We start from the raw sequence: 144,179 nt of genomic DNA, 5'->3' as shown, positions 1-144,179 counted from the left end.
AGGCAGTGACACCTAGCATCATAGATAACTATGACACTAGGACCCCAGTTCCCTGCAGTGTGTTCGGTCTGGGAAATGCGGCCGACATACGGACCGTATATCATGGACTGAACACGCTCAAGCATTCTTTTTAGTTTTTTCCTCCCCGCCTTCCAAGAGTCATAACTTTTTTATTTTTATGTCAATATAGCCTTAATGGGCTATACAGGGCTTGTTTTTGCGGGACGAGTTGTATTTTTCAATTGCACAATTTTTGGGTGTATATATTATATTGCTTATCTTTTATTAATTATTTTAGGAAAGGAATTAAAAAAAAAAAACAGCTATTCCAGCATTGTTTTTCGCGTTTTAAATTTATGCCGTTTACTATGCGGTGTGAATAACATGTTTACTTTATTCTATGGGTCAGTACAATTACAACGATACCAAATATGCATCTTTTTTTTATGTTTTACCACTTTTGCACAATTAAACAAAAATTATTTGTTTTTGCATCGCCGCTTTTCAAGAGCCGTAACTTTTTACTTTGTATATCGATGTCGCCATATGAGGACATGTTTTTTGCAAGACGAGATGTTGTTTTCATTGTTATCATTTTGGGGTACATGGGACTTATTGATTAACTTTTATTTCATTTTTTGGTGGCGGGAATGGAAAAACAAAAGAATTTCTCTGCTGTTTTTGTATGTTTTTTTTGTACCACATTCACCCGGCAGTTAACTTTATTACACGGGTCGTTACTATTGCGGCCATACCATATATGTGCGTGTTATTTGCACTTCTAGTACATGAAACCACTTTTTATGGAAAAAAAGTGGTTTTATTTTAATAAACTTTAGTTAACTGTTTTCATTTTTTTTTTATTAGTCCCACTAGTGGACTTTACCATGCGATCTTCTGATCGCTTATATAACGCTTTGGTATACAAAAGCATTATTGCCTGTCATCGTACAAATGACAGGCAATCTATTAGGCCATGCCTCTGGAACGGCCTAATAGGCATACAGCCAGCGCAGGTCTGGGGGCCTTTGTTAGGCCCCCAGCTGCCATGGCAACCCGATCGGTGACAGAGGGAGCTCCCTCCCTCTGTAAACAACTTAAATGTCGCAGTCGCTATTGACAGCTGCATTTAAGATGTTAAACTGCCAGGATTGGCTAGGTTTCTCCAACCCTAGCCTAAAAATGACATGGTGTTAAAATGTGGAGATTCACAATGGTGTCAGTCTGACATTTTGTGATAGCCTCAGATGTGGCTCTTGCCTGCATCAAAGACCCTAGATCACATTCAACCTGTTTCAAGGGATAGGCACACACACAAACACACAAATACACAGACACACACATAAATGAATTTTATAAACAGTTGCATTTGTGGCCATCGTTTTCTTTATATATATTTTATTTAGTCCAAAAAAACTTTCTAAGGTACAATTTTCTTTGCGTATGTTTCCGTATGTTTGGCGTATACACTAGGAAAAGCTCCTGGCATATACCTAAAACGTAGGCTGTTACAGTTGCCCTAACATTGGCATCCATCACCATAGACTATAATAATAACAACCGTAAAGGGGTCATGAGAGTTCATGATGTATCAGTTAAATGGATACAATTATAGTCTTTGGGTGACGGATGCCAATATCACGCATCCGTCACAGGCATCCGTCACCCATAGACTAATTTAAAATATGTCATGAATAGCTATTGCGTGATCAAGCGGGATGGAATAGCTATTTCATACCTCAAAAGGTATACTGATGTACCAGCCTGACAGAGGCCAAATAGAGCCTTATGAACAAGTTTTAAACATAGGGCCAAAACATAATGCAAACTAGACCGAAAACCAACCTTCGGAGGTATGTTTTTGCTTTTGACAAAACACAAATTAAATAAGCCAAAGCCACAAATACAGGAATATTAAAAAAAAACTCATACAATAATGGGAATGACGTATCACAATGCTTCCATAACAGACGAGAAAACACCAGAGCTGTTCTGTTCTTCATGGTTAGTCTGAGCAGAGAACTCAGCATACATGATCAGGGGACTGTAGAGTGCGTACACTCCTACCGGGGGGGGGGGGGGGGGGGAGTGTCTTCCCTACTCACCTTCCCCATTAATGGCGATACCTTTTCCCAAACCCCCTGTCCCTCTAATAAGACTCAGGCACTTGGGTTGGATAAATTTGGCCACAGCAGCCATTTTATTTACAAACAAACATCAAGAACAACAATTTACAAATAATAATAACAATGGAAGGGGAGTCCTTGGTGCTACAAAAGTCTGTCACGAAACAGCCCACCTGCATAGTATTTTTCTCCCAGCCGTCACCCTACTGGCTCAGGGGCACCGTTATACCTGCAGTTGGCTGACCTCAACCGCAACCACTCCCCGGGACACCACCCAGCGGGAGCCCAAATTGACCACTCCTCGGGACACCACCCAGCAGGAGCCCAAATTGAGCAGACTACCAACCATAATAAATTGGGGAGGGACCATACCCCCTATGAATCCCCCCCCCCCACAGTAATTTACCACCAACTCCAAGGACCCCCAATCCGCCACACGAACATACTTAGACACCTTTAAGTATGCGAGCCCCCACCCAACGAGAGGGCCCTTTCGATACCTTCCTGCAGGCGCAGAGTCCACAGGTCGATCCCCACGGCCGTCAGGTGCACACCATCACCTAGCCAATAATTACCCTGGCCATCCTCGAAGTCATAATGACGCACGAAGACCCCCCCGTTTCTCACCACGAAACCCGAAACTGCCCGATTAACCTTAACCCTGGCTTTATTCAACCGCTGCACCGATCTAGCATGCCGCCAAACCTTCCGCGGGACAATCTCTGACCACACCACCTTAATAGCCGGGAAAACTGACCATAACCTGAGTAGATCGTATTTTATATCCCTGATCAATTCCCGAAAAGGACGACTACCCAAATCGTTACCCCCGACATGTAACACCAAGACATCCGGGGCCCTGTCCATCAGCGCAAACCGATGCACGTCCGGCAACACCCGACTCCACAGCATCCCCCTACTCCCCAGCCACCGCACGACTACATCCTCCCGCCGAAAACCCAACTGCCGCCCGTCTGGACGAACATCCGCCCGCTCCGCCCCCCAATGAACGTAGGAATGCCCGACGATCCACACCAATCGGCCCGCGGGTCCTGAAAAATAAAACCACTGATTAACAAAACGAGTAAGGATGCAAGCGAAACATGGAGGAGGAGAGAAAAACGATGAGGGGAGCCGGAGGGAGTGTAGAGAAGGAGGGATTACGACTGGACTATCATATAAACTGAGGGCGCACATACAGCTGGAAGCGGCGGGAATCCCATCGACCTATCTGCTTTACCACTTCCTCACCCAACCCCCATGCCACCGCCTCCGTCGCTGCCCCAATCCGAAAAGAATGGGGGGAAAACAACGCCTCCTCCAGTCCCAACTTCCGCAGACACCTACGAAAAACCCACGTAAACTGATACCGGGACATAAAGGACCCATCCTCATGACACAACAATTGTCCCCTACGCACCGTTGAGACCTCTCTGAACCCCGCAAAGCAGGCGACCGGGCACATCCTGACCCCCTTGGCCACCCCCAACACCACTCTCTTACCCCGACCCCCTTGATCCGTCTTAGACCGCCGGATCCAGAATTCCACACTCCGATCCGTTACCAACACATCTTCCATTCTCAACCCCCCAGGTCTCCTTGTGCTGGGAGCCACCAGCTCCCCGACCCTCAGGGCCCCAAAAAATGCCCACGAGAATGCCAAACTATACAGGGTCACCTCGTAGCTGGAAAAACAAATGTCACACAACACCCCCCACAACTGTTCCAACAACATAAACGACACAGGGCGCCGCCGATCCGGCAACATCCTCCCTCTCCTGTACCCCCTCAGGGCCTGGCCAACCAAAAAACTTTTTGTAACATCCGTGTACCCCCGGACCTTAAAACCAAAAGCCAGGGCTGCCACAAAACGATTCACCTTGGACACTGACCAGCCCGCGATAGAGACTTGCCCCAGAAAAACTAACAACGCCACCACCCGATCCTCATCCGTCACTACACCCTCCAGAACTGCCAACCAACTCTCCCACTCCCGCCACGCCGAATCATAAGCAGCCCAAGTACCCTGCGCAAGCGAAGCCTGAATCAAACCTCCTGCGGCTCGTAACCCAGCCCCCACAACCATTCCGGGCAAGCGATCCCGTCCTCCTCCGCGTCCGGAGCCACCATCCTGAACCGCTCCCACTGCAAGCGAGAAAGAGAATCTGCGATGTCATTTTTGATCCCTGACACATGAACCGCCACAACCCAAGCGTTCAAAGACAAGCAACGTAAAACAAGGTGCCTCAAAAGCCGGACGACCGGGGGGGATGACGCTGACACGTTGTTAATAGCCCCCACCACGCCCAAGTTGTCACAATGGAACCGTACCTTGCTGTCCCGAAACCTCTCACTCCAAATTTCCACCGCCACTACTATGGGAAACAGCTCTAGGAATGCCAGGTTCTTCACCAAACCCAACTCCGCCCATTCCTCAGGCCACCGCGCCGCTCACCACTGACCCTTGCAGTAAGCCCCAAATCCCACGCCCCCCGCAGCATCTGTAAACAGCTCCCAATCCACGCTGTCAACCACCGGGGCCATGATCAAGGACCTCCCATTATAACGATGCAAAAACTCAAACCAAACTGCCAAATCTGCCCTCAGCGTCTGTGTCAGACGAATGAAATGATGAGGGGCTGTCACCCCAGCCGTCGCTCCCGACAGCCGCCTGCTGAAAATCCGGCCCATGGGCATAATCCTGCAAGCAAAGTTAAGCTTACCCAATAATGACTGTAATGCACGTAACGTGATCTTACGCAAATGTCTAGCCCGGTCCACCTCCGCCCGTAACGCTACCAATTTATCTTCCGGGAGCCGACACTCCATCCTCAAAGAATCAATGGTGATTCCTAAAAAGACCAGACAGGAGCTAGGTCCTTCCGTTTTGTCCTGGGCCAAAGGCACACCGAACCTCTTTGCCACCCACTCTATCGTGTTCAACAACGTAGCACAAACCGAAGACCCGCCTGGACCAACACACAGGAAATCATCCAAGTAATGTATGACCGATGAGACCCCCGCAACCTCACAAACCACCCACTCCAGGAAAGAACTAAAAGCCTCAAAATAGGCACAGGAAATAGAACACCCCATAGGGAGGCAGCGATCCACAAAATAAGCCCCGTCCCAATAACATCCTAACAGCCGTATGCTGTCAGGATGCACAGGGAGGAGGCGAAAGGCCGACTCAATATCCGTTTTTGCCATTAATGCACCCACACCATAGCGGCGCACCCACGCAACTGCCGCATCAAACGACGTGTAAGCCACCGAGCAAAGTTCCGGAGAAATCCCATCATTAACCGATCGCCCCCTCGGGTAAGATAAATGATGTATGAGCCTAAACTTATTCGGCTCCTTCTTAGGCACCACCCCCAGTGGTGACACCACCAGCTCTGGTAAAGGGCAACTCTCAAACGGACCTGCTATGCGCCCCAACTCCACCTCCTTCCGCAACTTATCCCCTACTACCCCTGGATACTGCAACGCTGAACGCAAACTACGCAAGGTAAACGGCACCTTGTGAGCAGGGGCAGGGATCCGGAAACCAACCCGAAAACCATCAAACAACAAACTTGCCCTGGACCTATCAGGGTACCTATTTAGAAAGGGCTCCATGTCTTCCCACCTCACCGGTGTCCGGCCCTTGACTAGCGCCCCCGGCCCCTCGTCCTTTTCCCTTCCGAAAACATTTAACCGCTCCGTGAGAGATCCCCCCGCAGGAGGAGCAGCTATGTTTGAACTTACAACCCGATCCGAACTTACACTGGCCCTCATTAAACTGCCAGCAGAACCCGGATTTTCCTACTGCCCCCCCTGCTCCCCCCCCCCGAAGGCAATGAGGGGCCGGCCACCCCGGCCCCACCCCCTTGAAAGGACTGGCCAAAACGCACTGGAACCATGACCCGCAACCATAACCCTATGTCTTTGTTATCCCACCTAATGTCAGGTCTCACTGCCTTCCGCTGCCGGAAATTGCTCATCATAGCGCAGCCACGTCTGCCCGCCGTAAACTCGATGAGCCTCTCCGATAGCATCCATATAACAGAAGAGGCCGGAACAATGTTCCGGCGTCTTCTGTCCAATGACGCTTGCCAAAATAGCAAAAGCCTGCAACCAATTAACAAAAGTTTGGGGAATCAATCGATACCGACGTTTTTCCTCCTTCTCCTTCTTGCTTTCCAACCACTTCCCTTTATCTAAATTGAACTTCTCCAACGGCAACAATGAAAAAATTTCCACATATTCATCCCTCCATATCTTTTCCCTTACTTCCGGTTTCAGATGCGCCCCCAATGGGCCCTCAAAACAAACATAGACCTCGCCCTTCGCCTTATCATCCAACCGCACCTCATCCACTGCCACATCCATTTCTGTCTGCACCGACACTGCCACGCCCGATTCCCTAGACACTACCCCAGCTCCCCATAGCGTGTTATCCACCACTGCAGGCCCCGACGGCCCCACCCAGGCTGCAACCGGGGATGGAGAACCTATCGCCCCCCCTCCGCATCGCGCCAAAAGGTCACGCACACAACACAACAATTCCTGAATCTCACCCCCACCACCCGTACTTCCTGTAATCCCCCCGCTACACCCCGGCAATCCCGTAGGCAAAAGTGAACCCCCACCCCCTACCCCTGGGGACCGAAATACAGCAGGCAATGAAAAAGTAGGAGACAGCGACTCACCGGGCTGCGCAGGTGCTGTGTCCCCACCAGCCGGGGCGAAGGATCCATCCAGACGTCCCTCTTGGTCACCGAACTCACGGTCGTCCACTTCATCCTGCCCAGACGGGCCAGGACAAGCGCCGCACGCATGACATCCCCGACCTTCTGATGGAGCGCTCCGTAACTGCGCCGATGAACTGGGCCTCTCCGCCCGTCTGTTGGGGGGCTCGACCACCCCGCGGCCCGCAGGTAGCCGCCCTCCTGCCCGCCGTGTCACCACCGACCGTGGCACATGCCTGGAATTGGTTGCATCATCCTGGGTACAGGTGGGCCGCCCGACTGGAGCATCGCCAGCACGGCCCACCGCAAGTCCTGGGTCCCGTCGTCTGGAGGCAGAGGGAGGTCCCGGATGCATGGGCGCCTGCCCTACCACCTCCGCTGAGCCAGGCCGGCTTCCAGGATTCCTCTCAGACCAGGCCGTCCTGCTCACGGCAGCCGAGCGAGGGGCCCGGCCTGGAGGGTCCCTCGTGGGGCTCCTTACCCTGCGCCTGGCTCGTGGCATCACTTCCGGGCTCAACCTCTCCGGAGGCCTAGTGCGACGTGACCGCCGCCGGGGAGGAGAGGACGGCACCGCCTGCGCCCCAGATCCAAACACGGCCGCGTCCTCTGTACTCGCCCCTGAACCAGGGGGCTCCCCATCTTCCTCTCCTCGTCCGCTCACCGCCGAGCTCGGAGCCCCAGACAGCGGGCCGGAAAGCCCCAGCCCCTCCGCTAGCCAGGCCATGCCTCGTTCTGCTACTGCTGCCCGGAGCTGGGTAAGTAGTGCATCCATTGTCAAGTCCTGGACAAGCTTCCCTGTGCTGTTACTAAAGATGGCGATGCCTTTCCCTCTCCTACCCTTAAGTAAACTGACCTCGCCCCCCTCACATCCGCCCCCTCCTAACCACACCCCTAACTCCTTAACTCCTTCCCTTCCTAACATCCCTGATCATGGTGGCCTCCCCCTATGGCATTCTGCCGGGTCCAGCCTGTACTGGAGTGCTTAAGTTTGATCAGACATCTGCACCATACAGAGGTGCATCTAGCCTTTCTGCTCCCGGAGGTGAACAGTGTAACAGAACCCCCTCACACCATGTAGATAGTACCACACAGTGCCTCCTGTAGATGGTGCCACTCACACTGCTCCTGTAAATAGTGCCACACAGTGCCCCTTGTAGATAATGCCCCACATACAGCCCCCTGTAGACAGTGCCACACCCCCATTGTAAATAGTGCCACACCGTCATGTAGATAGTGCCATACACCCCCTGTAGATAGTGACATACATCCACTGCAGATGCCACACAGCCCCTTGTAAAAAGTGCCACACAGCCCCCTGTAAAAAGTGCCACACTGCCCCTGTAGATAGTGAAAGTCACACTGTCCCGGAAGATAGTGCCCCCAGACGATAGGGTCCGACAAAGAGCCCCCTGTAGATAGTGCCACACCCCCTATAGTGCCACACATTGCCCCTGTAAAAAGTACCACACACCCCTGCAAATAGTGCAACACACTGCCCCTGTAGAGTGCCACACCCTGTAAATAGTGCCACACCCCTTTTAAATAGTGCCACACCACCCATTTTAAATAGTGCCACACACCCCCTTTTAAATAGTGCCACACACCCCCTTTTAAATAGTGCCACACACACCTGTAGAAAGTGGCCCTATAAAGTAATAGTGCACGCCAGCCCCCGAGTGGCCAACACTCCAAGAGGAGAGGAGGTAACACAAGAGAGCTCCGCCTGCAGTACCTGCTATCCTGACTCATCCTCTCCCCTGGTGCAGACAAAGGCGACTCAAGTAGACCCGCTCTATTCCCACTGGCTGGGGGAACATTTTGAGGCCCTTATCATTCGGTTCAGCATATCTGGACGCTCGAGGCCTAGTCTGAGGACTGGATCCCCAGACTAAATTTTTATCCAGGACTGACCTCCGGGGGGCAGTACTCTCTCTAACGACCGCATCTTACATCTGCTCCGGTCCCCGCTCAGAACCCAGGCATACTCGAGCAGCCTCAGGGCAGCTAAAACATCCCGGCTGCCTCTACAACCACCTGGGTTATTGAGATGAGAACCACTGCGCCATTACCTCCCCAGGGTCTGAGTACTAAGTTGCTCAGCAAGCCTTGGCAATGCTCAGTGCCGGCCATCTTGGAACGCCATCATGGTCCTCCAAACGCTGCAGATCCCCACCAAACGCCTACAACGATCTGCTAAACAACTGCTCTAGACGCCACAGCGTTGAGACTACACTGTCTCTATCCAGGTACCACAAAGAAATATTGAAGTCACACTAGGACCCCTTCACATTTCTTCTAGTCAGAGACTATCAGGATCAATTGTACTCACTACGTTACCATCTCAACAAATCTGCTTGTAGAACAAATGAAAGAGAAAATTCCCTTCACACAACTGAACGCTATTTTGCAGAGTGGCAAACTCTCTATTACTTTCATCTTGTATGCCTAAAAACGACGTAAACTTGAAACATTTGATACTTTAACCGAAGTTGGTTCTTCGCAGTCTGTGAACATACAAACATACAGACTCCTTCAAATTTAAACCTGGTGACACAACCATGTAACTATAATGGAACAGTACCTCAAGTGTTATGTTTACGCCCAATACGAGATCTTCCAATACTCCTGCTACCCCTCGATCAACACCAAAGGTTGTCATGCAGAAACAAAGCAAAGGTAACCCTAAAACAATAAATTCGTCTTTGTGCACAATACACCCCCAAACTGGTGCGTCCACAAAGACTCCAGGCTCTTCACCTTCATACTCCCCTCCTCCAAGTCCATCAGAACATTCTACTTCTGAACAGTAACAAGCTCCTAGAAACCCTACATACTTCTATAAATAATGCTCTGTCTCAATTCACCTCCAATACCAATGACTGGCCTAAGTAGAGTCATGCCATGTTTTACCTAATGAACCTGTTCACCCCTTTTTCCTGCCCATCTCCCAATAACGACACGTGACAACCGAGGTTGGATATGAAATGGCCACAGCAGCCGTTTATTTATTTACATTATTTAAATGTAATTAAATCCGAAACATTCGGATAACTCCACCTCTAATTCACATGACCCAACATGGGTCAGAATCAGAATTAACCATAAACATATTTTAATACTTTAACAGAGCAGGGGAAGTCCTTGAAGCCATTTTAAAACCGGATTTTTCTTTAAATTAGCCATCTGCAAACCACCACCAACTCTTTACCTCCAGCCGTAAATAACACCCTATGAAGTCTTCAAATGATATACCATTTTGGGGGACGCATACCCCCGATGCGACCCCCCACCATTTTGTACTGACCAACCTCAAGGACTCCCCCCGCCAGCTGCCATGACATCCGAACCTGCTCCAAAGAAAATGAGAAACACAAGTTACGAAATTATACAACATAAGTAAAATAACAAATTCATAGCCACCCCGATCCCCAGGCCAACCCCTAACTTTAGGGCGAGAGGGTGGGAGCTCAGTTTGCTATATGTTGTTCCACCCTCTGCTTCCGGCTCAATGACGAAAACACCGGGAGGAACAGATAACTCCCCCCGTCCCCTCCCCTATACGTTCCCTCCCCTTCCCCAACTACCTCTTCCCCTATTGGCTCTCTTCCCTCCTACGGCAGTCATGGAGGCTTCCCATTAAGCCCTCCGCGCTGCCGTCCAGCCTCTTCTATAACTTGGTGAAGCAGAACTCCAGATTAGCGCACGTGAAGATAATCTCACCTCCCTGCAACAAGCTACTGCCCAACAGGACTCACACGCCTGGAAGATCTTGAAAACAGGAATAGGAGGTGCAACTTGCGCTTCATTGGAATCCCTGAGTCTGTCAAAGGAGAAGATTTATTCCGCTTCTTGCCGCACAACCTCATGCAAGTACTTGATCTGTCTACTGACCACCCTATGTCCCCAATAGAAAGGGCTCATCAATTAGCAGGTAATCTGAGAACAAACTAAACAACCCTCGTCCGACCATAGCCAAATTCTTCCGCTCCTTGACCAAAGAACGTATTCTTCAAAGCTGCCGGAAGAGGAGAAACCTCAAAGTTAATGGCCACAAGATCCTTATTTTTCAGGACTTCTCAGCATCTGAAGGCCTTATCTGAGACCTGCAAACATCTAGTGGAGAAAAATGTTAGATTCCAGCTATAATACCCAGCGAAACTAAGAGTGACTGTGGAAAGCCGCTATCTGTTGTTTGAAGACCCGTCACAAGCTAAACAGCACTTCCTCCCATGGGACTAATAACCTACTAATTGAGCATTCTCTAATCTGATGCTCGCTGCATCTTGCTACACTGTGTGTGCACTTTTGCCATGTAGCGAATATGAACATTCCACTGTACTGACTACTTTATGTTATATGTTATTACCTTATTTCCCCAATAGTTTTCCCTCTTTTAGGTGGATGTGCGAGTCACCACTACAATTTTTGTGACCGGAGGAGTTAGCTGTCTAGGACAAACATCTCAGGTCGTACACATTTTCTTTACCACCCTTATACCCGCGAACAGGTATTGGTTAATTGCTCTTCCACAATATATTACACACAAAACCACAATCCAAACATATTTAAAGGTGATTTCTTGGAAAGTAGCAGGGTTAAATACTCCAATTAAACGAAAAAGAATCGCATCCCATCGACATAAATTTAAGCCCCCTGTCGTCTTCCTTCAAGAGACGCACTGGGAAACGGGTGTCCAATGTATATTAAAAGCTCCTTGGATAGAACACTGTGTATCGGCCTCATATCACTCTAATGCCAGGGGAGTGGAAATCTTAATTAACAAAAGTGTCGACTGTACAATACATGATACATATTGTGATCCTGAGGCTTGGTACATTTACATAGATGTCACGCTAAACTCTCAAAGATATTCACTTTTTATCTATATCTATACTCCAAATTTACCCAATGCAGACTTCTTTTCACATATATATCAGTTCCTTCTCACGAAACTGCTAAATACGGTAATATGAGGGGGAGATTATAATACAACGATGGACACTTCTCTTGACAGATCACGACCCTCCACTATTGATACGTCCACTTCTAGAATCCTGGCAACCATGTTAACCCACCTGCAACTTTGCGACCCTTGGAAACTTCATAACCCAGACACTCGTGATTACACATTTTACTCCATGGTCCATAATTCCCACTCCAGAACAGACAATTTTCTCATCTCCTCCACAGCTCTTTCCTGACATTATAGACCCCACCATACACAACATAGTCATCTCAGATCATGCACCCATCTCACTAACTATAGACTTACGATCCACGTGAAGAAATTACCAGCAGAAATTGCAGTTTCCCAGCATATTTGCTGGACTTAGAAGACTTTAAACAATTTTTGACCCACGAATGGGAAAACTATACAGACGATAACTTACGACACACTGAACATGCCAGTCTCTTCTGGACTTCCAAAGCCGTCCTACACAGACGCAAATTATAGCATATGTATCGCATAAAAAGGGTTCACAGGCAGTAAAATATGATGCTCAGTACAAATCCCTAACTGAAGCACATGCCCAACATATTGCTACACCAGAGACTAAACAACACTATATAGATTTTCGTTACTTGCTTGAATCATTTCTCTTAGGCCAAGCAAGATGGTCCAAGCCTTCCTTGGAACTATGTCCGAGCAAACAATCATCAAGGACGGATGAGACGCCCACAAACACAGCAAATCATGCTTTATATCCCGCACTAGCTCACGAAAGGGGCGTACCCCTAGATCGTTCCCCCCAACATGTAACACCAAAATCTCCGGGACTCTATCCAGGCGAGCATATGTTTGAAACTCGGCCAATACCCGGCTCCATAACATACCTCGAAATCCCAACCAATGTAACACCGCATCCCGACGCGGAATGCGAAGCTGGCGGCCATCCGGGCGCACATCCGCCCGCAGCGCCCCCCAGTGAACAAAAGAATGTCCTAACAGCCAGACTAAACATGTGCGATGATCTGAAAGAAAGGACAAGAAACTCACAGAACATCATCAGAAACAACGTACAACTCATAACAAATGAGGGCGCACGTAAGACCTAAACCTATTGGACTCCCAGCGGCCAATGCGACGCACACCCTCGTCATCCAATCCCCAACGCCCAGCTTCCATAGCCGCGCCATTTCTGAACGGGTGAGACGAGTAGCACTCGTCCCCCACACCAACCACAGCCAAGCATTTTTTGAATATTGCATCAAATTGATACTTAGACAAAAACGCGCCATTCTCATGACGGAGCAATGGCGCCTCCGGCACCTCTCCCCGTGGCCTGAACGCACCCATGCAAGCGACCGGACACATCGTCGATCCCGGGAGAGCAAACAACACTATCCGCTTACCTCGGCCCAACTGATCAGTCTTAGACCGCCGCACCACCAACTCGAGTCTAGACAAACATCCGCCTGTCGCAACCCCCCAGCCTTAGCCTTACTAGGGGAGACCAACTCCCCGATTCAGAGCGCCCCAAAAAACGTGAGGGAAAAAGCCAACCTAAACAAATCTACCTCATAAGGTGACTTACAAACCGCCCCCAGCGATGCGCCCAGTGAACCAAGGAGGGCAAAAGACACAGGTCGCCTCTGATCCGCTTCGGCCCTGCCTCTACGCAATCCTTTCAAAGCTTGCTTCACTAGAAAATGCTTGGATACATCCTCGAAACCCCGTAATTTGAGACCGAACGCCAAACCAGCCACGAAACGATTCACCTTAGCCAGCGAAAACCCCGCCTCCCACGCATCACCCAACCAATACAACAATGCCACCAACCTGTCTTGCTCCGTACAGACGTTGCCCAATACTCTTACCCAATCCTCCCATTGCTGCCAACAAGCCGAATAAGCGTTCCAAGTCGCCCTAGCCAGCGACCGCTCAATCAACCCTTCCACGGGACCGAAACCAGCTCCCAGAGATGTTCCGGGCAAGCCAAGCCGGACGCATCCGCTCCCGGTGCCAATTGACGAAAACGATCCCACTGTGAGCGAGAAAGAGCATCAGCAATACAGTTGGACACCCCTGGCACATGCACCGCCACCACCCACGCGTTTAGCGACAAGCACAACAACACTAGGTGACGCAGCAACTGAACCACCGGCGGAGATGATGCCGATAAGTTGTTAATTGCTAACACCACTATCATGTTATCACAGTGAAAACTAACCTTTTTATCCCTGAGCCTGTCCCCCCAAATGGTCACTGCAACCACGATGGGAAACAGCTCGAGCAGGGCCAGATTTCGCGTCAGCCCACTGATCACCCAGCTGTCCGGCCAGCTCCCCGCACACCATTAACCCCCCGCATATGCTCCAAAACCCCCGGACCCCACCGCGTCAGTAAACAACTCCACGTCACTCATTTCTTGCACCGGGGACATCCACAACGATTTACCATTATACTGCCCGAGGAACTCGTCCCATACCTGCAGATCTGCCTTGTGTTCCACACCAAGCCTCACAAAATGATGGGAAGCCCCGATACCCGCCGTCGCTGCCGCCAAGCGCCTACTAAAAATTCTACCCATTGGCATGATCCTACAGGCAAAGTTCAACTTCCCCAGCAGCGACTGGAGTTCGCACAAAGTCATCTTTTTTAGTCGGCAGGCCCGCCTCACCTCCTGCCTCAATGGTCGTAATTTATCCTCAGGCAGCCTGCACTCCATAGCGACCGAATCAATTGCGATCCCTAAAAAACAGATGGTGGAAACTGGGCCCTCAGTTTTTCCCGGTGCCAACGGAATTCCGAAATCCGATGCAACCTTCTGCAAGCAATACAATAGGTTACCACAAACCGGAGAACCGCTAGGGCCGACACACAAAAAGTCATCCAGATAATGTATCAACGAGTCCACCCCCGCTACACCCTTCGTCACCCATTCCACGAAGCTACTAAACGCCTCAAAGTATGCGCACGAAAGAGAACACCCCATTGGAATACACCTATCGACGTAGAACCCCCCGTTCCAGAAGCAACCCAACAGCCGTTGGCTTTCTGGATGTACAGGCAGCAAACGAAAAGCCGCCTCAATGTCTGTTTTTGCCAACAATGCCCCTTATCCCGCCCCTCGCACCAACGCCACCGCTTTATCAAATGACGTGTAAACCACCGAGCATAAATCGTGATCTATCCCCTCATTAACCGACGCTCCCCTGGGAAAAGACAGATGGTGAATCAAACGGAACTTATGGGGCTCCCGCTTCGTTACGATTCCCAAGGGGGATACAACCAAATTCACAACCGGAGGCTCGACAAAAGGACCGGCCATGCGCCCCAGCAACACTTCCTTTAACAGTTTTTCTGAAACAACCGTCGAGTGCAAATAAGATGACTTAAGATTACGCTGCGTAACCGGAACCTCATACGGAGGAGGGGGAATAACAAAACCAAACGAAAACCCCTCAAAAATTAACTTGGCTACAACCTTATCCGAATATTCAGTTAGATACGATACCATTCTTTCCACCCTCACCGGAGACCGACCCTTGGCCAGCGGAGGAGGACTGAGGACCTGACCGTTTCCCTTTCCGCATACATTTTGCAGCCCCATGAGAGGACCCGTTACACTCCGAACAGACATGTATAAATTTGCATGAGGCCCCGAACTTACACTGGCCATCATTGAACTGCCAGCAGAACCCAAGCTTTGAACCGGAACCCTGTCCGGACTGACCCGACTGACCTCCTTGGCCAACGCTCCCGGGAAAGGACTGCTTAACTGGGGCCGTAACCCTTAACCACAGCGCAATATCTTTTTGATCCCACCGGATCGCCGGCCGCACCGCTTTCTGCTGGCGAAATTGCTCATCATACCTCAACCACGCCTGCCCACCGTACGCCCTATACGCCTCCCCGATGGCATCTAAATAACAGAACAACGCCGAGCAGTTTTCCGGCGCCTTTTCTCCGATCACGCTCGCCAAAATAGCGAAAGCTTGCGACCAGTTCACGAACGTCTGCGGAATAAGTCTATACCGCCGGCGTTCCTCTTCCTCTTTTTTACTCTCATCCCGCTTGCTTTTATCCAAATTGAACTTAGCAAGCGGCAGAAGAGAAAATATCTCCACATATTCATCTTTCCAAATACGGTCCCTCACCTCCTGCTTCAAGTGAGCACCCAACGGACCTTCAAAACAGACATACACCTCCCCCCGTTCGCGATCATCAAGCCTAATTCTATCCCCATTCTTCTGCGCCACAGTTTGAACCGACACTGCTACCGCTTCTCTTGACACCCCCGCAACATTACTACCCACGGACCGCGGCAATACATCACGATGACCTTCCCATACCACCGCCGGGGACACCGCAGGAACTACAGGGGCCGCTGCCCTATCTAAACGCCCCACTAACTCGCGCAAACACCCCACCAAATCAGATAAGCCATCGCGCCCGGCCACGCCACTATCGACAGCCGCAACTTCCGCGCTTGCTAACCCACCCTCACAACCCGACATGAAAATTGCTGGATACGGTAACGTTGGAGTTACACACTCACCGGGCTGCCCAGGCGCTGTATTCCCGCCAGCCGGAAAATCCTGACCGCGCCGCGTCTCATCCAGCTCTCCATCTTCCAAATCTTCTCTTGTTGCCGACTGGTGCTCACACCGACATCTATGACATGGGGACCCCGACCTGCTGACCGAGGGGCCGGCCACCTGCCGCCCGACCGTAGGGATCCAAACCTCCGACCGGACTTGTTGCCTCGACGTCGGCATTGATCTTGTCGTCCTCCCCGACGATGTCGAGGAAGCCTGCCCCCTGGCCGGTACATCACCATGCGGGGCGGCCGTGGATTGTACACTGCATACTGCGGCTGACGGCGGGGGTGTGATCGGGAGCCCGGCCTGCGACTCCCTGTTAGCCGCCAAGCCCCGTCGCGGCTGGGGATTCCTGCCAGGACGCAGGCCCTGGGAGGAGGCGCCCGTCCCAGCAACCTGGCCTGCAGCGTCCTTAGAAGGGCTCCCCCTGCGACGCCGGGCCCGCGGGGCCATGTCTGGACTCAGACGCTCTGGTGGACGGGACCGCCGGGAGCGGCGTGGTGACCTGGCCTGAGCCACCGCTCCCGACGACTCCCCCTGCTTTATTGTAGCGGGGGCCGCAGGGATCATCTCTCCCCCTGCTGCAGTAACACTAACGCCCGTGAAGAGGGTGGGGGAAGGGGGCACCTCTATGCCGGCTGCCGACAAAGAGCGCGACGGGCCTGACTGCGGGATCCGGGCCAGCACTGCCACTGTTTCCTCCAGCCAGCCCGGATCGTGAAACGTCGCTGCAGCCTGCAGCTGCTCGAACATTGCGGCCAGGGAAGCCCTCCTAACACTGCCACGGGAGGGAGATAAATGCCGACTAACGGTGGGAGCTCAGTTTGCTACCTGTTGTTCCTCCCGCTGCTTCCGGCTCAATGCTGAAAACAGCGGGAGGAACAGATAACTCCCCCCGTCCCCTCCCCTATACGTTCCCTCCCCTTCCCCAACTACCTCTTCCCCTATTGGCTCTCTTCCCTCCTATGGCAGTCATGGAGGCTTCCCATTAAGCCCTCCGCGCTGCCGTCCAGCCTCTTCTATAACTTGGTGAAGCAGAACTCCAGATTAGCGCATGTGAAGATAATCTCACCTCCCTGCAACAAGCTACTGCCCAACAGGACTCACACGCCTGGAAGATCTTGAAAACAGGAATAGGAGGTGCAACTTGCGCTTCATTGGAATCCCTGAGTCTGTCAAAGGAGAAGATTTATTCCGCTTCTTGCCGCACAACCTCATGCACACTGGCGTAGCTATAGGGGTCGCAGCGGTCGCAATTGCGACCGGGCCCAGAAGCCAGGGGGGCCCACGGCCCCCCGCACCACATCAATAAAAAGTTACTATAGTAACTCGGGCCGCGGGCCCCTGTTACTATAGTAACATACTTTACTTACCTTCCTGGTTCCGGATCGCAGCGGAGGTCCTGACGTCAAGCGCTGTGCGCAGCGCATGACGTCACAGCGCTATGCCGCCGCGCACAGCATCGAGACTACAGAACTCCCGCCGCGGCCGAAGAGGAAGGTAAGGTTAGCCCTGACTGGCGGGGTCCGACTCCCGGGACCCGCCAATCAGCTGTTTTGAAGGGGCCGCAGCACTCGTACGAGAGCTGCTCCCCTTCATTCCTGTCACTTCATTCCGGTCACACTGAATCGGTGTCGGCGATTCACAGTGTGAGCGAGTAGTGAAATGAAGGGGAAGCAGCTCTCGTACGAGTGCTGCGGCCCCTTCAAAACAGCTGATTTGCAGGTCCCGGGAGACACATCAGCTATTGATGGCCTATCCTGTGGATAGGCCATCAATGTTTAGGGACTGCACAACCCCTAAGCCTACGATGTAGCAGGCTTAGGGGGCCCATGAGACAGGATCACAGATTGTGTGATCCTGTCTGCTGGGCCCTGTATCTAAGCCAATCACATGGTAGGCTTAGATACATGGCCCATGCGTGATCCTGTCTGCTGGGCCCTGTATCTAAGCCTACCACACTGTAGGTTTAGATACAGGGCCCCAGCACACAGTAATCTTATACTGTATAAGATTACTGTCTGCTGGACCCTGTATCTAAGCCTACCTTGTGGTAGGCTTAGATACAGGTTCCCACAGACAGTATCACACATGGGCCCTGTATCTAAGCCTTAGGGTATGTGCACAGACACTAATTACGTCCGTAATTGACGGACGTATTTCGGCCGCAAGTACCGGACCGAACACAGTGCAGGGAGCCGGGCTCCTAGCATCATACTTATGTACGATGCTAGGAGTCCCTGGCTCGCTGCAGGACAACTGTCCCATACTGTAAACATGTTTTCAGTACGGGACAGTTGTCCGGCAGCGAGGCAGGGACTCCTAGCGTCGTACATAAGTACGACGCTAGGAGCCCGCCCCCTGCAGTGTGTTCGGTCCGGGACTTGCGGCCGAAATACGTCCGTCAATTACGGACGTAATTAGTGTGTGTGCACATACCCTAACACACGTGTTACTAATCATTTTTTGTGTGTTTTCTTACAAGTTCGGTCATTGGACTACGTTGGATTCCAGGACTACTTCGATGACAGCTTTTTTTTTATTAATAAAATGGTTAATGAGGGTTGTGTGGGGTTTTTTTTTTATTTCAATAAAATATTTTTTCTATGTCTTTGTGGTTTTTTTTTAAACTATATTAGTACCGCCTTAGTAATGGCCGCCGGGTGATTGACAGCATCCATTGCTAAGGCGGGGCTTAGTGTTAGCGGATGCAGAGGCTAACACTAACCCCCTTTATTACCCCGGTACCCACCGCCACCAGGGGTGCTGGGAAGAGCCGGGTACGATCCAGTACCTGACCATCTGTAGTGATGGTCGGCCACTGGGGTGGCCGCAGGCTGGTATTATCAGGAGGGGAAAGGCCAAAAACAGTGGCTCTTCTCATCCTGGTAATGCGGCCTGCTGCTGCTTTATTGTATCTGGCTGGTTATGAAAATGGGGGGGACCCCACGTCATTTAAAAAAAATAAAAAATTTAAATAATTGGAAAGAACGATTTCGGGCCCCCCCCAATTTTCATAACCAGCCAGATACAACACAGCAGCAGCAGGCAGCATTACAAGCGTGGGAAGGGCCACTGTTTTTGGCCTTCCCCAGCCTAATACTACCAGCCTGCGGCCACCCCGATGCCTGCCCGTCACTACAGATGGTCGGGTACTGGTTCATACCCGGCTCTTCCCAGTACTCCTGGTGGCGGTGGGTACCGGGGTAATAATGGGGGTTAGTGTAGCCTCTGCACCGGCTAACATTAAGCCTCGCCTTAGTAATGGAGGTTGTCAATCAGCCAGCGGCCATTACTAGGGCGGTGATAATAAAGTTTAAAAAGATACAAGCACATAGAAAAATATTTTATTGAAATAAAAAAACAACCCTCATTAACCATTTTATTGAGAATAAAAAAAACGCCGTCATTGAAGTTCTCGTATCCGAAGTCCAACAACCGAACCTGTAAAAAAAACACAAACACAAAAATAATCAGTAACACATAAAGAAGCAAAATTATTATTCTTACCTATCCTGGGTCCAGCGCTGGAGACGCAATGTCAGCGAGCTGAGCCCTGTATCTAATCCTATCATGTGTGATACAGTCTGCTGAGCTGTGTATCTAATCCAATCATGTATGATACTGTCTGCTGGGCCCTATATCTAATCCGATCATGTGTGATACTGTCTGCTGAGCCACTGTATCTAATCCTATCATGTGTGATACTGTCTGCTGAGCCACTGTATCTAATCCTATCATGTGTGATACTGTCTGCTGAGCCACTGTATCTAATCCTATCATGTGTGGTACTGTCTGCTGAGCCACTGTATCTAATCCTATCATGTGTGGTACTGTCTGCTGAGCCACTGTATCTAATCCTATCATGTGTGATACTGTCTGCTGGGCCACTGTATCTAATCCTATCATGTGTGATACTGTCTGCTGAGCTGTGTATCTAATCCTATCATGTGTGATACTGCCTTCTCGAGCCACTGTATCTAATCCTATCATGTGTGATACTGTCTGCTCAGCCACTGTATCTAATCCTATCCATAGTTTATAGGGTCGTAGTGATATAGATATGCTATGCTGTCTCATATACACACTTTTTTTTGGGGCGGACACATATGTATTGGGGCTATTTCCCGGACATTTTAAGCCCTGAGGGTATGTTCACACGGCAGCATCTGTTACGGCTGAAATTACTGTGCTCTTTTCAGGAGAAAACAGCACCGTAATTTCAGCCGTAATGGCATGTGCAGGCGTCTTTTGCTGCGTCCATTACGGAAGTAATTGAAGCTGGTTTTCCATGGAGTCCATGGAAAACGGCTCCATTTACGTCTGAAGAAGTGACAGGCACTTTTTTACGCGCCGCCTTTTGACAGCGACGCGGAAAAAAAAATGACCGTCGGCACAGAACATCGTAAGACTCATTCAACTGAATGGGCAGATGTTTGCCGACGCTTTTGAGCCGCATTTTCGGACGTAATTCAATGCTAAACCGCCCGAATTACGTCCGTAAATAGTGTGTGTGAACCCAGCCTTAGTGACGCCCCCGGCTGCTAGTGCTGCATTGTTGGGTCACTTAGGAGACCCAGCGATGCAGCTGAAAGCGGACCGTCGGCCATGAGAAGTTTTCCGGGGGGGGGGGGCCCAGTAAGAATTTTTGCATCGGGGCCCATGAGCCTCTAGCTACGCCCCTGCTCATGCAAGTACTTGATCTGTCTACTGACCACCCTATGTCCCCAATAGAAAGGGCTCATCAATTAGGCAGGTAATCTGAGAACAAACTAAACAACCCTCGTCCGACCATAGCCAAATTCTTCCACTCCTTGACCAAAGAACGTATTCTTCAAAGCTGCCGGAAGAGGAGAAACCTCAAAGTTAATGGCCACAAGATCCTTATTTTTCAGGACTTCTCAGCATCTGAAGGCCTTATCTGAGACCTGCAAACATCTAGTGGAGAAAAATGTTAGATTCCAGCTATAATACCCAGCGAAACTAAGAGTGACTGTGGAAAGCCGCTATCTGTTGTTTGAAGACCCGTCACAAGCTAAACAGCACTTCCTCCCATGGGACTAATAACCTACTAATTGAGCATTCTCTAATCTGATGCTCGCTGCATCTTGCTACACTGTGTGTGCACTTTTGCCATGTAGCGAATATGAACATTCCACTGTACTGACTACTTTATGTTATATGTTATTACCTTATTTCCCCAATAGTTTTCCCTCTTTTAGGTGGATGTGCGAGTCACCACTACAATTTTTGTGACCGGAGGAGTTAGCTGTCTAGGACAAACATCTCAGGTCGTACACATTTTCTTTACCACCCTTATACCCGCGAACAGGTATTGGTTAATTGCTCTTCCACAATATATTACACACAAAACCACAATCCAAACATATTTAAAGGTGATTTCTTGGAAAGTAGCAGGGTTAAATACTCCAATTAAACGAAAAAGAATCGCATCCCATCGACATAAATTTAAACCCCCTGTCGTCTTCCTTCAAGAGACGCACTGGGAAACGGGTGTCCAATGTATATTAAAAGCTCCTTGGATAGAACACTGTGTATCGGCCTCATATCACTCTAATGCCAGGGGAGTGGAAATCTTAATTAACAAAAGTGTCGACTGTACAATACATGATACATATTGTGATCCTGAGGCTTGGTACATTTACATAGATGTCACGCTAAACTCTCAAAGATATTCACTTTTTATCTATATCTATACTCCAAATTTACCCAATGCAGACTTCTTTTCACATATATATCAGTTCCTTCTCACGAAACTGCTAAATACGGTAATATGAGGGGGAGATTATAATACAACGATGGACACTTCTCTTGACAGATCACGACCCTCCACTATTGATACGTCCACTTCTAGAATCCTGGCAACCATGTTAACCCACCTGCAACTTTGCGACCCTTGGAAACTTCATAACCCAGACACTCGTGATTACACATTTTACTCCATGGTCCATAATTCCCACTCCAGAACAGACAATTTTCTCATCTCCTCCACAGCTCTTTCCTGACATTATAGACCCCACCATACACAACATAGTCATCTCAGATCATGCACCCATCTCACTAACTATAGACTTCCGATCCACGTGAAGAAATTACCAGCAGAAATTGCAGTTTCCCAGCATATTTGCTGGACTTAGAAGACTTTAAACAATTTTTGACCCACGAATGGGAAAACTATACAGACGATAACTTACGACACACTGAACATGCCAGTCTCTTCTGGACTTCCAAAGCCGTCCTACACAGACGCAAATTATAGCATATGTATCGCATAAAAAGGGTTCACAGGCAGTAAAATATGATGCTCAGTACAAATCCCTAACTGAAGCACATGCCCAACATATTGCTACACCAGAGACTAAACAACACTATATAGATTTTCGTTACTTGCTTGAATCATTTCTCTTAGGCCAAGCAAGATGGTCCAAGCCTTCCTTGGAACTATGTCCGAGCAAACAATCATCAAGGACGGATGAGACGCCCACAAACACAGCAAATCATGCTTTATATCCCGCACTAGCTCACGAAAGGGGCGTACCCCTAGATCGTTCCCCCCAACATGTAACACCAAAATCTCCGGGACTCTATCCAGGCGAGCATATGTTTGAAACTCGGCCAATACCCGGCTCCATAACATACCTCGAAATCCCAACCAATGTAACACCGCATCCCGACGCGGAATGCGAAGCTGGCGGCCATCCGGGCGCACATCCGCCCGCAGCGCCCCCCAGTGAACAAAAGAATGTCCTAACAGCCAGACTAAACATGGGCGATGATCTGAAAGAAAGGACAAGAAACTCACAGAACATCATCAGAAACAACGTACAACTCATAACAAATGAGGGCGCACGTAAGACCTAAACCTATTGGACTCCCAGCGGCCAATGCGACGCACACCCTCGTCATCCAATCCCCAACGCCCAGCTTCCATAGCCGCGCCATTTCTGAACGGGTGAGACGAGTAGCACCCGTCCCCCACACCAACCACAGCCAAGCATTTTTTGAATATTGCATCAAATTGATACTTAGACAAAAACGCGCCATTCTCATGACGGAGCAATGGCACCTCCGGCACCTCTCCCCGTGGCCTGAACGCACCCATGCAAGCGACCGGACACATCGTCGATCCCGGGAGAGCAAACAACACTATCCGCTTACCTCGGCCCAACTGATCAGTCTTAGACCGCCGCACCACCAACTCGAGTCTAGACAAACATCCGCCTGTCGCAACCCCCCAGCCTTAGCCTTACTAGGGGAGACCAACTCCCCGATTCAGAGCGCCCCAAAAAACGTGAGGGAAAAAGCCAACCTAAACAAATCTACCTCATAAGGTGACTTACAAACCGCCCCCAGCGATGCGCCCAGTGAACCAAGGAGGGCAAAAGACACAGGTCGCCTCTGATCCGCTTCGGCCCTGCCTCTACGCAATCCTTTCAAAGCTTGCTTCACTAGAAAATGCTTGGATACATCCTCGAAACCCCGTAATTTGAGACCGAACGCCAAACCAGCCACGAAACGATTCACCTTAGCCAGCGAAAACCCTGCCTCCCACGCATCACCCAACCAATACAACAATGCCACCAACCTGTCTTGCTCCGTACAGACGTTGCCCAATACTCTTACCCAATCCTCCCATTGCTGCCAACAAGCCGAATAAGCGTTCCAAGTCGCCCTAGCCAGCGACCGCTCAATCAACCCTTCCACGGGACCGAAACCAGCTCCCAGAGATGTTCCGGGCAAGCCAAGCCGGACGCATCCGCTCCCGGTGCCAATTGACGAAAACGATCCCACTGTGAGCGAGAAAGAGCATCAGCAATACAGTTGGACACCCCTGGCACATGCACCGCCACCACCCACGCGTTTAGCGACAAGCACAACAACACTAGGTGACGCAGCAACTGAACCACCGGCGGAGATGATGCCGATAAGTTGTTAATTGCTAACACCACTATCATGTTATCACAGTGAAAACTAACCTTTTTATCCCTGAGCCTGTCCCCCCAAATGGTCACTGCAACCACGATGGGAAACAGCTCGAGCAGGGCCAGATTTCGCGTCAGCCCACTGATCACCCAGCTGTCCGGCCAGCTCCCCGCACACCATTAACCCCCCGCATATGCTCCAAAACCCCCGGACCCCACCGCGTCAGTAAACAACTCCACGTCACTCATTTCTTGCACCGGGGACATCCACAACGATTTACCATTATACTGCCCGAGGAACTCGTCCCATACCTGCAGATCTGCCTTGTGTTCCACACCAAGCCTCACAAAATGATGGGAAGCCCCGATACCCGCCGTCGCTGCCGCCAAGCGCCTACTAAAAATTCTACCCATTGGCATGATCCTACAGGCAAAGTTCAACTTCCCCAGCAGCGACTGGAGTTCACACAAAGTCATCTTTTTTAGTCGGCAGGCCCGCCTCACCTCCTGCCTCAATGGTCGTAATTTATCCTCAGGCAGCCTGCACTCCATAGCGACCGAATCAATTGCGATCCCTAAAAAACAGATGGTGGAAACTGGGCCCTCAGTTTTTCCCGGTGCCAACGGAATTCCGAAATCCGATGCAACCTTCTGCAAGCAATACAATAGGTTACCACAAACCGGAGAACCGCTAGGGCCGACACACAAAAAGTCATCCAGATAATGTATCAACGAGTCCACCCCCGCTACACCCTTCGTCACCCATTCCACGAAGCTACTAAACGCCTCAAAGTATGCGCACGAAAGAGAACACCCCATTGGAATACACCTATCGACGTAGAACCCCCCGTTCCAGAAGCAACCCAACAGCCGTTGGCTTTCTGGATGTACAGGCAGCAAACGAAAAGCCGCCTCAATGTCTGTTTTTGCCAACAATGCCCCTTATCCCGCCCCTCGCACCAACGCCACCGCTTTATCAAATGACGTGTAAACCACCGAGCATAAATCGTGATCTATCCCCTCATTAACCGACGCTCCCCTGGGAAAAGACAGATGGTGAATCAAACGGAACTTATGGGGCTCCCGCTTCGTTACGATTCCCAAGGGGGATACAACCAAATTCACAACCGGAGGCTCGACAAAAGGACCGGCCATGCGCCCCAGCAACACTTCCTTTAACAGTTTTTCTGAAACAACCGTCGAGTGCAAATAAGATGACTTAAGATTACGCTGCGTAACCGGAACCTCATACGGAGGAGGGGGAATAACAAAACCAAACGAAAACCCCTCAAAAATTAACTTGGCTACAACCTTATCCGAATATTCAGTTAGATACGATACCATTCTTTCCACCCTCACCGGAGACCGACCCTTGGCCAGCGGAGGAGGACTGAGGACCTGACCGTTTCCCTTTCCGCATACATTTTGCAGCCCCATGAGAGGACCCGTTACACTCCGAACAGACATGTATAAATTTGCATGAGGCCCCGAACTTACACTGGCCATCATTGAACTGCCAGCAGAACCCAAGCTTTGAACCGGAACCCTGTCCGGACTGACCCGACTGACCTCCTTGGCCAACGCTCCCGGGAAAGGACTGCTTAACTGGGGCCGTAACCCTTAACCACAGCGCAATATCTTTTTGATCCCACCGGATCGCCGGCCGCACCGCTTTCCGCTGGCGAAATTGCTCATCATACCTCAACCACGCCTGCCCACCGTACGCCCTATACGCCTCCCCGATGGCATCGAAATAACAGAACAACGCCGAGCAGTTTTCCGGCGCCTTTTCTCCGATCACGCTCGCCAAAATAGCGAAAGCTTGCGACCAGTTCACGAACGTCTGCGGAATAAGTCTATACCGCCGGCGTTCCTCTTTTTTACTCTCATCCCGCTTGCTTTTATCCAAATTGAACTTAGCAAGCGGCAGAAGAGAAAATATCTCCACATATTCATCTTTCCAAATACGGTCCCTCACCTCCTGCTTCAAGTGAGCACCCAACGGACCTTCAAAACAGACATACACCTCCCCCCGTTCGCGATCATCAAGCCTAATTCTATCCCCATTCTTCTGCGCCACAGTTTGAACCGACACTGCTACCGCTTCTCTTGACACCCCCGCAACATTACTACCCACGGACCGCGGCAATACATCACGATGACCTTCCCATACCACCGCCGGGGACACCGCAGGAACTACAGGGGCCGCTGCCCTATCTAAACGCCCCACTAACTCGCGCAAACACCCCACCAAATCAGATAAGCCATCGCGCCCGGCCACGCCACTATCGACAGCCGCAACTTCCGCGCTTGCTAACCCACCCTCACAACCCGACATGAAAATTGCTGGATACGGTAACGTTGGAGTTACACACTCACCGGGCTGCCCAGGCGCTGTATTCCCGCCAGCCGGAAAATCCTGACCGCGCCGCGTCTCATCCAGCTCTCCATCTTCCAAATCTTCTCTTGTTGCCGACTGGTGCTCACACCGACATCTATGACATGGGGACCCCGACCTGCTGACCGAGGGGCCGGCCACCTGCCGCCCGACCGTAGGGATCCAAACCTCCGACCGGACTTGTTGCCTCGACGTCGGCATTTATCTTGTCGTCCTCCCCGACGATGTCGAGGAAGCCTGCCCCCTGGCCGGTACATCACCATGCGGGGCGGCCGTGGATTGTACACTGCATACTGCGGCTGACGGCGGGGGTGTGATCGGGAGCCCGGCCTGCGACTCCCTGTTAGCCGCCAAGCCCCGTCGCGGCTGGGGATTCCTGCCAGGACGCAGGCCCTGGGAGGAGGCGCCCGTCCCAGCAACCTGGCCTGCAGCGTCCTTAGAAGGGCTCCCCCTGCGACGCCGGGCCCGCGGGGCCATGTCTGGGCTCAGACGCTCTGGTGGATGGGACCGCCGGGAGCGGCGTGGTGACCTGGCCTGAGCCACCGCTCCCGACGACTCCCCCTGCTTTATTGTAGCGGGGGCCGCAGGGATCATCTCTCCCCCTGCTGCAGTAACACTAACGCCCGTGAAGAGGGTGGGGGAAGGGGGCACCTCTATGCCGGCTGCCGACAAAGAGCGCGACGGGCCTGACTGCGGGATCCGGGCCAGCACTGCCACTGTTTCCTCCAGCCAGCCCGGATCGTGAAACGTCGCTGCAGCCTGCAGCTGCTCGAACATTGCGGCCAGGGAAGCCCTTCTAACACTGCCACGGGAGGGAGATAAATGCCGACTAACGGTGGGAGCTCAGTTTGCTACCTGTTGTTCCTCCCGCTGCTTCCGGCTCAATGCTGAAAACAGCGGGAGGAACAGTTAACTCCCCCCGTCCCCTCCCCTATACGTTCCCTCCCCTTCCCCAACTACCTCTTCCCCTATTGGCTCTCTTCCCTCCTATGGCAGTCATGGAGGCTTCCCATTAAGCCCTCCGCGCTGCCGTCCAGCCTCTTCTATAACTTGGTGAAGCAGAACTCCAGATTAGCGCATGTGAAGATAATCTCACCTCCCTGCAACAAGCTACTGCCCAACAGGACTCACACGCCTGGAAGATCTTGAAAACAGGAATAGGAGGTGCAACTTGCGCTTCATTGGAATCCCTGAGTCTGTCAAAGGAGAAGATTTATTCCGCTTCTTGCCGCACAACCTCATGCAAGTACTTGATCTGTCTACTGACCACCCTATGTCCCCAATAGAAAGGGCTCATCAATTAGGCAGGTAATCTGAGAACAAACTAAACAACCCTCGTCCGACCATAGCCAAATTCTTCCACTCCTTGACCAAAGAACGTATTCTTCAAAGCTGCCGGAAGAGGAGAAACCTCAAAGTTAATGGCCACAAGATCCTTATTTTTCAGGACTTCTCAGCATCTGAAGGCCTTATCTGAGACCTGCAAACATCTAGTGGAGAAAAATGTTAGATTCCAGCTATAATACCCAGCGAAACTAAGAGTGACTGTGGAAAGCCGCTATCTGTTGTTTGAAGACCCGTCACAAGCTAAACAGCACTTCCTCCCATGGGACTAATAACCTACTAATTGAGCATTCTCTAATCTGATGCTCGCTGCATCTTGCTACACTGTGTGTGCACTTTTGCCATGTAGCGAATATGAACATTCCACTGTACTGACTACTTTATGTTATATGTTATTACCTTATTTCCCCAATAGTTTTCCCTCTTTTAGGTGGATGTGCGAGTCACCACTACAATTTTTGTGACCGGAGGAGTTAGCTGTCTAGGACAAACATCTCAGGTCGTACACATTTTCTTTACCACCCTTATACCCGCGAACAGGTATTGGTTAATTGCTCTTCCACAATATATTACACACAAAACCACAATCCAAACATATTTAAAGGTGATTTCTTGGAAAGTAGCAGGGTTAAATACTCCAATTAAACGAAAAAGAATCGCATCCCATCGACATAAATTTAAACCCCCTATCGTCTTCCTTCAAGAGACGCACTGGGAAACTGGTGTCCAATGTATATTAAAAGCTCCTTGGATAGAACACTGTGTATCGGCCTCATATCACTCTAATGCCAGGGGAGTGGAAATCTTAATTAACAAAAGTGTCGACTGTACAATACATGATACATATTGTGATCCTGAGGCTTGGTACATTTACATAGATGTCACGCTAAACTCTCAAAGATATTCACTTTTTATCTATATCTATACTCCAAATTTACCCAATGCAGACTTCTTTTCACATATATATCAGTTCCTTCTCACGAAACTGCTAAATACGGTAATATGAGGGGGAGATTATAATACAACGATGGACACTTCTCTTGACAGATCACGACCCTCCACTATTGATACGTCCACTTCTAGAATCCTGGCAACCATGTTAACCCACCTGCAACTTTGCGACCCTTGGAAACTTCATAACCCAGACACTCGTGATTACACATTTTACTCCATGGTCCATAATTCCCACTCCAGAACAGACAATTTTCTCATCTCCTCCACAGCTCTTTCCTGACATTATAGACCCCACCATACACAACATAGTCATCTCAGATCATGCACCCATCTCACTAACTATAGACTTACGATCCACGTGAAGAAATTACCAGCAGAAATTGCAGTTTCCCAGCATATTTGCTGGACTTAGAAGACTTTAAACAATTTTTGACCCACGAATGGGCAAACTATACAGACGATAACTTACGACACACTGAACATGCCAGTCTCTTCTGGACTTCCAAAGCCGTCCTACACAGACGCAAATTATAGCATATGTATCGCATAAAAAGGGTTCACAGGCAGTAAAATATGATGCTCAGTACAAATCCCTAACTGAAGCACATGCCCAACATATTGCTACACCAGAGACTAAACAATACTATATAGATTTTCGTTACTTGCTTGAATCATTTCTCTTAGGCCAAGCAAGATGGTCCAATGATTCTGTTAAAAACAGGTACTTTAGATGGGGCAATAAAATGGGATGTTTACTTTGCAACCTCATCAAAACCCCCAAATCTAACTACGTCTTAAAAATTAGACACTCTCCCTCGACCCCACAGGTCACCGACCCGTCTACTATACAAAACTATTATAAATCGCTCTATGCACCCTCGGGGGTGCAAATCCCAACTTACGTGGGATTTGCTGAATACTGCATCCCTTCCCAAATTAAGTTTGGAACAACAAACACTTCTCTCCCAACCAATTACTGAAGATAAAATCCAATTGGTGATCTCTCACCTGCCAAACAACAAAACGCCAGGACCAGACGGTTTATCAGGGGAATATTATAAAATGCTCAACTCTCACATCATACCTATGTAACTCCCACTCTCTCTCTCTCTCTCTCTCTCTATGTGTATATATATATATATATATATATATATATATATATGTATATATACATGTATATATATATATATATATATATATATATATACACTGAAGGAAATAAGTATTTGATCCCTTGCTGATTTTGTAAGTTTGCCCACTGTCAAAGACATGAACAGTCTAGAACTTTTAGGCTAGGTTAATTTTACCAGTGAGAGATAGATTATATTAAGAAAAAAACAGAAAATCACATTGTCAAAATTCTATATATTTATTTGCATTGTGCACAGAGAAATAAGTATTTGATCCCTTTGGCAAACAAGACTTAATACTTGGTGGCAAAACCCTTGTTGGCAAGCACAGCAGTAAGACGTTTTTTGTAGTTGATGATGAGGTTTGCACACATGTTAGATGGAATTTTGGCCCACTCTTCTTTGCAGATCATCTGTAAATCATTAAGATTTCGAGGCTGTCGCTTGGCAACTCGGATCTTCAGCTCCCTCCATAAGTTTTCGATGAGATTAAGCTCTGGAGACTGGCTAGGCCACTCCATGACCTTAATGTGCTTCTTTTTGAGCCACTCCTTTGTTGCCTTGGCTGTATGTTTTGGGTCATTGTCGTGCTGGAAGACCCAGCCACGAGCCATTTTTAATGTCCTGGTGGAGGGAAGGAGGTTGTCACTCAGGATTTGACGGTACATGGCTCCATCCATTCTCCCATTGATGCGGTGAAGTAGTCCTGTGCCCATAGCAGATAAACACCCCCAAAGCATAATGTTTCCACCTCCATGCTTGACAGTGGGGACGGTGTTCTTTGGGTCATAGGCAGCATTTCTCTTCCTCCAAACACGGCGAGTTGAGTTAATGCCAAAGAGCTAAATTTTAGTCTCATCTGACCACAGCACCTTCTCCCAATCACTCTCAGAATCATCCAGATATTCATTTGCAAACTTCAGACGGGCCTGTACATGTGCCTTCTTGAGCAGGGGGACCTTGCGGGCTTTGCAGGATTTTAATCCATTACGGCGTAATGTGTTACCAATGGTTTTCTTGGTGACTGTGGTCCCAGCTGCCTTGAGATCATTAACAAGTCCCCCCCGTGTAGTTTTCGGCTGAGCTCTCACCTTCCTCAGGATCAAGGATACCACATGAGGTGAGATTTTGCATGGAGCCCCAGATCGATGTCGATTGACAGTCATTTTGTATGTCTTCCATTTTCTTACCATTGCACCAACAGTTATCTCCTTCTCACCCAGCGTCTTACTTATGGTTTTGTAGCCCATTCCAGCCTTGTGCAGGTCTATGATCTTGTCCCTGACATCCTTAGAAAGCTCTTTGGTCTTGCCCATGTTGTAGAGGTTAGAGTCAGACTGATTAATTGAGTCTGTGGACAGGAGTCTTTTATACAGGTGACCATTTAAAGAGGCTCTGTCACCAGATTTTGCAACCCCTATCTGCTATTGCAGCAGATCGGCGCTGCAATGTAGATTACAGTAACGTTTTTATTTTTAAAAAACGAGCATTTTTGGCCATTTTTGTATTTATGCAAATGAGGCTTGCAAAAGTACAACTGGGCGTGTTGAAAAGTAAAAGTACAACTGGGCATGTATTATGTGCGTACATCGGGGCGTGTTTACTACTTTTACTAGCTGAGCTTTCTGACGAGAAGTATCATCCACTTCTCTTCAGAACGCCCAGCTTCTGGCAGTGCAGACACAGCCGTGTTCTCGAGAGATCACGCTGTGACGTCACTTCCCCAGGTCCTGCATCGTGTCAGACGAGCGAGGACACATCAGCACCAGAGGCTACAGATGATTCTGCAGCAGCATCGGCGTTTGCAGGTAAATCGATGTAGCTACTTACCTGCAAACGCTGATGCTGCTGCAGAATCAACTGTAGCCTCTGGTGCCGATGTGGCCGACACGATGCAGGACCTGTGAGTGACGTCACAGATCTGCACTGCCAGAAGCTGGGCGTTCTGAAGAGAAGTGGATGATACTTCTCATCAGAACGCCCAGCTAGTAAAAGTAGTAAAAACGCCCAGATGTACGCACATAATACACGCCCAGTTGTACTTTTACTTTTCAACACGCCCAGTTGTACTTTTGCAAGCCTCATTTGCATAAATACAAAAATGGCCATAACTTGGCCAAAAATGCTCGTTTTTTTAAAAATAAAAATGTTACTGTAATCTACATTGCAGCGCCTATCTGCTGCAATAGCAGATAGGGGTTGCAAAATCTGGTGACAGAGCATCTTTAAGACAGCTGTCTTTAATGCAGGCACCAAGTTGATTTGGAGCGTGTAACTGGTCTGGAGGAGGCTGAACTCTCAATGGTTGGTAGGGGATCAAATACTTATTTCTCTGTGCACAATGCAAATAAATAGATATAATTTTGACAATGTTATTTTCTTTTTTTTTTTTTATATAATCTATCTCTCACTGGTAAAATTAACCTAGCCTAAAAATTCTAGACTGTTCATGTCTTTGACAGTGGGCAAACTTACAAAATCAGCAAGGGATCAAATACTTCTTTCCTTCACTGTATATATATATATATATATATATATATATATATATATATATACTACCGTTCAAAAGTTTAGGGTCACTTAGAAATTTCCTTATTTTTTTAAAGAAAAGCACCGTTTTTTTCAATGAAGATAACATTAAATTAATCAGAAATACACTCTATACATTGTTAATGTGCTAAATGACTATTCTAGCTGCAAACGTCTGGTTTTTAATGCAATATCTACATAGGTGTATAGAGGCCCATTTCCAGCAACCATCACTCCAGTGTTCTAATGGTACATTGTGTTTGCTAACTGTGTTAGAAGGCTAATGGATGATTAGAAAACACTTGAAAACCCTTGTGTAATTATGTTAGCACCGCTGTAAACAGTTTTGCTGTTTAGAGGAGCTATAAAACTGACCTTCCTTTGAGCTAGTTGAGAATCTGGAGCATTACATTTGTGGGTTCGATTAAACTCTCAAAATGGCTAGAAAAAGAGAGCTTTCATGTGAAACTCGACAGTCTTTTCTTGTTCTTAGAAATAAAGGCTATTCCATGTGAGAAATTAGACACCTCACAGGTCCTCAACTGGCAGCTTCATTAAATAGTACAACCAAGGGCAAAGAAAAAGCCATATCTGAGACTGGCTAATAAAAGGAAAAGATTAATATGGGTAAAAGCACACAGACATTGGACAGAGGAAGATTGGAAAAAAGTGTTATGGACAGACAAATCGAAGTTTGAGGTGTTTGGATCACGCAGAAGGACATTTGTGAGACGCAGAACAACTGAAAAGATGCTGGAAGAGTGCCTGACGCCATCTGTCAAGCATGGTGGAGGTAATGTGATGGTTTGGGGTTTGCGTTAGTGCTGGTAAAGTGGGAGATTTGTACAAGGTAAAAGGGATTTTGAATAAAGAAGGCTATCACTCCATTTTGCAACGCCATGCCATACCCTGTGGACAGCGCTTGATTGGAGCCAATTTCATCCTACAACAGGACAATGACCCAAAGCACACCTCCAAATTATGCAAGAACTATTTAGGGAAGAAGCAGGCAGCTGGTATTCTCTCTGTAATGGAGTGGCCAGCGCAGCCAATCCAACTTGTGGGAGGGCCTTCTGGAAGCATGGGGTGAAATTTCTCCCGATTACCTCAGCAAATTAACAGCTAGAATGTCAAAGGTCTGCAATGCTGTAATTGCTGCAAATGGAGCATTCTTTGACGAAAGCAAAGTTTGAAGGAGAAAATTATTATTTCAAATAATAAGTGACCCCAAACTTTTGAACGGTAGTGTAGATAAAATATTTTATTGAAATAAAAATTCCACACAACCCTCGTTATCCATTTTATTGAGAATAAAAAAAAAACGCAGTTATCGAAGTAGACTTCGAATCTGAAGTAGTCGAACAACCGAACTTGTAAAAAAACACAAACACACAAAAATAATTAGTAACACATCAAAAAGGAAAATAATTCTTATACTTACCTTTCCTGGGTCCAGTGCTGGAGCTGCAATGTCAGTGAGCTGGGCCCTATATCTAACCCTATAATGTGTGATACTGTCTGCTGGGCCCTATATCTAATCCTATCATGTGTGATACTGTCTGTTGAGCGACTTTATCTAATCCTATAACGTGTGCTACTGTCTTCTAAGCCACTGTATCTAATCCTATCCATAGCTATAGGGTCGTAGTGCTATAGATATGCTGTCTCTTATATATATATATATATATATATATATATATATATTCATACACATGCACACATTTTTTTTTGTTGGGGGGGTACATATGTTTTGGGGCTATTCCCCCTGATGTTTTAAGTCCTTAGTAGCGCCCCTGGCTGCTAGTGCTACATTGTTGGATCACTTAGGAGATCCAGCGATGCAGCTGAAAGCTGCGGGCCATCGGCCATGAGAAGTTTGGGGGAGGGGGGCCCAAGAAGAACCTTTGCATCAGGGCCCATGAGCCTTTTGCTATGCCCCTGGCCACATTCATTTGTATCTGGGTCCTCAGGACTTAGATACAAATGAATACTATAGGCTGCAGGTCACGTTTGGCTTGCAGCCTATAAGGCACATGATGAGGTACTGCATCACGCCGGTCTGCGCATGCATCTAGTCCGGAGGAGTCACACGCGTCCAGCTGGAGCGGCCGCCACGGGGTAAGTGAAGTAAACTGTATATATTTTTTTAGGTCGGGACTATCGCTGTGTATATATTCAAGGAGGGAAGTTTTTCTCCGTTACACTATATACAAGGGGGAGTTCTGGGTGGCCCTATATACAAGGGGGAGGGTAGCGCTGTGTGGGCCTGTATACAAAGGGGGGGAGTGCTTTGTGACACTATATACAAGGGGTGGAGTGCTGTGTGGCACTATATACAAAGGGGTGGAGCGCTGTGTGCACTATATACAAGGGGCAGCGCTATGTGTCCCTATATGCAAGGGGGAGCGCTGTGTAGCCCTATAAACAAAGGGGGAGCGCTGTGTGACACTATATACAAAGGGGGAGTGCTGTGTGACACTATATACAAGGGGGGAGTGCTGTGTGACACTATGTACAAAGGGGGAGGGCTGTGTGACACTATATACAAAGGGGGAGTGCTGTGTGACACTATATACAAGGGGGGAGTGCTGTGTAGCCCTATAAACAAAGGGGGAGCCCTGTGTGACACTATATACAAAGGGGGAGTGCTGTGTGACACTATATACAAGGGGGGAGTGCTGTGTGACACTATGTACAAAGGGGGAGGGCTGTGTAGCACTATATACAAGGGGGGCTGTGTAGCGCTATCCACAGCAGTATGTTTGTGGCGTTCTTTATAGGGGGGGCTTTTTGGTGCTATTTACAAGAGGGGGAGGGCTGTGTGGCGCTCTCTACAGGGGGGCTGTATGGCACTATCTATTGGTGGGCTGTGTGTAATGCTCTCTACGGTGGGATGTGTGATATCTACAGGGGGCTGTGTGTGGCACTATCTATGGGGGTGTGTAATATCTACAGGGGGCTGTGTGTGGCACTCTGTACAGGGGTCTGTGTGTGGCACTATGTGCAGGGGGCTGTGTGTATGTGGTGTTTTACAGTGTGTGGTATTATTATATTCAGGCGCGCAGTGTTTGGTGCTATTATATTTAGGGGCACAGTATGTGACACCAATGATTACTTTATTTTCGCTTATAGGTGTGGAAATGTTGGAAAAGTGAGGAGCCGAAGACATCTGAGTGGCAAATTCTGCAGAAATGAGTCATGGCCGGGAGAAGTCGTCATGAGATCTGGACCGGATAGAGAAGAGGAAAAATACTACTAGAATCTGAGACGTCGTCACCTGTGAGTCACTAATTTATAGAGAATCTGTCACCTCTCCTGACATGTTTATTATAGGAAATCCTTGTATTTCACAAAAAGTCTTTCTGCAGTCCAGGACTGATAGACAATTCCCCTTGTCAGGAGGATGTGTCCCAGCACAGTGTGATACTGTCAGTATGTAGGGGACACAGCCCTGTGACAAGGGGAATCGTAACAACCATTTGTTAATGCTTGGCCAAAAAGGTAGTGTTAAAAATAGTTATGGGGCGGCGGTGCGGAAGGGGGGCCCAACCAAGTTTGGGTAACAGCCCAGAGCCTATGGTCTACTTAATCCGCCACTGGGCTCACACACACACTGCTCTGCCCTAAAATCTGTCCGAACAAGGGTTAAAAATAAACCGGCTTATATTTTTCTATTATATAGAACCATTATTGCCAGCAATGACAATGGGTCATCATTTTACCTCATAGATACATCAGGGAGATATAATTATGACTTATTGCCATGGATAGAAAAAAAAAATACTGTAGATAATAGACAATTAAAAGCTGGTTTATGGTTTAAGGCTGGGTTCACACAACCTATTTTCAGGCGTAAACGAGGCGTATTATGCCTCGATTTACGCCTGAAAATACGGCTAAAATACGGCTACAATTCCATTTTGGAAACTACACCCCTCAAGAAATTTTTCAAGAGGTATAGTCAGCATTTATAGCCCACAGGTTTTTTGCTAAATTTATTGGAACTGGTCTGTGAAAATGAAAATCTACTTTTTTTCTGAAAAAACATACAATGTTTTCGTTTTTACAAGGAATAAAGGAGAAAAAGCACCCCAACATTTGTAAAGCAATGTCTCCCAATTACGGCAATACCCCATATGTGGTAATAAACTGCTGTTTGGACCCACTGCAGGGCTCAGAAGGGAACGAGGGCTATTTGGATTTTGGAGCACAGATTTTGCTGGAATGGTTTTCGGTGCCATGTCGTGTTTACAAAGCCCTGGAGGGACCATAATAGTAGAAACTCCCCAAAAGTGACCCCATTTTGGAAACTACACCCCTCAAGGAATTTTTCTAGGAGTATAGTTAGCATTTTGACCCTACACGGTTTTTGCTGAATTTTTGGGAATTATGCCGTAAAATTGAAAATCTAAATTTTTTCTAATAAAATGTAGTTTTAGCTCAGATTTTTTCATTTTTACAACAGATAAAGGAGAAAAAAAAAAACAATATTTGTAAAACAAACTCTTCTCAGCACAGCAATACCCCATATGTGGTAATAAACTGCTGTTTGGACACATGGCGGAAGTTAGAAAGGACGGAGCGCCATTTGACTTTTGGAGCTCAAGTTTTGCTGGAATGGTTTGCGGCCCCATGTCACATTTGCAAAGCCACTGAGGGGCCAAAATAGTGCAAACCCGTCAAAAGTGACCCCATATGGGAAACTATACACCTCGTGGAATGTATCTAGCGGTATAGTGAGCATTTGGACCCCACAGTTTTTTTGCTGAATTATTGGGATTATGCAGTGAAAATGAAAATCTACATTCTTTCCACTAAAATGTTGAATTGTTTTCATTTTCACAAGGAATGAAGGAGAAAAAGCGCCCCAACAATTGTAAAGCAATTTCTCCCGAGTCCGGCAATACCCCATATGTGGTCATAAACTGCTGCTTGGATACACCGCAGGGCTCAGAATGGCAGGACTGCTACTTGGCATGTAGATTTTGGTTGATTGTTTTTTGGGCGCCATGTCGCATTTGCAGAGCCCCTGAGGTACCCGTACGGTAGAAACCCCTGAGAAGTGACTCCATGTTGGAAACTTTACCCCTCAGGGTAATCATCTAGGGGTGTACTGAGCATTTTGATCCCACAGGAGTTTCATAGATTGTATTAGAATGAGGCAGTGAAGATGAAAAAAATTTTTTTTCCCCAAAAAGATGTCGTTTTGCACCCATTTTTTTTTCCCACAAGGGGTAATAGGAGAAAAAACAACACATAATTTGTTACCCAATTTATCCCGAGTACGGCAATACCCCATTTGTGGCCCTAAACTGCTGTTTGGGCACATGACAGAGCTCAAAATGGAAGGAGTGCCATGTGGCTTTTAGAGCACAGATTTTGCTGGACTAGTGTAGGGGCGCCATGTCGCATTTGCAGAGCTCCCTTAGGTACCAGAGTAGAGTGTAAAACCATGAGAAGTGACCCCATTTTGTAAACTACACCCCTCAAGGCATTTATCATTTGCCTGGACATATGACAGGGCTTAGGAGTGAAAGGCGCATGTGAGGCCTATTTTGGTGATTTTTGCAGCATTAGCCCACAATGGCAGAGCTCTGGGGTCAAATAGTAAAACAAACCCCCAAGTAGTGACCCCCATTTTGGAAACTGCACCCCTGAAGGCATTTTGACCACACAGGTTTTTTTTTCTATTAGAAATGAATGCTCAGTGGATGGTGCAAAGTGAAAATTGCAAATTTCCACAGGTATGTGCCATTTTAGTGCACAATATTTTGTGCCCAGTTCGTGCCACTAAAGACAAATACCTCAAACTGTTAAGCGGGTTCTCCCGGGTATGGCGATGCCATATATGTGGACGTACACTGCTGCTTGGGCACGCTGCAGGGCTCAGAAGGGGGGGAGCGCCATTTGGCTTTTGGAGCGTGGATTTTGCTCGCTAGTTGTTCTGTTTGGGGTATTACTGGTATTTCAGTTTATGATGTGGGGGTACATGTAATCTGTGCGGAGAACATCAGGGTATAATAAGAGGGTATAATAATTATCCACAGATGTGTGGCCGGTGTCACACCGATAAATGGTGCCCAATCTTATCTGCTTTTTTGGACACTCTGCACATTTTGCATCGCCATATTCTGAGAGCCAGAACGTCTTTATTTTTTCTCCAACAGAGCTGTGTGAGGGCTTATTTGTTGCAGGACAATCTGTAGATTTCATTGGTACCATTTTGGGGTACATGCGATTTTTTGATCACTTTGTATTTCATTTTTTTGGCAAGCAAGGTGACCAAAAACCTGCAATTCTGATGTTTTTTATAATTATTTTTTTATGGCGTTCACCATGCGCTATTAATGACAATTTCAATTTATTCTGCGGGTCGGTACGATTACGGCGATACCATATGTATATAGTTTTTCTTATGTTTTGCAGCGTCTGCACGATAAAATCACTTTTGTTTCAAATAATTTATTTTTGGTGTTACCATATTCTGAGAGCCATAACTTTTTTATTTTTCTAATTTTGGGGTACATGCAACTTTTAGATCCTTTTTTTTATTCTGTTTTTCGAGGGGTAGTGACTAACAAACAGCGATTCTGGAATAATTTTTTATTTAATTTTTTTACGGTGATTCTTCTTGTGTGGTTTCCTGGCCCTGCTGCAGCTTCTGAACTATTTGACCCTGCTTCATACTGACCCTGGCTTACTGAATACTCTCCTGCTCAGCGTTTGGTACCTTGTACACTCCTGGTTTGACTCGGCTCGTTCACTACTCTTGTTGCTCACGGTGTTGCTGTGGGCAACTGCCCCATTTCCCTCAGCTTTGTGTACCCTTGTCTGTTTGTCTGTCGTGCACTTACTGAGCGTAGGGACCGTCGCCCAGTTGTACCCTGTCGCCTAGGGCGGGTCGTTGCAAGTAGGCAGGGACTGAGTGGCGGGTAGATTAGGGCTCACTTGTCTGTTTCCCTACCCCCACCATTACAATAGTGCAGTGTTTTAGAGCTGTCAGCTATTCACTGACAGCAAGCCTATTAGGCTTCGCCTCCCGACGGGGCCTAATAGGCTTCCGTACTAGGAAGCGATTGTTAGGCTACGGTTGTCATAGCAACCATCGGAACACCCGCAGGTGCCGATGGTTATCATTAGCAACCATAGGGTACGATCTAATCACTTAAATGCAGCCAAAGCTGCATCTAAGGGGTTAATCGGCCAGATCGGAGCTTAGCTCCGTGCCTGGCCGTTAAAGCACGATGTCAGCTGTGACAAACAGCTGACACCCGCCCCCGTGGCAACCATCATGGTTGCCAACAGGCTACAAGACACTTCGATGCATCGATCGCGTTGATCGATGCATCGAAGGGGTTAATCGGCCGGATCGGAGCCTAGCTGAGGTCCTGGCCGTTACAGCGGGGTGTTGCACAGCCGATACCCGGCGGTGATAGCGCTGGCTCAAGCTGAGCCAGCGCAATAACATACACTACGTCATGGAGTTGTTATTGGTCAGTCTGCTTTGACTGACCAATCACAGCGATCGCCGGCAGGAGACCGCTGTGAATGGTCCCCTGCCGTCTTACTGTGCCGATCAACTGTCATAAACAGTTGACGGCACAGTTCTGTCACCTTGTCCTTTGACAGGGTGACAGTTTTTAGCCAGGACGCACCGGTACGCCCTGGTGCCTTAAAGCACTTCAATGCAGGACGTACCGGTGCGTCCTGGTGTGGTAAGGGGTTAACAGGTTATTCAGAGTGAAACATGAACGGGACAAAAAATTAACAAAAAAGACAATGTTGAAAATCACTTTTTTCCTATATTCACGCCGCAAAAATAAATGACATAACGTACACAGCAAATATTTAGTACACCCAAACTGTGCAGGAAAAAAATACAATTTAGCTGCTGAACGGGCAGAGGCAAACACGGCCTGGTCATTAACCCCTTACCGCACCAGGACGCACCGGTACATGCTGTATTGCAGTGCTTTAAGGCACCGGGACGTACCGGTGCGTCCTGGCTAAAAACTGTCACCCTGTTAAAGGACAACTGTGCTGTCAACTGTTTATGACAGTTGATAGGCACAGTAAGACGGCAGGTGAGCAATCATAGCGGTCTCCTGCCGGCGATCGCTGTGATTGGTCAGTCACAGCAGACTGACCAATCACAGCTCCATGAGGTGATGTATGTGATGGCGCTGGCTCACCACCACCGCTGTCCGACACCCCGCTGTAACGGCCAGGACCGGAAATAGGCTCCCATCCGGCCGATAAACTCCTTAGATGCAGCGAGCAAAGCGATCGCTGCATCAAAGCGTCTTCAAGCCTGTCGGCAACCATGATGGTTGCCACGGGCACGGGTGTCAGCTGTTTATCACAGCTGACATCATGCTCTAACGGCCAGGACCGGAGCTAGGCTCCGATCCGGCCGATTAACCCCTTAGATTGCACGCTATGTTTGCTAATGGCAACCATCGGCACCCGCGGGCGTTCCGATGGTTGCTATGGCAACCATAGACTAACAATCGCTTCCTAGTATGGAAGCCTATTAGGCCCCGCCGGGAGGCGAAGCCTTAGGCTGGGTTCACACGACCTATTTTCAGACGTAAACGAGGCGTATTATGCCTCGTTTTACGTCTGAAAATAGGGCTACAATACGTCGGCAAACATCTGCCCATTCATTTGAATGGGTTTGCCGACGTACTGTGCAGACATCCTGTAATTTACGCATCGTCGTTTGACAGCTGTCAAACGACGACGCGTAAAAATACAGCCTCGTCAAAAGAAGTGCAGGACACTTCTTTCAGACGTAGTTTGAGCCGTTCTTCATTGAAGTCAATGAAGCACAGCTCAAAATTTACGGCTGTCAGAGAAGCCTCGCAAAATGCGAGGAGGAGCAATTACGGCTGAAACGAGGCAGCTGTTTTCTCCTGAAAACAGTCTGTCTTTTCAGACGTAAATGCCTGCTATCGTGTGCACATATCCTAATAGGCTTGCTGTCAGTGAATATCTGACAGCTCTAATCACTGGCGTAGCTATAGGGGTCGCAGCGGTCGCAATTGCGACCGGGTCCCGAAGCCAGGGGGGCCCACGGCCCCCCGCACTACATCAATAAAAAGTTACTATAGTAACTCGGGCCGCGGGCCCCTGTTACTATAGTAACATACTTTACTTACCTTCCTGGTTCCGGATGGCAGCGGAGGTCCTGACGTAAAGCGCTGTGCGCAGCGCATGACGTCACCACGCTATGCGCCGCGCACAGCATCGAGACGACAGAACTCCCGCCGCGGCCGAAGAGGAAGGTAAGGTTAGCCCTGACTGGCGGGGTCCGACTCCTGGGACCCGCCAATCAGCTGTTTTGAAGGGGCCGCAGCACTCGTACGAGAGCTGCTCCCCTTCATTCCTGTCACTTCATTCCGGTCACACTGTGAATCCGTGTTGGCGATTCACAGTGTGGGCGAGTAGTGAAATGAAGGGGAAGCAGCTCTCGTACGAGTGCTGCGGCCCCTTCAAAACAGCTGATTGGCGGGTCCCGGGAGACACATCAGCTATTGATGGCCTATCCTGAGGATAGGCCATCAATGTTTAGGGACTGTACAACCCCTAAGCCTACGATGTAGCAGGCTTAGGGGGCCCATGAGACAGGATCACAGATTGTGTGATCCTGTCTGCTGGGCCCTGTATCTAAGCCAATCACATGGTAGGCTTAGATACATGGCCCATGCGTGATCCTGTCTGCTGGGCCCTGTATCTAAGCCAATCACATGGTAGGCTTAGATACATGGCCCATGCGTGATCCTGTCTGATGGGCCCTGTATATAAGCCTACCACACTGTAGGTTTAGATACAGGGCCCCAGCACACAGTAATCTTATACTGTATAAGATTACTGTCTGCTGGACCCTGAATCTAAGCCTACGTTGTGGTAGGCTTAGATACAGGGTCCCACAGACAGTATCACACATGGGCCCTGTATCTAAGCCTAACACACGTGTTACTAATCATTTTGTGTGTTTTCTTACAGGTTCGGTCGTTGGACTTCGTCGGATTCCAGGACTACTTCGATGACGGCTTTTTTTTTTATTAATAAAATGGTTAATGAGGGCTGTGTGGGGTTTTTTATTTCAATAAAATATTTTTTCTATGTCTTTGTGTTTTTTTTTAAACTATATTACTACCGCCTTAGTAATGGCCTCCGGCTGATTGACAGTATCCATTGCTAAGGCGGGGCTTAGTGTTAGCCGATGCAGAGGCTAACACTAACCCCCTTTATTACCCCGGTACCCACCGCCACCAGGGGTGCTGGGAAGAGCCGGGTACGATCCAGTACCTGACCATCTGTAGTCATGGTCGGCCACTGGGGTGGCCGCAGGCTGGTATTATCAGGAGGGGAAAGGCCAAAAACAGTGGCCCTTCCCACCCTGGTGATGCTAGGCTGCTGCTGCTTTATTGTATCTGGCTGGTTATTAAAAATGGGGGGGACCCCACGTTATTTAAAAAATAAAAAAAAATTGGAAAGAACGATGTGGGGTCCCCCCCAATTTTCATAACCAGCCAGATACAACACAGCAGCAGCAGGCAGCATTACAAGGGTGGGAAGGGCCACTGTTTTTGGCCTTCCCCAGCCTAATACTACCAGCCTGCGGTCACCCCGGTGCCTGCCCGTCACTACAGATGGTCGGGTACTGGTTCGTACCCGGTTCTTCCCAGTACTCCTGGTGGCGGTGGGTACCGGGGTAATAATGGGGGTTAGTGTAGCCTCTGCACCGGCTAATATTAAGCCTCGCCTTAGTAATGGAGGTTGTCAATCAGCCAGCGGCCATTACTAAGGTGGTGATAATAAAGTTTAAAAAGATACAAGCACATAGAAAAAATATTTTATTGAAATAAAAACACAACCCTCATTAACCATTTTATTGAGAATAAAAAAAACGCCGTCATTGAAGTCCTCGAATCCGAAGTCCAACAACCGAACCTGTAAAAAAACACAAACACACAAAAATAATCAGTAACACATAAAGAAGCAAAATTATTATTCTTACCTGTCCTGGGTCCAGCGCTGGAGACGCAATGTCAGCGAGCTGAGCCCTGTATCTAATCCAATCATGTGTGATACTGTCTGCTGAGCTGTGTATCTAATCCAATTATGTGTGATACTGTCTGCTGAGCTGTGTATCTAATCCAATCATGTATGATACTGTCTGCTGGGCCCTATATCTAATTGTATCTTGTGTGATACTGTCTGCTGGGCCACTGTATCTAATCCTATCATGTGTGATACTGCCTTCTGAGCCACTGTATCTAATCCTATCATGTGTGGTACTGTCTGCTGAGCCACTGTATCTAATCCTATCATGTGTGGTACTGTCTGCTGAGCCACTGTATCTAATCCTATCATGTGTGATACTGTCTGCTGAGCCACTGTATCTAATCCTCTCATGTGTGATACTGTCTGCTGAGCCACTGTATCTAATCCTATCATGTGTGATACTGTCTGCTGGGCCACTGTATCTAATACTATTATGTGTGATACTGCCTTCTGAGCCACTGTATCTAATCCTATCATGTGTGATACTGTCTGCTGAGCCACTGTATCTAATCCTATCCATAGTTTATAGGGTCGTAGTGCTATAGATATGCTATGCTGTCTCATATACACACTTTTTTTTGGGCGGACACATATGTATTGGGGCTATTTCCCTGACATTTTAAGCCCTGAGGGTATGTTCACACGGCAGCGTCTGTTACGGCTGAAATTACGGTGCTGTTTTCAGGAGAAAACAGCACCGTAATTTCAGCCGTAATGGCATGTGCAGGCGTCTTTCGCTGCGTCCATTACGGACGTAATTGGAGCTGTTTTTCTATGGAGTCCATGGAAAACGGCTCCATTTACGTCTGAAGAAGTGACAGGCACTTCTTTGACGCGGGCGTCTTTTTTACGCCGCGCCTTTTGACAGCGGCGCGTAAAAAAAAATGACCGTCGGCACAGAACATCGTAAGACCCATTCAAATGAATGGGCAGATGTTTGCCTATGCTATTGAGCCGCATTTTCGGACGTAATTCAATGCTAAAACGCCCGAATTACGTCCGTAAATAGGGTGTGTGAACCCAGCCTTAGTGACGCCCCGGCTGCTAGTGCTGCATTGTTGGGTCACTTAGGAGACCCAGCGATGCAGCTGAAAGCTGCGGACCGTCGGCCATTAGAAGTTTGCGGGGGGGGGGGCCCAATAAGAATTTTTGCATCGGGGCCCATGAGCCTTTAGCTACGCCCCTGGCTCTAATACACTGCACTATGTAGGTAGTGCAGTGTATTAGAATAGCGATCAGGGCTTCATGCCTTCAAGTTCCCTAGTGGGAAAAAAAAAAGTTAAAACAAGTTAATAAAAATGTTGTAAAAAAGTAAAAAAAAATAAGTTTCATGTTAAAAATACTATAACAGCCTTTTTTCCTATAATAAGTCTTTTATTCTAGGAAAAAACAAAAAACGTTACAAAAAAAGTACACATATGTGGTATTCCCGCATCCGTAACGAACCGAACTATAAAAATATCATGCTATTTTACCCGCACGGTCAACACTGTAAAAAAATTTAATAAAAAACTATTCCAGAATCGGTGTTTGTTAGTCACTACCCCTCGCAAAATAGAACAAAAAAAGGGATCTAATAGTTGCATGTACCCCAAAATGATACCATTAAAAACTGCAGCCCGTCCACATGTATAGCATCGCCCAACCTCGGGAGAACCCGCTTAACAGTTTGAGGTATTTGTCTTCAGTGGCACGAACCGGGCACAACATATTGTGCACTAAAATGGCACATACCTGTGGAAATTTGCAATTTTCACTGAACCATCCACTGAGCATTCATTTCTAATAGAAAAAAAAAAACCTGTGTGGTCAAAATGCTCACTATCCATACGCCAAAGTCGGGTAGGGGAAGAATGGAGCGGGCTCACGGAGTGAACCCGATTCATACGATGCTGGTGTCGGCTGTTTGTTACAGCCGACACCTCAGAGTAACTAGCGGCATCGCGCTCGAGCGCGATCCTGCTAGTTTAACTCGTTAAATGCCGCGGTCAACAGAGACCACAGCATTTAAATCGTTAGAAAGAGGGGGCCGACCCACTCTAACAGCTCATCGCGTCCCCCGTAACGCAATCGCGGGGGGGGGGGGGGGGCGATGGTTGCTACGACTGCCTGGGGGCCTAATGAAGACCCCCAGGTCTGCTATCTTTGTACACCTATTAAGCCCTGCCGTTGCCTGTCAGAATCACGATATAATGCAATACAATAGTATTGCAGTATATCGTGCAAGCGATCTAACGATCGCTGGTTGAAGTCCTCTAGGGGGACTAATAAAAAAAAAAGTAAAAATGAGTTAAAGTTTTTTTTTTGTGTAAAAAAATATAAAAAGTTCAAAAAACTCCCCTTTTCCCATTTTCCCCCTAGAGCTTAGTAAAAAAAAAATTAAATAAACATAATTGGTATCACCGCGTCCGTAAAAGTCTGAACTATTACAATATATCATTATTTAACCCGCACGGTGAACTCTGTAAAGCAAAAATTGTAAACGCCAGAATCTCTATTTTTTGGTCACCTAATCTCTCACAAAAAATGAAATAAAAAGTGATCAAACCGTCGCATTTACACCAAAATGATATTATTAAAAACTACAGCTTATCCCGCAAAAAATAAGCCCACATACCACTTAATCAATGGAAAAATAAAAAAGTTATGGCTCTCGGAGGTTTTTACTTGTAAAAGTAGTAAAATATAGAAAAAACTATATATATTTGCTATCGCCGTAGTCATATTGACCCAGAGAATAAAGTCAACATGTTGTTTTAATTGCACAGTGAATTCCGTAAAAACTGCGCGCAAAAAAACATGGAGGAATCGCTGTTTCTTTCATTTTATACCCCACAAATAATTTTTTTCCCGTTTCCTAGTACATTATATGGCAAAATAAATGGTGCTACGAAAAACTACAATTCGTCCCACAAAAATCAAGCCCTCATAGTACTATATCGACAGAAAAATAAAGACGTAATGGCTTTTGGAAGGTGGGGAGGAAAAAACGAAAATAAAAATCTGAAAAAGGGCTGCGGCGGGAAGGGGTTAATAAAATGCCTTCAGTTGTGCAGTTTCCAAAATTGGGGTCACTTCCTGGGGGTTTGTTTTACTATTTGACCCCAGAGCCCTGCCATTGTGGGTTAATGCTGCGAAAACCACCAAAATAGGCCTCACATGCGCCTTTCACTCCTAAGCCCTGTCATATGTCCAGGCAAATGATAAATGCCTTGAGGGGTGTAGTTTACAAAATGGGTTCACTTCTCAGGGTTTTACACTCTACTCTGGTACCTAAGGGAGGTCTGCAAATGTGACATGGCACCCGTATACCAGTCCAGCAAAATCTATGCTCTAAAAATCAAATGGCGCTCCTTCCATTTTGAGCTCTGCTATGTGACCAAACAGCAGTTCAGGGCCACACATGGGGTATTGCTGTACTCGGGGGAAATTGGGTAACAAATTGTGTGCTGTTTTTTCTTCTATTACGCCTTGTCGGAAAAAACTAATTGGGTGCAAAACTACATATTTTTTGTGAAAAAAATAAATTTTTCATTTTCACTGCCTCATTCTAATACAATCTATGAAACACCTGTGGGATTAAAATGCTCACTACACCCCTAGATGATTACTCTGAAGGGTATAGTCAGTGGCGGATTAAGAAGACCATGGGCCCTGGGCTGTTACCCAAACTTGGGCCCCCCTTCTCCACCGCCACCCTGCCACGCCGCAACTATTGCTAACACTACCTTTTTGCACAAGCATTAACAAATGGGTGTTACGATTCCCCTTTTCAGGGCTGTGTCCCTACATACTGACAGTATCACACTGTGCAGGGACACAGCGCCAACCCCCCATGTAGACAGCGCCACACACACACCCCCCTGTAGATAGAGCCACACACACACCCCCCTGTAGATAGAGCCACACACACACACCCCCCTGTAGATAGCGCCACACACACACACACACACACACACACACACACACACACCTGTAGAGAGCGTCACACAGCCCCCTATAGATAGCATCACACAGACCCCTATAGATAGCATCACACAGCACTCCCCCTTATATATAGTGCCACACAGCACTCCCCCCCTTGTATATAGTGCCACACAGCGCCCCCCCCCCCTTGTATATAGTGCTACACAGCGTCCCTACACTGCAGCCCTGGGATGACATTTTATCCCATATGACTGCTGCAGCCTGTGATTTTGCCTGTGTTTGGCTGCAGCGGTCACATGGGGTGAAACGTCATCCCAGGAGGCCGGCCCGGACAAAGAAACAGAATTCTGGGCAAGTATAAGATTTTTATTTTTTCTAAATTGCGTTTTTACATAACATCTGCTATCTGTTGCAGGTTTTACCTCCCCATTGAATTAAATGGGGAAAACCCGAAACGAATGAGCAACGTTTAAGCAAATACAATTGACATGCTGCGGAATAAAAAACCGCACCGCAGGTAAATTTCGGAGCTTTTTTTCCCCCACTTATCATTTACGCAGCGTGTGATGAGAATTGTTCACATCTAATCTACTCTGATGCTACTGTATTAGGGCTTGTCCACACTTAACAGAATTGCTGCGTATTTTCCGGCCGGAAAATACGCAGAATAGGGTAGCAGCAAAGTGAGTGAGATTTACCAAATCTCATCCAGACGCTGCGTAAAATTTCCGACCAGACATTTTGTCCTGCGGTGTGTATTTCTCATGCTGCAGCATGTAAATTCCTGCTGCGGAAAGTGGACTGAATTGCTGCGTTTTTTCAGAGGAGACGTCACCATCTTTCAACATTGAGAAAAACGCAGCAAAATATGCACCATTTTCTGCAGCAAAAATGCAGGAAATGGTGCTTTTTTCCTGCTGCAAAATTTCTGCTAGTTTCTGCGGAATTGCTGCAGAAATATATATATATATATATATATATATACATACACGCACACACGAGTATGCACATTATACACATCACAGACACACACGAGTATGCACATTATACACATATAAAGTACACACACGAGTATGAACATTATACACATATAAAGTACACACACGAGTATGCACATTATACACATCACAGACACACACAAGTATGCACATTATACACATATAAAGTACACACACGAGTATGAACATTATACACATAAATTACACACACGAGTATGCACATTATACACATCACAGACACACACGAGTATGCACATTATACACATATAAAGTACACACACGAGTATGAACATTATACACATATAAAGTACACACACGAGTATGCACATTATACACATCACAGACACACACAAGTATGCACATTATACACATATAAAGTACACACACGAGTATGAACATTATACACATAAATTACACACACGAGTATGCACATTATACACATCACAGACACACACGAGTATGCACATTATACACATATAAAGTACACACACGAGTATGAACATTATACACATCTAAAGTACACACACGAGTATGCACATTATACACATCACAGACACACACAAGTATGCACATTATACACATATAAAGTACACACACGAGTATGCACATTATACACATATAAAGTACACACACGAGTAAGTACATTATACACATATAAAGTACACTCACGAGTATGCACATTATACACATATAAAGTACACACGAGTATGCACATTATACACATCACAGACACACACAAGTATGCACATTATACACATATAAAGTACACACACGAGTATGCACATAATACACATATAAAGTACACACACGAGTATGCACATTATACACATATAAAGTACACACACGAGTATGCACATTATACACATGTAAAGTACACACACGAGTATGCACATTATACACATATAAAGTACACATTGTAAACACACATGCACTTACCTTTTATGTAGGATATTTGTGAGTCTTCACTGCAGCTCTTCTCCTGCTCACAGCCCGACACAGAGCCCGCACAGTCTCCCCTCCCCCATGTCCCGACAGCTAGCAGCAGGAGGAGAGATGTTTAGAGCAGGGAAGGGGGGCTGGAGGGGGAGCTTCTAAAGCAGCAGAGACCACGGCTGCTAAGTAGGAGCGAAGCTACCCTCGTCTCATGACAGGTGTGGTCCTGGCACCGGGGCTCCCTCTGGTGCTAGCGACGAGGGGGTTTGGGTGGCTATGGGCCCCCTGGGAGCCTCGGGCCCCGGGCGGCCGCCCCAACCGCCCTAATGATAATCCGCCACTGGGTATAGTTTCCAAAATGGAGTCACTTCTCAGGGGTTTCTATTGTAATGGTACCTCAGGGGCTCTGCAAATGCGACATGGCGCCCAAAAAACAATCAACCAAAATCTACATTCCAAGTAGCAGTCCTGCCTTTCTGAGCCCTGCGGTGTATCCAAGCAGCAGTTTATGACCACATATGGGGTATTGCCGTACTCAGGAGAAATTGCTTTACAATTGTTGGGGCACTTTTTCTCCTTTATTCCTTGTGAAAATGAAAAAAATGCAACATTTTAGTGGAAGGAATGTAGATTTTCATTTTCACTGCATAGTTCCAATAATTCAGCAAGCAAAACAGTGGAGTCAAAATGCTCACTATACCGCTAGATAAATTCCACGAGGGTTGCAGTTTCCCAAATGCGGTCAATTTTGCGGGGTTTGCACTATTTTGGCCCCTCAGTGGCTTTGCAAATGTGACATGGCGCCGCAAATCATTCCAGCAAAACTTGAGCTCCAAAAGTCAAATGGCGCTCCGTCCTTTCTAACTTCCGCCATGTGTCCAAACAGCAGTTTATTACCACATATGGGGTATTGCTGTGCTCAGAAGAGTTTGCTTTACAAATGTTGGGGTGGTTTTTCTCCTTTGTATATTGTAAAAATGAAAAAATCTGGGCTAAAACTACATTTTATTCGAAAAAATTTAGATTTTCAATTTCACAGCATAATTCCCATATATTCTGCAAAAACCGTGTAGGGTCAAAATGCTAACTATACCCCTAGAAAAATTCCTTGAGGGGTGTAGTTTCCAAAATGGGGTCATATTTGGGGGTTTCCACTGTTTTGGTACCACAAGACCTCTTCAAACCGGACATGGAGCCTAAAATATATTCTAATAAAATAGAGGCCCCAAAATCCTCTAGGTGCTCCTTTGCTTCTGAGGCCGGTGTTTCAGTCCATTACCGCACTAGAGCCACATGTGGGATATTTCTCAAAACTGCAGAATCTGGGCAATAAATATTAAGTTGCGTTTCTCTGGTAAAACCTTCTGGGTTAAGGTTATGTGCACACGAGAACTGTCTTTTACGTCTGAAAAGACAGACTGTTTTCAGGAGAAAACAGCTGCGTCGTTTCAGCCGTAAATGCTCCTCCTCGTATTATGCGAGGCGTCTTTGACGCTCGTAAACTTGAGCTGCTCTTCATTGAATGCAATGAAGAACGGCTCAAATTACGTTGCAAAGAAGTGTCCTGCATATAATGTATATAAGTGCCCTGCACTTCTTTGCCGAGGCAGTCAATTTACGCGTCGTCGTTTGACAGCTGTCAACCGACGACACGTAAATGACAGGTTGTCTGCACAGTACGTCGGCAAACCCATTCAAATGAATGGGCAGATGTTTGCGGACGTATTGTAGCCCTATTTTCAGACGTAAAACGAGGCATAATACGCCTCGTTTACGTCTGAAAATAGGTTGTGTGAACCCAGCCTAACAGAAAAAACTGTATTACAAATTAATTTAGTAAAAAAAAATGAAATTTGTCAATTTCACCTTATTTTGCTTTATTTCCTGTGAAACGCCTAAAGGGTTAAAACGCTTTCTGAACGCTGTTTTGAATACTTTGAGGGGTGCAGTTTTTAAAATGTGAATTATGGGGACTTTCTATTATAGAAGAACCTCAAAACCACTTCAGAACTGAACTGGTCGTTGTAAAAATCGCCTTTTGAAATTTTCTTGGAAATGTGAGAAATCGCTGCTAAAGTTCTAAGCCTTGTAACGTCCTAGAAAAATAAAAGTATGTTCAAAAAACGATGCAAACATAAAGTAGACATATGGGAAATATGAACTAGTAACTATTTTGTGTGGTATTACTATTTGTAAAGCAAATACATTAAAATTTTGAAAAATGCAGATTTTTTAAAATTTTCTCTACATTTTAGTGTTTTTTTACAAATATATATTCAATTTAACGACCAAATTGTTTCAGTATCATAAAGTACAACATGCCATGAGAAAACAATCTCAGAATCGCTTGGATAGGTAAAAGAATTCCCACGTTATTACCACATAAAGTGACACTTGTCAGATTTGCAAAAATCGCCTGTCCACAAGGCCAAAACAGGCTTAGATACTAAGGGGTTAATGGTAATTGTTGAGTCTATGGCCAGTTTTAATGACATTGTAAGAAGACGCTAAAGCTCTTATAAGATGTGTATTCTACATAACATGACTGTCTCTATTCGCTATCCATGACAGGTCACCGCAGAATTTACAGCAATAGAATAGTAATAGTTTATTTTGTATAAATTGATAAACTGGGTCAGCGCACAGCTCTCGTACAAAGCAGGTTCGGCCTTCACAACCGTTGCCATGACAACTGCTACACCCAGCGGCTACAAGCAGAACCACACAGATATCCTAGGAACAAACGGTCCGAACTGTCTCCCTATTGGTGGGATTCCTTCCGTCAATCACAAACTTGGACACATTCCTCCCTGTGCGTTTGCAGAAGGTAAATAAAGCTCAGTGATTGGACGCTCCTATCCGCAGCCGATAATCATCCTTCTCAGCCATTGGCCACGATTCCTGTCACTGAAATTAGCTCCGTGAGCTTGGCGCATGCGCGTAGTGAGTGATTAAAGTACTGGTCCAAGGATTTGGCAGTTCCCGGCGTAGGTGTCTGTGGGAGCCGGTGTCACGTCTGCTACTCGGGGATTGTTCCAGAATCGTCGCAAATATGCCGGTAATGAGGGGATAGGTGATGTGACTGGTAGATCCTGTATTGTATACCTGAGGTGACAAATCGTCCGTTCAAATGCAAGGCCTCCCCCTCCCAGTACATCCCTGTATGTAGCTGGGAAGTGATAATGACACATCCCATACAGATAGGAGGATGCGCTGCCCATACCACAGGACTATATGGACTAGGGAGGTCACGATACCAGAATTTAGACTTCGATACCGATACTTCGTGTAGTATTGAGATTTCCATACCAAAACGATGCTTTGCCAACAGTAAAATAAGTTCTTCCATTTTCTGATGTGAGTCACGAGATGTGATCTATTTTGAATGTGCCTCACATTAATAGTAATTAACCCCATTATGTTTCTCAGTCATAATGGGTTAATGTGTAAGGTACATGATGGGGTTAATTACTATTAATGTGAGGTACATGGAGGTTAAATTCATCGTACCTCGTGCCTTACACTAATAAGTGAAAAGTTTTTATTTTTTTTACATCGAACACATCATAAATGACGCAAAAAAATTGTTGTGCAGGTTATTACGGCCGCGCCAGTACCGAATATGTGTATTTTATGTATTGAGACTTATTTTAATATTTATTGTAACAAAAGTTGTATGTATTTTTTTTACTTAATATTACTTTGTTTTTACTTCATTTTTAATCTTTAATGTACTGGCATATATCTATATTACAGTACATTAGCCTGTGTACGGATAGTACACAGGCAGTTGTTAGGACATACCTAAGTGTGCCCTAACAGGAAATATGGTAAGACAGCCCTGGGGTCCTTCAATGGACCCTGGGCTGTCTGCCCATATATGGTATGTCCCTCGATCCGTGACGCGATCCAAGGGCATCCCCCCCCTCTCATTTTCTCCTGAATTCTGCAGTCATCTTTGATCGCAGCATTCAGGGAAATAGCGGCGGAGATGAGCGGTTTCTCTGATCTCCGCCGTTATAGTGCGGGGCTGCGGCTGTGTAACACAGTCATTGCCCCGCGCCTGACATAAGTGCGCGTGCGGTTAGCATGAGGCGATGCGTCCGGCGCTGCACTAATGAGCGGCGGCGCAGGCACTGAAGACAGAACATGGGGGTGTTTTGCACAGCGCCCGCCATGTTCTGTCTTCAGTGCTGCCGCTCATTAGTGCAGCGCCGGCCGCATCGCATCATCCTGACCGCGCGCGCACTTATGTCAGGACTCAGGAGCGGGGCAAAGACTGTATTACACAGCCGCAGCCCCGCTCTCATACATTCATGTGTTACAATACTGAGCTGTGCGGCCGCACAGCTTAGTATCGAAATACATGAAATAACGGTATCGAACCGTTTGGGGATGCAGAGTATCGAAGTTTCGATGCATCGTGCATCCCTAATATGGACTTGGTCACAGTCAAGGCTGCCTGATAATAAATATATCATTGTATACTGTAAGAGTTATTTTAATTGGTGCGAAGTGACAGCAAGATGGGGCACCACACTGCGGCTTTGACAGTTACATCTCCTCATGTTATTGGGTGTATATTGTTTTGTTGCACCTGATTTTTTTTTTTTTTTTGCAATTCTGTTAAATACTTTATAACTATAAAAAGTTTATTCTGCCGCTGCCGTAAAGCTGCGAGTTTCTGCATTTCCTTCTTTACCTGCATTAAAATGAATGAATCTTGTTTTTTTTTCCCCCACTGCTTTTGCATGGCAGTAGGGCCACAAGATCCTGTCACCCCGCCATCGCTACATGTGACAGTATCCTCTGAGCTCTATCAGTATATGACAGCTTTATGAGTTTTCTGCCACTTTTCTCCTAAAGTTCCTTAAAGGTAAATATGTTTTATCCGCAGATCAACAAAACCGAGAAACCAGAGTCTTGTGACAACGTGAAGGTTGTGGTGCGATGTCGCCCTCTAAACGAGCGAGAAAAGGCGATGGGTAACAGGATGGCCGTCAATGTGGATGAAATTCGAGGGACTATCGCTGTCCACAAAGTGGACTCCATGAATGAGCCTCCAAAGACATTTACATTTGACACGGTTTTTGGAACTGACAGTAAACAGTTGGATGTTTATAACTTAACAGCCAGGCCTATCGTAGATTCTGTACTAGAAGGCTACAATGGTGCGTATCCGCTGTAAGACCGCGGAGGGTTTAGTCTCTTTATCTTTAGGCTTGTGCTACATCTTGACATCTCGCACAAATTCACTTTCTGCAAATGCAACTTTCATGCATCTTGGTTATCCGACGAGCGTATTTCACGTCCGTGTGCCGTACGTTTTTTTCACGGACACTTACCTATGAAATTCACTAGGGCCGTTCACACATGCAGTGTTTTTCACACAGCGTGTGTCCGTTGTATGAAACTCACTGCATGTCCTATTCTGGTTAGTTTTTGCTGATCACGCACCCATTGATGTCAATGGGTACGTGAAAATCACGGACAACACACGGACGTAATAAGCACCAACACTGACATCAAAAATTGATGGCACACAGAACTGTAAATCAGGAAAAACGGTGGGGTTAATCACTACTAATGTGAGGCACATGGAGGTTCAAAACTCCTAATATCTCGTGCCTCAAGTTAATAAGTGAAAGAAAGCCGTTTTTATTTAATTTTATAACCGCGCAAATATGAATCTCCCTAGAAATGTGTTATTACGGTCACGACGATACCGAATATGTGTATATTTTATGTATCGAGACTTATTTTAATGTTTATTGTATGTGGTTTTTTTTTATATATTTTTTTATTTTTAAACTCTAATGTGCTGGCATATATCTATATGCCGGTACATTAGCCTGTGCACTGATTGTACACAGGCAGTTGTTAGGACATACTTCAGTTTGCCCTAACAACAGGAAATCTGGTAAGACAGCCCTGGGGTCATTCAATTGACCCTGGGCTGTCTGCCCATATATGGTGTACCCCTCGATCGAATTCCCTGTGACGCGATCCAAAGGGCATCCCCCCTTCTCATTTTTCCCTGATATAGCGGCGGAGATGAGAGGTTTCTTTGATCTCCGCCGTTACAGCGGGACTGTGGCAGTGTAATACAGCCATTACACATTAGACAACAAATGCGCGCGCGGTCACCATGAGGTGATGTGGCCTGCGCTGCACTAATGAGCGGCGGGGTAGGCACCGAAGACAGAACGTGGGGGGTGTTTTGCAGTGCGCCCGCCATGTTCTGTCTTCAGTGCTGCCACTCATTAGTCCAGCGCTGGTCACATCACCACGTGCGCACTTCACAGGAGCGGGGCAATGGCTGTATTACACAGCCACAGCCCCGCTCTTATACATTCATTTGTTACTATACTAAGCTATGCGGCCGCACAGCTTAGTATCGAAATAACGGTATTGAACCGTTTGAGGATGCATCGTGCATCCCTACTGTACAATATCCCACAGTTTTAAGTCAGAGGCACGTTATAAGCTGTTCTAAAACAGGTTATTACATTGGCTGCTTTGCTGTATTAGTGCCCTAGTATATTATCATGGGTTCATCAATGGCAAATCTATTCTTTATAGGGGCATTTAAAGTGCACATACCATTTATTTAACCCAAATAGCTTGAATATTCTGTGCTGACTAATTTCAGGGCTCTGTCTTTGTGAAATAATGCTCCAAATCCTCTGCTTTCTTTACACAGACATGGCATTAAATGATCACTAACCAAAAGCTTTTCATAATTCAATAGTACAAGCGAATAGAAGACATTTTGTAATATGTCTTATTAGAAAAAAAACTCGCTCTCCACATTTCTGGCTACTTTATCCCCTCTCCACCCCTCCTAACTGTTCACTTACTCTGAATTTACTGCTATATTCGTCTCCTCAAGACGAAACAGACGATCATGTCACTGAGGGAACGGGCTACAGCTGTTCATAGAGGTCTATGGAGCTGGGGGGGGAGCTGAGTGAGAGTGGCAGAGAGATACAACAGACAGACACGCAGCTTCAGCTTCCAGTAAGTGTTAGGGTATGTTCACACGCACTAATTACGGACGTAATTCGGGCGTTTTTGCCCCGAATTACGTCCGAAAATAGCGCCTCAATAGCGTTGACAAACATCTGCCCATTGAAAGCAATGGGCAGACGTTTGTCTGTTCACACGAGGCGTATATTTACGCGCCGCTGTCAAATGACGGCGCGTAAATAGACGCCCGCGTCAAAGAAGTGACCTGTCACTTCTTTGGCAGTAATTGGAGCCGTTATTCATTGGCGCTGCTATTCATTGGAGTCAATTACGTCCGTAATGGACACGGCGTTCAAGCGCCTGCACATGCCGGTACGGCTGAAATTACGGGGATGTTTTCAGGCGGAAACATCCCCGTAATTTCAGCCGTTACGGACGCTGTCGTGTGAACTTACCCTTATATCTCACCCTGGTGCTGGATTCACTGCTGTATAATCTCCTCCATGTTGTTGCTGCTTCGGAGGAGGTGATAAAGAGATTGGGGATCAGGATGTTCTCTTCTCTCTGTGTGTTGTGTATGGAAGACATGATAGCAGATAGGCTCAACCCACTAGGGATAGAGAAAACTGAAAATGAGAGTAAGAGCATGCAGAAGGCTCTAGCTCTATATAAATCTACTGAGAAACTCCATATACAAGTCATATAATGGCCAGCAATAGTGTTATTCCTCATGTACACGCGTATGACAGCCTATTCTGAAAAGTCAGGTATGCTCACGATAATGACATCCTGGCTTCCTGTAGCTACTACTAGCGGAGCTCTGGGGCTTACAGAAAAAGGATTTATTATAAATGACAAATCACACATCTATATGCAGTAAACTTTATCTGATGTCAGCTGTCTTATTTAGCTCTGACTTTTTTTTTTTAAGGGAAGCAGTGGATTTGAATACCTGTATCAGAAAAACGCTTTTCTTACCCCTATAAATATATTTAATAAAATCAATCCGCACAGAATTTTTGACTTAATTAGATAAAAAAAACAAAAAACTTTAGACCACATCTAAGAGTGCTATGAAGTCTGTTACTTGCTGTTATTAACCGTTCAGGCTGGGATGAGTACTATTAAGATAAGATCGACTTTATTGAACCCTGAAGGGAAATTAATAATCCTATTTATTAAAGGGTTTTTTCTGGACTTTAATATTGATGTCCTATCCGTAGGACAAGCCATCAATATCCCATTGGTTGCAGTCCTAGTCCTGGCACCCCCACCCATCAGCTGAATGAAGCGGCTGCAGCTCAGCCTCGCTCAAGTGAATGACACGGCGCTCGTCAGATGTGATCTGATATTGACGGCCTATACTACGAAGTGGTCATCAACATCAAAGTCTCGTGCCTATAGGTTCTGTGGTATTCCTATTAACTTGAGCAATAGTTTAATCCTCTGAGTGTGAATGTGCTGTGCTTGTGACCATCTTCCTTACTGTATTATAACTGGTAACTCTTATTTCTTGTTTAGGTACTATATTTGCCTATGGGCAGACTGGTACAGGCAAAACATTTACAATGGAGGGAGTGCGAGTTGTTCCTGAACTCCGAGGCATCATCCCTAATTCATTTGCTCACATATTTGGACATATTGCAAAAGCAGAAGGAGATACACGGTAAGATTCACTTTGGAAAGTTCCTGTTTGTACCTGATGTGTACTCTTCTCATTCATTGTAAAATGTGAGCGTAGTATAGACCAGCCAAAATCCGTCTCCTGTGGGTTGCAACCCCCGCGCTTCATATTTATTACCCTGCCACTTCACTGCCCACACAAGTTTAGGCAGCGAGCAGAACAGTTTATATAAGACGCCAGTTACCATGTGCTGATAATTACTTATGATGGTTTGATGGAAGCAATGGCAGCATATGAGACACTTTGAGCTGTGCAGCCTAAAGACCAGAAGACCCTTTTTACTGAAATATTTAAAAAACCTACAATTTAACACCATAATGGTAATTAGTCTACTTTGCAAGAAAACTTTTTTTTTTTTTTTTTTTTTACTAAAAGCCCAAGATCATGCAACTTCACTTAAGTGCCACAAAAAAGTGTAGCATGCCACACAAAAAAGTGGTTATTTAAATGTAGTCTATTACAAACCTCCAAATGGAAATGTGTTGGTTCACCGTCCCGCTGATAGACAACATTTGGCAGATCTTCCTCTATCTGTGGCATAAGCCATTCTTTTAATATGTAGTTCCATACTAGTCAGCCTGGTCGACTTTCTAGGACTACGCTCATACACGGCTCGAATCCTGTTCACTGTCTCTTCTGAAGTCTTTGGGCGGCCCGGACTTTTACCATGACATGAACATCGAGTGGTTACGAATTGCTCCACCCAACGCAAAATGCAGTTTCTATGCGGAGCACGTTTACCAAATTTATTCTGGAAGTTTCGCTGTACTGTCACAATAGACTCCGTTCCTACAAATTCCAACGCGCAACAAAAATTTTTTGCTTCAAAGTCGTTGCCTTATGTCACAGTGTGTAAGCGCATTTCATATTTGGCTCATGAAAATGAAAGCTGTGCTGTGATTGGTAACTGAGACAGTTTTGCTTTGATTTTGCCACTGGCCATTTACCACTGATGTTACTCTAACTACAGGCCTTTACTTATGCACCATCCTTTTTGAATCACTATAATATATATATATATATATATATATATATACATATAATATGCTGGTCTGTTTAGGAGCACACTCTTAGATTATTAAAGGGGTATTCCCAACTCCTAGCAGAGCGATCAGTTTCCAAGGGCAACCGCCAAATGTTTTTAAAAGCAGCCATTTATATAAATAGGAAAAAAACATTCATAATCCATATAAAAACTGTCGAATAATATATTTACAAGGGTAATGAACTTTTTTACGTGCAGATTTGAACCGAGTATTTGTTCTGTAGGTTTCTCGTCAGAGTGTCTTATTTGGAAATTTACAATGAGGAAGTACGGGATTTACTTGGAAAAGACCAAACACAGAGACTGGAGGTGAGCACAGTATAGTACAATATCCATTAAATGTTCCGTTGGTAACAACTGGTGTTTATATTTGTTTCAATAATTTTTATTGAATAAAACCAGTCACAATGGACATATAAACATTTTTACATAATACTGTTCGTTTAAATCTTACATGTACAGTTATTCAGCAAAAGATCAAATAAAGCGTAGTGGAAACACGCGAGGCACGAGACTGCTAAAACTGCACATATAACAATTTTTTTTTTTTTATGAAGGTGTTTATATTTCATATCGAGCATCTGCTCAAAAAATGGGACCGTCTAGTCTCCGCAAAGCATGCTGTAGACAGTACAATTCTGAATAATGGAATATTGACATGACAGATTTTTATTTTTTCACGGGTTTTGGCAAGTTATTTTGCCACTATTTTCCTAATTGAGGCAGAACCAAAGTGGTTTAACAAAAAAAAAAAAAATAATTGCCTATCCTTACCGAGGAGACTGTTGCATCATTACAGTGTTCCACAAGAGCTGCGTCCAGAGCTTCATGAAATGGATTTCCATGGTCGAGGAGCTGCACAGAAGTGTCTTTCTTTTAGTTATATGAACAGAGAAACACCGCAGAATGTCACACATAGACATTTTTGGGGTACATGACCCAACTGCTACAAACATTGAAGCGTCAGACAGGCATCAACCAATCTTCCTCAGGTTATTCAAGTCTTTAGCTCAAGGCAGAATTGTCTCCGAGCTAATGGCAGAGTGCTGTATTTATGTTAAAAGGGTTTCTCCATCAGTGAAGCTGCCAGTGTGTCCACATTTAAAGGGCTTTTACCACAATTTACATTTATCACCTATCCACAGGATAGGTAATAAATGTACAATCGCTATGGGCCCACCACTGGGACTCCCGCCGATCTCTAGAACCTGCATCCGCGCTGCCGCTCTTTTCAATCTCTACGGGGCGGACGGAAACAGTTGAGTATAGCTCTCCGCTATTGCCGTCATTTTTACAGACTTTGAATGGAGTGGCTGACTCTCCGTTTAAAATCCTCTTCACTCCGATCGTGCACTGAGGAGGAACATGGGACTGGAGGCCCATTCTAGAGATAGGTGGTAGGAACCCCAGTGATCTAAATATATCACTTATTCTGTGGATGGGTGATAAATGTTAATTGTGGGAAAACCCCTTTAATGTAGTATTACACAGTGACCATGTAATTCAGCACTTGATATATGTACGTATTGTTGTGTTGGATTTTTTTGGGGTCCTTAAACGCGCAGCATACTGTAGCTTGAGGAGACTAGACCATTTGATGTATGCGCAGTAGATTGCCATGCTAGGTTTGAGCTCCCCTTTATAAGAAGCACAGCAGTTGAATATGTTTCATGATAAAGAATGCATGTATTCTATATAGGTTAATAAGAACCACTTTGCTTTAGGTTAAAGAGCGACCTGATGTTGGCGTTTACATCAAGGACCTATCTGGGTATGTTGTAAACAATGCTGATGATATGGATCGAATCATGACTCTGGGACACAAAAATCGTAAGTCCTGCCTGTGACTATTTAAATATAATTGTAGGGAGAAAAGGTCTGTATAGGAGATCAATAATAAAAAATCTCTGATGCCCATGATTTGTCGGTGTGTTTTTTTTTTCGCATTTAGCTTTCATTATTTCATTCATTATGTTTGGAAGCGTAAACTGCAGTAATGATAAGATTAAGGGGGTCCTTGGTTCAAAGCGATTCTTTTTGGGGACCCCTCATGGTACAGATGTAGGTTTCCAATGTAATGCTTGGCATGCCACACTACTCTGAATCTATTAGCCACACTCTTAAAACAATCGGTTTCGATATATTATAGCACCGTACAATAGTGGTGGCCAAATAGTATGTCGCCATCTACCAGTAGACCTCAGAGTGGAGACCAGTAGATTTTGATTTTTGGCGGTGAATGAGAGTTAATAGAAACAGCGTAGCACAGCTCCCCGCCACCTCTCCCCTGAGACTCACCAGGCATTGGGTTCTCGAGACCTTAAAGCTGGACCTGCATCTATTAGGCATTTATGACATCTCCTGTTAATGGAAGAAAAGGCCGTAAAGCTGTGACGACTATATTATGAAATTAATTTAGGACGTGTATTAGATCTAATAAGACCGGTATTCTTCAGATTGAGGGCACCGACCTCATAGCAGTTGCCCTCAATCTATTTTGTCATCCACTGGATCAACACTGCAGGATAAAATTACGAACTTAGTGGATTTTTCACTTTTTTTCATTATCACTAGTTGTTACTATAAATTGTAACGCGTATATTGTTCTTCACTGTCCACAGGTTCAGTTGGAGCCACAAACATGAATGAGCACAGCTCCCGCTCACACGCCATTTTCACCATCACTATAGAGTGTAGTGAGAAAGGCGGTGATGGCAATATCCATGTGCGAATGGGGAAGTTGCATCTTGTAGATCTTGCGGTATGTATATGTTTACATTTGGGTAGTTCTTCAGCTTACTGTATGTACTAAAATGTTCTTAGAACATTTTCGTATGGATAAAAAAAAAATATTCCGGCTCCAAATTTTTAAAATAAGTAAAATTGACCTATTAAGGTTATTTCACAAGAAATGCACCAGACCTAACACTGTGTATCTGTTTTTCTTGGATTGCTCTTTAAATTCTTTCACTCTGGTCCACCAAATGTAAGTTTCCAATGTTCTCTAGACTATAGTTCCTTAACACCACGGACCGTAACAATTTACTGCTGCATGTTACTGGGCTGTACAAGAGAAGTTGCAAAAATGATGCCCCCCCCCCCTCCCACTCCCATTCTTTGCCATCTCTCAGTGATGGAAGCTGCACTTCGTAGACTTCCTAATAGGCCTGCCCCCTACCTTTTTTTTTTTTTTATTTATTTTTTTTTTTTAAGTACATGTTTACTAGAAAGTAGGAGTTCTTACAATGTATTGACATTATTAGTATGCAATCCTTTTAATTGAAAGTTCTTCCCCCCCTTCAAGGAAGATGTATATCTCCTTAATCTATCCATATGATGACAATGGTTTGTTTTAAAAAAAATAAAAAAATCCTATGTATTTTTTTGTGATTCCTTAGGGTTCGGAAAGGCAAGGCAAGACTGGAGCAACCGGACAAAGACTGAAAGAAGCCACAAAAATTAACCTGTCACTTTCCACACTGGGCAATGTCATCTCTGCTTTGGTTGATGGAAAAAGCACTCACGTGCCATACAGGAATTCCAAGCTTACCAGATTGCTGCAGGATTCCTTGGGTGGAAATTCCAAGACCATGATGGTAGGAGTCTTTCTCCTGTTGACATACTTTACCCAATGTAGACCAGTCCCTAAATCCAAGTGATGAGTAATGGTGCCTAATTATAAAATGTATTCATCCCAGTGAATACCCGTCCTTTAGAGCTTCTTTAAAACAGTGGCCCACGTTTACAAAGACTTCTTTTATGCGAGCCTAAAGGCCCTATTACACCGGCCGATGCAGCGAGCGCCGATCGACGAAACATCGTTGATCGGCACTCGTTTGCTCCTGTCACAAGGAGCTATGGATGGGAACGAGCAGTCGTTACTCAGATCGCTCGTCACCAAACATTATCATGTCTGCAGCGCGTCTCCCTGTTTACACAGGAAGATGTGCTGCCAACAACGATAATATTTTACTTTTTTAAAACTATATGATCAGCAGATAACGAGCGTTTGCACGTTGATCTGCTGATCGCTGTCAGCGCAATTATCGTCAATGAGCGTTCTATGAACGCTTGTCTGCCCGATAATCGCCCAGTGTAAAGCCCTCTCAGGTTAGGTAAAGGAGGTAGTTAGAGTTATTTGTGCCAAATGTATTTCAAAGACACACTCCTCTTAATAAATTGGACACAATTTGAACTCCTAACAGTCAGAAAATAAAATTTCCGCCTGCTATGAGTAAGCGTACATTAGCGCCAAAATTTACGCCCTTTTTACTTAGTTTAAACGGACGCGTAAAAAATGCCCCATGGGAACGGAACGCCGTTTTTCCCATTGAAATCAATGGTCAGATCTTTGGAGGCATTTAGCCCCCGCATCTTTAGCTGTTTTTCGGGGCGTTTACGGCCCAAAAAAACGGCTGAAAATAGCCCGTGTGAACATACCCTTACTGTCTGGTAGTCTCTAGCCAATGTAGAAAGTGATAGCGTGTGTATGATATGCAGATTCCCACTATTATGAGCCTTTATACCCATATCACATTTATGCCTGTATTAAATAAATATCCAGATATACTATAGCACCACTTATGGTCCCTTTAACTTACATCGTGGGTGTCAAACTGCACTGCATGATCTGAACAATCCTATGCTATAGAATTTTTAGGTTCGGAATGATGCAGTAGAATAAATGTCTTTTGGTCATAGCCTATTGATTGTATATGACATAGTGCTGTCAGGAATATTATAACACAAAGGGGGGCTTTGACTATAAATGTGCATTTGTACATAAAAACAGCACCCACATATTGCTATTGTCCTCCAAGATCTCACCGTGGGAACCAGATTGGAATGTACCGTGGCATTTTTATTTGAGCATATGTTAAAAGTACAGTGATCCTTTAAAGTGTAGCTAAACGTTCGACAAACTTCTGACATGTCATAGTGACATGTCAGAAGTTTGTATTGGTGGGGGGGGTCCGAGCACTGAGACCCCACCAATCGCTAGAACGAAGCAGCTGAAGCGTTCGTGTGAGCGCTCAGCTGCTTTGTTTCTGTTCGGCTTTTTCCGGAAATAAATGTATCAGTGTACGGACTCAATAGAAAGTCTATGAGTCCGTACTCCGATACATCGGCTTTCCGGAAAAAGCCGAACAGAAACGAAGCAGCTGAGCACTCACACGAACACTTCAGCTGCTTCGTTCTTACGATTGGTGGGGGTCCCCGTGCTCGGACCCCCACCAATACAAACTTCTGACATGTCACTATGACATGTCAGAAGTTTGTCGAACATTCTGCTACACTTTAACTATGTAATATAGAAACAGGGAGGAAACCTCCAGCTCACCGGTCTGCGTCTCCAACAGTGTCGCTCGGATCCCCGAGACGGCCCGCGGTGTAAAATGGCAAGATAGAGGAAAGAATGATCCAGCGCTGAAGTGATTAAAAGGGAAAAGCAGGTCCCATGTTTATTGGAGAAGACATTAAAATCGAATGGGAGACGCAGTCCCAAGGCAAGAGTAGTCAGGGTATATACCCGAGCCTACGTGTTTCGAACGCAATCTGCGTTCTATCTTGACACTTTAACTGTGTTAGTAAGTAAAAAATCTTTTCTGTGGTATTCTAGAAAAGGATCATATCGTAGAATTTCTGAGAAGATAGATGTAACTACACAGCTGACCACTAGATGCCGCTAGTTGCTAGGTTAATCCTTTATTTAACCCCTTAATGACCAGCCTATTTTAGACCTTAATGACCAAGCTATTTTTTACGTTTTTCCATCGTCTCATTACAAGAGCTATAACCTTTTTATTTTTGCGTCGACATAGCTGTAGAAGGTCTTGTTTTTTGCGGGACAAGTTGTATTTTTTAATAGCACCATTTTGGGGGACATATTATTTATTGATTAACTTTTATTAACTTTTTTTGGGGGGAATAGAAAAAAATCTCAAATTTCGCCACTATTTTTTTGTGTCCTAAATCTACGCCGTTTACCGTGTGATATAAATAACACAATAACTTTATTCAGCGGGTTGTTACGATTGCAACGATACCAAATTTGTATAGATTTTGTCTGTTTTACTACTTTTACACAGTAAAAACGCTTTTTTTTTCAAAATTATTTGTTTTTGTGTCTCCATATTTGAAGAACTGTAACGTTTTTATTTTTTCGCCGATGCGGTTGTATGAGAGCTTTTTTTTTTGCGGGACGACTTGTAGTTTTTATTGGTACCATTTTGGAGTAGATGCGACTTTTTGATCACTTTTTAATCAAATTTTTTTAAAGTCAGTAATCACAGAAAACAGCATTTTTTCCATAGTTTTTTATTTAATTTTTTACGGCGTTCACCGTGCGGGTCAAATAATGTAATAGATTTATAGTGGGGGTCGTTATGGACGCGGCGATACCAAATATGTGTAACTTTTTTACTTTATTTAGTTTTTTTTAATACTAAAGCAGTTTGTAAGGGGAAAAAGTGGGTTTTTCCATTTTTTATTTTTTTTCATGAACTTTATTAAACTTTTTTTTAAACTTTTTTACTAGTCCCACTAGGGGACTTTAATATGCGATCATCCGATCGCTATTATAATACACTGCAATACTTTTGTATTGCAGAGTATTACTGCCTGTCCGTTTAAAACTAGCAGGCATTCGCTACAGGCAGACCTGGGGGCCTTTATTAGGCCCCCCGGCTGCCGTTGGAGACACAGAAACTCGGCGATCTTATCGCCTGGTGTCGGTGGGGGAGAGAGGGAGCTCCCTCCCTCTCTCCAAAAACCACTCAGATGTGGTGCACGCTATTGCACACTGCATCTAAAGGGTTAAACGGGTGAGATCGATACTAATATCGATCTCACCCGGCAGAGCAGGGACGCTCCCAGCCCTCAGCTGCCACTAGCAGCTGAAAGCAGGGAGATTTGACGCTCCCTGTTCTGTTTACTTTATCCTGATGCAGTGCCGTAAAAAGGCATATGCATCAGAATAAAGCCTGTTAGTGGCCGCCGTGAAGAGGCGTATTGGCGGTCACTAACGGGTTAAATGACAAATGAAGACTATGGAATACTACTAATTTTTGTTTTTAAAGTGACAACATATACGATAGTTATAAATTAAAATAAATAACCAATCAAATCAAATATGCTGATGCCCGTTCTGCCTTACAGTGTGCAAACATTGGCCCAGCAGATTACAATTATGATGAAACAATCAGCACTCTCCGTTACGCAAATAGAGCGAAAAATATCAAGAATAAAGCCAGAATTAATGAAGATCCCAAGGATGCACTTTTGCGTCAGTTTCAGAAAGAAATTGAAGAACTTAAAAAGAAACTTGAAGAAGGTAAAAAAATTTAATTTAAAATGCTAGAGTGAATCCGTATCTGCGGTATTCCAAATGGTGGAGTACGGAGTATTGATTCTCTACAATATTATTCAATCTGCTTGTTTAGGGGAGGAAATCTCTGGCTCTGATGACAGTGGCACAGATGAAGATGATGATGAGGATGGAGAGATTGGGGAAGATGGCGAAAAGAAGAAAAAACGGAGAGGTAAGATCCCAAAAGTTGGTGTTGAGTCAGAGTAAATGTTAAAAGGAAAAATGTCTATTAAATATATGACCTGGTGATATGTTTCTTACAATAGTGTTGGCTGCCTGTGATGTGGTTTTAACCCTAGTACCAAGAACTAGTAGTGATGTGACCTCCCTGGTGCCTATAGTGGTAACAGCTGGGAATCCCCATGGAAGGTCTTGAGAGCAATACGTGGGTGGGGAACACAGATTTACATGATAGGAAAACTCCAGCCAAATCTCCTTCACCCGCTGGAAGCATCACCCACTGTCAGAGGTGTATTTTCCATCCCAAGGCCTTATTCACACGGACGTGTCCGTTTTGCGCGCGCAAAAGGCCCGTGTGTAATCAGCATATGGTGCGCGGCTTCGCGATTTTCGCGCAGCCGGCATCATTATGGCACTCTGGTTTTATGTTTACAAACAGAAAAGCACGTGGTGCTTTTCTGTTTTCATTTATTTTACTGCTGTTGCGTGAATCACGCGCGGCACCCGGAAGTGCTTCCGTGTGCCGAGCGCGATTTGCACGCACCCATTGATTTCAATGGGTGCGTGCTCCGCGAAACACGGGCAAATTTAGGACATGTCATGAGTTTCACACAGCGGACATACGCTGCGTGAAATTCACTGACAGTCTGCACGGCCCCATTCATTAACCCCTTCCCGCGATTGGGCGTAACTGTACGTCCAAATTCCAAGTGATTTCCCGCACTTGGCGTACTGTTATGCCCGGCAGATAAAGCGAGCACAGGAGCTGTGCGCGCTTTATCTGCAGCGGCTGTCAGCTGTTATACACAGCTGACATGCCGCTGCAATGGCTGCGATGGCTGTTACCGCCGATCGCAGCCATTTAACCCCTTCAATGCGGCTGTCAATGACGTCCGCCGCATTGAAGTGGTTTACAGAGGGAGGGAGCTCCCTCTGTACCCCCCGGGCCTCCCCGCGATGGATCGCGGGTGGCGATTGTTGCTATGGCAACCAGGAAGCCGTTACTAGGCTTCCTGGTTGCCAAGGTACGGTAGCCTATTAGGTCCTGCCCGAGGCAGGACCTAATCGGCTAACTGTCAAATGAAAAATGACAGTTACGATGCACTGCACTACATAAGTAGTGCAGTGCATCGTAGCGTGGATCAGAAGACCAGATCTTCAAGTCCCCAGGTCAGTGTAAAAGAAAAAGTGAAAAATGTAAAAAAAAATGTGAAAGAAAAATAAATTAATTAATAAATAATAAAAACAACACTTGCCCTGTTTCCCTGATCAACTCCTTTTATTATTAGAAAAAACATGAAAATATGAAAAAAAAACTATACATAATAGGTATCGCCGCGTTCAGAACGGCCTGATCTATAAAAATATCACATTATTTTTACCGCACGGTGAACACCGAAATTTTTTTTCATAAAAAACAATGACAGTATTTTATTTTTTGGTCATCTTGTCTCAAAAATTTTTTAATAAAAAGTGATCAAAAAGTTGCAAGTAACGCAAAATGGTACCAATGTAAACTACAGTTCGTCACGCATAAAACAAGCCGTCCCGCAGCGATATCAACTAAAAAATAAAAAAGTTATGGCTGTCAGAAAATGGCCACACTAAAACATGATTTTTTTAGAAAAGAGTGAAACATAAAAAAACAATATAAATTTGGTGTCGCTGTAATCGTATCGCCCCGCAGAATAAAGTTAACATGTTGTTTATACTGCACGGTGAACACTGTAAAAAAACAAACAAAAAAGAAACGTGCTGGAATGGCTGTTTTTTGGTTTCCTCATCTCCCAAAAAATGAAATAAATAGTGAGAAAAAAATCTCATGTCCACCAAAATGAAACCAATAAAAATTACAGCTCGTTCCACAAAAAACGCGCCCTCACACACGCCCTAACGGAAAAATAACACGTTATGACTCTCAAAACGCAATGATGCAAAATGATTCTAAATGACGACCCAGACTAATTTTTAGGTCCAGTAGAATTTCACTAAACACCTCACATCATCATTTGCTGGACCCCCCCAGGTGGACCCCATGGACACAGCGGTGATGAGGAAACTTTAGGGCCTTGTGCGGCTTATAGGGCTGGTGAAGAAGTCAAAGATTAGGCAATACTGGAGTGCAGATAGTTTGTATAATACCCAATAAACCCGGCCTGTGTATAAAGGATTGGTTCAAAGCAACCACACCAATCCATGGATTATTCATTCTCCCCATTATTACATCATCCTATTATGACCTGATGCACTCCGCCCAGCTTACATATATCCTGATGTACTCCGCCCAACTTACATATACCCTGATGTACTCCGCCCAGCTTACATATACCCTGATGTACTCCACCCAGCTAACATATACCCTGATGTACTCTGCCCAGCTTATATATACCCTGATGTACTCCGTCCAGCTTACATATACCCTGATGCACTCCGCCCAGCTTACATATACCCTGATGTACTCCGTCCAGCTTATATATATACCCTGATGTACTCTGCCCAGCTTATATATACCCTGATGTACTCTGCCCAGCTTACATATACCCTGATGCACTCCGCCCAGCTTATATATACCCTGATGTACTCCGCCGAGTTTACATATACCCTGATGTACTCTGCCCAGCTTACATATATCCTGATGTACTCAACACAGATTACATATACCCTGATGTACTCCGCACAGCTTACATATACCCTGAGGTACTCCTCACAGCTTACATATACCCTGAGGTACTCCTCACAGTTTACATATACCCTGATGTACTCCACCCAGCTAACATATACCCTGATGTACTCTGCCCAGCTTATATATACCCTGATGTACTCCGTCCAGCTTACATATACCCTGATGCACTCCGCCCAGCTTACATATACCCTGATGTACTCCGTCCAGCTTATATATATACCCTGATGTACTCTGCCCAGCTTATATATACCCTGATGTACTCTGCCCAGCTTACATATACCCTGATGCACTCCGCCCAGCTTATATATACCCTGATGTACTCCGCCGAGTTTACATATACCCTGATGTACTCTGCCCAGCTTACATATATCCTGATGTACTCAACACAGATTACATATACCCTGAGGTACTCCTCACAGCTTACATATACCCTGAGGTACTCCTCACAGTTTACATATACCCTGATGTACTCCGCCCAGCTTACATATACCCTGATGTACTCCTCACAGATTACATATACCCTGATTTACTCAGCCCAGTTTACATATACCCTGATGTACTCAGCACAGCTTACATATACCCTGATGTACTCAGCACAGCTTACATATACCCTGATGTACTCCTCACATATTACATATACCCTGATGTACTCCTCACAGCTTACATATACCCTGATGTACTCTGCCCAGCTTACATATACCCTGATGTACTCCGCCCAGCTTACATATACCCTGATGTACTCCGCACAGCTTACATATACCCTGATGTACTCCGCCCAGCTTACGTATACCCTGATGTACTCTGCCCAGCTTACATATGCCCCCACATTATAAGATAAAATACCACTAAAACACCAGGCAAAATCTGCGCTTCAAAAGCCAAATGGTGGTCCAACTAAGCCTGGCAGTGTGCCCAAACGGCAATTTATGACCACATATGGGGTATTACTGTATTCTGGAGAACCCGCTTAACAATTTATGGGATGTGTGTCTACGGTGGTACAAGCTGGGCACAACACATTGGGCACTGAAATGGCATATCTGTGGAAAACAGCAATTTTCAATCTGCAACATCTATTGTTTACTCATTTTTGCAAAACACTTGTGCGGTCAAAATGCTCACTACACCCCTAGATTAATTCCTCAATGGGTGTAGTTTGCCAAATGGAGTCACTTTTTTTCCACTGTACTGGTACCTTAGGAGCTTTACAAATGTGACATGGTGCCGAGAAATCAAACCAGCAAAATCTGTACTCCAAAAGCTAAATAGCGTGCCTTCCCTTCCGAGTCCTGCCGCTTGCCCAAACAGCAGTTTATGACCACATGTTGGGTATTTCCGTACTCTGGAGAAGTTGCTTTACAAATGTTATGGTGCTTTTCATCATTTATTTGTTGAAAAAAATAAGAATTTTGAGGTAAAGCTACATCTTATTGGAAAATAATGTGATTTTTCATTTTCACTGCCCAATTCTAATGAAATCTATGAAACACCTGTGGGATCAAAATGCTCACTACACCCCTATATTAATTCCTCAATGGGTGTAGTTTGCCAAATGGAGTCACTTTTGGGGTGTTTCCACTGTACTGGTGCCTAAGGGGCTTTGCAAAATCGACATGGCGCAGAAAAACCAATCCAGCAAAATCTGCTCTCCAAAAGCCAAATGGCGCTCTTTCCCTTCTGAGCCCTGATGTGTATTCATACAGTACTTTATTACCACATATGGGGTATTTCCGTACTCTGGAGAAGTTGCTTTACAAATGTTAGTGATTTTTCTCCTTTATTTGATGAGAAAATGAAATTTTTTTACCTAAAGCTACGTCTTAGTGGAAAAAAATGAAATTTTTCATGTTTACTGCCCAATTCTAAGGAAATCTATGAAACACCTGGGGGGTCAAAATGCTCACTACACCCCTAGTTGAATTCCTTTAGGAGTGTAGTTTCCCAAATGGAGTCACTTTTGGGGAGTTTCCACTGTACTGGTACCTTAGGAGCTTTACAAATGCGGCATGGTGCAGAGAAACCAATCCAGCAAAATCAGCGCTCCAAAAGCTAAATGGCGTGCCTTCCCTTCCGAGTCCTGTCGCTTGCCCAAACAGCAGTTTATGACCATATGTTTGGTATATCTGTACTCTGGAGAAGTTGCTTTACAAATGTTGGGGTGCTTTTCCTCATTTATTTGTTGAAAAACATGCGTTAAAGCTACATCTTATTGGAAAATAATGTAATTTTTCATTTTCATTGCCCAATTCTAATGAAATCTATGAAACACCTGTGGGGTCAAAATGCTCACTACACCCCTAGATGAATTCCTCAAGCGGTGTAGTTTCCAAAATGGGGTCTTTTTTGGGGTGTTTCCGTTATTTTTGCACCACAAGACCTCTTCTAACCTGACATGGTGCCTGAAATATTATTTAAGAAAAGAAAGGCCCAAAAATCCTCTAGGTGCTCCTTTGTTCTGGGGCTTTTGTTTCAGTACAGTAGCGCACTAGGGCCACATGTGGGATATTTCTAAAAACTTCAGAATCAGGGCAATAAATATTCAGTTGTGTTTCTCTGGTAAAAACCTTCAGTATTACAGGAAAAATGGATTAAAATGGAATTTCTGCAAAAAAAAAATGAAATTTGCAAATTTCCCTCCACTTTGTTTTAATTCCTGTGAAACGCATAAAGGGTTAAGAAACTTTCTAAATGCTGTTTTTGAATACTTTAAGGGGTGCAGTTTTTAAAATGGGGTGATTTGTGGGGTTCCTAATATATAAGGCCCTCAAAGCCACTTCAGAACTGAACTAATCCCTAAAAAAATTGGCTTTTGAAATTTTCTTGAAAATGTGAGAAATTGCTGCTAAAGTTCTAAGCCTTGTAACGTCCTAGAAAAATAAAAGTATGTTCAAAAAATGATGCAAACATAAAGTAGACATATGGGGGATGTTAGCTAGTAACTATTTTGTGTGGTATAACCATCTGTCTTACAAGCAGATACATTTGAATTTAGAAAATGCAAATTTTTTGCAAATTTTCTCTAAATTTTGGTGTTTTTCACACAAAAATATTGAATATATCGACCAAATTTTTTCACTAACTTAAAGAGGCTCTGTCACCAGATTTTGCAACCCCTATCTGCTATTGTAGCAGATAGGCGCTGCAATGTAGATTACAGTAACGTTTTTATTTTTTAAAAACTAGCATTTTTGGCCAAGTTATGGCCATTTTTGTATTTATGCAAATGAGGCTTGCAAAAGTCCAAGTGGGCGTGTTGAAAAGTAAAAGTACAAGTGGGCGTGTATTATGTGCGTACATCGGGGCGTGTTTACTACTTTTACTACCTGGGCGTCCTGATGAGAAGTATCATCCACTTCTCTTCAGAACGCCCAGCTTCTGGCAGTGCAGATCTGTGACGTCACTCACAGGTCCTGCATCGTGTCGGCCACATCGGCACCAGAGGCTACAGTTGATTCTGCAGCAGAATCAGCGTTTGCAGGTAAGTAGCTACATCGATTTACCTGCAAACGCCGATGCTGCTGCAGAATCATCTGTAGCCTCTGGTGTCGATGTGTCCTCGCTCGTCTGACACGATGCAGGACCTGGGGAAGTGACGTCACAGCGTGATCTCTCGAGAACACGGCTGTGTCTGCACTGCCAGAAGCTGGGCGTTCTGAAGAGAAGTGGATGACAGAGCCTCTTTAAAGTACAATATGTCACGAGAAAACAATGTCAGAATCGCTTGGATAGGTAAAAGCATTCCCAAGTTATTACCACATATAGTAACACACTTCAGATTTAAAAAATGAGGCTGTCATTTGGTCCAAAAGTGGCTGGGTCCTGAAGGGGTTAACATAGGTCCGTGCGACGCACCTGAACATCCCGCGCGTAGCACGGACGTATAACATGTTCGTGTGAATAAGGCCTTAGGCTCAGTTTGGCAGCTATAATGATGTGTACTTTAGTTCTGTACTGGTAAAGTGATACAGCCTTTCTTCTTCATTATGTGGGAAAGCTGGTCACACCAGTCTTATTACACCCTTGCAGTATAGTGCTGCACTTATCTGGGGGACTCTACCAAAATTATATAAAACAAAAAAAGGGATTCTGTCACCAGATGGACTCCTTTAACCGCTTCCCGACCGCCCACTGTATATTCACGTCGGCACTTGCTGGGCTCTGTGCAGTGCCGACGTGAATTCACGGTGGGTGTTTAAAAGCGCGATCCGGGTGTCTCAGAGTAGCGCTGACACCCGGATCGCGCTGTTATCACCTGCCTCTGGTCCTGGAGATATGATCGGGACCTGATTAGTTCAGGTCCCGGTCATGTGATCGCAGGGAAAGTGTGTTGTAGCAACGAACTGTAAAGTTTGTTGCTATAACAAACTGGAAAGTTTGTTGCTACAACAAACTTTCCCGGGGACCGATTGCGGGTGCTGCAGTCGGTTATAAGGCAGAACCGGGGGCCATATAACAGCCCCCGGGTCTGCCATGCACAGCAGCCTATGAGAACCAGCCGGATGCTGGTTCTCATAAGCTTCCTGTCAGTGTGACTCTCAGCGTCACACTGAGAGTTTATAATACGTTACACTACCTAGGTAGTGTAATGTATTATAGCAGCGATCAGTGCTGCCAGGCTTCAAGTAAAACAAGTAAAAAGTCAAAAATAAAGTAATAAAATTTTTTTATAAAAGTGTAAAAACAAGTTATAAAAGTTACAAAAAAAAAATAATGCTTTTTTTCCTATAATAAGTCTTTTATTATAGGAAAAAAATGAAAATGTTAAAAAAAAGTACACATATATTTGGTATCACCGCGTTCGTAACGACCCCAACTATAAAACTATAATATTATTTTTCCCGCACGGTGAACACCGCAAAAAAAATAATTAAAAAACAATGTCAGAATCACATTTTTTGGTTACCAACCCTCCCAAAATATACAATAAAGTGATCAAAAAGTCGCATGTACCCCAAAATAGTACCAATAAAAACTACAACCCGTCCCGCAAAAAACAAGCCCTTACACTGCTTTTTTGACGGAAAAATATAAAATTATGACTCTCAGAATATGGTGACACAAAAAATAAATTATTTTATCAAAGTGATTTTATTGCGCAATCTCCACAAAACATAAAAAACCTATATACATATGGTATCGCCATAATCGTAGCGACCCGCAGAATAAAGTAAAATGTCATTTATACCGCACGGTGAAAAGTGTAAAAAAAAAATACAAAAAACATTGTCAGAATTTATGTTTCTTTGTCACTTTGCTTCCAAAAAAATCTAATAAAAAGTGATAAAAAAAAATCACATGTACCCTAAAATGGTACTAATGAAAAGTACAGATTGTCCCGCAATAAATAAGCCCTCACACAGCTCCGTTGGAGAAAAAATAAAAAAGTTCTGGCTCTCAGAATATGGCGATGCAAAATGTGCAGAGTGTCCAAAAGCGGATAGGATCGGGCGCCATTTATCAGTGCGACAAAGGCCACATATCTGCTAATTATTATTTATGTACCCCATTATTATACCCTCTTATTATGCCCTGATGTACTCTGCCCAGTTTACACATACCCCCACATTATAAACTGAGATACCAGCAAAACGCCAAACAGAACAGTTACCAAGCAAAATCTGCGCTCCAAAAGCCAAATGGCGTTCCCTCCCTTCTGAGCCCCACAGCGTGCCCAAACACCAGCTTACGTCCACATATATGACATTTTATATCGGGGAGAACCCACTCAACATTGTATGAGGTATTTGTCTTCAGTGGCACAAACTGGGCACAATATATTGTGCATTAAAATGGCATATCATTGGAAAATTTTAATTTTCACTTTGCAACATCCGCTGCGCATTAACGCCTTGGCGCACCACGACTTAATAGCATGTCGTGGTGCGAGGGGTTATATATGGAGCGGGCTCACGCGCTTTGCCCGCTCCATATTCTGCAGGTGTCCACTGTGTATTACAGCTGACACCCGGGACTAACGGACAGGAACAGCGATCGCGCTGTTACAGGAGCCTGTAAAATGACATTATACTGCAATACATTAGTATTGCAGTGTATTGTACCAGCGACCTAATGATCGCTCGTTCCAGTCCCCTAAAGGGACTTTTGGGAGGTTTCCACTGTTTTGGTACCTCAGGGGCTTTGCATATGCGACATGACACCCAAAAACCATTCCAGCTAAATTTGAGCTCCAAAAGCCAAATATTGTTCCTTCCCTCCTGAGTCCTGCCGTGGGTCCAAACAGCAGTTTATTACCACATATGGCGTATTGCTGTAATCAGGACAAATTGCTTTACAAATTTTGGGGTAATTTTTCTCCTTTATTCATTGTAAAAATTAAACATTTCTATGTTTTTTCAGAAAAAAGTAGATTTTCATTTTCACGGCCTAATTCCACTAAATTCAGCAAAAAAACTGTGCGGTCAAAATGCTAACTATACCCCTAGAACAATTCCTTGAGGGGTGTAGTCTTCAAAATGGGGTCAGTTTTGAGGGGATTCCACTGTTTTGCTTACTCCAGGACGTTGCAAACGCGACATGGCACTGAAAAACAATCCAGCAAAATCTGTGCTTCAAAATCCAAATGGCGCTCCTTCCCTTCTGAGCTCTGCCGTGGGACCAAACAGCAGTTTAGTACCACATATGGGGTATTGGCGCAATCGGGAGAAGTAGCTTTACAAGTTGTGGGGTGCTTTTTAATCTTTATTCCTTGCAAATATTATTTTTTTTTATATTTTTTCAGAAAAAAAGTAGATTTTCACAGACAAACTCCAATAAATATAGCAAAATTCCTGTGGGGTCAAGATGCTCATTATACCCCTAGATAAATTCCTTGAGGTGTGTAGTTTCCAAAACTGTCTCACTTTTGGGGGATTTCCACTATTTTGGCACCACAAGACCTCTTCAAACCTGACATGGTGCCTAAAATATATTCTAAAAAAAAGGAGGCCCCAAAATCCACTAGGAGCGCCTTTGCTTCTGAGGCCGGTGTTTCAGTCCATTATCACACTAGAGCCACATGTGGGATATTTCTAAAAACTGCAGAATCTGGGCAATAAATATTGAGTTGCATTTCTCGGGTAAAACCTTCTGTGTTACAGAAAAAAATGTATTACAAATGAATTTCAGCAAAAAAAATAAAATTTGTAAATTTCACCTCTACATTGCTTTAATTCCTGTGAAGCGCCTAATGTGTTAAGAAACTTTCTGAATGCTATTTTGAATACTTTGAGGGGTGCAGTTTTTAATATGGGGTGATTTATGGGGTCTATCTAGTACATAAGGCCCTCAAAGCCACTTCAGCACTGAACTGGTCCCTGTAAAAATAGCCTTTTGAAATTTTCTTGAAAATGTGAGAAATTGCTGATAAAGTTCTAAACGTTGTACTGTCCTAGAAAAATAAAATAATGTTCAAAAAACTATGCAAATATAAAGTAGACATATGGAATATATAAAATAGTATTTTGTGTGGTATTACTATCAGTTTTACAAGCAGATACATTTAAAATGAGAAAAATCATAATTTTTGCAAATTTTCTCTAAATTTTGGTGTTTTTCACAAATAAGCAATGAATTTATTGACCAAATTTTTCCACTAACATAAAGTACAATATGTCACGAGAAAACAATCTCAGAATCGCTTGGATATGCAAAAGCATTCCAGAGTTATTAACACACAAATTGACACATGTCAGATTTGAGAAAATGGGGCTGGTCATGAAGGTCAAAATGAGCTCGGTCTTGAAAGGGTTAAGGACAACGCGTTTATTAGATGCTCTTAGCACACACCATTACGTCATTTGCACACAGCTGTTGCTTTAAAAATGGGGCCCCATAGAGGACAGTGTTGATGTGAATTAGAGCATCTAGTAAATGCTCCTAAAGAATGGGGACCAACCATCATTAATACGATTGTTCAGTACCCATCAGTTTTCATCATTGTTGGCAGCACATCCTCGGTTTACATAGGGAGATGAACTGCCGGCAACAATGATTTTTATAGGCTGCATAAACAATGTGATCCACCAATGTATGAGTGTTTGCTCAATTCTCGGCCACTAATTGGGAGCGAGTGTTTGTAAAAAAGCTTGTTCCTCCGATAATTGGCCCGTGTAAACTTAACCAGCTGCCAGTCCTCCCATGCAAAAACTCTGCAATGAAATGGGTGAACTATGAGACCAAATTTGCAAAGAAATTCGCTGCAAAATGCTATTGCAGATTTTCAAGCTAGTTCCACGTTTGTTTTTTATTTTACACTGCATATGAACACTATGAAATCCCTTACACTGCTTTATGTAGATGTATGGGACGCAGGGTGGCTCAGTGGTTAGTACTGTTGCCAAGGCATAAGCACTAGGTCCCCGCAAGGTCTGTGCGATGCGTTTGTGAAAGCCCTGAGTGGCAGGATGCTAATTTGGGGATTAAAAGGCTTGTCCAGGACTATTATTATTTTCGGCCGTTTTTCAGGCTGTAAACGGCCAAAAAATCGGAAGCAGAATGCCTCCAAACATCTGCCAATTGATTTCAATGGGAAAACGGCGTTCTGTTCCAACCGGGCATTTTTTTTACACGGCCATTTTGAAAAACGGCCGCGTAAAAATACGCCAGCGAAAAAGAAGTGCATGTCATTTCTTGAGCCATTTTTGTAGCCGTTTTTCATAGACTCTATAGAAAAATGGCCGTGAAAAACGCGAGTGGCTGAAAATCAGGAGCTGTTGTCCCTTGAAAACAGCTGTCTTTTCAGACGTTTTTGATTTTGTGTGTGTGCACATACCCTTAGAAATACAAGGCTTCTTTCTTCCAGAAACGGTGTCACTGGTTGTCTGTGGTATTGCAGCTCAGCCCTTTTCACTTCAATATAGATAAACTGTAAAGTCCCTTTTACACCGGCCGACACTCGGCCGATGCAGTGAACGCTGATCAATGAGACATCATTGATTGGCGCTCGTTTGCTCCTGTCACATGGAGCTATGGATGGGGATGAACCGTCGTTACTCCGATCGCTCGTCCCCATATATTATTATCATGACGGCAGCGCGTCTCCCTGTTTACACAGTGAGATGTGCTGCTGACAACGATAATGTTTTGAACATTTAAAACGATACTAGCAGCAGATGATCAAGCGTTTGCTCGTTCATCTGCTGATCGTTCCCCTGTTTACACAGGGCAATTATCGGCAACAAGCATTATAGTAACGCTCATCTGCCCAATAATCGTCCTGTGTAAAACCCCCTTAATACCAGACATAATCCATGGACAAGCGTGGTGCTGTTTCCGGAAGATAGCAGCCATGTTTTTCTAATCCTGGACAACCCCTTTAATAAGTAATAGTCAGTTTTTTTTCTGTGTAGTTTAAATGTTTGATCTGGGTAAACCGTTGCATTATCTTATGACACATCTGCTTAGGCTTGCTTAAAAAAAAATCCACCTTTTTAAAATAAAAATCTGGTATAGTTTGACTTTTGGTAGTTTACAGATAGATAAATGTCACAGCATGTCTAAAGGAATATCACAGTAAGGCCTCATTTACACGAGCGTAATATACGCGCGTGCTTTTCACGCGGGTCGTACGCACCTATATTACTCTATGCGGCAGTGCAGACGATGCGTGAATTTTGCGCAGCGCGAGTGCGTTGCGTAAAACTCACGACATGTTCTATAATCGTGCGTTTTTCGCGCATCACGCACCCATTGAAGTCAATGGGTGCGTGAAAACCACGAAGGTCGCACGGAAGCACTTCCGTGCGAACTGCGTGATTCGTGCAAGAGCTGTCAAATTGAATGTAAACCGAAAAACACCACGTGCTTTTCTGTTTACAAACATCCGAACGGAGTGTCTTAGACATGAGCGAACCGAACTTTACTGGGTTCGGCCGAACTCGTTTTGACCGAACCCGGTAGGAGACAGTCACTGTGCAGGATGCTGAAAGAGTTTAAACTGGTTCAGTACCCTGGACAGTGACTTCCGATTCCAATATACGTGAACGTGTAAAAAAAAAAAAAAAAGTTCTGACTTACCGATAACTCCCGGCTTCTTCCTCCAGTCTGACCTCCCGGGATGACAATTCAGTCCAAGTGACAGCTGCAGCCAATCACAAGCCAAGCACAGGCTGCAGCGGTCACATGGACTGCCGCGTCATCCAGGGAGGTGGGGCCAGATGTCAAGAGAGGCGCGTCACCAAGGACGCGTCACCAAGGCAACGGCCGGGAAGTTCTCGGTAAGTACGAACCTCTTTTTTTTTTTTTAAACAGGTTACTCGATATGGTGATCGGAATGCACTGTCGAGGGTGCTGAAAGAGTTACTGCCGATCAGTTAACTCTTTCAGCACCATGGACAGTGACTGACGTCGACTAGCCTCATCTCTATGATGGCGGCTGCGCGAAAATCACGCAGCCGTGCATCATACACTGATGACACACGGAGCTGTCAAGTGCCTTTTGCGCACGCAAAACGCTGCGTTTTTTGCGCGCGCAAAACGCACACGCTCGTGTAAATGAGGCCTAAGGGTGCAATAGATTCGCTTCTATAAACATGTTGCGTGGTAGACAAAAAGTCTATTTTATAATATAAGTCTATAAAAATGATTCAGTTAACAAATTAAGAAACCAGGAAAAAAACAAGGGTGAGGGTGTAGTTTAGGGCATGGAAGGGGTTTTGAATTGGAAGTATAAAATATATAAGGAAAAGATAGGGACGTATGGGCACCACTATCTATATCTGGTGCTGCAGTAACATGCAGAAAATATGCATACTAGGAGAGCGGAAAAGGCACATGTACAAAATTGCAAAGCACCCAAAATAATAAGAAAGGGATACGAAAAAACGGGAGTGAAAAGACCAAACTTTATTATACACTACATACAAAATATAAAACCATTTAAAAAACAGAATCAGCAAACCTGTAAAAATGAAACCGGAAGCAAACCACAGACAGAAATCTCAAATAGGATTCTAAATGGGACAATATCAAAAGAATACAATAGCCGTATAAATGGATTATGTGCAACTAGTAAACCTGGAAGGTAACCACATGCTGAACCACACAAGAATACAAGCTGCAAGATAATATCTATAGCCACATAAATATGAAAAATAAATAAATAAAACATTTGCTTGGTAAACCTTTCGGCAATAGGCGGGTACAGCACGGGCCACTCGTCGTCACAAGCAGTGCGGTCCTAGGGACAAAAAGCGGATGCTATTATATCTAAAGAGAAATGATCATGATAGAGAAAATCGATACATGACCCAAATAGGCTGTAGAATAAGGACAGACGGCCCCACGCGTATCGCTGCCTCGTCAGGGGTGAATGAAATAGCCCATAAAAAGACATTCAGTTTATTAAACATTAGAAACAGATGAGAAGAATGAATCCCCCCAAAGATTAACAAACCCTAGTTGCAGTTCCCTCCCAATGCAGCTCCTACACAATGCTCTCACAACAGCACGCGAGCGGCGTCCGGATATCCGCACCGCGCATACCCAGGGCAAAAAACCGGGGCACGCGCAGCGAGGGCAAGCCAGTTGCCTCCCGCAGATGAGGGCAGGGAGAGAAATCAAAACCCAATGCCCGTTTGCATTTGGGCAGAATGCGACTAAACCCCTAGCCCATGTAAGGCCTCATGCACACTTCCTTCACCGTTTTATCGGCCGTTTTTGACGGATCCGTGTTTCCGTTTTTGTTTCCGTGTGCACTTCGTTTCCGTTCCGTGTTTCCGTTTTACACGGACGTTGCGCTTCTGTTTTTCCGTTTAAGAAACGGAAGGTAAACTTCATTTGAACTTGTTACATGTCCCAGGAAACACCCATAGAAAGGTTACAAGACGTTTTTGGTGCGGTTTTCTGTACCTTTCAGAGCATAGAGAACAGTTTGAGATTACTCTGCTTGGCTTGCTTTGTTTTTTGGGGATTTTTGGAGTGAAATGTGTGCATTTACTTATTTTGTGATGCTGGGCACTAGTTCCCTGCTGCGTCAAAAGCTCCTTGGCAAGTTCCTCTCACGCAGTGTCCTTTTTATAGCGGTCATGGTAGCATTCTGCCCGCGTATCCCACAGTTCTGGGTGATCATGCACCAATGCTATGAGTCTCTCCACATCCATCTTCAGGAATGAATGTGTACTGTAGTCTGTGAGTCTGTGAACTTTGGCTCACCCAGCCGTTGCTATGGCAACGGATCCGTCAAAACGGATGGCACACGGAAGCCTTCCGTGTGCCATCCGTTTTTTTGACTGGCCCATTGACTTCTATGGGCCACACGGTCACTGAATCACTGACCAAAGTAGGACATGCTCTACTTTGCACGGAACGGAACAACGGATCTGTTTAAATAACGGAAGTGTGCATGGGCCCATTGAAATGAATGGATTCAGGGTGCTATCAGTGACAAAAACGGATAGCACCCTGAAGGAAAAGACTGAAGTGGGCATGAAGCCTAAGATGTATACTGATAATGAGTGAATCATCAGAAGCTTGAGTAATGTATCAAGAAGATACAAATAACCCAAGGGGTAGCACTACCATTTAAGGGAAAGGCGATGGTAAGGAATTCTCAAAATAGTATAATTGTCAAGCACTAGATGGTGTGTAGAATTTTGAGAAGTAGTCAGAAAAACCACATGCAAAAATATATACATAAAGAAACTTGGTTGCTAGTTACTATTCAGAAGATTTACCACTATACAAAGAAGGTTCCTGGTGTGAGAGCATTGTGTAGGAGCTGCATTGGGAGGGAACTGCAACTAGGGTTTGTTCATCTTTGGGGTGATTCATTCTTCTCATCTGTTTCTAATGTTTAATTGACTGAACGTCTATTTATGGTCTACACTAATGGGCTTATTTCATTCACCCCTGACGAAGCTGCACCTAGAGGCAGCGAAACGTGTGGGTCCGTCTGTCCTTATTCCACAGCCTATTTGGGTCATGTATACATTTTCTCTATCGTGATCATTTCTCTTTAGATCCAATAGCATCCGCTTATTGTGCCTAGGACCGCACTGCTTGTGACGACGAGCGGTCTGTGCTGTACCTGCCTATTGCAGATAGGTTCACCAAGCAAATCTATATATAAAAAAAAAAAGATAGTGCTATATATAGCTCTAATTTTTTTTTTTTGTCTGTTTCATATTCATGTGGCTATCGTTTCCCCGCATTGGGGTATAGATATTATCTTGCACTATTGCACTTTGTATTCTTGTGTGGTTCAGCAGGTTTACTAGTTGCACATAATCCATTTATACGGCTATTGTATTCTTTTGATATTGGCTCATTTGGAATCCTATTTGAGATTTCTGTCTGTGGTTTGCTTCCGGTTTAATTTTTACAGGTTTGCTGATTCTGTTTTTTAAATGGTTTTGTATGTAGTGTATAATAAAGTTTGGTCTTTTCATTCCCGTTTTTTCGTATCCCTTTCTTATTATTTTGGGTGTGCGCAAGTTTGTACATGTGCCTTTTCCTCTCTCCTAGTATAAAATATCTAAGGAGGAATAGAGGCTAAAAATTGTGGGTTTCCTATAAATGTTGGGAGGAGTCCAGGAGATGAGACCAGATGGAGACAAGTTGCAAATAGTCTCCAAGCTCTTGAGAAAGACGTCTCCAACCAGATCAGAGGGCAAAATTGCAATGAATGGTAACACCCCTATTATATAGCTGGAGGCAGAAAACACAGGATCACATCAATGGTAATAGGTGGTGTTCACCTGCTCCACCTCCCAGCACACTGACCTCTGCACGTATCACAGAGCATGCTCACAACGCTCTCCCACAAGATTCTTATGTCCACGTGGCTGCTGTAAAAAAAAATCTGAAGTGCTGCTAACAGCTTAGAACATAAAAATATGCGGTCGGAAAACTGTGATGCAGTATAATAATTGTCAAAAAAAAGAGATGTGATGATCTGGTTCAGGATATTACATTTGTTCACATTTATCTCACACCAGCCCTGAATGGACAACGTGTGTTCAGATATACACTCGCTCACCCGTACGGTTTATTCTATGGAAGAGTCTATGAACATTAACTCTACGTGCATAGCTTGTATGTCATTTGTATGTAGAGATTCTTGTACCCCTTTGAGTAATGCCAAGCTGGGTATTACAGAACACATCAGGAAGAATGCATATTTATACATTATAAGCATACCACCGTGGATTTGTGCGCAAATGAATGTATTAGTAGGCATATGTTTGATAAACAGATCCATAGAGGTGCTATACATTTGGATCCACCAGTGCATATTTTTTTTTTTTTCTGGTTCTTAATATTCAGTATCTTAAAGTGTACCTCACTTTCAGAATAAGGTGTCATGTGTGTAACACTATTTCTGGCCATTATATGACTTGTATTCTGAATTTTTATTTATTTTTTAGCAGTTTTCCCCTCTACAGGCTTCATCACTTATTTTCAGTTTTCTCTGAGTTAGTGGGCAGAACCTAACTGCTGTCATGTCTTCTATACACTGTACGAAGAGTAGGGGAGAATGCTGCTTGCTTATCTATTCTTGTCCTATAACACTTTGTAGCAGCCTGTGTCTCCTCTCCACACTAATAATACTGATGATTTGCCATGTCTGCCACCTGTTTGAGTATACTTGACGCCAGTCTCTAATTAAAGAACACTGCAGAACACTTTTATAATCATAAAACCCACAGAAGCTTCCTCCAAATAGAAAACTATGTATATTATATGCCATCTTGCGCCCTCTCTGGACAAGAGAAGTGGGCCTGAAGTGAGTTAAGTGACCATCGCAATGGCAGGATGTACGGGCATATAGTATGTATATATTGTTGAAAAAGAAATTGCAATCTGGCTGCCTTCAAGCTTTTTCTCCCATTTTCTGGTTTTCTCGTTTCTGCATCTCCGATACTGAACAGTCTGTGTTTTCATGATGTATGTCATCCATGCATTCTTCTGGGGCCATCTTTTTTTCCAGGCAGTAGCAGCAGCAGCAGCTCAGACTCCACGGTGATAGAGAGACCAGTGGATAAGTACTTACCTAGTGAGTGGCAGCTTCTGAGCTATGGCTTTACCGTGCCCTGTGCATCCCATTGAGTTGCTGCAATGCTGCCTGTATTTGAAGCAATACAGACGACTGGAAACCCTAATGCATGCTTTCATACTGCAACCACTGTATTTCACATCCAATGTTTTGAAATGCTACGATGTTAAATAAACTGCTTTTTTTTAATTTATTTTTTCCCCCCTCGCCTTACATGGCTTTTACTTCTTAAGTATTTGTTTGCCCTTGGACACCGTTTCAGAGTTGACAATATAATAATCTCCGCGTAGAAAGTTGAGCAATTTCTTTGCTTTACATATAATGGTCCTAAGTTACGACCTGGGTTATAGTCCATAGCTTCGGTGCTACTGGAATCAGTCATCGGTCTTTGACAGACACACTCCTAACCGTTAAAGGGATTCTCTGTGACTATAACATTGATGCCCATAGGCCATCAATGTTTAATCGGTGGGGGTACCGGAGGTAGGACACTGACTGATCAAACATTGATGGCCTTTCCTTAGGACAAAGCAGTTTTAACAAATGATTATAAGCTGCAGCAATGTCTGAAATAGCAATAACGCCTTTTGTGCTTTTGTTATTATACTTCGGGGATAAATGAAAGATATATTGAGAGAAATGTTTAATTGTGGCTTGAACTTCGACCACCGGTGAGGTGCCCAGGTTCATCAAGATCCTGGGTGGTAAGGCCCTAGTAGAAAAAGCCCTTCTCTAAAATGTATGGACTGAATCCGTGCAGTAGAGAGCAGTGTAGTATAGTTGCTCAGCTATACAGTGTCTGTCAACAAGCCTGTCGACTGTTTCCAATAGCAACTAACAGAGTTGTCAATGCAACCGTGGATTGTAGAGAGGCGGTAATTCAGGATCAGTACATGATACGTAATGCAATGTAGTTACAAAGTTGCTCAACTTCCTATCTAGATAATAACTTTATATAAAATGTTACTAGTCTTTTTCAAGGGAATAATCTCTGCGAAGCGTTTTTCTTCTTAATATTGTACTATGTTTTCTGTGATTTGTTTCTCAGTATGACTTGCCGTTAAAATCAAGTGAAATATTTCCTTAAATTAACATGAATTTTCATCTAGAATATCTGGTGGTGTTTCACTAGTATCCATATTATCTGCGGACATCTTGTTTATGGTCGGTCAGCTATCCAAATGGCAATTTATTTCCGAAGACCAGAACTAATTGTCATGTCGTTTTAGAATGAAGAATGGTGCAAATGTTCATATATCGCCAATTTTATTCGATTCTTTAACTGTTTTTATAGTTGTGTGTGTGTGTGAAAGCGTAGAACGGTGGTCATTCTGTGCAATGTGGCCACTATCAGAATATTTACTAGTAACACCATATTTTTTAATTTCTCTTGTGGTTGGGTATGTCCCCTACTTCTCTTAAGACATCCCAACCTATGCAATTCTATTGTGTTAAAGAGGCTCTGTCCGTCTGCCGATCGCTGCCCTGTTTACACAGGGCAATTATCGGCAACGAGCGTTATATGAACGCTTGTCTGCCTGATAATCGGCCAGTGTAAAACCCACTTAGGGCTCATTCAGAAGAGCGTGAATAAAGTCTGTGTGCGGCGCAAGGATACATTGATTTCAGCGAGAGTCCGTTGCGTGAAACTCACTGCATGTCCTATATTGCATGTCCACTGCACGTCCTATATTGGTGCGTTATCACGCACCTACGCGCCCATTGAAGTTAATGGGTTCGTGAAAACCACGCACCACACACACACACGGATGCATGATTTGCGCATCAATTCAATTGAAAATAATAATTTAAAAAAAATATGTGCGTTGCGAGTGCGTGAATAACTCATGCCACTCGCAAAGTACACTGATGCATAACACAACACACGGACCAGATTCACACGCGTGTGAATGTAGCCTTAAATTACTTTTTCACTAAAATCCATTTACATAACTGATTTAGTTGCACTTTAAGGGTATGTGCACACGATAGCAGGCATTTACGTCTGAAAAGACAGACTGTTTTCAGGAGAAAACAGCTGCGTCGTTTCAGACGTAAATGCTGCTCCTCGCATTTTGCGAGGCTTCTCTGACAGCCGTAAATTTTGAGCTGTTCTTCATTGACTTCAATGAAGAACGGCTCAAATTACGTCTGAAAGAAGTGTCCTGCACTTCTTTTGACGAGGCTGTATTTTTACGCGTCGTCGTTTGACAGCTGTCAAACGACGACGCGTAAATGACAGGTTGTCTGCACAGTACGTCGGCAAACCCATTCAAATGAATGGGCAGATGTTTGCCGACGTATTGTAGCCCTATTTTCAGACGTAAAACGAGGCATAATACGCCTCGTTTACGTCTGAAAATAGGTCGTGTGAACCCAGCCTAAGGGGGAAATCCAGTAAAAAGGATATTATCATATGTCTAAGATACATGTGAGAAGGTCACATTGGGGAACTCTTTGACCTCAGACCAACACTAAATTCACAATGAAAGGGCTCCATAGCACACTCCTTTGGCACCGTTCTGTTATCAAGAATCTGATGCAATGTATGCCCACTGCCAAACAGCCTTTTTGATTTGGAAATCCGTCTCAATCTGAGAATGCCGACTCTATGTATGACATATCGGAAGATCATTTTGATTGCATTTCCCCTATAGCTGAGCCCTCGTCTGCTTGCAGTCATCATTTCTGCTAATCCACATCTGAGGATCAGAATTCGTCACACTTTTCTATGCATGTTTAAACATAGGAAGTTACAAAGTTCTTTTTAGTAATTCTTGCTGTGTGTGCTAAAAGAAAATAGATGTCATTAGTACTTCTTTAGCTGTCTGCGTTTCCCGTTTCCTTAAGGGTTTTTTTTTTTTTTTTTAAATCTTTTAATTTTCTGCACTGTTTTTCAAAGCAATACAGGGGCAGTTTATAAGACGCTGTAATTGGTTCAATAATTCGCCCCAGGTAATGGGTGTCTTGTGGATGCCCATAGTTTATAGCAGATTTTCTATATACTTCTATACTCTTTGCAAGGAAAAAGGAATGTTTTAGCACCAGTGTAGTTCTCTGCATAAGTGACGTCACCTGTCCATATGTCATATCTGGATATATAGATGACATAGAGGGGGATCTTCTGCTTGTAACCCACCTCTATGAGCCAAAGAGAAGAGCTTGTATATAATGGTATATTTACTATATTTCGCCTGCAGCAGCTGATATCTCCTGACCCCTGTGGGTTAGAAAATCGGCTGATGGCTGGGACAGATCCATTCTCAGCAGAGGTTATCTAGTTGTGATAACCCCTTTTAAGGTGCATTTAGATGAGACGTTTTTGGTTGCACAGTGAAAATTGCGGCAAAAACGCACGCGATTTTACTTTGAAGTGCTGGTATTTGCGATGCGGTTTTTGCCTGCACGGTTTTTACAGGTAAAACACATTGCTTTTAAAAGTTTTACCTTAAAAAACATGCATCGGAAAGCGCAGCGATTTTAGAGATTATTTTTTTTTTATCTAGTGGTCAAAAACCTCTCCTTTAAATGCACCTTAAAGAGACTGTCACCACATTATAAGTGCCCTATCTCCTACATAAGGAGATGAGCACTATAATGTAGGTGACAGCAGTGCTTTTTATTTCGAAAAACGATCTGTTTTCACCACGTTAGGAGCAATTTTAGCTTTATGCTAATTAGTTTCGTAATGCCAAAGTGGGTGTATTTTTACTTTAGACCAAGTGGGCGTTGTACAGAGGAGTGTATGACGCTGACCAATCAGCGTCATGCACTTCTCTCCATTCATTTAGTCAGTGCATAGTGACACTGCGTTGTTCGCTATGTGCTGTCTTATACTGACATATTAACGTTACTAAAGTGTTTAGACAGTGAATAGACATTCCTTCCAGCAAGGACGGGATGTCCATTCACAATCCCTGCACTTCGTTAACGTTTGTTTGGTACTTACAGCAGAGCAAAGCGTAATCTTGCTGTAACCTGTCATTTACAGCGAGATCTCGCGAGATTACGCTTGCTCTGCTGTGAGTACCAAACAAACGTTAACGAAGTGCCGGGATTGCAGCTGTAGCTCAATTCTTAAAATTAGTCAGTAGTGCTACAAAAAGTCTCAGGCTGAGTTCACATGTTGCGTTTTCTGAACTGTTGGGGAGAAAAACGCATCTAAACAATGCAAGTCCCTTTTAATTGTTAATGCACTTTAAGTTTTTCAGCTGAATGTCTATTACTTGTACATTTAAAACCAGAATATAGCTGAAACACTTAGCAAAACACATTTTTCAGATGTTTTTTCAACATAATGGGCGATTTTTCTCATCTCATCGATATGGGTTTTTGCCTGTGCGGTTTGTACTTGTGAAACATGTCAAATAAATGTAAAAACTGCATCGGAAACAGCATCACAATTTTTGTTGGGTTTTTACGGTGTGGCGAAAAAGTTTCATCTAAATTCACCCTTAGGCCGAGTTCACATGTAGCATAAAAACTGGATTTTCCCGCAATGGATTTAGTTTTTGTAGCGTATATGCAGTAGCAGCAGAGCGGATGAGATTTGAACAAATATCATCAACATGCTGCGTAAATGAAAAGCGAAAAAAGCACTCAGAAATTGACCTGTGGTGCAGTTTTTTTTAATTCAAAGCATATCAAGGCAGCGTAAAAACGTCTAAATCTCCAGTAGGAATCACATGCCGGCTTCTTTAGGTTAAAGAAGGTTTAAGCCTCATGCACACAACTGTGTTCGGTCCGTGATCTGTCAGGGAGCCGGGCCCCTAGCATCATAGTTATGTATGACGCTAGGAGTCCCTGCCTCACCGCTTGAATACTCCCCCGTACTGAAACTTGTTTTCAGTATGGGACAGTAGTCCCGCGGGGAGGCAGGGACTCCTAGCGTCATACATAACTATGATTCTAGGGGCCTGGCTCCCAGAACTGTGTTCGGTCCGGGAAATGCGGACGACCTGGGGTCCATATATCACGGACCAAACACGGTCATGTGTATAAGGCTTTATTGTGTGTACACAGAGCTCTGAATTCCTATTCAGAACTGCTGTAATTAATAATGATGGCAGTTTATATAGCCAATATGACGTATGTGTGACGTGCACCAGGAGACCAAGAGAATTCGCATACAATGGTATATGTTTACATTATACAACGTAGTATCATATACAATGGGGTCAAGATAATGTTGATTTATCATATACAATGGTGCATGTTTACATAATGTGATAGAAGCTTATGTGAACGGATGGAATCCCTGTCTGACACCACAGAATCAATAAATGGTTAGCTGCTATTGACCTAAAGCCATTCTTCATATTGCTACATTAGCAAAAAGTTTAATTGCTTAATTTATCCCAATCAAATTGTATTTGCGTAATCGCTGCTTTATTGTTGCGGGTTTTCCGCATTGGATTCAATGGGTGGATAAAACCTGCAACAAATCGCAGATGTTGCTATTTTTGCGGCAGAAAACCTTCGATTCTGCAGTAAAAAATGCAAATCCCAAAAATTTTTTTAAAAATCTTGCTCTTTGAATTCAAAGAATTCTGTGCTTTTTCGTCCAGGCCGGCCTTCTGGGATGACTTTTCATAACGTGTGAACGCTACAGCAGTCACATGGGATAAAACGTCATCCCAGGAGGCTGGTATGCAGAACGTCAGAGGGACAGGCCTCATGCACACGGCCGTGTCCGTAATCCCATATTGTGAACACGGCCGCAGCCCACATATTTGGCCTGCTCTCTCATACAAAATATGGGAGCACAGCCCGTAAAACGCAAAGATAGGACATGTTCTATGTTCTTTTGTGGTACAGTTCTACGGCACGGACACCTATTCGTAGCGATATGGAAAGGTGTCCTCGGCCAATAGAACCGAATGGGTCCGTAATTGCGGACCGTATTACGGTCCACAATTACGGAGATTTTTTTTTTACGGTCATGTGCATGGGGACGAAGTGGTTTTCACGCGGCACGCATGGACCAATACAAGTCTATGGGGCAGCACAGACAGTCCGTGCTTTTTGCGCAGCGTTTGTCCGCTGCGTAAAAAGCGCGACACGTTCAATATCGGCGTATTTCGCGCATCACGCACCCATTGAAGTCAATGGGTGCGTGAAAACCATGCATGCCGCACGGAAGCACTTCCGTGCGAACTGCCTTTTTCGCGCAACAGCTGTCAAAAGGATGAATGTAAACAGAAAAGCACCACATGCTTTTCTGTTTACAAACATCCGAATGGTGTGTCATAATGATGGCGGCTGCGCGAAAAAAACACGCAGCCGCGCATCATATGATGCTGCCTCACGAAGCAGGTAAGTGGCTTTTGCGCAGGCAAAACGCCGCGTGTTTTGCGTGCGCAAAAACGCCACATTCGTCTGAATCAGCCCTTAAGGTGCAGGCACATGCGACATATTTTATTGCAGAAATTTCTGCGACTGAATATCCGTTGCATTCATCTGAATGGGGTTGTTTCTGTAGCAGGTGCATGGATTTCTACAACAAAATCTGCCACATGTGCAGGGGCCTTAACAGTTAATGCACATACATGCTCACTCACTGCACACATATACTCACTCACTGCACACATATGCAACATACAGGCGTTTATACACGTACGTATGTTCACTATATACAGGTATGCATACTCGCAACACACATTCGCTACCTACAAACACGCACTCATGAACACTCGCTACTTAGATGTGCGCACTCATAACATACAGTCACATATACTTATGTACACACTCTACATTTACATCATGTTGCAGACAAATTACATATTACAGTCACACAGGCATATAATGAGCCATTGTCTCCTAATGGGAGAAGGGAAGAGAGAACTGGAGGATGAGATACAGTATGGAGGTTTTTTGTTTTTTTTTAAACTGTGTGTTTTCTTCCGCAGCCAATCAATTACTTATAGCTGTGACTGTCGGCACCCAAGGGTAAGCAAAGACAGTAGGTTTTCAACCCACGCATGCAACAGCTGTTTATTCTATGTGACGTATAATAATACTAATATCCAGCGGTACAGAATTCCTGCACATCTGTTGCCTCTGCTTACCCTTTGGCGCCAACAGTCCCTTCCATTAGTAATTGATTGGCAGAGCCAGTACAGAGGGCAGTGACACCAGATGAGAAGTTGCTGCCATGGGAGCAGCGGCTAAATCGATTTTTCTGATTTTGAAAGAATCAGAATCGTGGTGCATTGAAAGAGCAAATTATTAAAATGAATTTTGATCGCCCAGCCCTATTTACTATAGTTTAGTAAATACGAATGAATTATGAATATAAACCAACATTTTTTGGTTGAACTTTCAGTTCATTAGGAAATTATTAAGAGTTGACCTTTTACGCTGTTGTTTCTTATCTGCGTTTTGTCTGTCCGCTTACTTTTTTTTCTACATGATATATTGCCGCAGACTTCTGTTTGGGGTGATGGTTTACTGATAAGATGATGTAAATATACATCCTTTACTGTCCACACAGTCCTCCATGCCTCGATTAGTGAATCTCATAGCAGATTGTATATGTGTCTATGATAAATCTGACTTTGATTTACCTTTGGAAAATGAGTTGTTTTCTCATAATTTAGAAGACAAACGAAAAAAGGTAGAAACACTATTTCTCACAATTTATTTACTTAAAGAGGTATTTCCATCTCCGGAATTTATGGCATATCCCCAGCTTTATAGATGTGGGTTTCAGCTCTGGCACCTGCACCAATCTCGAGAATGGGGGGTTCCCGACCTCATCAGCTGCTGCATCCAATCGGAGACTGTTTGGAGAGGTGCCCGAGCTTACGGAAACCGCGCAGCTTGTTCTGCTGTGTTGCTTCTGTAACTCGCATAGACGTTTCCGTAAGCCTGACCACCTCTCCAGAGTGTCTGTGTAAAGGATCTGCCAGACACAGCTTCTGTGTTGACGCCTGTGGTTAATCAGTCTGCACCTGCTTCTATGTCTGTTAGAGTGACTCGATCTGCTACCACTCAGACTGGGAGGCTCAGGAGTGGGAGAACCTATCACTGCCTGGCCAGACGGTTCTAGCTCCCGCCCTCGGTCTATTTATACCTTCATTTCCTGCTTGTCTTTGCCTGTGATTCTTTCCTGTTTCCTGGCTCTGCTGCTCCTGCTATCATTATTGACCTTGCTTCATTTTGACCCTGGCTTTACTGACTACGCTCCTGCTCTGCGTTTGGTACCTCGTACACTCCTGGTTTGACTCGGCTCGTTCACTACGCTTGTTGCTCACGGTCTTGCCGTGGGCAACTGCCCCATTTCCCTTAGCTTCTGTGTACCCTTTTCTGTTTGTCTGTCGTGCACATATTGAGCGTAGGGACCGTCGCCCAGTTGTACGCCGTCGCCTAGGACAGGCCGTGCAAGTAGGCAGGGACTGAGTGGCGAGTAGATTAGGGCTCACCTGTTTGTCTCCCTACCCGTCATTACAGTCTGTCTGTCTTTCCTAGCCATTGGTGTCCCCACCTCTTTTGTTAAGCTACGCCCACTTCTTAAAGTAGCGGGCACAGTGTAAAATGTAAAAAAAAGTTAAATTCGTTTACGCAAAGAAAAAGCATGCGCCTAAACTTGCAACTTTTTTACGTCCATTCCTCTATTTGTGTTTCCTATTTTCTACTAATCCCAAGATAGAGTCCAGAAATACATACGCGCTGGTTGCTGCTGGAGTCTAAACCCTGTTTGCAGACATACCCATAGGAGCTTAGCAGTTCTCCCATAATGCAGTTCTCCGTGGTTTACTACATTCAGGAACTTTTTACCTTAATATCAAATTACTGTGCAGTGTCTGGTTTGAGCCCTTTAGGGCTTGTTCACATCAGCGTTGCCCTTCCGGTCACAATTGTCAATCACAACCAACCCCCCGCGGGGGGATGGTGCAGGCACAGTTTCTGTATTGGTCCTTAACACAGGCTTCCAGCACCGTAATTGTAAAGCTGATGGCGCCCCGAGGTTAAAGACAATACTTTCCAGAAATTGTTATGTACAAGCAGAAAATGCTGGAAGATTTGAGCTTAACGGTCTGCAGAAATTTTAATAAACTTTTGGCTCCGGGAAAAAAAATATATAAACATGCCGGATCCTAGTTTCCCCTGACATTAAGTGAGCCAGAATGTCCCCCATAGTTCATAGACAAACATGGCTAGTAGTCTGGCTTGTACTGAAGAGTTCAATTTTTTTTAAATGTGGCACTGTCTTAGGATGATACTTTTGCTACAAGTTAGTTCATGAAATTTGTCATCTGCTAGATCTGCCCAATTCAGCTGTAAGTGCTATTATTGTGAAGTGGAAATGTCTAGGAGTAACAGCAGCTCTGCCACAAAGCCATGCAAACTGACAGAGCTGGGCCACTGGGAGCATGGCCTATCCTCTGTTGCATCAGTCACTACAGAGTTACAAACTGCATCTGGAAGTGACATCAGCACAAGAGCTGTGTGTCGAGTTGTCATATGTGTTTCTATGCTCGAACAGCGGCACACAAGCCTAAGATCACTAGGCACAAAGCCAAGCGTTGGTTGGGGTGATGTAAAGCCACCACCAGTGAACTCTGGAGTGAGACATTTTAGATAATTTGTATGCTTCCAACTTTGTGGGAACAGTTTAAGGAAGGCCCTTTCCTGTTCCATCATGACCGTTCCGCTGTGCAGAAAGCAAGGTCCATAAAGACATGGTTTGGTGTGGAAGAACTCCAGTGGCCTGCACCGAGTCCTGACCTCAACCCAATGAAACATCGTTGGGATGAATTGAAACGGCAATTGCAAGCCAGACCGCAAATTCGTGAGCCAGACCGTCTCATGCAACACCAGTGACTGACCTCACAAATGCTCTTTTGGCTGAATGGGCACAAATTCCCACAGACGCACTCCAAAACATTGTAGAAAGCCTTCCTAGAAGAGTTAATGCTATTCTAGCCGCAAAAGGGACCCAACTCCGTTTTTATCACCTGTGGTTTTGGAATGGGATGTCCAATAAACTCATATAGGTGTAATGATCAGGTGTCCACATACTTTTGGCCATCTAGTGTATATTGAGTTTTTATTACTGGTGTATTTTATGTCATCGCTGCTTCCTGGTGCAGAGCAGGTCTAGGAATGTGGTTTAGAACGTTAAATAACAGAAAGTTGGTTGCTATCTCACCAATACCCTTTATTTTAACATTTGCTTTCTCACGCAAAAGTAGTGGTCACAGATAATTTGTTACGTCCTTGCAAACCTTATAGGCTCTTTCTGCAAGATACAAATGATCTTGAGTAATGTAACTTTCTTTTTTCCTCTCTTCACGCCAATGCTGCCTCTCCGCTATAATTGCAACTTCTACTTAATGCAAGAAGAATCAGGTTGGTGTAATGGGTTTGTGCTCGGTTTTTTTAAGTAGTCCTCTTTGGGTTTCCTACAGTATGAGGCAGAAAGAGCTTTGGAACCTCCATCTGGCATTGAGCTGAGCAATTATGATTTTTATCTTTTATAGTTTTAGAAGACCATTACTGGTTTCACTGTTAATTCCAAATAACAAGAGAAGTCTACATTATTATCTTGAGAACACTCTATTCTGTCTGGTCCTTTTGCATCATGCAATATTACAAGTAATAGAATTGCTGAATGAACTTCTGGACCATTCTGGTATCTTGCGAATGCTGTAGTGTGGAATGGCTGATGTTACTAATTAAACTGCACCATAATAGGTGTTGGCTTGTGTGTTTGGGGGCTACGTTATATACTATTGTATTGAATGGGTACACCTTTCAATACAAGATTTGGTTTTTGAATACGCCTCAACCCACATGATGGTGGTCTGTCCATTGATAAGCAGCAAAGCATTCTCGTGGTTCTATGTGTAAAGTTAACATTTGTCCCATAGGCAAGAAGAAGGTGTCCCCAGATAAAATGGTTGAGATGCAAGCACGGATTGATGAAGAAAGGAAGGCACTTGAAGCAAAACTCGACATGGAGGAAGAAGAACGAAATAAAGCGAGAGCAGAGCTGGAGAAGAGGGAGAAAGATCTATTTAAGGCCCAGTAAGTATTATATACAGTTCTGTCCTGTGTCTGTTACATCTGTTAATAAATATTTTCCATACCTTTTAGGTGTATTTATTGCTCATAGCAACCAATTATATCCCAACTCTCATTTTTTTTATAGGCCATTTTAATGGTAAAACAGGAAACTGTAATCAACTGCCCCACTCGACCTTTTCGATAAATCCCCCCAGTGTGTCACTTCAGGATTCTGTGCCTCTTAAAGTCAACACCGTTCCTGTCCTACCCCTCCTGTCAGACTTTGAGAAACCTTGTAAGGTAGCCTTTGTGATGAAAAGTATTATTTGTGGTTGGGATAGTATATTGCCATATAGTTATGGTAACCCACTGTAGTGGAGCTATATTTTAAAGTTCAGCTATTGGTTCTTCCCATTATAAGAGCAGATATTTTTAAATCTATTCCGTACTACAACAATCATTTAGGAATTATTTATTGTATATTACATTGCAAGTTTGTGCCAATCGAAAATAAAGGGAAATGGACAAAGCATAGAAGAGAGTAATAACCGTATACCAGCCATTGCTTGATTTGGTGAATTTATTTAGGGCCAATTTATTGGTGAAATATAATACTCTGCATTATCTTAGAGAGTAGCTGGTCTAATGTTGGATTTGCACAATTCAATTTCTTTACACCATGGAGCTGAGTTACATAGTTCTAGTACGGTCGAAAAAAAGACCTATATCCATAAAGTTCAACCAAGGGATGGGAGAAAGGGAGGGGATGGGAGAAATAATAGAGCTTTGTTTTACCCCTATTGATCTCGAAGAAGGTTTAATCGGACTGGATCAATATTTAAACAAGAATTCTACACATTGACACAGGAGCTGATATTTTTTAATTCTAGGAAATTCTCTAAGCCTTTTTTAAAGCCATCTACTGATCCTGCTGTGACCAGCTCCTGCGGTAGACTATTCCATAGATTCACAGTAAAGAAGGCTTGTTGCCTCTGCAGATTTGAACCTTTTGTTCTTCAGACGGTAGGAGTGCCCCCTTGTCTTTTGAGGAGGTTTTACATGGAACAAGTTTTCGCTATATTTCTTGTATGGGCCATTCATATATTTATTTAAGTTAATCATGTCCCCCCTTAGTCGTCTCTTTTCAAGGCTAAATAGTTTTGAGGAAAGATTAAAATAATTAAACTGAAGATTCTCCATGCCCCTTATTCGTTTAGTTGCTCTTCTGTGTATTTTTTTTCCAACTTCATGGCATTCTTTCTATGAACTGGATCCCAGAACTTAACTGCATATTTTTGATGAGGCTGCACTAATTCTTTGCAAAGAGGTAATAATATTTTCCTGTCCCGCGGGTCCATGCCTCTTTTAATACACGACATTATCTTGCTAGCCTTTGAAGCAGCTGATTGACATTGCATGCTGTTATTTAGATCCTTCTCAACAAGTGACTCTCCCAGTTTAGCTCCCTCTAAGACCTATGATGCATGCAGATTGTTGGTACCCAGATGCATAACTTTCCATTTATCTACATTAAAACTCATTTGCCAAGTGGATGCCCAAACACTGTGTATCCAAATCCGCTCGTAATTTATGAACATCTTCAATAAACTGAACAATACTACATAACTTGGTGTCCTCTGCAAAAATGGAAATAGTGCTATTAATCCCATCCTCTATATCATTAATAAATAAGTTGAATAATAGTGGTCCCAGCACGGAACCCTGGGGTACACCACTTATAACCGGGGACCATTCAGAGTAGGAATCATTGACCACAACTCTCTGGATACGGTCCTTGAGCCAATTCTCATTTCAATTACAAACTATACTATCTAAACCTATAATCCTTAATTTACCCATTAGACATCTATCAGGGACAGAGTCAAATGCCTTTGCTAAGTCCAAAAACACTATATCCACAGCGGCCCCTCTGTCTAGGCTTCTGCTCACCTCTTCATAGAAACAAATCAGGTTGGTTTGACAAATTCTGTCCTTAGTAAAACCATGCTAGCTGTCCCTTTTTATAATACTATTTTTTTTTGTCACATAATCCTGTATATAGTCCTTCCAATGGCCGATCAGAATTTCCCCCATGATGGATGTTAAGCTTACTGGTCTAATTACCTGGGGAAGACAGAGCAAATTTTTGAAAATCGACACCGCATTTGCCCTGCACCAGTCCTTTATTGTATATAGCCACTATATACCAGTCACTATAGAGACTCTGAATATTATGAAGAGGGGGACAGAAATAACTGAACTAGGCTCTTTAACAACTCTAGGGTGTAACCCATCTGGTCCCGGGGCCTTGTGTACATTTATTTTATTTAACTTAGCATGTACCATATCTACATTCAGCCAATTTAGTATATCAACTTATATATTAACAGCACTGACACCGGCTACATCAGCTGCTCTTTTTTCTGTTGTATATACAGAGCTAAAGAACCCATTTAGTAACTCTGCCTTCTCTTGATCCCCTGTGACCATCCCCCCATTACCACTATTTAGGGGTCCTACATATTCAGACCTTGGCTTTTTTGCATTTTTATATACTTCAAGAACTTTTTGGGATTTGTTCTATCCTTGGCCACCTGCCTTTCATTTTGTAGTTTTGCTGATTTTATTACTTTTTGGTGGATTTTATGCTTTGTAATTTACAAAGGCTACAGATGTACCCTCAGATTTGTATTTTTCAATTGCCCTTTCATTGTCATATATTCCCCTTTTGACAGACGGTGTAAGCCATGTCTGGTTTAATTTGTAATTTATACTCGAATACATTTTTCAGTATAATTATACAGTAGATTTTAAAATCTGCCATTTATCATTTTGTACCATTATTTCACAGCCTGTGTTCGTTTTTTACAGTACAGGTAAAATGTAACTATATTGTGATCACTGTTACCGAGGTTTTCACGAACATTGACATTCCCAACAAGTTCTGCATTATTAGAACTGACCAGATCCAACAGAACTTCACCTCTAGTCGGGTCTTCCACAAACTGGCCCATAAAATTTTCCTGCAACAGGTTGAGGAAATGTCTCCCCTTTGCAGTTGAAGCCGAACCATGACACCAATTAATATCCCGGTAATTAAAATCTCCCATTATTACTACAGTACCCGCCTGTGCTCCATCTGTTTATATAGCTGAACTTCCATCTCCTCAGTTATATTGGGGGGTCTATAGATTGCACCAAAAGTAATTTTTTCAGTGTTTACCTCCCTTTGTAATTCCACCCACAAGGTTTCAACTTCCTCACAATCTTCACCCTCTAATGTCTCTGTCACACTCGCCTTCATATCACTTCTCACATACAGACATACACCACTGCCTTTCCTATTTGTCCTGTCTTTCCGAAACAGTGTAAAACCCTGTAGATTTACAGCCCAGTCATGTGAAGAGTCCAGCCATGTTTCAACAGCACCAACTAAATCTATATTTTCTTCCAGTATCAAGGCCTCCAGCTCCCCCATTTTGCTTGCTAGACTTCTGGCGTTTGTGAACATACACTTTAACTTGCATTTGAAATTGTCCGGTTCAGTATCAGAAATGTCAAATAATCACATTATTTGGGCATTGTTGTCTTCAATGTTGTTTTGTAACAAAAGGATCTCATCCTGTTGTCTAGTCCTCTCCCCACAGTCTATTTCTCCTTCCACCAATACAATTCTTATGACCATAAGATGGATGGTTATCGTCGTACATACTAGGAATGGTGATGTAAGCATATATATATGATTGAGCTAGTAATACAGTACCGTAGGTGAGAACGACCATTTACATGTTACAACAGTATGGCTGTACTTAGTGCTGGGCAATTAATTAGAAAAAAATTCAGCGCAGATAGCTGAGGTCATCTTGCGCATTTAGGTTTTTTAGTTATTTTTCCAGTTTCAACTGTATCTGCGTCCTCCGGCAGCATGTATTCAGAGTCTGCTGCACTTTTGCCATATACAGTCATTTCAGGCAGCTTATTGGTTCATGGTCTCAATGGCTGCCCCAATTTACTTTTCGTTTAGCCTCAATGGCCGCACGCCACGGCGAGCAGACGGTGCCTGCCATAATGGTATATGCACGGATGATGGGGGATAATATAAAGGGATGATGGTGGGCTGGTATATTCAGGGATGATGGGGTCCCTGTAGATTTACCCCCCATCATCCCTGTAGATTACCCCCCATAACCCCTGTATACCGAGATGATGGAGGTTATATACAGAGATTCACATCATCCTTGTATGTACCAGCCCGCTCATTATCCCTGTATATAACCCCCATTTATTCCTGTATATAACGTTCGGGCAGACACGGTCCGCTCGCCATGACATGTGGGTATTGAGGCTGAACAAGAAGTAAATTGGCGACCATTAATGAAACCATGGACCAATAGGATGCCTGAAACACCGGTAGATGCGAGAAGTGCAGTGGAACCTGAAAATATACAACGACAGAGTGGAAAAGCAGAGGGATCTCCTCTACTCGTCGTTGGAACTGGGTTAGGTAGGTAAGTATTTTATGATTTTTATTAGGCTGTATGGGGGCATTCTACTGCGTAGAGGGCAGATATGGGGGCATTATACTGCGTAGAGGGCAGATATGGGGGCATTATACTGTGTGAGAGGCAGTGTCTGGTGTATATTATATTCAGTAGTATATAGCAGGCTCAGGGGATCTATATTAAATGGTGTGGCATGCAAATAGTGGCGTGACATGCAACAAGGGGTGTGACCTAAACATTGTTTAATTGAACATGTAACCTCGATTACGATTAATAATCGTGATTTTGATGTAGATCATAATCGCCCAGCCATAACTGTACTACATCGTAAATACTCATTAATTTTTGCATGTGAATTTTCTTATTTAATTGAAACATATCCTCGCTGATTCGCTACTGATGGGATATGATGTGCATTTGAAAACCTGCAAAACATTCAAAAATCCATGCAGATTTTTTTTTTCCCCCCACAGTAGATGCCAATCTCATTCACAGGCATTGTGGTATCACCAGTATAAAATCCCTGCCAAAAATCTGCTCCAAATATGCAGCATTATGAAAAATGAGCATTTCCTGAGAACTCTTCTCTTGTACGTCACTTCAGTTATTAGTCGTCTCTTATCTATGGTAGACTCTCCGTATGATCAGTTTTGATCGAACAGTTCTGATGTATCTGATCATAAGGGAAGATTAGTATTAAATCCTCTAAATCTAGGGATACTCATTAGCTGATACTGATATCTCACAACACATGTTATGTGATACAAGAATCCCCCTCTAGTAAAGGAATGTTCTACAAAACCCATAACTCTTGTCAAATAATATTCAACTTTTATTTTAGTTTTTTTCCCTGCACTCATCTGGCTGTGGTTCTATAAGAAATTGTGGTAATAAAAGTGCATCCCTAAAAAATGTACCGTAATTCTTTCCATTCTCTTGTAGACTGGAACACCAGTCGCTCCTTGAGAAGCTTGGGGCTTTGGAGAAAAAGGTCATTGTTGGAGGAGTGGATTTACTAGCCAAGGCAGAGGAGCAGGAGAAACTTTTAGATGAATCAAATCAGGAGCTTGAAGAGCGGAGAAGGCGAGCAGAGAAACTTCGAAGGGAATTGGAAGAAAAGGAGGTATGTGGTTGTTACATAATGGAAGATGTGGGAGACGATACAAAATCTAAAGTTCTGTATTGGGAAGTTTATAAATTCTCCTGGTTAAGTTTAAATCTTTTCATTTTTGCAGCAAGAGCGGCTGGATATCGAGGAGAAATACACAAGTTTACAGGAGGAGGCACAGGGTAAAACCAAAAAGTTGAAGAAAGTATGGACCATGCTAATGGCTGCAAAGTCTGAGGTTTGTTATTCAGTCGACACATTCTTGTGGTGTTTGACATTTTAGGGCCATATTATAATAGATGTAGATATTGGCTGGGCTAAAATATATGAATACACCCTCAACCCCTCCGAGACGAAGCATTTTTTGATTTTCGTTTTTCACTCCCCACCTTCCAAGAGCCAGAACTTTTATTTTTCCATCAATAGAGTGGTGTGAGGGCTTATCTTTTGCGGGAGGAGTTGTAGTTTTTCTACTGGTAGCATTTAAAGTACCATGTAATGTGGTGGGAAACTGGCAAAAATTATTTGCGGGCTGAAATTGGAAAAAACTTGGATTTCTCCATTGTTTTTTGGGTTTTGTTTTTACATATTTCACAGTGCGGTAAAAATGACAACTTTATTCTGTGGCTCAATAAGAGTACGGTTTAATTTTTTTTTTAATGTTTTTCTACTTTAAAAAAAAAATTGTTAGACATAACGTTCTTATTTTTCCATGGATTTAGGATTGTGAGGGATCATTTTTTGTGGGACGAGCTGTAGTTTTTATCGGTACCATATTTTGGTACGTACAATTAGATTTATTTTTTTTCTATTTTTTTTTTGGGGCGTTTTTAAATTTTTTTATTTTATTTTATAAATAAAAGGGCATCAAAGGAGTACAAAGATGGCAGACCTGGGGGCCTTCATCAGTCTGCCATGACAACCGTTAAGAGCCCCCGATCGCATGCGGGGGGGTACGTGCGTTGGAGGGGGACGACCCCTGATTCCAACAATTTAAATGTTGCGTTTGACTGCGGCATTTCAGGTGTTAAACAAGCGGAATCAAAATGATCTCACTGCAACGGGCGGAATCAAAGGTGTCGCTTTGTATTACACAGCTGTCATCCGCTGTATAAGGAGTGCGCTCAGCCTGTGAGCACACTCCATACTTCCCCCTTAACCCTTATCCCGTACGATTACGTGATAATGCGTTAAGGGATTAATGGTCGTAACTTTCTCCTGTTCCCTCTCAAATGTAGGGTATTTACTGCTGCTGGGGGTTCTCACTCTAGCAGACTGGGCCCATTCATGTAAAACAATAAGTGGCCATTAATTTTAATGGCTGCCATCTTCTGCTGCAGGTGAAATGTATGGATAGCTGGCGCTTCCCGCAGTTATAACAGCTGATCATAGGGCTTTATGAAGCAGAAACGCCTGGCCGACTTCAGAATAGAAAGGGGGTGTTGTATCGAGACCCCTTTTATCAGCCCAGCGCGGAAGTGTCTGCTTGTTTTCTTTTAAGCTTGACAAGGATGTAACAGACCCCAAGAACCCTAATTTCCTCCAGAAGGTTTGTGATGATGCAGCGTGTGGCTCTTTACGTGAGTATTCCCGTGATGAAAGTGATGGCATGTTGCTAGAATATGCTATTACTTTCTAATTGGGATAGGTCAAACTGCAGAGACCCCCAGCAATCCTCCCAGATTTTCCCTGCACAGCATCCCTCCTGTCCACCTACGATGCAGGTTACTCCGCTCCATTCAACATAGATCCATTGCTCAATAATTGGCTGTCGATAGTTACATACAAGTGATGAACAATGTTACACTTTTCATAGATGGCCGACCTGCAACAAGAACACCAAAGAGAAATAGAAGGGTTATTGGAGAATATCAGGCAGCTGAGTCGTGAGCTCCGACTTCAGATGATCATCATTGATAATTTTATTCCACAGGAATATCAGGTAACACAATAATTGAATTGTTCCGCTAACATCCTGCTCTGCAGTTGTGGTTCGTTGCAATGTATCTGCTTATAAACTGTATGCTCGCCTATGGCGCAGCTTCTTCACATATTCGGGAATTAACCATTTAGAGCTAGTTGGTGATTTCCTTCACTGGAAATCACTGGCAAGGTTCCCGAAAACAGCGCTAATAATTTCGGTGGAAATTTATATACTATATGGCCAAAAGTATATGGACACCCCGCCTTATAAAGTTACTGTTTCGGCCATGCCCATTGCAGAAAGGTGCATAAGGGTATGTTCACACACAGTTTTTTCAGACGTAATTCGGGCGAATTACGCCTGAAAAAACGCCCCTAATACGGCTACAAACATCAGCCCATTGCTTTCAATGGGAATTACAATGTTCTGTTCCCATGAGCCTTTATTTTACGCGTCGCTGTCAAAATACGGCGCGTAAAATGACGGCTCGTCAAAAGAAGTGCAGGACACTACTTGGGACGTTTTTGGAGGTGTTTTTCATTGACTCCATTGAAAAACAGCTCCAAAAACGGCCGTAAAAAACGCCACAAAAAACGCGAGTTGCTACAAAAACGTCTGAAAATCAGGAGCGGTTTTCGCCTGAAAACCGGTCCGTATATTCAGACGTTTTTGCTCACTGCGTGTGAACATACCCCAAAACTAAGCACACAGCCGTGCAATATCCGTTGACAAACGTTGCTAGTAGTATGGGTCATAATGAAGAGCTCAGTGACTTTAAACGTGGCACTGTCTTAGGATGCAACCTTTACCACGAGTCAGTTGGTGACATTTTTGATATGCTAGATCTGCTCATAGGAAGCTTCATAAAATGGATTTCCATGGTCGAGCATCTGAACACGTGCCTAAGGCCCTGTTTATATCACTTTTGTGATGTCCTTTCAGCGTGTACATCAGGAGAGCTTCCGACATAAATGCTAAACGTGTGCATAGGACTCTATTAGCCGACGGAGGCCAAAATAGTTCCCTTCTAGCCTTCACCGGGGTAATTATACGTCAGTACATCTTTTCCTATTTAAAGATAAAAATAGCATAGTAGAGTACTCTTTGCTATCCCCCTGGATCCCACAAAAAAAACTATATATATATATATATATATATATATATATATATATATATATATATATATATATATATAAATAAATTTTGTTTACTTTTTTTTATTAACATGGGAGCCTATGGGTGATGTACGCCGCTGCGTGGCATATGTCACAGGCATCCGTTTCAAAAATATGTTATGGGCTTTCCAATAGCCTTTCATGATGTATCCGTTAAACAAATACCATATTTGTCTATGGAAGACTGATGCCACTGTTAAGCATCTGTCACAGCCCATATTTAACGTATACGTCGGGATCTTTTTCATATAGGCAAAAATCGTGATACATGATCTCTGGATGATGAATCATTCTTCTCTGTCTGGCAGTTGATGGACCAATCTGGGTTTTTCAGATGTAAAAAAAAACCGCTACCTACCGGAATACATAGTGCCTCTTGTAAATTTTCCTCGAAGAGTAGAGGCCGTTATAGCCATAAAATGGGACCCAACATAGTTTTGGAAAGAGATGTCCAACGAGCTCGTATAGGTGTGAAAGTCAGGTGTCCACGTACTTTTATCCATAAAGTGTGTGTGTGTGTGTGTGTGTGTGTACGTACGTACGTACCTACATACAATATATGTGCATGTTTATAGTTGGCCTCAATAACTGAGCCAACTAGTCTTATGTCATAGTGTATGGAAGAGACTGGAGAAGGGGAAATTTCTCAAATTTGCATTACTTTGGTACTACAGTTGCGTGAAAAAAGGAAGAATATCAATATTTGATCTTTATTTAAATAGTATATAAATTTAAAGATAAGTAATTGAAAAGAAAAAAATGATAACAAAATGACTACACAAATTGTGCCATTTCCTTGTGTGGATAAAGTATAACTACACCAAAATACCTGGTATTGCCCCATTTGGCGGAAACGTAGGCTTTTCCGATCTCTGACATTGACTGGGAAGATGTTTTCCTCACTTTTTACGCAGAGAATGTTTTTAGTTGTGTGATGTATGAAGAGTTTCTCTCATGTTCTGCCTCTGCCTGATAAAAATTCCTCGATGGGGTTTAGGTCCAGGTTTTCCTTTGCCATTGAAAAATCCTCCATTCCCCCTTTTATTTTTCTTAACTTTCTGTAACCTTCTTTCTGAAGGCCTCAGAGAGCTCATTCTATGTAGACATGGTGATCACACACATTTCAACAGCAGAGAGCAAACCAAAAAGAAATGTCAGAGGTTTATGAAGACCGATTTCCTCCAAGATCCTCTCTTAGGGTGCATTTTTTTTGTATAATTACCTATTGTTTCAATTACAATCAATAATGATAGGTCGACTTATGATTGAAAAAAAAATCTAAAACAAAAACTTTGCATAAGGTTTTCTTACTTTTTCACACAAACGTGTGTGTATGTGTATATATATATATATATATATATATATATATATATATATATATATATATATATATATATATATATTTATGTGAAAAAGTAAGAAAACTTTATGCACGTTTTTGCTTTTGCTGTTTTTTTTTTTTTAATCATAATTGGACCGATCAATATTCATTTTAATTGAAACAATACGTAAATATTAAAAAAAAAAATATTTGAAAAAACAAAACCAAAAACCATAATCTTAGAAATATATATAGATATTATATATTTGTGTGTTCATTCTAAAATTATAGCTACAGTACATGTATAACTTATTTTTTCTGTTTAGGACATGATTGAAAATTACGTCCACTGGAATGAAGATATTGGAGAGTGGCAGCTGGTAAGAAAGTCTGTTAGTTTACAGTAATCTGTATAATAACCTTCCAAGTAAATCTAACAACATACGTTTTTATCTTATTTTTTAAGAAATGCGTTGCATACACTGGAAACAACATGAGAAAGCAGACTCCTGTACCTGACAAGAAAGAAAAGGACGTAAGAATAGAACTTTTATAGAATATAACTTTTATAGAATATAACTTTTATAGAATATAACTTTTATAGAATATAACTTTTATAGAATATAACTTTTATAGAATATAACTTTTATAGAATATAACTTTTTTATAGAATATAACTTTTATAGAATATAACTTTTTTATAGAATATAACTTTTATAGAATATAACTTTTATAGAATATAACTTTTATAGAATATAACTTTTTTATAGAATATAACTTTTATAGAATATAACTTTTTTATAGAATATAACTTTTATAGAATATAACTTTTATAGAATATAACTTTTATAGAATATAACTTTCATGACAGACAAACCATGATGTATTAGGCAGTTCATGTTTGCTATGAAGCGGTTTCCGAATATAAGACTATTATTGCTCCATTTCTTTAACCCCTTAATGACCGCCGGTACACCTTTTCCTGGCGGTCGTTAGTGGGCTTTATTCCAATGCATAAGCCTTTTCACGGCACTGCATCAGAATAAATAAACCAGTCAAGGAGCCGTTAAATGTCCCTGCTCTCGGCTACCAGAGGTAGCTGAAGGCTGGGGGCATCCCTGCTCGAACGGGTGAGATTGATATTAATATCAATCTCACCCGTTTAACCCCTCAGATGCGGCGCTTAATAGCGAGCGCCGCATCTCAGTGGTTTTGGAGAGAGGGAGGGAGCTCCCTCTCATCCCACCGACACCCGGCGATAAAATCGCTGAGTGTCTGTGTCTCCGATGGCAGCCGGGGGCCTAATAAAGGCCCCCAGGTCTGCCTGTAGTGAATGCCTGCTAGGTCATGCTAGAGGCATGGCCTATAAGATGCCTGTCCGTTTTAAACGGACAGGCAGTAATACACTGCAATACAGAAGTATTGCAGTGTATTATAAAAGCGATCGGATGATAAGTCCCCTAGTGGGACTAGTAAAAAAGTAAAAAAAAGTTTAATAAAAAAGTTAATAAAAAAAAAAGTGAAAACCCACTTTTTCTCCTTACAAAATGCTTTACTATTAAACAAAATAAAGCAAAAAAGTTACACATATTTGGTATCGCCGCGTCCGTAACGACCCCGACTATAAAGCTATTACATTATTTAACTCGCACCGTGAACACCGTAAAAAATAAAATAAAAAACAATGGAAAAATTGCTGTTTTCTGTGAATTCTGACTTAAAAAAAAATTTGATAAAAAGTGATCAAAAAGTCGCATCTACTCCAAAATGGTACCAATAAAAACTACAAGCCGTCCCGCAAAAAAAAAAAGCCCTCATATAACTGCATCGGCGGAGCAATAAAAAATTTTTTGTTCGTTAAAAATGGCAAACAGTAGAATTTTTAAAATGCTGGTTGAAACAGAAATCTCATTGGACTAATGTGTTCTGGTTTTACTGGGGTTCAAAGTCCATGTAAAATAGAAATTCACTCTCCAAAGTCAGAACTGTGAAGCGCGCTCCGAGCCAAATCTGCTACAGATGGGGCATACTAAGGATTTCCAAAACCGCAGCATACCTAGAATCTGCTCTTGATTTTTTTTAATTCTTTTTGTGTATGGAGTATGTTAAAACCCCATACATTGTACTGTGCTTTGTTGCTGTATTTCGGTGTGGATTTTTAGCACCTTATTTTATGAGTCTAGTGATTTACATTTATTCCTAAATGCTCGTCGTTCGAAGGCAATAAGAGGGTTGGTCCAGAATTAGAAAAACTTCCAGAAATAGCACCACACTGGTCCAATGGTTGTCTGTATTGCAGCTCAGCTCTATTAACTACAATTCTCTATTATGTATGTATAAGTGGCAATAAATATAAAACCTAATTGAATGGCCGCATCTTCTGAACACAACACAACACTTAGGGCATATGGACGTCATAGAGGGTTCTACTCTCAGGACCCCCCCTCTTTATACAGAGCTGCTCCCGCAGATGTCCTGCGTGTAATACTTCCTCCTCCAGATCTTGTTAGGAAACCTTATGTAGGATATTTAGTGTGGGAGGGAGGTAAGTGATAAAATACTATTAATGGTATTATTCTGTTGCAATGCATTTTGGTAAAAAAAAATGTAGCTGGGGACAGGTTATGGTTGAAACTGTTTCGGAATAAAGTCCCTTATAAAATAATAATAAAAGGCTACACATTTGTCATTCATATGCTGTATAGAATCAGCCCCCCCCCCCCTTCCCAGGTATCCCCCAGAGAAGAGGAGAATCTCACAAGATTTGGACATCACTCGGCTGAAATGAAAGTAGAAATTCTGGCGAATCCGCTGTTCTGCTAATGATATATAAGAAATACGTCTTATGATTTAATCTATTGCCACTTTTTGTGTTATCCACAGAACCAATACTGTAGCTCCTCTCACAACTTTCACATTTTTATTTTTATAAATTTAAAAATACCACATAATCAAAAGTATTAAATCTGCGTTCATACACGTTGTGTTAATTTCCTGAGTCATTCAGAAACATAAGAGCTATCGGTGTATATTTATAGTAGGACTTTTTAGGTAAACTCCACAGGAGCCTCTCTGTTTGTCAGATAATGTCACTATTGCTTGGGTTGACCGTGATACAATTCTCTACTGTATTGCGTAAATGATGCCACAATGGGCTCACATTAGCACTTTTGGTATCTCGCCATATCTGATCTGGACCGATCATCTACAGTAATGCCTCTTCTGAGTCATCTGATGATTTGCAGTCATTTTCTTTATCCGTTTTGTAATTCTAGAATCAACACACAAACCTTTTTGTTTCATGTAGTTATTCTATGTATTGCTAAACGAAACACTTTATTTACTGAACTGGAGATCTTTCAAAACTTTTTTCTATAAGAAAATGTTTTGTCGTCCTACAATCCTAATGTTTTTGTATTCATTTTTTGCCTGGCCGAAAAAAATGTTGACCCTTTTTGCAGTATAGATTGGGCTTTAACCCCTTCCCGCACCTTGACGTTAATGCACGTCAATGTGTGCAGTAACTTCGCGCCTTGACGTGCACTAACGTCAGTGCTGTGACCGTTAACCGCAGCGCGGCGCTACACCGCAGCGGCGGTTAACTGTACAGGGTGTCAGCCCTGCTCTCCCCGTTGCCGATCAGCGGCCTGTCGCCGCTGAAATCGGCAATTAACCCCTTCGATGCGGTGGTCGATTGCGATCACATTGAAGAGGTTTACAGCGGATCGGCAGCCCCCCACATGTATTTGTGGGGGCTAGCGATCCTTCTCACGGCAACCAGAGGCCAGACAATGACCTCCGGGTTGCCATGTACGGAAGCCTCGGAGGATCAGCCTCCGGCCGGTCCTCCGATGCTTCCTGTCAGTGTGACTGTCACGTCACAATGACAGTTACAACACATTACACTACGTGTGTAGTGTAATGTGTTCCAGCAGCGATCAGAGCTGCAAGTCGAAGTGTCCCCTAGTGGAACAAGTAAAAAAAGTAAAAAAAAATAATAAAAATGTTTTTAAAAAGTGTAAAAATAAAAGTTAGAAGTGACATAAACAAAGAATGCTTTTTTTCCTATAGTAAGTCTTTTATTATAGGAAAAAAATTAACCCGTTAAGAAAAGTACACATATTTGGCATCACGGCGTTCGTAACGACCGCAACTATAAAACTGTAATATTATTTTTCCCGCACGGTGAATACCGCGAAAAACAGTGCCCAAATCACAAAAAGTCGCATGTACGCCAAAATGGTGCCAATACAAACTACAACCCGTCCCGCAAAAAACAAGCCCTTACACCGCGTTTTTGACTGAAAAATAATAAAGTTATCGCTCTCAGAATATGGTGACACAAAAAATAATTTATTTTATAAATAAGTGATTTCATTGCACAAACGCTGCAAAACATAAAAAAATTATATACATATAGTATCGCCATAATCGTACCGACCCGCAGTATAAAATACAATGGTAATTTATAGCCCAGGGTGAACGCCATAAAAAAAAAGAATAAAAAACATTGTCAGAATTGATGGTATTTGGTCACCCTGCTTGCCAAAAAATGGAATAAAACGTGATCAAAAAAATTTGTGCTACCCCAAAATGGTGCCAATGAAAACTACAGATTGTCCCGCAAAGAATAAATCCTCACACAGCTCCGGTGGTGAAAAAATAAAAGCGTTCTGGCTCTCAGAATATGGCGATGCAAAATGTGCAGTGTCCAAAAGCGGATAAGATCGGGCGCCATTTATCAGTGCGACACCGGCCACATATCTGCGGATTATTATTTATTTACTGCATTATTATACCCTCTTATTATACCCTGATGTACCCCGCACAGATAACATGTACCCTGATGTACTCCGCACAGATAACATATGTCCCCACATTATAAACTGAAACACCAGTAAAACCCCAAACAGAACTACTACCAAGCTACATCTGCGCCCCAAAAGCCAAATGCCGCTCCCTCCCTTGTGAGCCCTGCAGCGTGCCTAAACACCAGTTTACGTCCATAGAGATGGCATCGCCATACCCAGGAGAACCTGGTTAATATTTTGAGGTATTTGTCTTCAGTGGCACAAACTGGGTATAACATGTAGTGCACTAAAATGGCATATGAGTGGAAAATTTTAATTTTCACTCTGCACCATCCGCTGCACATTAACCCCTGCGCGCACCACGACATAGCATGTCGTAGTGTGGGGGGTGATGTACGCTCCGTCTCACGTGAAAAATAAAGAATTTAAAACGGCAAAATCACTGTTTTTTGGTCACCTTGGCTCTACCTAAAAATGTAATAAAAAGTGCTCAAAAAGTTGTATGTACCAAAAAATGGTATCAATAAAAACGACCGCTCGTCCCTCAATAAATAAGTCCTCATACCGCTCTATTGACTGAAAAATAAAAAAGTTGTGGCTCTTGGAACGCGGGGAGGAAAAAACTAAAAAGGAAAATAAAAAAATGGATCAGTCCAGAAAGGGTTAATTACTTTCTAATGAAAAACCATTTATGACCACATGTGGGGTATTGCCGTACTCGGGAGAAATTGCTTTACAAATGTTGGGCGCTTTTACCCCCTTTATCCTTTGTGAAATTGAAAAAATGCAACATTTTAGTGGAAGAAATGTCGATATTCATTTTCACGGCCTAATTCTAATAAATCCTGCAAAAGACTTGTGGGGTCTAAATGCCCACTATATCCCTAGATAGATTCTTTAAGTGGTGAAATTTCCACTTTTGGGGGGTCTCCACTGTTTCGGCCTCTCAGGGGCTTTGCAAATGCGACATGGCACCCAAAAACCATTTCAGCTAAATTTGAGCTCCAAAAGACAAATAGCGCTCCTTCCCTTCTAAGCCCTGCTGTGGGTCCAAACAGCAGTTTATTACCACATATGGCATATTTCCGTAATCGGGAGAAATTGTTTTACAAATGTTGGGGTGCTTTTTCTCCTTTATTCCTTGTAAAAATTAAAAATGGGTACCTTTTTTCAGAAAAAAAGTAGATTTTTACCTTTACAGAATAATTCCAATGAATTCAGCAAAACAACTGTGGGGTCAAAATGCTAACTTTACCCCTAGAAAAATTCCTTGATGAGTGTAGTTTCCAAAATGGGGTCACTTTTGGGGGGTTTCCACTATTTTGTTCCCTCCAGTGCATTTCAAACGCGACACGGCACTGAAAACTATTCCAGCAAAATCAGAATTTCAAAATTCAAATGGTGCTCCTTCCCTTCTGAGGCCTGCTGTGGGTCCAAACAGCAGTTTATTACCACATATGGGGTATTGCTATAAACGGGAGAAATTGCTTTACATATGTTGGGGTGTTTTTTCTCTTTTATTCCTTGAAAAAATTACAACTTTCTACGTTTGTTCATCTTCACATACTAATTCAAAAAAATGTAGCAAAAAAACTGTGGGTTCAAAATGCTAACTATGCCCCTACATAAATTCCCTGAGGGGTATAGTTTCCAAAATGAGGTCACTTTTGTTTTTTTTTATTGTTTTGCCCCCACAAGACCTCTTCAAACCTGACATGGTACCTAAAATATATGCTAAAAAAAAGGAGGCCCCAAAATCCACTAGGTGCTCCTTTGCTTCTGAGGCCTGTGTTTCAGTCCATGACCGCACTAGGGCCACATGTGGGATATTTCTAAAAACTGCAGAATCTGTGCAATAAATAATAAGTTCCATTTCTCGGGTAAAACCTTCTGTTGTATAGAATTTTTTTTTATTACAAATGAATTTTGTGAAAAAAAAATGAAATTTGTAACTTTCACCTCTACATTGCTTTAATTCCTGTAAAACGCCTAAAGGGTTAAAACACTTTCTGAATGCTGTTTTGAATACTTTGAGGGGTGCAGTTTTCAAAATGGGGTGATTTATGGGGACTTTCTAATATATAAGGCCCTCAAAGCCACTTCAGAACTGAACTGGTCCTTGTAAAAATCGCCTTTTGAAATTTTCTTGAAAATATGAGAAATCGCTGCTAAAGTTCTAAGTCTTGTAACGTCCTAGAAAAATAAAAGAATGTTCAAAAGACGATGTCAAACTAAAGTAGTCATATGGGAAATGTTAACTAGTGACTATTTTGTGTGGTATTCCTATCTGTTTTACAAGCAGATACATTTAAATTGAGAAAAATGCAAATTTTTGCAAATTTTCTTCAAATCTTGGTGTTTTTTTACAAATAAATATTGAATTTATCGACCAAATTTTTTCCCTAACATAAAGTACAATATGTCATGAGAAAACAATCTCAGAATCACTTGGATAGGCAAAAGCATTCCGGAGTTATTACTACATAAAGGGACACATGTCAGATTTGAAAAATCGGCTTCGTCCTGAAGGCCAAAACCGGCTCAGTCCTGAAGTGGTTAAAACCAAACTAAAAACAATATCTTCTCACATTTTAAGCTATGATATTGGACAGAATTGGGAAAATACATTTTCTTTGTTTCTTTTTTCCATTTTTACTTTAGCCTACTTCAAGCAGTGAACTTAACCCCTTAACGCCGAAGGACGGATATATCCGTCCTCTGCAGCTGCTAGTTCGCGCAGGAGGACGGATATATCTGTCCTGTGATGGCGCGTGTACTGACACTTTACCCACGCGATCAGTGGCAGGAGCACGGCTGTTATACACAGCCTGGCTCCTGCAGCAACTGCCGGAATCTAAGCGAGCTCCGATTCCGGCAGTTTAACCCATTAAATGCCGCTGTCAATAGTGATAGAGGCATTTAATGTGTTTGACAGAGGGAGGGAGCTCCCTCTGTCACCCCATCGGCGCCCCCGCAAAGAAATCGCGGGTCGCCAACGGGTTTCCATGACAGCCGGGGGCCTAACAAAGACCCCCAGGTCTGTCTTCAGCAAATGCCTGTTAGGCGATGCCGGAGGCATGACCTAATAAATTGCCTGTCAGTTTTACACTGACAGGCAATAATGTTACGGTATACTAAGTATACCAAAGCATTATATATGCGATCAGCAGATCGCATAGTGAAGTCCCCTAGTGGGACTAAAAAAAAAAAATATGTAAATCAGTTAAATAAAGTTTGTGGGGAAAAAAAAAAAAATTACAGTGAAAATCAAATTAAAACTCCTTTTTTTGCCCAAAAAGTGTTTTTGTTTTGTTTTAGTAAAAGTGTCAAAACAAATCACACATACACATATGGTATCCCCGCGATCGTAACAACTTAAACAATAAAATGAACACATTAATTAAACCGCCGGATGAACGGCGTCCAAAAAAACCCGGCAAGAAAACGGCAAAATTCGCTTTTCTCCCATTCCCCCCATAAAAAATTAAATAAAAATTAATCTATAAGTCCTATGTACCCCAAACTAGTACTAATGAAAACTACACATTGGCCCGCAAAAATCAAGCCCACATACGGCCACATCGACGGAAAAATAAAAACGTTACGGCTCTTGGAATGCGGCGATGCAAAAACAAGTAATTTTTTTTCTAAAAGGCTTTTTATTGTGCAAACGTAGGAAAAAATATATAAAACCTTACATATTTGGTATCCCCGTAATCTTGCCGACCCATAGAATAAAGTGAACATGTTATTTACGCTTTTAGATAAATAGACTCCAAGCACATATTGGTTACAGGCTAGGTAACGTTTAAGAGGCCAACTTCCCCCCATAATGTATCGGATAGACTGCTCCGTAAATATAGAACCATACCGAAGAAAGAATAGAGCATATAGTCGGAGTATATAAGAATATATCAATTTTATTATTACAAAATAACATACATTTAGAAACACATCATTCGAAGACTCTAGTACTAGTACTGTGGTACGTCATTCAGCACAGGAAAATATGATGTAAAACAGACGAAGTGGTGTATACCGCAAAGTTGTATATACTACCCACAGAAGTGATTATCGTATGTTACATCCATGTGGATTGTATACTGATCATCCGCAGTGTCCTCTCAGTTATATAAGCATGAAGGATACTGTTAGGTCAGGAGAGAGTCACACCGGGAGGATCAGTAATGAAATAGTGAGCAGTTATAACAGTGCAGTCTTACCCATTTCAAAGGGGAGTAAGGAGTATCAATACACGTCCGTGCTGAGTCGTCCACAGAGAAACCCCAACGCGCGTTTCGCTGTTCTTAGTCGCTTCCTCAGGGGGTACATTGGCCCTACAGCTATACTGTTATGCTGTCAGAACTTCTTAAATATGATGAACATTACTATGCTCTATTCCTGGAATTTAAATTTCTCCAAGTTAGAACCCACTTACCTCCTTGATGACGTGCGCTTGCTCGGTGGTGCGGCTTGCGGCGGTGCCTGCCCCCTTCGGCTTCGATGCATGCACTGCGCATGTCCGGAACTCCCGTCACGCGTCGGGACTCCGGATGTGCGCTCCAGCGTGCGGGGCCGGATGTGGGGCATGCCTTGCTTCCGGTCGCGTCATCGGACAAGCGCCGACTTCCGTCTCGGCGATAATGTGGATTCACTGGGGTATGTGCACACACTATAAAAGGACCACACACATTATGGGTCTAATGTACCCCCTGAGGAAGCGACTAAGAACAGCGAAACGCGCGTTGGGGTTTTTCTGTGTGCGACTCAGCACGGACGTGTATTGATACTCCTTACTCCCCTTTGAAATGGGTAAGACTGCACTGTTATAACTGCTCACTACTCTCATTACTGATCCTCCCGGTGTGACTCTCTCCTGACCTAACAGTATCCTTCATGCTTATATAACTGAGAGGACACTGCGGATGATCAGTATACAATCCACATGGATGTAACATACTATAATCACTTCTGTGGGTAGTATATACAACTTTGCGGTATACACCACTTCGTCTGTTTTACATAATATTTTCCTGTGCTGAATGACGTACCACAGTACTAGTACTAGAGTCTTCTAATGATGTGTTTCTAAATGTATGTTATTTTGTAATAATAAAATTGATATATTCTTATATACTCCGACTATATGCTCTATTCTTTCTTCGGTATGGTTCTATGTTATTTACGCTGCATAGTAAACGGCGTAAATTTATAACGTGAAAATCAATGCTGGAATAGCTGCTTATTTTCAATTCTCTCCTAAAATAAAGTTAATCGATATATTATAAGTATCTAAAAATGGTACAATTACAAAATAAAACTCGTCCCGCAAAAAATAAGCCCTTATACGGCTATGTCCACGGAATAAAAAAAAAGTTACGACTCTTGGCATGCGAAAAACAAAAAATAATCCTTGGTCATTAACGTGCAAAATGGCCTGGTCATTAAGGGGTTAATGGTGGTTTATATATTTTTTGTGTATAAGGGGTTTTCTGTAACTAAAGCTAAAACACTATAAATGTTATAAAACTTTCTAATATATATTGTGTTTCAATTCCTCACAATTTTGGAGATATTTGTTTGCTGTCAGTGAATGAGAACACTCTTGTTTACAATCTGGTACATGTCTTAGCCCTGCTCTGAGCTGTGGATACGATTGAATCCAATCTAGGAAATGCTGTGTGCTAAAAGCCTCAACAGCTGCACTAATCTCACTGGTACTTTGCTACAATGTATCGGTCTTGACTCCAGACTGTTTATCTCCCAGAGCATTGCCTAGACTACTGACTACCGGCCATAAGAATTCCCACTACAAAAAGGCTATGTGTAGCCCCAGCCTTAAAAGGGTGTTCCCATATTGCCTGATGGGTGCAGGTCCCCCCTCTTGGACCCTCATCTATTGGTAGAACTGAGGTCCAATGACCTCTATTCAACGATTCCCAACTGCCCCATTTTTCATACACTTCCATGAAGAGTTGTGAGCAGCCCTCAACAGGATGTACCATAAATGCCTAAGATAGTAATACATCTTTAAGCTTTATTTGGATGAAATCACTTTTAATAATTCACTTTAACTTTTGTACTTTTTTTTTTTTTATTTTTTATTTTTTAAATCAATCCAATTTTATTAACTAGAACAATAAGACATTGACAATCATACAACATCTGTAGCAGCATCATATACAGCAGTGCTAGCATGACAGAAAAAAAACCCAACATTGCCCCCTGCAAGTATTGATAGAACATACTGTGTTCCAGTTGGAATTGGTCTTTCAACTGCTGAAAGGACCGTAATACGGTATCATCATACAGGTGATGTAGTCGCATAACCCCTGCCGTTTCCCATTTTTGCATGCCCTCCAATTGACACATTTCCCACAGAACCGGATTATGCCATATGGGTGTATATTTAGTACACATTCCTATGTTTAAAATCTGTTTGCATTGCCACCAGACTTTATGTATCAGGAGCAATGTTGGTTTTGTACTCGCCAATCTCTTGTAGGTATGCGCTTCCAGCCCCTCCAGCGGGTTAAGTCCTCCCCCCATGTACGACAATAAGCGTGCACTAGATCCCCAGTTCTCTGTGTCCTCCCATCCTTTAAAATGTTGGCTCTGAGCAGCCAGGTAGTATATCCAGGCATTCGGCAGAGCAACATCCCCCTTCATCTTTTGGCAATTGTAATTTCTCCAATTTTATTCTTGGAACCCCTTTTTTCCAGACCAGATCCCGAAAGAGATTATGCATTCGTCTAAACCAATGTTTGGGTATCCATACCGGGGAATTATGGAGAATGTACAGTACCTGGGGCATAAGAATCATCTTGATTTAAGTTGCTCCTCCCCAGAGCAAACTTTTGTACTTTAACCAAAATATATTATGTAGCTCTAAAATCAAAGAAAAAATGTGTCCATTTAAGTTTTAAATGATTCTCTTTCATTTGTTTTTCTGCAATTGTATGTTGGTGCGTAACTTATTTAAAGGGTAGTGGCATGTCAGAAGTTTTGATTGGTGGGGGTCAAAGCACGGAGACACCCACCAATCGCTAAAACGAAGCGGCAGAAGTGCTTTTTTTTATTTTTCTGTTCGGCTTTTTCCGGAAATCAATGTAGCGGAGTACGGGCTCCATAGAAAGTCTATGAGCCTGTACTCCGATACATCAGCTAAGCAGCTCAGCACTCACACGAGCACTTCTACCGCTTAGTTTTACCGATTGGTGGGGGTCCCAGTGCTCGGACCCAACAATCAAAACTTCTGACATGTCAGAAGTTTGAACGTTTATTTTACCTTTAAGGTCAGGGCTGAACTCCTTTTTTTTTTTTTTCACAGATTTTCAGTTTTTTTTTTTTGTTTCACATAATGTTTATGCCCTATGTTTATTGTGTTCATCAGGAAAGCTCCCGACGTACAAGTTAAACATGTCCATTAGCCCGACCTCTTACGTAAACCGCTCCGTCTTGCCATGTGTTTGAAATTGGTGTCTTTTGCTTTATGTTCCCTCAGCCTTTTGAAGTGGATTTGTCTCATATATATTTGGCTTACACCGAGGAGAGTCTTCGTCAGTCCTTAATGAAGCTAGAAAGGCCTAGAACATCAAAAGGAAAAACAAGACCCAAGACAGGTCGAAGGTATGTGTCCGTCTCTATCATGCTTGAGATATGGTGCTGGAGGAATCACTTCTGTTTCTTTCTGACTCCTCCAGTCAGAAAAGTACAGTGGAAGCACAAGGTCATATTGAACACATTATCACGTTATGTGTATTTTGTCCACCAGAAAACAGGCACAAGTCACTAAATACATCTCCCCTTGCTGGCAGATTTATCAAGAATGTCTTAGGCCCCATGCACACGACCGTAAAAAATCTCCGTAATCGCGGACCGTGATAGGGTCCGAAATTACAGCCCCGCCCGGTTCTATTGGCCGCGGACACCTTTCTGTATCGCTACAGATAAGTGTCTCTGCTGTGGAACCGTGTTTGGAATTATGGAGCATGTCCTACTTTTTGTTTTTTACGGGCCGTGCTCCCATACTTTGTATGGGAGCACAGCCCGAAAATGCGGCCGCCTGTGTCCGCAATCGCGGGCCAAGATTACGGGCACGACCGTGTGCATGAGGCCTTGGAGTAAAATTGGTCTTGTTGCCCATAGAAACAAATCACAGTGCTACTTTCATATCTCCAGACCAGTTTATTTTTTTTAATTTATATCACAATTTTTTTTCTTAGAAATAGACATCCATAAAGAAAAAAAAATAATTATCGTATAAATGTGCATTTTACTCCCCCTCATATACCCTCCCTCCCATCATTCGAAGTGCCCAACTATGGGCTCCAGATGGCTACAAATTTTTCAATTTGGGCAATTATGCCCAAACGAGTCAACCATTCAGATCCAAAATTGAAAGACTATCTCAATAGCCTCTAATAATGACCTACATATACCCAATACTAGATACTTCTGCACATAGTGAAAGCAGGAACCAACAAGAATACAACATTTTAGATCAAATGGCAAATATGTATCATAGACTTCTTTAACCCCTTAAGGACGCAGCCACTTTTGGACCAAATGACAGAGCCTAATTTTTTTAAATCTGACGTGTGTTACTTTATTTGGTAATAACTCAGGAATGCTTTTACCTGAGATTGTTTTCCCGTGACATATTGTACTTTGTTAGTGAAAAAATTTGGTAGATCTATTCAATTTTTTTGTGTGCAAAACGCCAAAAATAACCCTTTATGCGTTTCACAGGAATTAAAGCAAAGTAGCGGGGAAATGTACAAATTTCGTGTTTTTTGCAGAAATTCCATTTTAATCAATTTTTCCTGTAATACTGAAGGTTTTTACCGGAGAAGCACAACTGAATATTTATTGCCCTGATTCTGCAGTTTTTACAAATATCCCACATGTGGCCCTAGTGCGCTAATGGACTGACACACCGACCTCAGAAGTAAAGGAGCACCTAGTGGATTTTAGGGCCTTCCTTTTCTTAGATTGTATTTCAGGCACTATGTCCGGTTAGAAGGGATCTTGTGGTGCCGAAACAAAGGAAACACCCCAAAAAATACCCCATTTTGGAAACTAAACCCCTTGAGGAATTCATCTAGGGGTGTAGTGAGCATTTTGACCCCACAGGTGTTTCATAGATTATTAGAATTGGGCAGTGAAAATGAAAAATTAAGTTTTCCAATAACATGTAGCTTTACCTCACAATTTGTAATTTTTTTTTTACAAATAAATGAGGAAAAGCACCCCAACATTTGTAAAGCAACTTCTCCAAAGTACGGAAATACCAAACATGTGGTCATAAACTTCTGTTTGGGCAAGCGGCAGGACTTGGAAGGGAAGGCACGCCATTTAGCCTTTGGAGTGCTGGATTGATTTCTCTGCACCATGTCGCATTTGTAAAGGTACCAGTGCAGTGGAAACCCCCCAAAAGTGACTCCATTTGGGAAACTACACCCCTCAAGGAATTTTTCGAGTGGTATAGTGAGCATTTTGACACCACAGGTGTTTCATACACTGGGCAGTAAAAAAATAAAAGGTAGATTTTTTTCAAAGAAAATGTTGCTTTAGCCCCAAATTCATCATTTTCACAAGGGGTTAAAAGAGAAAAAGCACCCACAGTTTGTTACGCAATTTCTCCTGAATACGGCAATACCCCATTTGTGGAGATAAACTGCTGTTTGAGCACATGGCAGGGCTCAGAAGGTAAAGAGCACCATGCAACATCTGAGGCCTACTACGATGGCATTTACTGCCCAGTGTCATGAAAACAGAGGATCTGGGGTGTCAAAACATTAGAAACCCAGAAAAGTGACCCCATTTAGGAAACTAAACCCCTCAAAGAATTCATCTAGGGGTATAGTGAGAAGATTTAGATTGTAATGTAACACCTTTCAAGGTATTCATCTAGGGGTATAGTGAGAATTTTTAATTTGAAGTGACAACCCTCTAGGTATTCATCCAGGGGTATAATAAGAAATACTTTAATTTTAGTAACTAAGGAGGGCAAGCTGGAAAACCCGCTATGGAGGGAAAGCGAATGGCAGGTCCCACTACCAACCTACCCACCATTCCATAAAATCCAGCCCAAAAAATAAATCAAAGGCCTCAGCAAAAAAAGATTTGCTGAGACAACCAATCTCATCTGGATTTATTCCTCTCACCCAGATTTGCAACCTGGATGAGACAGACACTCCCTCGAGTCCTTGGTATAGTGAGAATTTTTAGTTTTGTTTTTAGGTGTTTTTTTTTACAAATTTTAAATGATCAAATTTTAAATGGGGCTGGTCAGTAAAAAAAATTAATAATTGGTCATGGCCAGTATGGGAGACAGAGAAGGTGAATCAAGAATAAATAAATAAAAAATCCAAGGAGGTATGAGATATTTTGAAACATTGTTTCATACACAGGCCGGGATTTGTGGGACACGTCTCACATTGGTATGTGGTGTCCTTACGAATGCCTCGCTTGGCGCACACACGGCATTTTTTTGGGGGCTTCTGTTTTTTTTTAGTGGGGGGGATTTCTGTGGAGAAATGCTGGCCGGGAATTATCCTGCTGACGGAAGAACCGGATGAACTGCCCTCCCCTTCCTGGTCACCAAATATCAGGCACTTGATGACCTTTTCCTGAAATTGCAGGAACGTATCCCCACTGTCGGCGTATCTGCAGAGAACAAAGGCGTTGTATCAAGCCATCTGTGTGAGATGCACAGACAGTTTTTTTTATACCATACCTTGGTCTTGCACATGGCTCTGTATGGTTTTAAAAGGGTAGGTGTAACCGGTGGCACTTTCGCAGAGTTTGTACAGTTTTATGCCGTACCGGGCTCTTTTATTGGGTAGATACTGCCTGAAGTGCAGTCTACCCTTGAAACTCACTAATGATTCATCTAACTAAATATTTTGTTGAGGGGTATAAACTTGGGAAAAACTTTGGGAGTAGTGGGCAATCAATGGTCTTATTTTATACAGCCTATCAAAATGTGGGTCCTGTGGGGGTGGGCACTGACTATTATCATTGTAATGAAGGAATTTTACGATGGCTTCGAATCGCGTCCTTGTCATTACTGTGCGGTAAAGGGGGGTGTTATATAAAATATCAGGGGACCAATAGTCTCTAATACTGGGCTTTTTTATGAGACCAAAACTTCAGCAATTCCACTGCGTTTGTTGGGGTCCAATTTTGGCCTCTCCCATAAAATGAGTTTGGATTCTGGGCGATAAATTGTTCCACATAAATGTTGGTCTGCTGGACAATTAATTCTAAAAGGGTGTCTGAAAAAAAACTTTAACTTTAAAATAATCAATGAGGCTGAAATCCGTGGTGTCCATTTGAATGCCTGAGGGGGCTGTAAATTCAGGCACCTGGGGGGTATAATTGTCCGCAGCTACCCATGTCCGCTCAGGCAGAGCAGGACCTACGGCTCTTCTGCGCCGACGGGGGGGTGCAGACTCGGAGTCACTGGATGAAGATGAAAGCACGAACTGCTCTTCACCTTCACTCGCGCTGTCCGTATCAGAACACCTCATTTGATACGCTTCCTCGGCTGTGAAGACTCTTTTGGTCATAATTTTGTTCAGATACTAACTAACACTTTTTTTTTGTAACTCCGTTTTTTTGTAACCCTTTTTTTGTAACTTTATTATTTTTTTTTAAACTTTTTTTTAAAACTTTTTTTAACAAAAAATAACCAGCGCCACTCTCAACTGCGCAATGAGAACAGCAACCCTGCTGTATTCAAACAGTAAGCGTACCCTACCTACCAGGGGGAAAACTAAATGAGAAGTGGCATTGCTACCTAACCGGGAACTCGGCCAGTTGGCAATCTAGCGACACAGCAGGGTGATGGCGACCAGGTACTGCGACAGGTGATCGCTGGGCACAGATCACACGGCAGAAGGACACTGTGGGTGACTGAAATTATATAATTATATATCTTACAACCAGTGGGCACCAAAGGTGGTGATCACTGGTCAGTGGGCACAACAGGGGCAGATCGCTGTTTTTTTTTTTTTTGTTTTTTTTTTTAACCATTGTTCTTCACTTTCACTGTTCTTTCACTGGCGTCCGACTGACAAGCTCTCTGACAGGAATGCGCTTGTCAGAGCCGGAGATGCCGGCAAAACGAGTCTCCTGCGCTGTGATTTGCCTGTCAGTACCGACTGGCCAATCACAGCTCATGCCGGCACGGGACCACTCTGATTGGTCCAGTGCCGCGAGTCCTGTTCGGCAACTGTCTATGACAGTTGCGATCAGAACGCTGTCACCATGTCTATTGACATGGTGACAGTTTAAAGCTTGGGCGTAACTGTACGCCCTATTGCAGGAAATCACTTTGATTTCGGACGTACAGTCACACCCAAAAGCGGGAAGGGGTTAATAACACAAGACCAGCAATGTCTTAATTTTGGGCAATTCCAAAGTAAATTAATCGTTGTTCCTGGGTAAGTTTGACATTTGGGACACAGAGTTAAAACTCTAGGTCCAAATTTAGACAATACTGTTGGAGAAAGTTTCGCTTGATCTAGCAGAACTGGATTTGAGAATCTATAAGAATCTATTGCAGACCAGTTTTAAACGTGTAAATTGAACTCTTAATTGGTTGCCTTGGATAACAAGGACCGTTTTTCCTTCAACAGGTTTGATAAATCTGCCCGACTGTTTGGCCCAGAGCTAATTCCATAATCAATCGCTATCATACCTGACCTTTCTTAGCGGAATACCCCTACTTTACCTTATTTTTTTATCGGCCCCAGATCACCAATTTTGGATCACCTTGGGTTAGGGCTGGGTGATTTTGCCTAAAAATTGAATATAGATTTTTTTTTTCAACACTATATGGTCTATTTTCGATTTGAATCTATTTTTTTTATTTATTTTTTTCCTTCTGATTTTTGTTGAATAAACTGAAAAAAAAATTAACAAGATAGGGTATTTATGGTACATTTCTAGTAAACATTGTACAGTATATATGGTGCAGTGCATATGAGCAGCAGGAGAACAGTGAGACCTGAGGTAAAATATACAGAAGGTTACATTCACATACATTTTTTTCCTATGGCTAGCGTGTACGCCTGGAAAGATCCAGACCGACGTACTGGGCAATTATTGAGCAGACAAGCGTTCATACAACGCTCGTTGCTGAAAATTTCCCTGTGCAAACGCTCGTTCATCAGCTGATCGTATAGTTTTAATAAAACTTTAATATTATCGTTGTTGGCAGCACGTCTGCCGACATGATGATAATGTATGGGGATGAGCGATCGGAGTAAGGAGCGCTCGTCCCCATACATATAGCTCCTTGTGACTGGAGCAAACAAGCGCCGATCAACAAGCTGTCTTGTTGATCGGCGCTCTTTGCTCCGGCCAAAATTGGCCGGTGTAATAGGCTTTTTAACATGTCCTAATGTTACAATTCGCCTGGCGTAAATTATAATAATTTGTGTATAGGTTCAGACAGCACCAGATACGTGGAAGGGTGGGGTTTTGGACGGATAGGGGCCCACCCCAAATATAAATGCCATTGGCATTAAAAACAAAATAAAAATACCTTTGTTTCAAAATTGGTGTGCCGGATACTCTTTTATATGTAAATTATAATAAATTTGTTTGGGTGCAGTGGTCACACTCTTTACTAGAGGTCACGCCCCTTTCTACAAAAGTGTCGTGGGTTGCGCAAAAAGGGCAAGTCTCAATTTGGACAGCAAATTATGACTTTTGGGCCCCTTTGTGGCTTTTTTGGTCTAGAAAGGTTTATAAATTACCGCCAAAGTCTTCATGTGATTTATGACTGCTCTTTGGACATAACTTCTGTGGCAAGTCTCTTAGATTTATTACCAGCAGTACTACACAGAAATATTAAACCCTGCTGCATTGTATATCACCAGCACTGAGGCTCCTTCCCTGACACTGCTCTCTGCTATGGCATTATAACTGAAGATAACGAAAACCACTTCATTTACCCATTCAGTTCATGCTGCATTTCAAGGCTTAAGAAGTTATAGGGTGGCTATAGCTTCTTAAGCCTTGAAATGCAGAAGGAACTTAATGGGTTAAGAAGCTGCCTGGGAGAACGGGACTCCGTATAAATCAATATCTGGACTCCGTTACACACAGAGTTAGCAAACCCCAGTCCTCTCACTCCTACTCCTGTTCATTAAAGTAGATGCGCTGTGCAGCGTGTGCTTGTTAATAAAGGTTGTTAGTTTTTTTTTTTTCCGCCTATGGGGGCGGAGCCTGTAACTATTTCACGATTCTGGGCAAATCCAGAATCGTGCCAACTTTAAATGGCGAATGAATCAAATTAATTTGATTAATCGCGCAGCTCTACCTTAGGTATTACCCGCTTGGGTAACATTTGTACTAAAAATGTCCTCCTTTGTTTCGTGCAGCTACAGTCCACTTTCCAACTCCAAAATACTCATCTGTACAAATGCTTTAAGCTGTGGCACTCATTGCACTTTCAATTTCACCCTCAAATGTTAATACACTAAACGGCCAAAAGTGGACACCCCTTCCCATTATTGAGTTCAGGCCTTTCAGACCCATTGGAAACCGGTGCATAAAATCAAGCACACAGCCATGCAATCTCCATAGACAAACCTTGCTAGTAGTATTGGTCTTACTGAAGAGATCAGTGATTTTAAACTTGGCACTGTCATAGGACGCCACCTTTGCAACAATTCAATTTGTGACATTTCTGATCAGCCCCGTTCAACTGTAAGTGCTATTATTAGCAGTAGACCACGCACACACACAGAGGTAAGCCGTCATACGCTTCTGCACGTAGTTCGTAGAAATTCCCTATTTTCTATTGCATCATTCACTACAGGGTTCAAAACTGCCTTTGGCAATGACGTCAACACAAGAACAAGAACAGTGTAGTGGGAGCTTTATGAAATAAGTTTCCGTGGTCGAGCAGCTGCCCACAAGCCTAAGATCACATTGGCAATAGTCGGCTGTAATTCTGAATCACGTTTCACTTTTTGGCAGTCTAATGGACAAATCTGGGTTTTACAAATGCCAGGAACGCTACCTACCAGAATGCAAAGTACATACTCTATTTGGTTGAAGAATAATAGTCTGGGGCAGTTTTTCAGTGTTTGTTCTAGGCCCCTTATTTCCAGTGACAGGTAATGTCTAAAATTACTTTGTATGATGTAGCATTAACTATGGTTTACTTCCAACTTTGTGGCAACAGTTTGGAAAGGCTCTTTTGTGTTCCAGCGTGACTGTGCACAAAGCCAGGTCCATAAAGACGTTTGACGTTGGAGGTTGTGTGTGAGGTTGTTGTGGAGGAACTCGAGTGGCCCGTACAGGGCCCTGACCTTAATCACATTGAACACCTTGGGGATGAATGGGAATATTGATTGCGGAAAGCCTTTCCATTAGGGTGAAGAGTTTTATGGCAGCAAAAGTGGGTCAGACTCCATATTAATAGCCATGGTTTTGAAATGTGAGATCCAACTAGCGCAGATAGGTCAGGTGTCCACATACGTTTGGCCATACAGTGTATCTCTACATACCCTCTGATGGGTTTTCTCAAATCTCAATTTCCTAAAGGTAGTGGACAAAAAGGCCAAAGAGCGTACCTGGATGCCAGTCCGTTGCTTGCGTAGTTGAAACGGTAAAGCACGAGTAGCACAGCACAGGAGTAGTTTGGCAACCGGCATGAACAATGAATTACTGGAACTATTATTTAGTTGGCACAGGCTAATCGGGTGTGCGCAGTCAAAGGAATCCCCTGTTCTTCACCCATAATCCCCTCAAGGTATAAACATTGCCAGTAGGATTTCCAGGTTGCAGTCCCCAATAGACGGTCATGCTGCAGGTGGCGGGTGTGAACAGTTTTATGGTCAATCAGAATGGGGTTGGTAATAGACGGGCAGGTAATAGAATGTCTGGTCCAGTAATCAATCTTCGGAGGCAGGGCCAGGCCAGGCCAGAGGTCGGTACACGGATAAGTCAGATGAAGCAGAGTCAAAACAATAACCAGTTCATACACCAGAAAATCACACGAAACAACGGAAACAAATGACAGGAACCTCACCACCAGGGCTGATATCCAAGTGAGTAATTCCAGGAGCAGTTCCCCATAAAAGATCCAGGAGAAGTTAATTAATATTAATAAAGTTAATAAAAAATAAATAAATGAAAAACCCTTTTTCACTTTACAAAATGCTTTATTATTTTAAAAAAACTAAATAAAGTAAAAAGTTACTCATATTTGGTATCGCCACGTCCGTAACGACCCTAACTCTAAAGCAATTAAATTATTTAACCTGCACGGTGAACGCCATAAAAAACAATGGAAAAATTGCTGTTTTCTGAGAATCCTGCCTTAAAAAAAATGTGATAAAAAGTGATCAAAAAGTCGCATCTACTCCAAAATGGTACCAATAAAAAACTACAAGTCGTAGCGCAAAAAAAAATGCCCTCATACAACTGCATCCGCGGAACAATAAAAAAATGTTACGGCTCTCCAAATATGGAGACACAAAAACAAATAATTTTGAAAAAAAAGTGTTTACTGTATAAGGGTATGTTCACACGCAGTGTTTTCAGGCGTATTTCGGGGCATTTACAGCTCGAAAAACACCTGAAGAAATGGAAGCTGAACGCCTACAAACATCTGCCCATTGAAATCAATGGGAAAAACAGCATTTAGTTCATACGGGCGTCTTTACGCCGCTGTTTTAAAAAAAGGAGCGTAAAAAGAAGTGCATGTCACTTTTTGAGCCGTTTTTTGGAGCGGATTTCACATTGAACACTTAATTTGGAGCTTCTTTTCAGGCGTTTTTCAAAGAAGCTTCAAAAACGCCTGAAAATCAAAGGCTGTTTTCTCTGAAAATGGCTCCATAAATTTTCAGCCGTTTTTTACTCCACGTGTGAACATACCCTAAAAGTAGTAAAACATGCACAATCTATACAAATTTGGTATCGTTGCAATCGTAACAACCCAATGAATAACGTTATTGTGTTATTTATACCACACGGTAAACGGCGTAGATTTAGGTCGCAAAAAAGTGTGGTGAAATTTCTGGGGGGTTTTTTTCCATTCCCCAAAATGGTGCTATTAAAAAATACAACTTGTCCCGCAAAAAACATGACCTTAAACATCTATGTCGACGCAAAAAAAAAAAGTTAGAGCTCTTGGTATGCGACGATGGAAAAACTTAAAAAATAGCTTCGTTATTAAGGTTTAAAATAGGCTGGTCATTAAAGGGTTACAATTCAGTAGCTCGGTCCCATACATGCAATCTCATAGACCGTTAAGGAGCTACTTTTTGACAATGCATATATTTAGGTAAATTTGTACAGCATCTGTTACATTTAGGGGATGTTCATACGCAGTGTTTTCAGGCGTAAACGCCTCGTAATATGCCTTGAAAAAACGCGAGTGAAACGCAGATAAACAGTTTCCCATTGTAATCCATGGGAAAAACTGCATTTTGTTCAGACGGGGCGTTTTTTACGCCATGGTCTTAAAAAAAAAAAAAAAAAAAAAAAAAATTTAAGAGAGCATGTCACTTCTTGAGCTGTTTTGGAGCTTTTTTTCATAGGGTCAATTGAAAAGCCTCTCAAAAAACAGCTAAAAAATCAGAGGCTGTTTTCCCTTGAAAATAGCGCTGTAGTTTTCTTCCGTTTTTAATTGTGTGCGTGTGTGTGTGTGTGTGTGTGTGTGTGTGTGTGTGTATACCCATAAATTGACAAAATAGTGTGAGATTCATGTGATATAATTATATTGCATATATCACATTTCATCAGTATTAATCACAGTTTATCCCATTTCTTTCCCTGTAGGAAGCGTTCATCAAAACCGGAAGCCGTGATTGACTCATTGCTACAGTAGATGTCTTCCGTACTGGACTATGAAGCGAACGCTGTGTTCTGGTGGAGTGACAGCCGGAGAGGGAATAGTTAACATCTGCGGGATGTAAACTACAAGGAGGCAGACTACAATGCATACCATGTTTAGGCTGTGTATGATAATCCATGTGACACCCATTATGACATACTTCATTATCTTCGCTACGTGGCTTTATAAGTTTCATTTGCTCCCATTTCAGCCTTTGGTAATGGACACAATGTAACGTCTCCTTTGTCCTACCCGGGCATGTAGCATGTCCGATCACTTTAAGAAGTTCTGCTTTACTATATGCAAGAATATATATTTGCCCATGAGTTATCCGTTAACCGTAGGTTTGACAAAGCTGGTCCAGCGCTATTTTCTGGTTATTGCTCATGGTTAGTGCTCACAGCAGCACAGAATATTTTAGGAAATTTAATGTACTGATCAGCTGGAAGGTATTGACAATTCTGTTGTGAAGGACTGTTTTAATACACGTATATGATAAACCGAATTCATGAAATATCTATACACATACACGCATCTTTCCATCGTCAAGTAATGCTCTAAAACCAAGTCTAGTTGCTTCATGGTTGCCACATTTGTCTTTTTCTATGTTGGATGCACTAATCTTCTAAATAGTTACATTATTGTTGGTAACACCTTACAGAAGCACTGAATTGGTCTTGACTGAGCAGTGTTGTATCCGAGAGTAGCATGACCCTACAATTCGGTAATAGAGACATTCTATTATGTTCCGTCACCTTCCTACAGCCACATTGTGCCCTAGTCCCAGTCTATAGTTTATCATTTATAGGATGTTATGTCACCGCAAAATGGCTTCATTCCCTCTACATCTTTGACTTTATATTTATTTAATGTATATTTGTGTGGATACTTTGTGCCCTAATGTACAGTTTTTTTTTAGTTTTACTTCTATTTTTGTGAAATAGCTCAAAAAACATATGTCCGTTTTTTTTTTTTTACTGCACATTTCAATATGTTGTCATTTCTTACCAGTGTGGCACTTTGTTATATGTAGCATGTTTTGAATCACAGAGTTGTAGGCAACTTTTGAAAGATTTCATAATTAGCTTGCAAAATACTGTATATGATTATTGTCCAATAATAAGCCTTACTAACCTTTCACTTACTGTACGTCATATATAGTTTTAGTTAATTCTAACATGCAGGTGGAGCAAGTACTGTGAGTAAATGAAGATGGTTTTAATAGTCACTGCCTCGCCTGGAGCTGTTATGTCATATCAAGACATTTCCTGATTTATTTCATATTACCGTGAAACCTCTTTGAGACGATAACTCAGAATTGCATTGAAAATATCTTCTAGAAAAGGGGTGCCCCTCCCAAAGAAGATGGCTAGTATGCATACTATGTGACGGTATTGAACATCTGCCACAGGAAACCTGGTCTAAATAAAGAGGTTGACTTTTGGAGAGGTTTCGCGGTATTTAAAATGATCGTTTTGTGTTTCTGTGCCTTTTTAACGTCTTAGGGAATGTGGTTGTATGGCCTGTTCTCTCCTGTACTTTTACAATCTGTTACCCCTTGGACATGAATGAGTAAGAACAAAGGGGTAGTGCGAGTGTGGGAATATACAGCTATCCATTATTTGGCAATACAGGCTGATATCTTGTGTTTTGGGCAGATTTATGAGATTTCTGTTTTTCATCGAGGTTTTATGTTTTTTAAGGAGTTGTCTTAAGATTAAAAGTTCTCTCCTAACCGCTTGATAGGTGATAACATGCTGACCGGTTGGAGTCCGACCGCTGGGACACCCACCGAGCTCAAGAACGGGGGTCCTGTTCCTCCAAATGAATAGAGCAGCAGGTTGTGCATGCTCTCTGATGCTCCATTCTTTCTCTATGGCACTGCCAGAGATAGCTGAGCGCTGTACTCGGCTATCTCCGACAGTCCTATAGACAGTGAATAGAGCGGCAGTGCGCATGCAGGACCTGCCACTCCATTTATTAAGAGAAACGGTACCCTCGTGATCAGTGGGGTCCCAGTGGTCGGACCCCTATGATCAGCATGTTATCACCTATCCTGTGGTTAGGGGATAACTTTTAATCTTGAGACAACGCCTTTAATGCCATTTGATCCACATCCTCATTATTTATCAAGGTGTCAAACAAACTCCTTAAATTTTTATCGCTTTCTTTATTTCAGAACTTCTCTGTGTGAGTCTCACTTCCTTTGAAATAAATTCTAATTGTATTTGATAAACGTGTGTCTTGGATTATTGGGATGGGCTATGATTTCCAAGTGAGTGGGGTCTTTTAAATGACGATAGTTTGACACATGTTCTTCTGGTGTATCTGGCAGATAGTCCTGATAGGAAGAATGTGTCCACATGAAATACAACTGAAACTAATAATTTGTAATTTATTATAAAATAAACATGGAGTAGGAAAAACCTCTTTAACAACAGATCAATGTTTCACTCTAAGGCCTCATTCACACGGCAGTATTAGGATCAGTATTTTGTGACCCAAAACCAGGAGTGGTTACAAAACACGGAGGTGTAAATCTATCTTTTATATTTTTTTCTCTGTGTAGTTTTAACTCCTAGTTTTGGCTTACAAATAGTGATGCAAAATACTGACCTAAATACTGCCGTGGGTAAGGGGCCTAAAGAGTATTATCAAGTTCTGTAACATTTAGTGCAATTTCTAAGCAGCTTTTGGGATACAGGACATACAACTATTCATGGCTTGATTTATCACTGTCCCATATCACGTCATGACTGCCCATTTAAAGAGGCTCTGTCACCACATTATAAGTGCTCTATCTTGTACATAATGTGATCGGCGCTGTAATGTAGGTAACAGCAGTGGTTTTTATTTAGAAAAATGATAATTTTTGACGGAGTTATGACCTATATTAGCTTTATGCTAATGAGTTTCTCAATGGACAACTGGGCGTGTTTTACTTTTTGGCCAAGTGGGCGTTGTGGAGAGAAGTGTATGACGCTGACCAATCAGCGTCATACACTCCATTCATTTACACTGCACATAGCGATATAGCTATATCGCTATGTGCATCCACAAACACTAACATTACTGCAGTGTCATGACCATGAATATACATTACCTCCAGCCAGGATGTGATGTGTATTCAGAATCCTGACCACTTCTGTAGCGTCTTTGTGATTTACAGCACAGCACAGCGAGATCTCGCTGTGAATGACAGTTTACAGTGTAATCTTGCGAGACTGCGCCTGCTATGCTGTAAATCACAGAGACGCTACAGAAGTGTCAGGATTCTGAATAGACATCACGTCCTGGCTGGAGCTAATAGATTACTGCAGTGTCCTGACAATAAATATACAATAGTGTGTTTATGTGGCTGCACATAACGACATAGCTATATCGCTATATGCAGTGTAAATGAATGGAGAGAAGTGTATGACGCTGATTGGTCACTGATTGGTCAGCATCATACACTCCTCTGTACAACGCCCACTTGGCCAAAAAGTAAAACACACCCAGTTGTCCATTGAGAAACTCATTAGCATAAAGCTAATATATGTCATAACTCCGTAAAAAATTATCGGTTTTCTAAATAAAAAACACTGTTGTAATCTAGATTACAGCACCTATCACATCATGTACAATATAAGCCATTTATAATGTGGTGACAGAGCCTCTTTAACTATGGCTTCATGTGTTGACATATCCCTCCACGTTGCTTATTCCAAGAACCGTTTGAATTTGCCTACAGGAACGATGCCACGCTAGCAGGGCACGCAAATAGCGGTTTAAAGATCATGTAAATGTAACCTAATGCACCTAAGCTGGAGTAATAATATGGCTGCGTATTCATTCAATGAAATAAAATAAAAAATTGAAGCTGGGGTAAACAGAAGGACTTGTAGTACTCAACGTCAAACAGCAGCTGCACAAGTAAATAAAATGTTATGGTGCGTAAAAAATACCTGTGATCCAAGTATAATATTGGCACACTATAAATCCCCTTCAAGCCCTCATTTAATTATGGGGATACCAGAGTTCGAGTAGGTTTGAAGGTGGTGACTGGATTAATATATGGGATGGGAGGTCTCTCTTAAAACAAAATTTGTGGAAAATTGGGCTTGTTCAGCTTGGAAAAGGAAACCTTGGTGGTGACCTTATTAACATGTACAAGCTTGAGAATTTAATGTTTGTTTTTTTTATTATTTGTCAAGGCCTAAATAACAATTTTGTGCTCCTCACCAACTTCTATAGGCATCTGACAAAAAAGAAAAATGTTAAAAAAATAAATAAAGTAACCTATTTGAAGATGTAGTAATTTTCTTCTAAATCTAAACATTAAAAAAAAATAAGTACAACTTCAGTACCACAATCATTAACCTCTTCCCCCTGCTTGCATTCTGGGCCCTAATGACCAAGCCATTTTTTATGTTTTTCCATCGTCACATTCGAAGAGCCTTAACTTTTTTTTATTTTTGCGTCGACCTAGCTGTATAAGGTCTTGTTTTTTGTGGGACAAGTTGTACTTTTTAATAGCACCATTTTGGGGTACATGTAATTTATTCATGAACTTTTAACTTTTTTTTTGGGGGGGGGATAGAAGAAAACCTGAAATTTCACCACTTTTTTTGCGCCCCAAATCTACATAGTTTACCGTGTGGTATAAATAACACAATAACTTTATCCAGCGGGTTGTTACGATCGCAACGATACTAAATTTGTATAGTTTTTGTATGTTTTACTACTTTTACACAGTAAAAACACTTTTTTCAAAATTATTTGTTTTTGTGTCTCCATATTTGAAGAGCCGTAACGTTTTATTTTTTCGCCGATGCAGTTGTATGAGGGCTTTTTTTTTGCGGGACGACTTGTATTGGTGCCATTTGAGAGTAGATTCGACTTTTTGATCACTTTTTATCAATTTTTTTTTAAAGTCAGGATTAACAGCAATTTTTCCATTGTTTTATTTTTTACGGCGTTCACCGTGCGGGTTATATAATGTAACAGCTTTATAGACGGGGTCGTTACGGACGCAGCGATACAGGCCTTTATTAGGCCCCCGGTTGCCATCGGAGACACAGACACTCAGCGATCTTATCGCCGGGTGTCAGTGGGATGAGAGGGAGCTCCCTCCCTCTCTCCATAACCTCTCCGATGCGGTGCACGCTATTCAGCACTGCATCTGGGGGGTTAAACGGGTGAGATCGATACTTATATCGATCTCACCCGGTCGAGCAGGGATGCCCCCAGCCCTAAGCTACCTCTGGGAGATTTGACAGCTCCCTGCTCTGTTTACTTTATTCTAATGCAGTGCCGTGGAATGGCGGCGCTGTAGAATAAAGCCCACTAATGACCGCCGTGGAAAGGCTTATCGGCGGTCATTAAGGGGTTAAGGGCCTGTTCAAGCCAGCATCGGGTTCCGTTTGGGGTTTCCGTTCATCTATTCCGTTAGAAGAACAGATGAACGAAAAGCCTACGGAAACTATAGCGTCCGTTTCAGTTGGTTTCCGTTCTGTAAAATTAAATAAAACAATTTTCACAGAAACCATAGCCTAGTAGACTGCGCTATTGTTTCCGTTAAAACGGGAACTTTACAAAACTGAGACCATCTGAAACGGAAGCTATAGTTTCGGTAGGCTTTCTGTTCGTCTGACGGAATAGATGAACGGAAACCCCAAACGGAAACCCAACACTAATGTGAACCGGCCCTAAGGTAGTAATTAGCAGTCAGGGGTCGCAAGATTAGTAAATCATCAAGAAATGTGACTAGTCAGAAGTCACCGTTTTACCCAGTATTTTACTATCTAATACTTTTTATAAACTGGCGCGTAAAAAAAACGCCCCGTGGGAACGAAACGCTGTTTTTCCCATTGAAATCAATGGGCAGATGTTTTGAGCCACTCAGCCTCCATATTTTTAGCTGTTTTTCGGGGTGTTTACGGCCTGAAAAAAAGCTGTGTGAACATACCCTAACAGTTTGTTTTTGTTCCTTAAGTCTCCCTCCCCCCAAGAGGAACTGAACCAGCGATCGTTGGATCACTTAAGAACTACAGTCCTTGCCAAAAGTTTTGAGACCTACACAAATTTTGGTTTTCACAAAGTTTGCGGCTTCAGTGTTTTTAGATCTTTTAGTCCTGTCAGGGATCATTACCATGCATATTGTTTGAAAAATATTATCCTTACATATATATATATATATATATATATATATATATATATATATATTCAGTATATTACACAAAGAGATTGGATTCATGGAGCACAAAGAGCCTGTATAACACGCCTATGGAAGACACCGCCCCCTGGAATGCAAAGAGGAGTGTGCAGAAGAATGTACAGGAAAACTTACAGCAGAGGAGCCAATGGGACTTAAGCAAGTCCCACATCTCGAGGGAGGGGCATGTGTCTCCTCTGTTTTTTTCTTTGTGCTGAATAAAGTTCAGTTCTCCTCTTTTCTGATGAAGGGAAAGTTGTGTAGCGAACATTTCTGACTCGTTCACTTCTTTCCAGGCATGCCTTCAGCTTTCAATTTACAGAGGTGGTTATTCGGTGTGAAATGACAGGGAGAAAGGAGCTTCCCTGATTATACGGACCTGACATTTTGGCACCCCAGATAAGACCTCACTCGAGGAAATATCAAAATCCGGACAATCGACAATCACAGGGTGAAACAGAGGACTCAAAGTTGCCCACTGAAGGAATTTGATCACCTCCGCAATAACACGGTAAGCGAATTGATTTTATAAATCTTCGTCTTATCTGTGTTAGTGGGCAGTCTTGTGGAGATCGGTAGAACCCTTTTGTTGATTTTCTGGATTATCTCAGGCGACAGAGGTGATATTTTCCGCTGTGAGGTAAAAAAACCTGTGAGACCTTAGTCGCGCCCGACTAACCATCCTCTGGGTAATTAGAGTCTAAATAAAAGATTATATAAGAGACCGGAGAGTTATCGACTGGGATTTTAATATTTCCAGCGAAGCCGGAGAGTCTAAATAAATTATATTTCGGTCGACCGGAGGCTGTAGACTGAGGAATTTTAATATTTCCGGCGAGGCCTGGGAGTCGTTGACCGAAAATTGTTATATAAATTACATGTATAACATAGACTGTTAGAATGGATGGTTTACGGTCCATATTCAAATCTCCAGGATCGAGAGTTTCCGGACCGTCCTATTCGTATGATTTATTGAAGCAAAGGGAAGGGAAGCAGTATGTGAGTAAAATGAAGAAATTGATGGAAGTGTGTGGAATCCATAGAGGAGGGCGGCTGCAAGCCGGAGATTGGGCAAAAGGTATTCTGGAGAACAAAGGGAAGTTGGAAGGTAGAAAGTTGATGGAAAGTGCTTTAGAGGGATTTGCAGAAGAGGAAGTTAGGAATAAGAAAGGTATTGTATGTATTAGAAAACAGGACCAGCCAACGCCCGGTAATGGCGTCCGTACCTCATGTTGAGTGTGTCCTCATTGTGGGTGGGAAACCCCCCCCCCTCACAGCTGCGCACTGTGTTTCCAATGGGAGAGGCTGCCCCCCCACCACCCACCCCTGATGTGGCCACGCCCGGCCCAACCAAATCAGTATGAAATAATTGCCTTGTTAATTTTGTCATTTGTAGTGTTTTTTCTATTTTTTTTAGGTTCCATGCTAGTGAAGCAACACGTCATCATAATATAGAGATGGTGGCCGACAGATTGGACAATGTTACAGATTATGTTTGATGTTTTGAACATAGATAATTCCTATACAATGGTGTGATGAATGATTGCAGATACGTATGTTGTTTTGCCAGCATTGAAAGTGTTAAGATTGTGAGACTAGACGCTGTGAGAAGTGAGTGTGTGACACCCCCCCCCCCCCTCCCCCTGTAGTGTAGTATGCTGTGTTTGGGAGGAGGAGGGGGGGCTGACTGTCTGCAGTCTGCAGGGCTGATGAGACAAAAGATTTAAATATGCACTGCTGAGAGATATATATATATTAGTAATGTCTACAAAGCTAAATAAATTTCTTCTCTTTGCGCATGTGCTGTTGTTTATAGAAGTTACGATATTTATGTGTTATGATGTGATCAGATTTCATGTGTTTTGATGTTAATTCAGATGTATTAAACTACAGATACTGTGAGACACGGGGTTTTGAAAATGTATGTGCCCCCCACCGTTCCCTAGTTTTATATACAGTTTATTAGTTTGCAGTAATTAATGTTATCAGATATAATATTTTCTGTTTTATTGAATAACTACAATTGTTTTGTTTTTGATTTCACACATGAGTTATATCATTGTAAAGATAAAATGTATTTGTCAGGAAAAAGTCATTTTTGTTTCAGGCTGTTGTACATTACAGGGGGTTAAACTAGTGTTATGTTGAGATGTAGTTTTGAACTCTGCTACATTACTTTCACAGAGTCCACAAAGGGGGGAATGGTGAAGGAACTGATCAGGTACAATTTTGGTTTGTTTTGAATTAATTAATTTGGTTTCAGGAGATCTAAAAATGTGTAAGAGAACCCAATGAGTAATCCAGATTAAATGTGTATGAGAGTAACCTAAATGTTGAGGTTTTTCTGTGTAGATGGTTCCAGATCTTTCCAGAACAGTAAATATGGCACTGGGTATGCTGTGCTGTAGTCTCCACCCAATATGAGGTATTGTGTAAGAGACCATCCCCCTCCAGCAAATTTACACAGGAGGTGACGTCACTCGCAGATGGGTCTTTACAGATTTAGATGGGGGAGAAGGAAAAAAACAAAAATTGTCTGGACATTGTTAATTTGATGTAAAGTTTTTAGGAATTTCTATTATTTTTTTATTTGTCTTTGTATTAATCAAGTATTTGCAGAACCTGATAAAAGTGAGATTCTCAAAGTATTCTGGATTATCAGATGAGTGTGGAGAAGTGTATAACATTTGGTTTTTTTTTTAGAGGATGAAGACGCCACCCCTTTGAGATGTTCTATCTATATGTGACATGGGTTTCTAATGTAAATTTGTAATAAAGAGATTTTATTATACAGTATGTACAAGACAGGATATGAGGCACCAGGTAAATTACCCAGAAACCACTCTCACCTTCTTGTTCATCTCAAGGAGCGGAGCTGGAGGTGCTCGCTGAGACTTATAACCTGGCAAAAGGTAAGACGGCCGACATTTACACTGACTCTAGGTACGCATTTGGCATCGCCCACAATTATGGGCCCATTGGTAGTAGGAACTTTATTGGATCATCGGGTAAGCCAATTGAGAGAGTGAGAGAAGACAGACCTGACAACAAGGATATGTGCAGCCAGGTGTCAGTAAATTGGCTTGTCCCTGGATACAATAATGCCACCACTAGGTTTGTAGCAGCCGGCATGATGTGCGCACGGCATGACATAGGTAAAACAGCAAAGGTACCTGTGAAAAGTGCAGCCCGGCCAGATTACCCGTCCCAGCGACTGCAGAACATACAACTACCCGAGGTAGAAGTGTATGACAATGTGCTCGTGTGTGTAGACCTGTTCTCAGGGGGGGGGGGGGGCCTGAAGCCCGGCCGATATCTTCCCCATTGCAGACGTTGTGTGTAAGTGACGGGGGAACAGTGTTATCCCAAGTATTGAACTGGTGTTTGTACAATGATAAGATGTTAGCAGTTCTCTAGACATTGTCCCAAGGTTAGTTTGTTTAATAACTGTATTTAAGAAGTGTTGTGGGAATATTAAATATTGAGGTTAAGTTTTATGTAAAGTTCTGGACCAGCCTTAGCATTGGACTATTAGAGTCATGCGTCAGATAAAAGGTACAGAAGCGGAATATTCCCATGCGAAAACATTTTTATTTGTTTATTTTTGTTGTTATTGTGAAAGGAGACTTTTAGAGCGGAGAATTCTGTGCAGTGTATATGTGTAAGTATAGATATGTATATAAAGAAGAAGAATCAGTTTGTAGGTATCAGTTTTAGTTACTGACCAGTGTGAACGTTTAACATAAATCTGTCATTGTTAATGTTTTTCTTCAAGTTAATTATCTGATTAAGATCAATTACTGATTAGGCTATGAAAAGCTTGTTATCCACAGGAAGAGTCCAACTGCGAGCGGAAGGCATGAGAACCAGATTCTGACAGAATGTGGACGGATAAAGGAAGGTAAACCGGTAACACCCAAGGCACTCTTGATGGCACTTGCATTGATGGTGTATGACCTCACATATGCCCCAAGACTGCAAGGATCGACGTGGTAAGATCTAATTGGTATGTCCCAGGCTTTACAGCTGTTGCTGCTAAATTCTGTTAGAGCTGTTTGATTTGCCTACAGAACAGTCCTAGCAGACCGGTGCCAACCTTATCATACCCGCCTCACACGAAGAGAACAGACCTTGAGAGGCCTCCCCAGGTAGAACGAACCAGATTAGAGTAAGAAAAATTGGTTTGAGACACTTGTCAGATAAACATGTTGAATCTGTGTATATTTCTGTGAGGTGGAGATGTTCTAGGCGATCAGCTGAGATCAAGGTACAAATCCTGCTGAAAGAGTATCACCAAGTGCAAATGAAATGTACCCAGTAATCACACATATTCTAGGTGCCCTGTCCATTGGAACAGAGAAGTTTTTCCATTTAAGGGCCTGACATTATTGTATGTACTTAGAACAACGTTTATAATGTATGCGGATGATGTTATTACCAGATTAGTATTTATTTTAACAATTGACAAGAGTTGGGGGTCCCCAGCAAGTGCCAGTAAATATGAACTAAAAGACTTTTAACACGAACTCCATCACTGAGATGCGGCAGGCGCAGCCTGAGCCACTACAACGCGTTTATCATGAACTGATGGCAGTGTCACAATTCTAAGCGGCCGCCCAGACAAGTAACTTACCAGAGGAAGAGTACAGATGCGGAGGGTTTGATAGTCACAATACAACTCCACTAATCCGCCTACGTGGGATCTTACCCCAGGCTCACAGCATGAGGTGCTATGTACAGCCTGATGACGTAAACTAAAGGAGACGGTGTCGGACAGATGAGAAGGACCAAACCAAGTCCTGATTACATCAGCAAAGATCAAAGTAAAGACCAAAGACCTGAGTGAATCCGTCAGCAGGACCAAGTGTTTTGATAAGTAAGTGGCTAGGAAGGGGTAATAATAACTCCCCCACTGGACACCAACGTAGTCTGACTCCACAATTGTGTGGGTTACCCTGAGGGTGACAGTCAGTGAAGAGCAGAAGACAGGAGAAGAAGAAGACGATGGTGTACAGGACTGGCAATGAACTGATGGGACCCGAAACCTGAGGGTGATAGCATTATGATTATTAGTTGAGGCCCTATTGTTTATAATGTCTGAAGTTTATAATTATAATGTGTGTAAATATGCCACGGTGCTGCAAATTGCAATCTGAGGAGTTTTGTGTGGAGGCGTGAGGTGAAGGTCACTGTGCTGCCCATGACCTGTTATATCTGCAGGGGTAAAAGTCCCATTAGGACAGTAAGTGACAGTGCGGCGACAGTTGTTACCATTAATAAAATGTAGACCGGATTAATTATATATATATATATATATATATATATATATATATATATATATATATATTACAACCAGCAGCGGTTTGTAGATTATATCAAGACAACCATCCTGTATCCAGAGGAGAATAGGGAAAGTTAGGACCACTCCGACACCTTGGAAGTCCAGGTACAAAGGGGGTTTACTCATCAGGAGTAGCTCGTCTCAAGCTGGTGAAGAAATCCAAAACCCCTACCCGCCTGGTTCGAGTTGTCAGTGGTAGGTTGCTAGGCAAGACTCAGGGATAGAATAATATTTTTAGGGGGGACTGTCAGGGATCATTACCATGTATATTGTTTGAAAAATATTATCCTTACATATATATATATATATATATATATATATATATATTCAGTATATTACACAAAGAGATTGGATTCATGGAGCACAAAGAGCCTGCATAACACGCCTATGGAAGACACCGCCCCCTGGAATGCAAAGAGGAGTGTGCAGAAGAATGTACAGGAAAACTTACAGCAGAGGAGCCAATGGGACTTAAGCAAGTTCCACATCTCGAGGGAGGGGCATGTGTCTCCTCTGTCTGTTTCTTTGTTCTGAATAAAGTTCAGTTCTCCTCTTTTCTGATGAAGGGAAAGTTGTGTAGCGAACATTTCTGACTCGTTCACTTCTTTCCAGGCATGCCTTCAGCTTTCAATTTACAGAGGTGGTTATTCGGTGTGAAATGACAGGGAGAAAGGAGCTTCCCTGATATACGGACCTGACAGTCCAACGTTGTATGATATACTAAACAAAAATGGTGTGTAGAAAAGGCAGATCGAGCACTCGAATGTTAAAAAAATTAGATTTTTATTTTGGTCATTTTAAAAATAGGGATAAAACAACAATCCCGGGACCACGCTTACGCGTTTCAGACCACTAGGGTCCTTAATCATAGCTTACTACATGAAAATAGAATGCACATATATATAGTCAAGAAACTCTATCACATGATTAATTTGGGCTGGGTTTGAAAATTTTAACCCTGTCTAGTGAAGAACAAAACTTATGTCGTAGTTATCTCTTAATGTTAGAAATCACAGAATTATCGTACTGGAATAATACAAATTATCACAGACAACATATGAATAAATGACTGTCACAAAAGAAAGAAAAAATATACGTCAAGGGAGTGTATATATATCTCTTAATTATATTTCCGTGATTAAAACCTAGTAGATTGGTGAACTAATTAATTAGACATCAGGTGTGTATTGACGTCAAACATGGTTGGAGGGTATTTTACCTGTGAATGGTTACGGGAAAGTAGATATATAATCATGTGTGAAAAACTATTGCCATACTATTGTCATATTAATAATAAAGAAGTACCAAACATCAAAAAACGATTAACAATCACTATTGGTATAGAATTTACTTGATATATAAATAAATGTATCTGAATAAATAAACCTCCTAGTTTATCAGAAAACGAAAATACATATATAATGCACCTCCGTTGTATCTCAATAATCCTCACAGTAATAGATATGTGATATCTGCTGGATTAATAAATATAATCCAGATTAAAATATTTGGTGTTAACCTGGAATAACCACCTATGACAGCAGAACTAACCAAAGTATTGTACATGTGTGTATATGCCCTATCTGTGCTATCTCCGTGATGCTGAATGGATAGCTCCGATTCCTCCACTTTAAATATATCTGTAGAAGCACTGTCTCTAAGTTGGAGAAATAAAAGATGGATTTTATTTTGATAGATTTTTAAAGACATCCTCTTATATTATTTACTTGAAATAAGATGTAGTTAGAAAGTATAAAAATAGATATTTAGAAATAATAAACAATCATTTTGACTATATCAAAGATATATCATTATGATTGTATCAGAAGTGTATCATATATCAATAACAATTGACGATTATTAGTGATCAATAACATAGAGATTTGTTAGAATACCAAGGAATAATTATAATTATTTAGACTGTAGCCCTCGCAATATTTCGGCCAATAGAGATGTATATATAACACATTTTAAAGGGGTTTTCCAATCCTTTTTTTTTTTTTTTTTTTTAAATCAATGCAATGTTCCTCTATTAATATATTAGTGCACTCTGACTAGCTTTTTCTTGATAATAAATGGTTTTAGTAACATTACTCCCTATTGTTTACCTTGAGAGGTTTGTTTTGCTCAGTAAGTTCATTCCTCTTCTCTTCCTGTGTTTCTCCTCCCTGCATGCACTGCTCTAGTCCCAGCATGCAATGTGCATGCAGCAGTGCACTTGCTCCGCCTACTACTCCCAGCTCTACTAACTTCTGCAATCTCAGTCTTCATTTTGGTGCTCTCATTCTATTACTGATAGCACAAGCTGAAATCACTGGATATCTGCGTTTTTAACCTCTTAACGCCGAAGGGCGGATATATCAGTCCTCTGCAGCTGCTAGTTCGCGCAGGAGGAGGGATATATCCGTCCTGTGATGGCGCGGGTACTGCCAGTGTACCCACGCGATCAGCGGCAGGAGCACGGCTGTTATACACAGCCTGGCTCCTGCTGCAACTGCGGTAATCGAAGCGCGCTCCGATTCCGGCAGTTGAACCCATTAAATGCCGCTGTCAATAGTGACAGCGGCATCTAATGTGTTTGACAGAGGGAGGGAGCTCCCTCTGTCCCCCCATCGGCGCCCCCGCAAAGAAATCGCGGGTCGCCGTCGGGTTTCCGTGGCAGCGGGGGTCTAACAAAGACCCCCAGGTCTGTCTTCAGCATCTGCCTGTTAGGCGATGCCGGAGGCATGACCTAACAGGTTGCCTGTCAGTTTTACACTGACAGGCAATAATGCTTCCGTATACTAAGTATACCAAAGCATTATATATGCGATCGGCACATCGCATAGTGAAGTCCCATGGTGGGACTAAAAAAAAAAATGTCAATCCGTTAAATAAAGTTGGTGAAAAAAAAAAAAAAAAATTACAGTGAAAATCAAATAAAACTACTTTTTTTGCCCAAAAAGTTTTTTTTTTTTTAGTAAAAGTGTCAAAACAAATCACACATACACATATATGGTATCCCCGCGATCGTAACAACTTGAACAATAAAATTAACACATTAATTAAACCGCCGGATGAACGGCGTCCAAAAAAACAACGGCAAAATTCGCTCTTTTCTCCCATTCCCACCATAAAAAATTAAATAAAAATTAATCTAAGTCCTATGTACCCCAAAATAGTACTAATGAAAACTACACATTGTCCCGCAAAAATCAAGCCCACGTACGGCCACATTGACGGAAAAATAAAAACGTTACGGCTCTTGGAATACGGCGATGCAAAAACAAGTAATTTTTTTCTAAAAGGCTTTTTATTGTGCAAACGTAGGAAAACATATAAAACCTTTACATATTTGGTATCCCCATAACCGTGCCGAGCCATAGAATAAAGTTAACATTTTATTTACGCTGCATAGTAAACGGCGTAAATTTATAACGTGAAAATCAATGCTGGAATAGCTGCTTATTTTCAATACTCTCCTAAACTAAAGTTAATAAAAGTTAATCAATATATTATAAGCATCTAAAAATTGTACAATTACAAAATACAACTCGTCCCGCAAAAAACAAGCCCTTATACGGCTATGTCGACGGAATAAAAAAAAAGTTACGACTCTTGGAATGTGACCGTGAAAAAAACAAAAATAACTCTTGGTCATTAACGTGCAAAATGGCCCGGTCATTAAGGGGTTAAACGGTTTGAAGAGGTCTTCTGGTAGCAAAACAGTGGAAACCCCCAAAAGGTGACCCCATTTTGGAAACTAGACCCCTTGAGGAATCCATTGTAGTTTTCATGGGGTGCATGCGGCTTTTTGATCAGTTTTTATTCTATTTTTAAGTGGCGAGGTGACTAAAAAAACAGCAATTCTACTATTGTTTTTTTATTCTATTTTTGTTACAGCGTTCACCGTGCGCTATAAATGACATATTCACTTTATTCTATGGGGCGATACGATTAGGGCTCATTTACACGAGCGTGTTATACGTCCGTGCAACGCGCGTCGCAGGGACCTATGTTAGTCTATGGGGCCGTGCAGCCAGGTGCGTGATTTTCACGCAGCGTATGTCCGCTGCGTGAAACGCACGACGTCCTATATTTGTGCGCTGTTCGCACATCACGCACCCATTGAAGTCAATGGGTGTGTGAAAACCACGCATGTCGCACGGAAGCAATTCCGTGGGACGCGCGTCATTCGCGCAACAGCACTGTTTACAAACATCCAAACGGAGTGTCATAATGATGGTGGCTGCGCGAAAACCACGCAGCCGCGCATCATAAAGGGCTGACACACCGAGCTGTTAAGTGCCTTTTGCGCACGCAAAACGCAGCGCTTTTTGCTTGCACAAAACGCACACGCTCGTGTAAAATCGGCCTTACGGTGACACCA

At 43.2% G+C, this 144,179-nt stretch overlaps 1 protein-coding gene across 2 annotated transcripts; it reads left to right on the top strand.

The window, feature by feature from the left end:
• Positions 1-52,551: 52,551 nt before the first annotated feature.
• KIF3A (kinesin family member 3A) lies at positions 52,552-130,509 on the top strand. Of its 2 annotated transcripts, XM_075856459.1 has the most exons (17): positions 52,552-52,692; positions 54,532-54,805; positions 58,125-58,269; positions 59,557-59,641; positions 61,057-61,162; positions 61,954-62,093; positions 62,731-62,928; positions 66,491-66,665; positions 66,775-66,873; positions 95,431-95,587; positions 101,011-101,191; positions 101,304-101,414; positions 102,993-103,118; positions 105,923-105,976; positions 106,063-106,131; positions 117,912-118,036; positions 128,219-130,509. In XM_075856459.1, exons 1-17 carry the CDS (start codon positions 52,687-52,689, stop codon positions 128,265-128,267), a joined length of 2,100 nt encoding a protein of 699 aa, XP_075712574.1. In that variant the 5' UTR covers positions 52,552-52,686; the 3' UTR covers positions 128,268-130,509. The 2 variants fall into 2 exon arrangements, with proteins under 2 accessions (XP_075712574.1, XP_075712573.1); XM_075856458.1 differs by lacking the exon at positions 52,552-52,692 and having other exon boundaries at positions 54,517-54,805.
• Positions 130,510-144,179: the final 13,670 nt, after the last annotated feature.

Source organism: Rhinoderma darwinii, chromosome 3 (assembly GCF_050947455.1).
Source record: "Rhinoderma darwinii isolate aRhiDar2 chromosome 3, aRhiDar2.hap1, whole genome shotgun sequence".
NCBI lineage: Eukaryota > Metazoa > Chordata > Amphibia > Anura > Rhinodermatidae > Rhinoderma > Rhinoderma darwinii.
This window is presented reverse-complemented; position numbering and strand designations above follow the sequence as displayed.

Excerpts from the sequence above, each read along its gene's own strand:
- KIF3A (XM_075856458.1), top strand. The coding sequence starts at position 54,517 with ATGTTTTATCCGCAGATCAACAAAACCGAGAAACCAGAGTCTTGTGAC. Across the intron at positions 54,806-58,124 it reads TGTACTAGAAGGCTACAATG|GTACTATATTTGCCTATGGG; the intron begins GTGCGTATCCGC and ends TTTCTTGTTTAG. Across the intron at positions 106,132-117,911 it reads CTGACAAGAAAGAAAAGGAC|CCTTTTGAAGTGGATTTGTC; the intron begins GTAAGAATAGAA and ends ATGTTCCCTCAG.